The 144,179-nt window shown below is 41.7% G+C and overlaps 4 protein-coding genes across 5 annotated transcripts in view; 2 read left to right on the forward strand and 2 right to left on the reverse strand.

The window, feature by feature from the left end:
- The first annotated feature begins 6,684 nt into the window (after positions 1-6,684).
- DENR (density-regulated protein) lies at positions 6,685-27,642 on the forward strand. Of its 2 annotated transcripts, none has more exons than XM_076208615.1 (6): positions 6,685-6,841; positions 16,441-16,548; positions 20,477-20,564; positions 22,082-22,255; positions 26,524-26,663; positions 27,468-27,642. In XM_076208615.1, exons 2-6 carry the CDS (start codon positions 16,459-16,461, stop codon positions 27,510-27,512), a joined length of 537 nt encoding a protein of 178 aa, XP_076064730.1. In that variant the 5' UTR covers positions 6,685-6,841; positions 16,441-16,458; the 3' UTR covers positions 27,513-27,642. The 2 variants fall into 2 exon arrangements, with proteins under 2 accessions (XP_076064730.1, XP_076064731.1); XM_076208616.1 differs by lacking the exon at positions 6,685-6,841 and adding an exon at positions 6,913-6,933.
- Positions 27,643-33,135: 5,493 nt separating this feature from the next.
- Positions 33,136-82,657, reverse strand: Wbp2 (WW domain binding protein 2). Its single transcript, XM_076208611.1, has 7 exons — positions 82,486-82,657; positions 54,628-54,802; positions 54,040-54,199; positions 48,860-49,012; positions 41,928-42,023; positions 40,182-40,264; positions 33,136-34,303 (listed from the first exon to the last, which is right to left on the reverse strand). Exons 1-7 carry the CDS (start codon positions 82,539-82,541, stop codon positions 34,256-34,258), a joined length of 771 nt encoding a protein of 256 aa, XP_076064726.1. The 5' UTR covers positions 82,542-82,657; the 3' UTR covers positions 33,136-34,255.
- Positions 82,658-122,901: 40,244 nt separating this feature from the next.
- On the reverse strand, positions 122,902-134,436 carry LOC143038899 (NEDD4-binding protein 2). Its single transcript, XM_076208612.1, has one exon. It carries the CDS (start codon positions 134,223-134,225, stop codon positions 129,294-129,296), a length of 4,932 nt encoding a protein of 1,643 aa, XP_076064727.1. The 5' UTR covers positions 134,226-134,436; the 3' UTR covers positions 122,902-129,293.
- Positions 134,437-134,668: 232 nt separating this feature from the next.
- l(3)76BDm (trafficking protein particle complex subunit 8 homolog l(3)76BDm) overlaps positions 134,669-144,179 on the forward strand; it is a 71,895-nt gene continuing 62,384 nt past the window's right edge. Inside the window, exons 1-2 of the mRNA XM_076208614.1 lie at positions 134,669-134,962; positions 143,331-143,484. Of these exons, the coding sequence (XP_076064729.1) occupies positions 134,806-134,962; positions 143,331-143,484 (311 nt within the window). The 5' untranslated portion in view covers positions 134,669-134,805. The remainder of the gene's footprint in view (positions 134,963-143,330; positions 143,485-144,179) is intronic.

The following is a 144,179-nucleotide window of genomic DNA, read 5'->3' on the forward strand; positions in this document are numbered from 1 at the left end:
GACTCCCAGGTCCTTCTCATTTTCTACTTTTTTTATTCCTTCTTCTCCCAAATTATATGATCCTGTTATTCTGTTTTTGCTTTTTCCAAATTCCATTATACTACACTTTTTTGTATTGAATTCCATCTCCCACTTCCTACTCCATTCTTGTACTTTATTTAGATCTCTCTGTAGTGATTCACAATCTTCTTCAGTTTTCACTCTTTTCAGTAGTTTTGCATCATCTGCAAAGAAGCTCATATAGCTTTCAATTCCTTCATCCATATCATTAATATATATAGCAAACATTATTGGGGCCAGAACTGTTCCCTGCGGGACACCGCTTATTACTTCATTCCATTTTGAGTGCTGATCTCTTATCACTACTCTCATTTTTCTTTCTTGCAAAAAGTCTTCCATCCAATTTAGCAATTTACCTTGTATTCCTCCTTCATATTCTAATTTCTTAAGCAACTTCTTATGTGGTACTTTGTCAAAAGCTTTTTTTAGGTCTAGAAATGCACAATCAGCCCATCCATCTCTTTCTTGTATTATATCTATTAGCCTTGAATAGAAACATATTAAATTGGTGACGCATGATCGTCCTTGTCTGAATCCAAATTGCCTTGGATTTAGTACGTTGTTTTTTTCCAAGTATTTTACCCATCTACTTTTGATAATTCTTTCACAAATTTTTGCTATTGTACTTGTTAGAGAGACTGGTCTATAGTTGGTAGGTTCTTCTTTATTTCCTCCTTTATATATAGGTACTATATTTGCTTTTTTCCAATCTTCTGGAACTTTTCCTTCTTTTAAGGAACTGCTTATTATGCTATGTATTTTGTCTGCCAGTTCATTCCTGCATTCTTTCAGAATCCAGTTTGCTATTTCATCTGGTCCATGCGATTTTCTGACATCAAAATTACCCAAGTGTGTCAATATTTCATTCTTTGTTACTTCTATTTCTTCCATAGGGGGGACTTTCTCTTTCCACTCAATCTCTTCAGGTTGTATATTTTCCCTTGTAAACACTGATTTAAAATGTTTGTTCATAATTTCTGCCATTTCCATTTCCTCAGTGTATTCAACTCCTCCTTGTCTTAATTTCTCCAAGTCTTGTTTGTTTTTCAGTTTATTGTTTACAAATCTGTAGAATAGTTTTGGTTGATCTTTACACTTTTCTATAACATCTTTTTCATATTTTCTTTTTTCCTCTCTGCACGTTTGTACATATTCATTTCTATAACCAGTATATATTTTCCATTTTTCAGGTCTTCTGTCTTTTTTCCATCTGGTCCAGGCTTTGTCTCTTTTGTCCTTTAACTCCCTACAACTTTTGTTGTACCAGCATTTTACATATTCTTTTTCTTGTTTTTGTCTTGGGACATACTTTTCCACTCCTTTTTTGTAAATTTTTGTCAAAATATTCCATTTCTCTTCCACTGATGTTTCTTCTTTGTATATTTCTTCCCAGTTTTCTTGTTGGAAGAATTCTCTTATTTTATCAAAGTTTGTTTTTTCATACATCATTCTTCCTCTTCTATATTGTTCATTTCTGTTCATATATTTTTCTTCATTAAGTTCCAGTTCAATCAATATGTGGTCACTTTTACCTATTGGTGTTTTATATTCAATCTTGTCCACTATTCTAGGTTCAGATGTAATTATTAAGTCTAGCCTCGATGGTTCTTCTTCATTTCTATACCTAGTGTTCTCTTGTATCCATTGTGTCATTGAATGGTCAGTAATCATCTCAAGTAGAGCATTTCCCCATGAGTCATCACCACTCTTTACTGTCATTTCTTCCCAGCAGATTTCTTTGCAATTAAAGTCGCCCATCATAACTATTCTTCCTCCGTCTTCCATTATTTTAGTTAATGCTATCTTTGTGTCCTCTAACATACTTTTATATTCACTCTCCTCCCATGAGGCTGTTTTCGGAGGCACATAATTGATCACAAATTTTCTGCTCTTCTTATCTCTGTCTTCCACTTCTATCATAATCATCTCTACTGTATTCTTTCCATATATGACACCTTTCACGTTTATATCCTTCTTAGTCAGGAACATAACTCCACCCCCTTGCTTTTTCTCTCTGTTTTTAATCCAATAATTGTATGCATCATGTCCTACACTGTTGGGTGGTAGTGGGCCTTTTAATTTTGTTTCTACAATTCCCATTATGTCCGGTTCTTTTTCTTTCAAATAATCATTCAGCTCATTCAATCCTGTTATTAATCCATCTATATTTGTGTAAGACACTCTTAGTTTTCTGCCACTTCCATTGTGTTCTCTGTTTCCCTTATGTTTTTCTTTTGTATGTCGAACTTCCTTAGTTTCATGTTCACTACTCTCCAATAGAATCTCTCTTTCTCTGACTCCGTTCTGTTCTCGTTTTTTGTCTTAGCTTCCAGTCTTTTCTGCTTTTCTTCCTCTCTTTCCTCTTTATTCATTTCTCTTTTTATCCATATCTTTTTGTATTGTTCACTTGTTGCTAGTTTCCCTGTTTTGGATAAGATATTCTCTGCCGTTGTTTGTGACTTGAATTTAATCTTAATTGGTCTGGTCTTGTCTGTGCTATACTTTCCGAGTCTAAATTTCTCTTCGATTTGTTTCATAATTCCTGGTTCATCTTCCTGAACTGATTCTAGTAATTGGCTTACTTTTTCATTTTCCTCTTTGATTCTTGTGGTTCTATCTGTGTTGTGTTTCTCTTCCATTCCTAATATAATTATACATTTCTTCTTGTCTGCTAAATCCCTTACTATATTCTCCTTTTGTCTCATCACTTTAATAACTGAGTCTTCAGTATGTTCTTTCAATTGCTGTTTGACTATGTCAGTGAATGAAACCTTATTTCCTTCTTGGGTTTTCTTCCAATTTTTACTTTCTTTAGCTATCGTTTCTCTGTTTTCTTTACTATTCTTCTTCAATTCCTCATTCTCCACCTTTACCTCTCTTAACTGTCTTTTTAGGTCTTCTATTTCATCAGTTAAGTTTTTATTCGCCTTTTCCAGTTCTTCCAATCTTTCAACCCTTTGTAAAATGGTGTTCATATGACCTAACCTACTCTCCAAGTCCTCGATCACCTTATCGACCTTCTCTTCTAGTCTTGTCAGTCGGGGGGGGGGGGGGTTGTGTCCCCCCCACCCTCTTTAAATCCCTTGAAAATATTCTCATCACTTTCTGCTATATTGCTCCTATCTATACCTCTAATCTTCACATTCCTATTAGACATGTCATCATCCAACTCGTCTTGGGGTCGTTTGTCTACCTTTCGGCGGCCCGTCAGGGCCATTTCCTCCACCTCCTCATTACCTTCCATTTCCCCAGCAATCCCTCCCCCCCCTCCTCATTCCTTACTTTCCCACTACCCCACGAGCAATTTCCCCCCACCCTGCAAATACAAAAAGGCACTTCTCTTTGCGTTGGGATCCACAATCTTCACTTTTCTTCAGAACGTTCTTCAAGCCGTCCGTTCGTTGAAAGTGTGTGTGTGTGTGTGTTTATTTACCTAGTTGTATTATACGGGAAGGGGAGGTATGCTCGTAGTGACCCGTCTTTGTATCTCGTAGCATCTAGTTTGTTCTAAAATCATGTATGGTGTTTGCACACACTATTGTTTCGTTCAATCTGTTCCAGACATCCACCACTCTGCGTGGAGAGTTTTTTTTTCAGATCTCTTCTATTACTGTCCTTTTTGAGTTTCTTTGCATGCCCCCTTGGTTTTTTTTTTCCAACCCAATTTAATAAATCTTCTTTATCAAGGACTTCCATGCCTTTCATAATTCTGTAAATGGCCAACAGATCGCCTCTTTCTCTTCTTTGTTCTAGGGTTGGTAGTACCAGTTTAGACAATATTTGTTCATATGTCAGTTTTGAAAGTGTTGGGGCCATCTTTGTCGTTGCTCTTTGGATTCTTTCTATTTTCCTTATATTCTTTTTTGTACTGGGTGTCCATAGCGTCCATGCGTACCCCAGTCTTGGTCTTATCAGTATGACTACTATTTCCTTTGCCATTTCCTCATCTAAGTAATTAAAAGCCACCTGTATTGATCTTAACAAATTGTAGGTTTCTCCGACTATTTTGTTTATCTACTTGTCTGGCGACATGTCTTTGGTGATGAATACTCCTAGGTCCGTTTCGGAGCCAACTTTCTTTACTTCCTTTGCACCGATTTTATATTGTCCTGATATTCTTTTCTTACCTTTTCCAAATTCCACTATACTACATTTCTTAATGTTAAAGTCCACTTTCCACTTCTGACTCCATTCCCAGACCTTGTTCAGATCTCTCTGTAGCAATTCACAATCTTTTTCCGCACTTACTTTCTTTAGTAGTTTTGCATCATCTGCAAAGAAGTCCATGTAACATTCTACACCTACATTCATGACATTTACATATATAGCAAACATTATAGGAGCCAATACTGAACCCTATGGGGCTCCACTTATCATTTCTTCCCGAGTAGAATTTTTATTTCTGAACGCCACTCTCATTTTTCTTCCATACAAGAAATCTTCCATCCATTTCATTAGTTTTCCTTGTATACCTCCTGTTTTCTTAATATTTTCGTGTGGTACTTTATCAAACCCCTTTTGTAAATCCAGGAAAGCACAGTCTGCCCATCCGTCCCTTTCTTGCATTATATCTATTAACCTCGAATAGAAACAGATCAAATTTATGGCACATAACCTTTCCTGTCTAAATCCAAATTCTCTCGGATTTAGTATGTTCTCCTCCAGACGTTTAGTTTATCTACTGTTGATAACTTTCTTGCAAATTTTGGCTATAGTACTTGTAAGGGAGACCGGTTTATAGTTTGTTGGGTCTTCCTTGTTTCCCCCTTTGTATATTGGCGCGATATTGGCATTTCCCAGTCTTCCGGTACCTTTTCTTCTTTGAGTGAGCAACCTATTATTCTATATATTTTGTCCATTAGTTCATCTATACATTTTTTTAGTATCCAGTTTGCAATTCCGTCCGGGCCGGATCTTTCTCCCCTTCCTTCATCCCAATTGTGTGTGTTTTCTTTAGTGAACACACATTTGAAATGTTTGTTCATAATTTCATCCATTTCTATATCCTCTGTGTATCCCATATTCCCTTAACATAGTTTTACTATTTCCTTTTTATTTTTAGTCTACCATTCACATATCTATAGAATAATTTAAGTTGATCTTTACATTTGTCTGTTATGTCTTTTTCATAGTTTCTTTTTTCTTCCCTACGTATTTTTACATATCCATTTCTTAGTGTGATATATATTTGCCACTTTCCAGTTTGTTTTTCTTTCTTTTTTCCATCTTTTCCAAGCTTTGTCTCTTCCATCTTTTGCCTCACTACACTTTTTATTATACCAGCACTTAATGCACATCTTTTCCTGTTTTTGTTTTGGTACATATTTATCCACTCCTTCAAAACGGGTCTTACACGGGACAATTGATCGCCACCCGGGCACTGTAACCTGACCGAGTGCCCTATAGGAGTGATGTAAATTGTAACCCATGTAAAAACTCTCTGTACATCTCTCTAAAGAAGAACAAATAGTTCGAAACGTTAGAGTAAAAGTATTCCTAGATCGTCTTCGTTTTACTCCCACCACCCAATATACCAGGATAAACTGAATGACGTGTGTGATGTGGTGAGGTGATCAAGGGGAAACAAGAGTAGATGAATGAACATGCTTCAAGGAGGAAGTGATAGATTGCGCACAAAGATGATATGTGGGACGAGGAGGAACAGAAGAGATGAAGTCGGTTGGGAAGTGAGTTTAGGAGGATTGGCTGCAAGGTAGAGAAGGGGAAACACATGATACATGATACAAGAAGAAGAAATAAGCAAAACACAAGGTGAGGGAGGCAAAGGGGATGACCGATGTAAAATGGGGTAGGAGTTAGATAGATAAATTTGGAAAAATAAATGAATAGTTGCTTTGGATGGATGTGAATATAGGGGGTGAATCAGGCAGATAGGAAAAAGTAAAGGGTGCAGATGGACAAATGTTAATGGAAGTATAGGCGCAAGGAAAACATGGGTAGAACATTTCAGAGAATTGCTGAATGTGAAGGAGGTTAGGGAGTGGTCGATTGTAGCAATGAGAGATGAAAGGAAAATGACTATGACAGGGAAATAGCAGGGTTATAGAAATATATGGAATACAAAGAGCACCGAAAGTGCTGAAAGCTGGCAAAGCGCCTGGGTTGGATGGGTGTCATGTGGAGTGTCTGAAGAAGTTAATGAACTGCTATATTAAAGACAGGGCGGAAAGGGCTGCAAGATCTCACTACGGGATTCATAGATTGCAAAGAAAATCTAACCCCCTATGGGAGGTGTGGAAATATTGACAACTAAGGAGGAAAAATATCAAGGACATGAAGAAACTTCAGACGACGGGATATTTGAAGGACGTTAAGAAACAAATTTCTTCGAAAATCTATGAATTGGTGGGGGTAGAATAGAAGAAACAGCCCAACTTTACATTATAAATAATCTTAAAACTGAATTTGATAGTTGGGGATGGAAATGAAACCCCAGAAGTACAAATAGTTAAAATACAAAATAAATAAATCAACATATGCATTATCGTGCAAGGACAAATGTCATCCATACATATAATGCAGTTAAAAGGTTAACAAATTGTTGCTAAAAAAATAATATTGAGCGTCACACTTGCGCAATTGACAGGTCGGAGCTTAAAGCACGATTATTATTATACGACAATTTATTTCTACGACACTTGATCACTAGACGAATTCTCTGAATCGTGGAAACCTTGCCTTCAGTAAGGTTCATTTGATTAAAAAATCGTGGGAGTGAGAATTTAGTAAAATATTAAACTCTTATTACACGCAAGGAGAGGTAAGTGTGTGTGGTTGTGTTGTAAATTGGCTTGGATAAGGATTTTCGATTAATTTATGAGCAAAATAGAGAGGAACTGCGGGAATTCAGTAGTAAGTAATCAATAGTCACATTACTGTTATTAGTTTAATTCTGCATTTTTCAATTATCTTTATGCAATGATATGCTAGAAGAATGTGAAAGTATCGAGGAAAACAGTTTATAATTTTCCTGTGCTTCCTCATGTTTAGAGATATTTATAACTGATGGTGACATTTTCTTTTATGTCGTATTTGTCTCATTTAGTCATTATTTTGATATTTCAAGTAAGTCGTTTATTTATTATTACCCCTTCTACCTACAATCCGGTAAAATTCCAGGCACGCAAACACATATATTTAACATAAACTTATGTTGTCCAATAGCCCCTAACTTCTTAACTTAATCAAATGTAACCATTCCATAAAAAGAAAATAATAATAATAGATCCTAGAAATGCAAAAATTAAAGAAATGAAAAGTGCATTTGCATAATACTGGAATAAAACCTATGATCTTTGGGAATGTTTAAGATTGAGTTGGTTTTGGTGTGGGTCAGAATGAAAAACTTTATGAAATCTGTTACTGTTACAATAACTTGAGTTTCCCCTTTTCTGATTGTAAAAAAAAGAAAAGAAAAAATCAGTCAGATCCAGAAATCAGGTTAAAGCAGGCTTAACCTCTGTATATTAGGAAATTGACATACCTCATCTAACCTAACCTAATTCACCTTTATTTTTTTTTTTTCTATATGTGTTTGAGATGAAGTGTCTGAGAAGTATGACGGGGGTTACTAGGCTAGATAGAGTGAGAAATGAGGAAGTGAGGAAGAGAACAGGGGTGGAAAGGGAGCTGGGAGATAGGGTGGATGAAAGAGTATTAGGATGGTTTGGACACATGGAAAGAATGAGTGAAGAAAGACTAGTAAAGGAGGTATGGAAGGCAGATGTGGAGGGAGTGAACATGAGGGAACGTCCTAGGATGAGATGGATGGATGGGGTGAAGGGGGCTTTGGGGAAGAGGGGAATGTCTGTTGAGGAAGGACAGGAGAGGACAGAAGACAGGGGTGAATGGAGAATGGTTGTATATGGAAAATGTTGTGATGCATGAGGTGGATTGGACGGGGGAATGGGGGTGAGGTAGTGTGTGTGAGCAAAAATTTTTGACGCAGCCCAAAGGGATTTCTCCCCGTCCTCTCCTTTATATGGGGGGACGGAGAGGGGGGGGTCGCCGATTTAATGAAGCGGCCTTGCTGTGGATGTGTTGTGTCCTGCGACACTGCTTCTGACCCAGGGCAGTGGACAGGGTGCAGGGATGACCCGTCATCTAGGAGGTGTGTGGAGTGTTTTCGGGGATGAAATGGGTGGGAATGTTTTTGTGCCTTGTCCTTTTTGGCTACCCCCCTGGTAAGGGGGAAAAAGCCTTGGTATATGTATGTATGTATGTATTTGTTCTTGGCCTAAAATCACCATAAATGAATTATATTGGATACATTGTAAATGGCAAGATACAGATGATTTGGTAATTTTTTTAGAATTGCACACCTATTTGATACAGCATTAGGAAATTAAATTTTGTAAATTATAATACATCAACATAATATACATTCTTCTTGGCAGAAATCAGTAACAGAAAGAGTTGCTACATACATACATATACCAAGGCTTTTTTCCCCTTACAAGGGGGGTAGCCAAAAAGAAAAAGGCATAAAATCATTCCCACCCATTCCATCCCTGAATACACTCCACACCCCTCCACCCTCCCTCTTATCTTAGCACCTCCTGAATGACGGGTCATCCCTGCACCTTGTCCACTGCCCTGGGTCAGAAGCAGTGTCGCAAGACACAGCACATCCACAGCAAGGCCGCTTCATTAAATCGGCGACCCCCCCCTCTCCGTCCCCCCATTGCATAAAAGGAGAGGACGGGGAGAAATCTCTTCGGGCTGTGTCAAATTTTGCTCACACATACTACCTCACCCCCCATCCACCCGCCCATTCCACCTCATGCAATCACAACATCATCCATATACAACCATTCTCCATTCACCCCTGTCTTCTGTCCTCTCCCGTCCTTCCTCAACAGACATTCCCCTCTTCCCCAAAGCCCCCTTCACCCCATCCATCCACCTCATCCTAGGACGTCCCCTCATGTTCACTCCCTCCACATCTGCCTTCCACACCTCTTTTACTAGTCTTTCTTCACTCATTCTTTCCATGTGTCCAAACCATCCTAATATTCTTTCATCAACCCTATCTTCCAGCTCCTTTTCCACCCCTGTTCTCCTCCTCACCTCCTCATTTCTCACTCTATCTAGCCTAGTAACCCCCATCATACTTCTCAGATATATTAACGAACTGAGCCACGGCAGCTGCCTGAGATGCCATCTTTATTTTGATAGATGCAGAGGTTGATGAAATTAAAGTATGGTAAATTTGCTAACCTAACCTGCATTTAGTAATTCAGTACCTATAATTCTAGAGGTATTCAGGATTGTCATCATTTTCGACCTCCATTACATTACTGAGCATTACATTGCTCAGTGTGCCAGGTAAGGTGCTTGCCCACCTATTACTGATGAGTTCATTCAAACCTGCTAAAGTTTCAGAAGCATGAACAGTGGATTAATGCAAGGTAAGTTAACAACTGATAGGATTCTAGCACTTTGTATCCTTGTGGAGCACCGATGAGAGTTTCAGCAGGGGTGTTTTCAGCAGATGTTGATTTCAAGAAGGCATTTGACTTGGTGCATTGTGGAGTGCTCTGGGATCTTTTGTGGATGTGAAGAATTCCTGCAAGGATCATTGACTTGATATCTGGCTTATACTCTAGGACAGAGAGTGCTGTAATGTATGGAGGAGGCGTGTCTGGCTTCTTTCCTCTTAATTCAAGAGTGAGGCAAGGGTGTGTCCTCATCCCAGCACTTTTCAATGCATGCATAGACTGGGTATTGGACAGAGTTGTTGATCAGTGTCATTGCCAGGCATCTATTGGTAACACCAAGGTCATTGACCTTGTATTTGCTGATGATGTCCTTCTTGTGGAATTGTTAGAGGTAGCCCTAAAGTCCTTGCACAGACTGCTTGTACTTGAGGTCTACTGGACTTATTGGATGACACAGTTCAGTCTGCCCATGCATGTGATGAGGACATTGAAGTTTTAGAAAGCTTTACATACCTTGGTAATGTAGTGCATAACATTGGTGGGTCATGTCAGGAAATACTTCAAAGGATTGGTATTGCTCATGGTGTTATGGACTTTCTCAACCATAGTATATCATGTTATTTATGCAGGACTAAGATTTGAATCTTTGAGGCACTTGTACTCCCTGTCTTGCTGTATGGATTTGAGACATGGACATTGAATGCTGACTTGAAGAGGCATCTCATTGTCATTGGTACTAAGTGCTTTCAGAGAATCATGGGGTATTGCCAGAATGACTTTGTATCAAACCAGAGACTATACTGTGAGACTCGGTTTAGGCCAGTTACCAGCATAATTCATGAACATCAGCTCTGGCTATATGGTCATGGGGCACATTTCCCTGATCTTGATCCTATTCACAGGGTTGTATCTGCAAGAGACAACCCTCAATGGGGGAGATGAAGGGAGAGTCCACAGAATTCATGGCTGAGGAAAGTTGATTGAACCTGTCGAGAGTTGTTTGGAGTGGGAAGGGAGGGAGGGAGGGTGGCTGCATAGGGGTTTGTTCAGAGAGACTAAGGACTGGCTCCAGTGTGTGAGTGAAGGAATGCACTCCATGGCATATACCCCTAATTGATGATGACAAGATAATATATACCCTTTTCCTTTAGTTACTTTTCCATATTGAACTAATCACTCTTACTGAATTTGCTTCAACGGCATGTTTTGGTAACTTACTTTATTGATTCACAACTCTGACTTAAGTATTGCTGCTGCAACTACAGCTTTATTTCTTGTAAAGCTTGGCTGTAGTACTTTGCAAGCTCCCCTTCTTTAAGACATGAATAATCTTACTCTGTTAATGTTCTCTTTCCCAGTCACTATCTTGTGTATGATTCAATTAATCAGTTCTTGCTCCTTGCCTCTCCAAAGTCTGGATGTTCAATGCATCTGTCCTCATACAGCAAGTGTTGGATACCTCACACTAGCTTAATTTCCTTTCTTTGTAGTTTCTCAAAGTGCTGTAAAACAGCACACATTATTCAGTTTCCTGAGTGAATAGTGGGAAAATGAGGTGATTTCTTGTGTGGTTCCCACCTCCTCAGACTGTCATTCAATACAACCTAGCAGTTGACATATTTGTCATACCAAGACTTGAACATAGCTATTGATAAATATTAACTCTGTACTCTGGAAGCATGTTCTAGTTCTCTATTATTCAGATTTAGGGAATGGCCCTGGATATTGTTGATGTTGCATTGGAAGAATATGATGTAGGGGATATCCTCAAAGCTATGCAGCAGTTTATAGGTTTCATTCATATTGCCCCATGTCCATTGGTCACTGAAAGTCTACAGGTCAAGACACTTGCGCCTCTCCTCATAAAGCAACCCTTCCAAGGCAGGGAGCAACTTGATGGCTGTATGTTGAATTTTCTCCAGCGTCTTTGTCTCTAACTAGGCATGGCAACTATCGCTGCATTCTGAAGTTGAAGATTAGGTGCACCAATGCCAAGTAAATGGGCACGAGGCTTTCTTGCCTAAGTGTTGCACAATTCCTTTTGATTATTCCCAGTCTACTTTTGGCTCATGTGGCAACCATGGCAACATGTGCTGAGGACTTCAAATGCAGTGTCATAATCCCCAATATCTTTTCCATAGATGACTTTTGTAGAGGCCGGTAGTCCCTGTAGTAGCCTAGCCTACCTGTTGATTATGGTGCCCATTGTACATTGTCTTACATTTATTGACATTGAAAGCTAACAGCTATTTCTTACTGCAGTCAATCAGCCTTCATGTCTATTCTAAGCACTTCAATATCAGCCTCAGTTTCAATGGTCTTGTAAATTTTGACATCGTGTGCAGATAGGCTGGTTGATGACTCAGGGTTGTCCATAATAATATTAATGTAGACCAGGAAGAGGACCAATCCTAACAATGACTCTTGGGGGACTCCATTTAAAACTGGAAGCCAGTCTGAGGCCACACCCTTCACAATAACCCTGTGTGCCCTCTCAACAAGAAAGCTTACATACATACATATACCAAAGGCTTTTTCCTGCTTATAAGGGAGGTAGCCAAAATACAAAAGCATAAAAACCACTCCCACCCATTGCATCCCTAACATACTCCACTAGTGATGTGCCAGAACCAAAATTTTTACCGATACCGATATTTTTTTTAGCATTTTACCGATACCGATACAGGAATTTAATGGGTTACCGATACCGATACCGATATTTTGTGCATTGCTCACAATGCCTTGTACTTTATTGTGCACTTTTTCATAAAGCTCTGGGATAGTTGTGTTAGAGATGTATTTCCTGCTTGGGATCTTATAGTTTGGTTTTAAGTGATTAAGGAGCCTAGCAAATCCCAGATCTTCTACAATAGATATAGGTTGACAATCTATTGTGATCATTTCAGCAATATATTTGTGTACCTCTTTTGCTGGAGCACTGTTGATGTCCCAAATCTTTTTGTACTGGAGAGTAGCTTCAAGAGTTGGCTGTTGAGATACCTGTTTTGCACTTGAACAGCCTGTTTGACTTTGACTAGAAGTTGAAGTTGAAATTTTTAGCTTTTTGGTAGGTGGAACATTTAAGAATGAGGCAAGTGTTGGGTTTGATTCAGCTGCTTTTTTCTGCTCCAATTCGGCATTTCCAAACTCATCAGGATGTTTATGTTGAAGATGCTTTCTAATATTTGTTGTTGTTTGGGTTTGCCTGTTTATTCCTCCTCTGCTTAATATTGTATTACAGAAATTACAGGATACTTTTGAAGAATCATCTTTGCATACTGTCACTAGATTCCATATAACACTTTGCTTTGACTTAGGCATTATTGCTAATTCAGGCAATTCTAATTGTAATTTAATAAATTTATCACAATATTGACTATCTGAAAAATGCAAGTTCAAATATTAAATATAAATAAATAATTACAATAAATAAATATTAAGAATGAGATCGAAAAGGGTAATAGGATAATAGCCATCAGCTAGCTCTCTTCTCTTCTTACATAAGACGCAAATGATTCCACAACCACATGGCGTGAAAGACACCCTTTACTTTATATATTTATATAATTATTTATTTGTTTCATGAATGAAAGTAATTTAACTTAAATTTTCTCTCAAGGTATCGGTATCGGTATTTATTTTTCAATACCGATACCGATATACCGATACCTTCTATTTTACCGATACCGATAGCTTGAAAATAAACCGATATTTACCGATACCGATACCGAAGCTTCGGTACATCACTATACTCCACTCCCCTCCACCCTCTTCCCTTCCTCTTCTCTTGACACCTTCTGGATGACGATTCATCACTGCATCTCACCCACTTCCCTGGGTCAGAAGCAGTGTTGCAAGACAGAGCACATCCACAGCAAGGCCGCTTCATTAAATCAGTGACCCCCTGCTCTGTCCCCTCATGCAGAAAAGGAGAAGACTGGGAGAAATCCCTTTGGGCTGCATCAATTTATTTCTCACACATACTACCTGCATCATGGCAACACCCATACACAATCATTCTCCATTCATCCCTATCTTCTGTCCTCTCCCATCTTTCCTCAATAGACATTCCCCTCTTTCCTAATGCCCCTTTTACCCCATCCATCCATCCATCTCATCCCAGGTCAACCCCTCATGTTTGCTCCTTCCACCTTTGCCTTCCACACCTCTATTACTAGTCTTCAGTCATTCTTTTCATGTATCCAAACAATCCCAATACTCATTCATCAACCCTATTTCCCAACTCTTTCCACCCACATTTGGACAAAACAAAGAAACTAATATAACAATATACAAACAATGTATACGCTCAGTGATGAATTATGCGAGTCCTGCATGGGCTCCTAATCTCAGTGAGACACACCACAACACCCTTCAAATCATACAAAACAAAGCCCTAAAAACAATTACAGGCTGCACAAATACATCACCTACAGACCATTTACACCATGAAACAAAAGTCCTCAAAGTCAAGGAACACCTCGACATGAGAGGCACACAAACACTTGCTGCAGCCACCACAAACACATCACACCCGTTACACTACATAGCAGAACACCCACACACACCAAGAAACATTAAAACTACACCCAAAGACCTTTATTACACAAAGATACTCTCTTCTCTTCCTCCACAACCACCAAATACCAGCCTCCGGAAACATATTCATAATCATATCACTCACCGCTCCATTAACACACTGAAAGACAACACACTGCTGCATGCCAGACCCCCTGATATCCACCCTTCTGAATCCTCTCTCCCACGTAAGGACAGAGTCCACTTGGCCAGACTGCGATGCGGTCACCACCCAGCACTTCTAAGCTACCAGAGGAGGCTGGACGACCGTGTTGTGAACAGCTGCCCAGGATGTAACACTTCACCCCATACCATACAACACATAATGGAAGACTGCATTATACACAATCATGCACGCAAACAACACAACATACACTCTATAAAGGATTTGTGGGAAAACCCAGTCTCGGCTGTGGCCTTCCTTGGGGAGACGGGACTGCTCGGACAGACAGTCTAGGGAACGACAACAACAACAACAACAACAACTCTTTCCACCTCCGTTCTCCTCCTCACCTCCTCATTTCTCACTCTATCCAGCCAAGTAACCTCTCATACTTCTTAGGCACCTCATCTCAAAAACATTCAAACTTCTCCTCTCTTCCTCTCTTATGTTCCATGTTTCTGCCCTGTACAGTACTGTCGGCACAATCACTTCACAATCTCCTCTTAGTTTCCATTCCTAAATGTCTATTTCTCATTACATTTTTTAATCCCCCAATGCATTTACTTGCATTGTCAGTCTACATTCTACCTCCACTTCCTCCAGTCTCTCTCCCCTTAATACTCATTTCCAGTCTGCTGCCACTTTCTCCTCTTGTACATCTCATCACCTTACTTTTACCCACATTTATCTCCAACTTCCTTCTTTTGCACACCTTTCCAAACTCTGTCACTAACTTCCTTAATCCCTCCTCTGATCCTGCTACAAGTGCAGTGTTGTCTGCAAACAACAGCTGGCTTATCACCCAAAAATTCTTCCCTCTACTCCCAATGCCATTGACTAGCTCAGTTTTTCAAAAGCCTTTTCACTCTAAATAATTGATGTCAACACATCATTATTAACAGTATTAACAAGATTATCATCATAACGCAGCATATTTGTAAGGAAACTTCAGTTGCTTCTAAAACCATGCTGGGAGTCAGTGATAAGGCTGTGTTCAGTAAGGCAAATGACACCCTAGCACTTGGGATACTACACTTGTCAAGGACACTGGCCTGTAATTCAGGGAGTTGGTCTTGCTGCCCTTCTTTAAAATGGGCGAGATGTTCACCCTCCTCCAGTTGCTTGGAATGTTGGCTGCAGCAACAGAAGTACAAAAGATGACCTGAAGTGGATTACATAACACTTCTGAGCACTCCTTCAATACCACTGATGACACTTGATCTGGTTCTTGTGTCTTGTTAATGTTGAGGGATTCCAGGTGTCTTTATACTCCTCTTCTAGTTATCCAGATATCTAACAGCTTGGGTCCTTGGAACACCAATTCTGGAAGTGGGGATTTGTCCTCAGTGTCCTCTCTCACAAACATACCATCAAATGCTATGTTCATGATTTGGGCAATTTCATTGTTATTTTCTGGAAGGTAATCTTAATTCTTATTATTCTTTCCTTGGTAGCAGTTGTTATATGACATATGTTCAGAAATGTCTATTGCTGTTGTAATGTGGAATATACAGTTCATTTAATAGCTAAAACCTGCCCTTCTATGTGAAGTTCCTTTGTATGGTTCTTGTTACATTATTTGCCCTCTTTGCTGCATCAAGGCATTATTTTGTAAGTTTAGTGTCATTAGTCATCCATACTTCTAGAGCTTTCTCTTCATTAACTGCCAGAAGCATTTTCTTTTAGAACCATAACCCATAAAGTAATTGTACACCTAAGTTATCCCTCTCATATACATTGCCACAGTCATTCAATCACTGTCTATTGCCCAAGGTTTCTCTTGCATGAAACCCATGGCTCCCAGGTAACCAGCAGTGGCCACTGGGTAGGCCCATAGCACACTGAGGGAATAAATATGAATCACCACATGTTTATGTACATGAAATTGTATTAACCTTTTTTCAGACTGGTCACTCCAATGACTTATTCAAGTTCTTTTGTAAATCCTGACATTCTTGGTCATGTATGTCAGAATATTGATAATAAAAGGTTTAATATGTCTTGGTGTGGAAAGGTTAAGCATATCGTCATTATATAGTTATGAAACAGCTTTTATGAAAAAATTCTTCAGATCATATCCTCTTATTCGTGTTGCTATCTGGTAGGTTCTTGTATACCAAACTGAAAAAAAGTGTTTTACATAGTATTCATTACTTTATTTTTTTCAATATTTTCCAGGTTTTTGCTTGAAGCAGGATGACTAAGATTTTTGGAAATGTTCCTGTGCCTGGTATGGACTACCCTCAGAGTGTAGCGTATTGTGGAAATTGCTCAATGCCAATTGAAGTAAGTAGCATGTTTTTATGAAATGACATTTAAAACTGGCTACATACAACTGTCTAGGGTATTGGCTGCATGTTATTGTGAGGTTAAGATCTGCTCAGTAGCATGCAGCTGATACTTTAGGGTCTGTATGGAGAAATTTGTATTCATAGCGAAATGATGCTACTTTATTATACTGCGACTGTCCATTATGCTGTCCCCTCCATTCTTAATACTGTCCTGTACCGCTTCTCTGAATGTACATTTCCTTTTTTGCTGAACCCTGTGGTAGGGGAGAAAGAATACTGCCACCAAGTGTGCCCACATATGTCATAAACGGTGACCAAAATGGGATGGGGATAGGACTAGTCATCCTACTCTCTGCAGTACCAAAGGGGACATTCCTAAAAAAAAAAAGCAAAGGCATAAGAGGGTCTGGGAGTAGTTTTCCAACCAGAACCCTAAGATTTGGGTCTTTTAATGTGCATGGATGTGGTACAGATGAGAGTAAAAGGGTAGGCAGTATGGAGAAAGAGGAAAAGGACAAAAGGTAGGGAGGTGCTTAGAGTAAACTGCTTAAATGAGAAAAAAAAAGGAGTACAAAAAGCAGAGAGAAGAGAGAGGGAGTGAAGGATAGAGTAGAACTAGGAGTGGAGGAGGAATGGGGATGTTTCAATGAGGGAGTCACAAGGTGTGCAAAGATGGTGTGTGGAACAAGGAGGACACAAGGAAATAGAAGGAAGGGTAATGAGTGGTGAGATGATGAAGCAAAGAAGGTTGCAGAAGAGAAGAAATGAGCATTCATGGAGTGGTTACAAAATAGGATGAATCATATGAGAGGTACAAAGAAAAGAGAAGTAAAGCATAAGATAAAGGAGAGCAGATGTGAAATGGGGTAAAAGTATGATTTTTTCTTTTTAAGTAATGAAAAGATGCTTTGGAAGGAAATTAAAGAGAGGATGGGGAGGCAAATCAAGTAGAGAAGAAAAATAAAAGGTGCTGACAGAGTGATGATAATGAAAGAGAGCAGTAAGAGGAAGATGGGCAGATTATTTGTGGGAGTTGCTAAATGTGAAGGAGGATAGGGAGGGAAAGGTAGCTGCAGTGGAAAGTGCTAAGAAAATGACAGTGATGAATGAGGAAAATGGAGGAGAAGTAAAAGATGAGGCGAAAGCAGTTATTTAAATGATGAGAGCAGATAAGACACCTGGATTAGATGTGTGTCATACAGAATGTCTAAAAAAGGGAGGTACAGTGATGTCCAAAAGAGAGTAGAGTGCCAGAGGACTGGAGGAATGCTTGTATAGTTCCACTTTACAAGGGAAAAGGGGACAAGTGTGAGAGCAGTAGTTTCAGAGGGATCAGTTTGTTGAGTGTAGTTGGGACGATTTTGATTGAGAGGATTAGGAGAGGAACAGAGAAAGTAATAAGTGAGGAACAGTCAGGGTTTAGGACAGGTAGGGGATGTGTGGATTAGATTTTTGTGATAAGGTAGATGTGTGAGAAAGCCTTAGGAAAAGGTAAGGATTTTTTGGGGCCTTCATGGATTTGGAAAAGGGTTATGACAGGGTAAACAGGAAGGCACTGTAGGAGGTATTGCATGTATATGGGATAGAAGGAAAGCTGTTAAGAGCAGTCAGAAGTTTTTACGAGAGTAGTAGAGTCTGTTAGAATTAGAAATAGAGTGCATGGTTTGAGGTAAATGTGGGACTTCACCAGGGAGGTATTTTGTCATCATGGCTGTTCAATTTATACTTGCATGGGGTGGTGCAAGAAGTAAATGCAAGAGTAATGGGATTGGAGATGGTTAAAGAAAATGGATAAAAGTGGGAGATAAGCCAGTTATTGTTTGCTGACAACACTGCTTGTAACAGGATCAGATGAGGGATTAAGGAAGTTAGTGACTGAGTTTGGAAAGGTGCGAGAAAGAAGGAAGTTGAAGATAAATGTGGGTAAAAGTAAGGTGATGAGATGTACAATGGGAGAGGATGGCAGCAAATTGGGAGTGAGTATTAAGGGTGAGAGACTAGAGGAAGTGGATAGCTTTAGATACTTGGGTGCAAATGAAGTGGGGAAAAGGAGGAGTGGAGGTGAAGGTAGAATGTAGATTGAGAGAAGCAAGTAAATGCCTTGGTGTAATGAGAAATAGACATTTGGGAATGGATGCCAAGAGGAGATTGTATGAAGGGGTGATTGTACTGATAGCACTGTATGGGGCATAAACATGAGATAGGAAGAGTTTAAATGTGTTTGAGATGAAATACCTGAGAAGTATGGTTGGGGTTACTAGACTGGATAAAGTGAGAAATGAGAAGGTGAGGAGGAGAGCAGGGGGTGGAAAGGAAGTTGGGAGATACAGTTGATGAAAGAGTATTGGGATGGTTTGGACACATGGAAAGAATGAGTGTAGAAAGATTAGTAAAAGAGATGTGGAAGGCAGAGTTGGGAGTGAACATGAGGGTGTGACCAAGGATGAGATGGATGGATATGTTGGGGGGGCATTGGGAAAGAGGGGAATGTTTGTTGAGGAAGGAAGGGAGAAAACATATGATAGGGGTGAGTGGAGAATGGTTGTGTATGGATGAAGCTATGATGCATGGAAGGGAGTGGGTAGGGGATGGGGGGTGAGGGAGTACGTGTGAATGATATTTTGACACAACCTGAAGGAGTTTCTCTCTGTCTTCTCTTTTTCTGCATGAGGTTATGGAGAGGAGGGGTTTTCCAATTCAATGAGGCAGCCTTGCCATGGATGTGTTGTGTCTTGCTGCATTGCTTGTGACCCAGGGCAGTGGGTGAGATACAGGGATGACATATCATCCAGGAGGAGCCAAGAAAAGAGGGAAGGATGGAGAGGTGGTCAATGGGAGTGAGTATGTGGGGGTGAAATAGGTGGGAGTGGATTTATGTCTTTGACTTTGGCTACCTCCCTTTTAAGGCGGAGGAAAGCCCAACTGTCTTAAGGATGCTTTTGACTGTCCATTTTTAGTAGAGGAAGATGTAGTGAATGTTTATGTTTTTTATATAGAGTGCTTGAGAAATATGATTGATGATACAATAATGGATAAAGTAAGAAATGAGAAAAGACTAGCAAAGAGGGTGTGAAAAGTAGCAGATGGAGTGAGATTGAAAGGAAGACCAAGGATGATGTGGGTGGATTTGGTGAAGGGGGTTTGGCTGCATGTGGAATGCATAAAACAAGGAAGAGATGGTGAAAAAGATAGAAGTGAATGTAGGGAGATTGTGAATAAATGAAAGGATGATGTGGCCTGAAGGGATGTATGTACTAATTGATTCATGCTTTATTTTGAGTGGATGAGGACTTCTTTTTCTTCTCCTCCTCCCAGAAATAACAAACATTTTTATCCTTGCGGACAATATTGCACCAAAGAGGTGGTAAAGGAGAGATTTAGAAAGACTAGCTGGATGGAGGGATTCTATTTTGAGTCTAGATAAGTCTTCAGTACCAAAAGAATGCTGCACAAGACTGTAGTCTATACTCCATACAAGGCATGTTGTAAAAGAGCAGACTTGTTGTGTTGCCTATGGCCTAAGCAGTGTAATTGGGGACAGGGTGATCCTTTAACCCCTGGTACCGAGATGGGGTATTTGGTTGAACATGTTTTTGCAAGTGTGTGGATTACTCCGTTCCCCCATGCTAGGGAGAAAGGGCTTCAGAATGTATACATGTACCCTGTCATATGTATGGGTTTTGTTCTTGCTAATACTGGAGGTTATACTGGCAGAAGGTTGATTATATGAAAATTACTGGTATATTGAGAGTGACTCTATCCAAATGGCATTAGTAAGAGAATTTTTGTGCATAAGCAATGATTAACATAAGTAGATTGTGTGTAGTTGTGTATAATTGAGCATCAATTATGAAAATAAGAACTTTTAATATCAATTGTTTGTACTTTATTCACCTTTACTTGTATATTTTAATTTTTTCCAGTATTGTGAATATTATCCAGCATATGATAAGTGCAAGCAGTGGCTTGAAAAAAATCTGCCAGAAGAGTTTGAGAAATTATCAGCTGGAGGTATGAAGAAATTTGTTTCTAAAAAAGTGTGTTTACCCAATTCATATGTTCAAAAAAGTCTTTTTTCTCTTATAAAGGGGATGGTTGATTCAAACCATACAGCCCGCCCTACACTTCCACGTCAGTCTAAAACCAATGTGTTGCCCCTCCCATCGTAGCACCTACCCTGCCACACCGTTTAGGTTAACAATAATGCCGTGAGAAACTGCACTTCCACAGCAGAGCCTGATAGCTGGAACTGGTTTACCCCCAACTCCTTCATTGTGGGATGGCCCTTCCCCCCTTACCCATAAAAGAAAAATAATATGAAAATGGATGACAGGATTGTACCATTGGGCTGTGTCATTTCTTCATCATGATTGTAATAAATGGAAAAGGGGTTGTACACATGAGAGCCCATTTCTTTTTGTACAGGTATCCGTATCTAATTTTGGAATTGCAGGCGTTAGTGTTCATGTAAAGTTGAACAGTATTATAGAGTCCATTTTAACCTCTTGAATACGATGATGCCTATGTATGCATCATGAGCCGTGAGTGGATACGAGGATGCCGGTGTCGGCTTTCTGATTATATTTATTTTGTAGTTGTAGCTGAGTGACCACCATAGTCTGTGAACAGGCTTGATCACATTTTCTATAACATATTTATTCAGGGAGAAAGAGATTGAGTATAGCACTAGTAACTTTATATTTTGTAATCTGTATTGTGATGCATCATCATCAACCTGATGTGTGCACAATTATTTGGCTCGTATTGAAGAGGTTAAAAGGAGCAGAGTAAGTGATCAGTACTACTAGAAGGGGCAGAAAACCCGCTGGTATAATGAAGAATGTAAAGTGGCAGCAAGGGAGAGTGAATAAGTGAGGAAAAGGTGTGTATGAATAAATGTGATGATAGTTTATATCAAAGCCTAGAAAAAGAAAAGGTCATCAAAACACTTTCAGAAGGAAGAAATATGAAGCACTCAACACAGCTTGAAATAGAATGAAGTGTTCAGAAAGGAAACTTCAGAATACATCATATCAGAAAGTAAAATGTATGTATGTGTTTACCTAATTGTAGTGTATAGAAGAGTAGGAAATCTCGTAGGGTCCTGTCTCGTACTCTCCAGCTATCATAGCCTTATTTTCCAATTTTCCTACTTTTTGAATTCAGGCATTGCTTTTGACCTAAGCAGCATGGTGAGGGAGAGGCCAGCCCTTTATCCTTGAAGTGAGGTGGTGGGAAGGATTGTTGAGAGTTCTATTTGTTCATGATGTGGATTTGGGTTTTGGCTCAGCCACTGCACTGAAAGGGGAAAATGATCTTTGGTATCTACTAGTGTATATGTAATTGTTATGTACAGGATAAGAGCTAAGCATGTGAACTCCTATCTCTGCCACCATGAGATAAAATTGGCTTTAAACTTGTATATGTACAAATATAATTCTGTTCAATCATGTAAGTGATGGATTGGCTTCTGTAGTTGTTGTGACATAATTTTTTTTTTTTTTTTCTTTCTTTCCTTTTTTTTCCAGGAGCTGGAGGGGGTGGAGGAGAAGATGGTGAAGATGAGAAAAAGAGGCAGAAGCGAGGTGGCAAAGGAATGGTCAAGGCTAAGAGGAAAGAGGAAGGTCCACGTAAAGTTGTCGTATTTGTTGCACCAAGAGGCAAAAAAAGAAATACTGTTATTACTGGACTGAAGACCTTTGGTAAGTATTTGTGACCATAAATGTAGTGATCGAAAAAGATATTGAATAATGCAGTGGACAGGGAGAGGGCTCAAATGATTATCATTAAGAAAAGAGTAGGAAAGGAATTGCTCAGATAAGATCAGTCACTCACTCACTGTTGACTGGCTGTGAATTTATTCTCTCTCTCACATTGCTCAGGATAGGAAACAAAAATTAGAATTCATATAAGTTTGTTTACATGACAAAGTGTCTATTTTTGTATGACAAATGGCAAATTTCAAAGGTTTTCCACGAATCTTGAGTGAAGGCAGTGCTGAATCAATCCATCTGAAAATTAGAGCAAAAGAGCTGAACTGAAGCGACCTCCTGGTAGTATGTGTTCTCTGAGGACAAGAACTTGTAATGACACTGAATTTTTTTTTTTTTTTTTAAGATTTTGAAATGCAGTGAGGTTAAGTGGGAGGAGTGGGAAGCAAATGTCAAGGCAGATTCCTGGGGAAATACTCTGTTGAATATAACAGGATAAAGGAGATGAGTCTAGTTAGAGGAAATGACAAACCCATGAGGTTGGATCAGCTACTTACCAGAGTTAGACATCACTGACTCTTGAATTATCTTTGCCTCGGAGGATTAAATGACAATGTAACAAATGAATTTCAGCTGGTAGATGTGGAAATAGAGCCAAAGACTAAATCAGTTTTTGTTAGACAGACTTCTCAAACTTGAAGAAATTCCTTGAAGAAGCAGATTGGAAGGAATTCATGAATACAACTGAAACTACAAGGAAATGGGAAATCTTTCTTTTATGTTTGGATACTAGTCTCCACTTATAGAATGCAATAATATTTTGCTTTTACTGACCCTAAATTCTACTGCCTTCCTTTAATCTCTTGTTAATCATCTTTTTGACTATACCTCTTTAGCACAATATTGCCCCAAAGGATAGAAGCACTGGTTATTGTCAACACTGCTGATAACTACATGAGCCCTGGAAACCTCTCATTTCTCATATATCATACAAACACAGCCCACTGAGCATAACTTAAAAACATGTCCCCAGCACCCCACAGTACATCCATACAAAAAAATTTACTCAGATCACAAAACAGGCACTCCACAGTAGACTGCTAAATATTGTAATTTACCAAACTTCCTGGCAGTGAGAAGAGTGTAGAAGAAAGGGAGGCCTTTTGGATAGATTTAAATGAGTGCATAGAGGATTTGGGAAGAAATGTCAATGTGATAGTACTGGGAGACCTTAATGCTAGGGTGGGAAATGGTCCAATCAATGGAGTGGTTGGGAAGTGTGGAGTTCCAGGAAAGAATCGTAGTGGAGAGTTGATGGTGGAAATGTGTCTAGAAAGAGAGTTGATGATAGCAAATACAGTGTTTCGGAAGAAAGTCAAGCATAAGTACACATGGGAGAGGGTGGTGGAGGGAAGGGTGGTAAATAGAACGCTAATGGATTATGTAGTGGTAAATAGGATTATGATAGGAAGAGTTAAGGATGTACATGTGCTAAGGGGAGATGGTGGGGGAATATCAGATAATTTTTTGGTGGAAGGTAAGTTGAAAGTGGATGATAGATGGAGGAAGAGGAAAGGGACAAAAGGTAGGGAGGTTCTTAGAGTGAACTCTTTGAATGAGAAGGAAAAGGAGAAGGAGTACGGAAAGAAGCTGAAGGAGGAGTGGGAGGGAGTAAAGGGTAGAGTAGAGCTGGGTGTGGAGGAGGAATGGGGATGGTTCAAGGAGGGAGTCATAAAGTGTGCAAGGATGGTGTGTGGAACAAGAAGGACAGGGGGAAATAGAAGAAAGGGTAGTGAATGGTGGGATGAGGAAACAAAGAAGGTTGTAGAAGAGAAGAAGCGAGCTTTCTAAGATTGGTTACAAAATAGGACGAGGGAGTCATATGAGAGGTACAAAGAAAAGAAAAGAGAAGTAAAGCAAAAGGTAAAGGTTGCAAAGAGGAGAGCAGATATGAAATGGGGTAAGATTTTGACAGAAAATTTTGAAAGTAATAAAAGATGTTTTGGAAAGAAATTAAGAGAGGAAGAGGAGGCAAATCAAGTAGAGAAGAAAAGGTAAAAGGTGCAGATGGAGAGATGATAATGGAAGAGAAGGCAGTAAGGGGAAGATGGGCAGAATATTTTAGGGAGTTGCTAAATGTGAAGGAGGATAGGGAAGGAAAGATTGCTGCAGTGGGAAGTGCGAAGAAAATGAGTGATGAATGAGGAGAATGGAGGAGAAATAAGGAAGGATGAGGTGAAGGCAGTTGTTAAGATGATGAAAGCAGGTAAGGCACCTGGTCTGGATGGATGCCATGCAGAATGTCTGAAAAAGGGAGGTTCAGTGATGGTGGACTGGTTGGTGAGGTTATTTAATGTTTGTTGGAGAGAGGGTAGAGTGCCAGAGGACTTGAAGTGTGCCTGTATAGTTCCTCTTTACAAGGGAAAAGGGGACAAGTGTGAATGTAGTAGTTTCAGAGGGATTAGCTTGTTGAGTGTAGTTGGGAAGGCTTATGGGAGGATCTTGATAGAGAGGATTAGGAGAGGAACAGAAGGAGTAATTGGTGAGGAACAGTGTGGATTTAGGACAGGTAGAGGTTGTGTAGGTCAGATCTTTGTGGTAAGACAGATATGTGAGAAAGCTATAGGAAAGGGGAAGGATGTTTTTTGGGCTTTTATGGATCTGGAAAAGGCTTATGATAGGGTAGACAGGAAGGCACTGTGGGAGGTTATGCAGATATACGGGATAGGAGGAAAGCTTCTGGGAGCTGTCAAGAGTTTTTACGAGAGTAGTAGAGCTTGTGTCAGGATTGGAAATGGAGAATGAGTGGTTCGAGGTAAAGGTGGGACTTCGTCAAGGATGTGTTATGTCGCCCTGGCTGTTCAACTTATACATGGATGGGGTGGTGCGAGAGGTAAATGCAAGGGTAGTGGGCAAGGGATTGGAGATGGTTAAAGAAAATGGAGAAAAGTGGGAGGTGAGCCAGCTGTTGTTTGCGGATGACACTGCGCTTGTGGCAGAATCGGAGGAGGGATTGAGGAAGTTGGTGGCAGAGTTTGGGAGAGTATGTGATAGAAGAAAGCTAAAGATAAATGTGGGTAAAAGTAAGGGGGAAAAAGCCTTGGTATATGTATGTATGTATGTACCAAACTTCCTCAGAAATGTGGAGTGTATTCAGGGATGGAATGGGTGGGATTGATTTTATACCTTTTCCTTTTTGGCTACCTCCCTTGTAAGGGGGAAAAAGCCATGGTATATGTATGTATATGTCCTCAGAAATCAACCTGATTGAGAAATTACTCATTAGACAAGAAAGAATTGCACTAGTACAAGTGCATTCAGGTCACCATCCACATTAAAACAGTACCAGCACAGAGTTGATGTAACCACCACATAAAAGACAATGAGCACCTTATATTTTCTGACCTTCACTCAACCTACCCAAACATCTGCGTAGAGCTGATGGCCAGGGGTAGATGCTGCTGTTTGGCCCCCAACTCTTGGGGTTGGGGGGTGGTCCCACGACGTAGACGTTGCAGCTCCAGGACTCGTTGCAGCTCTCCCACGTAAGGACAGAGTCCACTTGGCCAGACTGCGATGCGGTCACCACCCAGCACTTCTAAGCTACCAGAAGAGGCTGGACGACCGTGTTGTGAACAGCTGCCCAGGATGTAACACTTCACCCCATACCATACAACACATAATGGAAGACTGCATTATACACAATCATGCACGCAAACAACACAACATACACTCTATAAAGGATTTGTGGGAAAACCCAGTTTCGGCTGTGGCCTTCCTTGGGGAGACGGGACTGCTCGGACAGACAGTCTAGGGAACGACAACAACAACAACAACCTACCCAAACAAGAATACAAAATAACTTCATTGAATGACAAAGGGTAAACTGGTGGCCATGGCTAGTTTCCTTTACAAATCATCACTATTCTTCTTTTCACGTACTTCCTTTGAATGTGTCCTTTACCATGCCACCTCGTCGTTCTCTTGTGTTCCACTGGTGGGAGATAGTGTTGCCACTACATCCCCATATATATCTATGTATATACCAAAGGCCTCTTATATGGGAGGTTGCCAACCAAGGCATGCACCCACTCCCACCCATACATACCATAGAAGGCAAACATGTAGGACAGGTTTAAGGGACTAGGATCCTCCCTAGTAAGGTTCATATTTTATTGATGAAATAATTATAGAATTGGGAGCCATTCAATTCTGATGGTAAATTTGTTTTCACTCGCATCCCTTTTCTTCTTTTTCAGAAATTGATCTGAAAGTGGCAGCCAAATTCTTCGGACAGAAGTTTGCTTGTGGCTCTTCTGTAACTGGAGAAGATGAAATTGTCATCCAGGGGGACATGAAGGATGACCTCATAGATCTTATTCCAGAGAAGTGGCCAGAGGTGAGGAGTATTAAATACATACACTGTCTTTTTTCATCCCTGCATCTCGCCCACTGCCCTGGGTCAGAAGCAGTGTACCAAGTCACAGCACATTCACAGCAAAGCTGCTTCATTTGATCAGTGACCCCCCCTCTGTCCTCTCATGCAGAAAAAGATAAGACGGAGAAATCCCTTCAGGCTGCATCAAAATGTCATTCACACATTCCCTCACCCCCATGTGTCACAGCATCATCTATACACAACTATTCTCCATTCACCCCTATCTTGTCTTCTCCCTCCCTTCCTCAACAGATCTTCCTCTCTTACCCAGTGCCCCTTTTACCCCATCCATCCATCTCATCCTTGGTCATCCCCTCATGTTCACTCCTTTCACACCTCTTTTAATCTTTCTTCACTCATTCTTTCCATGTGTCCAAACCATTCCAATATTCTTTCATCAACCCTATCTCCCAACTCCCTTTCCACCCCCCATTCTCCTCTTCATTCCTCACTCTATCCAGCCTAGTAACCCTTACCATACTTCTTATGCATTTCATCTCAAATACATTCACTCCTCTTAGCATCCCCCAAGGCATTTACTTGCTTCTCTCAAGCTACATTCTACCTCCACCTACACATTTGCACCCAAGTATTTAAAGCTATTCATTTCCAAGTCTCTCTCCCATAATACTTGCTTCCAGTTTGCTGCCACATTCTCTCCTTGTACAAACCTTATTTTTACCCATATTAAATAAATTATTAAAAAAAGCTATATATGTAAATTGTGTATGTATAACATATATAATGACTATTTATGTATTCCAGATATCAGATGACTTAATTGAAGATGGAGGGGAACACAAACGTTGATACTATCTTCAATACCTATAATGCCTTGAAGGACAGGGGACAGGTTGAAATGTGATATGTTTTTGTTCAACCATGTCTGTTTGCCCAGTTGGTTTATAAATGCTTTTATTTCAATAAAGTCTAAATTGAATATATTTTTTTGTCACACCCCCCAATCATTGAAATGGGTGATTGTGCCTACAACACTGTATGGGGCAAAAATTTGGAATGACAAATCATCCCTGTATCCTGCCCACTGCCCTGGGTCAGAAGATATGCAGCAAGACACTACATCCACAGCAAGGCCACTTCATTTAATCTGTGACCCCTCATGCGAAAAGAACAGGAGACAGGGAGAAATCCCTTCGGGCTGTGTGAAATTATCATTTCTCCATAACCAGAGCGAGACAGGAAGGAGTAATAAATCTGGGAAGAGGTGTTTGAGAAGTCAGGTGGGGGTTACAAAGATACATACATATACCAAGGCTTTTTCCCCCTTACAAGGGAGGTAGCCAAAAAGGAAAAGGCATAAAATCGTACCCACCCATTCCATCCCTGAATACACTCCACACCCCTCCACCCTCCCTCTCATCTTAGCACCTCCTGGATGAAGGTTACAAAGATGGATAGTGAAAAACAAGGAAGTGAGGAGGAGAGCAGTGGTGGGAAGTGAGCTGGCAGGTAAGGTTGATGAAAGAATACTTAGATTGTTTGAGCATGTGGAAAGAACACTTAAGGAAAGTGTGTGGAAGGCTGAGGTGGACAAGATGAACTTGAGGGGTAAGACCAAGAATGAAATGGATGGGGTGAAGGGGCTTTGGGTAAGAGGGAATATCTGTAGGGCAGTGAAGGGAGAAGGCAAGAGATATAGGTGTGCGTAGAGAATGGTTGTGAATAAACAATAAATTGATGTAGCCCAAAGGTATTTCATGTCTTCTATTAACACAAGAGGAGACATGGAGAGAGGGTTGCCATGTGAATGAAATAGGGTAAACAAGCTTTGGCTGTTGATATGCCCAGTCTTGCTGCATTGTTTGACCTGGAAAGTGAGGGGGGGGAGGCTCAGGGATGGCCCTTCATCCACAAGGAACTAAGATAAAAGCAAAACAAATTTATGTTGGTTATAAACCATATTATTGCTTTTGACTTTTTACCAACGCTTCTCTACTCTTTAAATATCCTTATCCTCTTCAAGGCTTTTTTTTTTTTCTTTGTTGGATTTGCCCTTGTAATTTCAACCACCTTTCCAACTTTGTTTTCCCTCAACTTGGGTGTGTGAAATTCACCAATTTGTTCATGTGTTGGATTCTGGATTGACAGCTTTACCATTCTGGATGAGAGCACAGCTCATATATGCCTGATTTATGAGTAATGCTATGGCCTTGCACACACACACACACACACACACTAACGTCGGACGGACGGCGACGATTGACGTCCAGAAGAAAAAGTGAAATATTCGTGGATCTCGACGCAAAGGAAGTACCTATTGTATTTACAGGGGGAGGGGATTGCTCATGGTGTAGTGGGAAAGTGAGGAAAAAGGAGAAGGGGAGGGAAATGGAAGGAAATGAGGAAGGGGAGGACTTGGTCCAAGAGGCCAGGCGGCTTGTAAACAAACGACGAACCGATGATTTTGATTTTGATGATGGGACTAACAAAAATGTAAAGATTAGAAACATAGATAAGAGCAGTTCAATGGAAGGTGAGGATAATAATTTCCAAGGATTTAATGAGGGGGCGGAGGATACCAACCTCCCCCGACTGGAAAAATTGGAGGAAAAACTTGAACAAATGACCGAACATTGGGAGATTAGGTTCGGTAAAATGTCAAAAATTGCAGAAAGGGTTGAAACATTGGAAGAACTAGAGAAGGCGAACAAAAATTTAACTGATGAAATAGAAGAACTAAAAAGACAGTTAAGAGAAGTAAAAGAGGAGAATGAAGAATTAAAAAGGAACAATAAAGACAATAAAGAAGCAATAGCAAAAGAGGCACAGGGGTGGAAGATACAGGAAAATTGTAAAGTTGCATTTACTGATATAATTAAACAGCAAATGAAAGAACAAACTGAAGACTCAGTTATCAAAGTGATGAGACAGAAGGAGAATATTGCAAGAGACTTAGCAGATAAAAAGAAATGTATAATTATATTAGGAATGGAAGAGAAACATAACCCAGATAGAACCACAAGAATCAAGGAGGAAAATTAAAAAGTAAGCAGTTTACTAGAATTAGTTCAGTAAGATGAACCCGAAATAATGAAACAAATTGAAGAGAAGTTTAGGCTCGAAAAGTATAGTACAGATAAGACCAGACCAATTAAGATTAAATTCAGGTCACAAACGACAGCAGAGAATATCTTATAAAAAACAGGGAAACTAGCAGCAAGTGGACAATATAAAAAGGTATGGATAAAAAGGGAAATGAATAAAGAGGAAAGAGAGGAGGAAAAAATGAAAAGACAACAAGCTAAGGAAAAAAAAAAACGAGAACAGAAGAGAGTCAGAAAAAGAGAAATTCTATTGGAGAGTAAATATGAAAGTAAGGAAATTCGACATACTAGAGAAAAACAAAAGGGAAACAGAGAACACAATGGAAGTGGCAGAAAACTAAGAGTGTCTTACACAAATATAGATGGATAACAGGATTGAATGAGCCGAATGATTATCTGAAGGAAAAAGAACCGGACATAATGGGAATTGTAGAAACAAAATTAAAAGGTCCACTACCACCCAACAGTGTAGGACATGATGCATATAATTATTGGATTAGAAACAGAGACAAAAAAAGGGGGTGGAGTTATGTTCCTGACTAAGAAGGATATAAATGTGAGGTGTGTCACATATGGAAAGAATACAGTCGAGATGATCATGATCGAAGTGGAAGACAGATAAGAAGAGCAGAAAGTTTGTGATAAATTATGTGCCTCCAAAAACAGCCTCGTGGGAAGAGAGTGAACATAAAAGTATGTTAGAGGACACAAAGATAACATTAAATAAGATAATGGAAGATGGAGGAAGAATAGTTATGATGGGCGACTTTAATTGCAAAGAAGTCTGCTGGGAAGAGATGAGAGTAAAGGGTGGAGACGGCTCATGGGGAAACGTTCTACTCGAGATGATTACTGACCATACAATGACAGTGGATACAGGAGAACACTAGGTATAGAAATGAAGAACCATCAAGACTAGACCTAATAATTACATCTGAACCTAGAATAGTGGAAAAGATTGAATACAAAACACCAATAAGTAAAAGTGACCACATATTGATTGAACTGGAACTAAGTGAGGAAAAATACATGAAAAGAAATGAACAATATAGAAAAGGAAGAATGATGTATGAAAAAACAAACTTTGATAAAATAAGAGAATTCTTTCAAAAAGAAAACTGGGAAGGAATATACAAAGAAGAAACAAAAGTGGAAGAGAAATGGAATATTTTAACAAAAATTTATAAAAAAGGAGTGGAAAAGTATGTCCCAAGACAAAAACAAGAAAAGGAATATGTAAAGTGCTGGTACAACAAAAGTTGTAGGGAGTTAAAAGACAAAAGAGACAAAGCTTGGACCAGATGGAAAAAAGACAAAAGGTCTGAAAAATGGAAAATATATACTTGTTATAGAAATGAATATGTACAAACGTGCAGAGAGGAAAAGAGAAAATATGAAAAAGATGTTATCGAAAAATGTAAAGATTAACCAAAACTATTTTACAGATTTGTAAACAACAAACTGAAAAACAAACAAGATTTGGAGAAATTAAGACAAGGAGGAGTTGAATACAGAGAGGAAATTGAAATGGCGGAAATTATGAACATTTTAAATCAGTGTTTACAAGGGAGAACATACAACCTGAAGAGATCGAATGGAAAGAGAAAGTCCCCCCTATGAAAGAAATAGAAGTAACAAAGAATGAAATATTGAAATACTTGAGTAATCTTGATGTCAGAAAATCGCATGGACCAGATGAAATAGCAAACTGGATTTTGAAAGAATGCAGGAATGAACTGGCAGACAAAATACATAGCATAATAAACAGTTCCTTGAAAGAAGGAAAAGTTCCAGAAGATTGGAAAAAAAGCAAATATAGTACCTATATATAAAGGGGGAAATAAAGAAGACCCTACCAACTATAGACCAGTCTCTCTAACAAGTACAATAGCAAAAATTTGTGAAAGAATTGTCAAAAGTAGATGGGTAAAATATTTAGAAGAAAAAAAAAATGTGCTAAATCCAAGACAATTTGGATTCAGACAAGGACGATCATGCGTCACCAATTTAATATGTTTCTATTCAAGGCTAATAGATATAATACAAGAAAGAGATGGATGGGCTGATTGTGCATTTCTAGACCTAAAAAAAGCTTTTGACAAAGTACCACATAAGAAGTTGCTTAAGAAATTAGAAACTGAAGGAGGAATACAGGGCAAACTGCTAAATTGGATGGAAGACTTTTTGCAAGAAAGAAAAATGAGAGTAGTGATAAGAGACAAACACTCAAAATGGGATGAAGTAATAAGCGGTGTTCCACAAGGAACAGTTCTGGCCCCAATAATGTTTGCTATATATATTAATGATATGGATGAAGGAATTGAAAGCTATATGAGCTTCTTTGCAGATGATGCAAAACTATTGAAAAAAGTGAACACGGAAGAAGATTGTGAGTCACTACAGAGTGATCTAAATAAAGTACAGGAATGGAGTAGGAAGTGGGAGATGGAGTTCAATACAAAAAAGTGTAGTATAATGGAATTTGGAAAAAGCAAAAACAGAATAACAAGATCATATAAATTGGGAGAAGAAGGAATAAAAAAGGTAGAAAATGAGAAGGACCTGGGAGTCATTGTTATGAATAATATGTCACCTGAGAAACATATAAATAATTTTTTTGGAGAAACTTATAATTTAATAAGAACAATCAAAGTTGCATTTACATACCTGGATGAAGAAATGAAGAAAATTCTAACCACTGATAAGACCAAGATTGGAATATGCAGCAACGATATGGTCACCAAGTACAAAAAAATGTATAAAAAAACTTGAAAGAATACAAAGAGCAATTACAAAATTGGCACCAACACTCTCAAAACTATCATATGAAGAGAGACTAGCAAAACTTGAACTACAGACACTAGAGCAAAGAAGAGAGGAGATTTGATAGCTATTTACAGAATCATGAAAGGCATAGAAATTACTGATAGAGAGAATCTGATAAAATGGGATGATAGAAATACAAGAGGACACGGAAAGAAAATCAAGACAGCTATAGAAGAGATCTGAAAAAGAACAGCTTTCCTCACAGAGTAATAGACAGTTGGAACAAGTTAGATGAGAAAGTAGTGTGTGCAAAAACAATACATGAATTTAAAAATAGTTTAGATAAAATGAGATATGAAGACGGGACACCACGAGCATAGCTCCCCTTCCCATAAAATACAATTAGGTAAATACACCTAACTACTTGCCTACTTGAACCAAAATGCTGATATGCTGAGTGGTGATATTTTTCAGTCCTGGGGACAGACTAACTAGAGCAACTGAGTTAAGACGATCACTCACTACTCCAGCAAGCTGGATGCCACATGCATGTGTGTATATACACAAACAACCATATCAAAAGGTTATAAAATACTATAATATACATCAATAAAATTTATTTATGGTATAATGACTACTCCTTTGTATCACATAATTTCAACATACCTAATCAAGTAAAATACAGAAATGGTTCATATATCATTCCTTGGGTAATAATCATATATGCAAACAATAATAATTCACCTATACATAGAACAACTATATTATCATTGGGTGTATAACAGGCATCTTATGCCCATCTAGCCTGACTACCCATAGGGAAACAAACCTTTATAATCCTTGTTTATAAATAATTAGCCAATACAATAAAACCTCTTTAAGTCCATATGAAGCTCAAGTCAGTCCAATTTAACAAATATTACAACTTTATGTTAGGCCCAATTAATGACCAGAAGCACTGCAGATGTATAGTACATCATGTAATGAGAAAGCAATGCTAATAACTAAATTGTAAAGATTAAATCATTTTGCGTATGTACACATTTCGGTTATGTATTAGCTGCAAGAAATTATACAACAAAACCCCAAGGCACAGAGGTATTTAGCAATAAGGACCAACTCTTTTACTGTGCTGATTCCATCACAAACTTAGGATTGTCCTTCATTAATAGCAATCTCATTCTATCGTACAAATTTAACCAAAGTGATCCAAACCTGACTTGCCTGCAATTCTGACTTAAGGAAGTTTTAATGCACAAATATGACATAAACGGAATGATTATAATCTAGCACAGCAACAATATACATTGGATATATACTTGTGTGGGAGTGTGTGATTTACAGATTTTATTTTTACCAACTACTGTGGCTGTCTTCATTATATGATTGCCCATCTTGCTGTAGAACAGGTTTCACAACCGTAACCCTTACATAATGTGTGAGGAAGAGGAAACTTCTTGCCACTTTGCAGAGAAATCCCCCAATTCACTATTAGTACTTTTACATTTTTTTTCCATTGCAGGTTTGGTACTTTTCCAATTTTTTTTTTGACAACTCAAAATTTCCTACCTTTCTCCCAATGTATTCAAATGAACAACTTTGGTAACTCCAATTCTTTGCACTTTAATGCAAGCATTATAGACAACCCCTCCCATAACCAAAAAAGTACATCACCATCAAAAAGGATGCCCTGTTGATGTTTTATACACATCCTGCTGATGCTTACTGAGACTTCTTCGTTGCTTCACTGTAGGTAGGAGGTGACTCTGACTGCAGATGAGAAATGAATCATGGTTTTAATGTATGAAAATAAAAGTGAGCATATCTGTAATTTCTTAAAATCCTTAAGAATGACTACCTACCTAAGAACCTTCACATAGGAATTCTAGCCAAGATGAGACTGGGTGTCCAACTAATGAGAACCTAATCCCATAGTAGCCTATACAAATGAATGAATCCTCCCATATTATGCAAGGACCATGTTAAAATAAAATTCAATCTATCTATATACCAAGGACCTCTTCTCTTACAAGGGAGGTACCCAGCCAAGGCATGCACCCATCCACAACCCCACCACAAAAATAAAAGTTACAGCAACATAATACATACATACATACATATACCAAGGCTTTTTCCCCCTTACAAGGGAGGTAGCCAAAAAGAAAAAGGCACAAAATCAATTCCACCCATTCCACCCCTGAATACACTCCACACCCCTCCACCCTCCCTCTTATCTTAGCACCTCCTGAATGACGGGTCATCCCTGCACCTTGTCCACTGCCCTGGGTCAGAAGCAGTGTCGCAAGACACAGCACATCCACAGCAAGGCCGCTTCATTAAATCGGCGACCCCCCCTCTCCGTCCCCCCATTGCATAAAATGAGAGGACGGGGAGAAATCCCTTCAGGCTGCGTCAAATTTTGCTCACACATACTACCTCACCCCCCATCCACCCGCCAATTCCACGTCATGCTATCATAACATCATCCATATACAACCATTCTCCATATTCAGCAACATAATACAATTTCAAATAAGCAACCATTTTTTTTCTTTTGTTTTGACATGCCTAATAATTTGTACTGGAGTAACAACCACATATTTATTTGCATTCAATACTTACATATACCAAGGGCTTTTTTCCCCTTATAAGGGAGGTAGCCAAAAAACAAACACACAAAAACCATTCCCACCCATTCCATCCTCAATACAATCCACTCCCCTCCACCCTCTACCCTCCCCCATATCTTGGCACTTCCTAGATGACAGGTCATCCCTGTATCTTGTCCACTGCCCTGGGTTAGAAGCAGTGTCACAAGACACAGCACATCCACAGCAAGGCTGCTTCATTAAATCGGCAACCCCCCTCTCCATCCTCTCATGCATAAAAGAAGACGGGGAGAAATCCCTTTGGGCTGCATCAAATTTTTCTCACACACACTACCTCACCCCCATCCCCCCACCCATTCCACCTCATCCATATACAACCATTCTCCATTCACCCCCATCTTCTGTCCTCTCCTGTCCTTCCTCAACAGACATTCCCCTTTTCCCCAAAGCCCCTTTCACCCCATCCATCCATCTCATCCTAGGTTGCCCCCTCATGTTCACTCCCTCTACATCTGCCTTCCATACCCCCTTTACTAGTCTTCACTCATTCTTTCCATGTGCCCAAACAATCACAATATTCTTTCATCCACCCTATCTAACTCCCTTACCACCCCCATTCTCCTCCTCATTTCTCACTCTATCCTGCCTAGTAACCCCTATCATATTTCTCAGACACCTCATCTCAAACACATTCAAACTCCTTCTCTCTTCCTCTCTTATGTTCCATGTTTCTGCCCCATACAGTACTGTTGGCACAATCACTCCTTCATACAATCTCCTCTTAGCATCCATTCCCAAATGTCTATTCCTCATTACACTTTTTAATCCACCAAGGCATTTACTCGCTTCTCTCAATTTACATTCTACCTCTAACTCCACTCCTCCCTTTCCTGCCACATTTGCACCCAAGTATCTAAAACTATCCACTTCCTCCAGTTGCTCTCCCTTAATGCTCACTTCCAGTCTACTGCCACTTTCACTCCTTGTACATGTCATCATCTTTTACCCATATTTACCTTCGATTTCTTCTTTCACACACTCCCAAACTCTGTCACCAACTTCCTCAATCCCTCCTCTGATCCTGCTACAAGCGCAGTGTTGTCCGCAAACAACAGTTGGTTCACCTTCCACTTTTCTCCATTTTCTTTAACCATCTCCAATCCCTGACCCACCACCCTTGCATTTACCTCTCACACCACCCCATCCATGTATAAGTTGAACAGCCAGGGTGACATAACACATCCCTAACGAAGTCCCACCTTTACCTCGAACCACTCACTCTCTCCATTTCTAATCCTGACACATGCTCTATTACTCTCATAAAAACTCTTGACAGCTCCTAAAAGCTTTCCTATCCCATATATCTGCAAAACTTGCCAGTGCCTTCCTGTCTACCCTGTCATAAGCATTTTCCAAATCCAAAATGCCCAAAAAACATCCTTACCCTTTCCTATAGCTTTCTCACATATCTGTCTTACCACAAAAATCTGATATACGCAACCTCTACCTGTCCTAAATCCACACTGTTCCTCACCAATTACTTCCTCTGTTCCTCTCCTAATTCTCTCAATCAAGATCCTCCCATAAGCTTTCCCAACTACACTCAACAAGCTAATCCCTCTGAAACTACTACACTCGCACTTGTCCCCTTTTCCCTTGTAGAGTGGAACTATACAGGCACTCCTCCAGCCCTCCGGCACTCTACCCTCTCTCCAACAAACATTAAATAACCTCACCAACCAGTCCAACATGACTGTACCTCCTTTTTTTAGACATTCTGCATGGCATCCATCCAGACCAGATGCCTTACCTGCTCTCATCATCTTATCAACTGCCTTCACTTCATCCTTCCTTACTTCTCCTCCATTTTCCTCACTCATCAGTCATTTTCTTAGCACTTCCCACTGCAACTATCTTTCCCTCCCTATCCCTCTTCAATACATACTTAAAGAAACTTGAATGGCACCTGTGCAGATCAGAGTTGCATAGTATTCATTTAATCTTTGGAGATGAATCTTTATTTAGGGGAATGCTGAGCCACTCTTGTTTCTGCTCTCAAATCTCCTTTACCAATCAAAGACTGTCACCTCTTTTCTCATCATCCTAAGGTGGGAGATATGAATGCAGCCAGTTTTCATGAGAGGAAAACTAGATGAAATTTAAGATCACTGTATTTTTCTTCTTCACTTTTGTCTTTAGGATGTGTGCCCCGTGGGGCTACAGGGAGAAGGATGCCTAGTCCCTCTCCCCGTCCCTTTCTTCTCGCCTCTTACGATCCAAGTGGGAAAACTTGGTGGCAGTATTCTTTTCCCCCACCACAGGGAATTCCCCCAATCAGAAAGAGAATACTCAGAGAAATGGTACAGGACAGCAACAAGGGGTTGGGGGACAGCATAACGGAGGGACAGTCGTAATATAAAAGTGTCATCATTTCTCTATGAACAGAATTTCTTCTATCATAGACAAAATGATGTGTGGCTCTGGTCCGTAGGGGCGCCCCATATAGACCCTAAAGTATCGACTGCATGCTACTTTGCCACAATAACAAGCAGCCAATACCCCAGACGGTAGATAGAGTGAGAAATGAGGAGGTGAGGAGGAGAACAGGGGTGAAAAAGGATTTGGGAGAGAGGGTTGATGAAAGAATATTAGGATGGTTTGGACACATGGAAAGAATGAGTGAAGAAAGACTAGTAAAAGAGGTATGGAAGGCAGATGTGGAGGGAGTGAACATGAGGGGACGTCCTAGGATGAGGTGGATGGATGGGGTGAAGGGGGCTTTGGGGAAGAGGGGAATGTCTGTTGAGGAAGGAAGGGAGAGGACGGAAGACAGAGGTGAGTGGAGAATGGTTGTATATGGATGATGTTGTGACTGCATGAGGAGGAATTGGCGGGGGGGTGGGGGGTGGGGTAGTATGTTTGAGTAAATTTTGACGCAGCCCGAAGGGATTTCTCCCCGTCCTCTCCTTATATGCAAAGGGGGACGGAGAGGGGGGGTCGCCGATTAAATGAAGCGGCCTTGCTGTGGATGTACTGTGTCTTGCGACACTGCTTCTGACCCAGGGCGGTGGGCAGGGTTCAGGGATGACCCGTCATCCAGGAGGTGCTCAGATGAGAGGAAGGGTGGGAGGGGTGTGGAGTGTGTTTAGGGATGAAATGGGTGGGAGTGTTTTTATGCCTTTCCTTTTGTGGCTACCTCCCTTGGAAGGGGGAAAAAGCCTTGGTATATGTATGTATGTATGTATGTATTTTTCTTCTGTGGTAAGGTGCCACAAATTTAAGTCAAGAGTCAATATAGAGACAATTGAAGGAGAATGGAATCCCAACAACTCAATGCCCCGAGTGAAACTAAGCACCCAACCAGCACCCAGAGTGGATTACAATCCCCAACCTCCACTCTGAGGGGCCAATATCTAGTCTCCAGAACAGGCCCAATGATTGTTCACTCTTCCTAAATTTTTACTCTTCTATCAAACACTTGTATTCTAAATACAACTAGGTATGCAGCGACATTGTGGTCCCCCAGTACCAAAAAGAATATAGAAAGAATCCAAAGAGCAGCTACAAAAATGGCACCTGCACTTGCAAACCTATCATACGAAGAGAGATTGGCTAAACTGGAGTTACCGACACTGGAGCAAAGAAGAGAGAGAGGTGACCTATTGACCATCTACAGAATCATGAAAGGCACAGAGGTACTCGATAGTGAGAACTTACTTAACTGGGACAAAAGAAACACAAGAGGACATGGAAAGAAAATAAAAAAACATAGCTATAGAAGAGAACTGAAAAAAACAGTTTTCCTCATAGAGTTTTGGACACTTGGAACAAACTGGACAATGAAATAGTATGCGCAAAAACCATTCATGAGTTTAAAAACAAACTAGACACTGCAAGATACAAAGGCGGGACAACACGAGCATAGCTCCCCTTCCCGCAAAATACAACTAGGTAAATACAACTAGGTAAAATACATATATAACTAGGTAAATACACTGATATAGAGATTAAGGACAAGAAATGCAAGAGGACACAAGAAGAAACTTAAGAAAGACAAGAAAGACAACTACAGAAGAGATCTTAAAAAAAGAGAGAGAGAGAACTTTCCTCACATAGTAATAGATATATGGAACAAAATGAAAGAGTAAACAGCGAGTGCTAAAACTACACATGATTTTAAGAAAAAACTGGATGAAGAAAGATACAACTGCAGGTCACTATGAGCATAGCTCTCCTGCAAAATACAACTAGGTAAATACAAGCCAGTGACACCGAAACAAACCCAGGACAATATACATGCCCTAAATGCACAAGATTCAACATGTATGCATACACCTCTCCAGGACAACAGCTACCACTCACGAGTCCACTTTGAATGTAAAGAGAAACCACTAAACTACAGACCTGTGTCACTGATCAGCATGACACCACTTGGCAATCTCACCACTTACTAACAATGCCATTCCTTTCTTCCATCACTCTCTTAACATCCTACCTACCAAACTCCAACATTCCTTTCCCTTTCAGTTTTACTTCTCACAAATGTACTACTAATCTCTTCCCTTTTCTCATCCATACCACATCTACACACATTCAATGACCTAATATGTGTTAGGAGTCCTAGATCCTCTTTACCTCAACCCCCCCCCCCCCTAAAAAAAAGAAAAAAGAAAAAAGAAAAAAAAAAATCCAGTCCCCACACTGCTACAATAACACTGGCATCACTCTCTCCCCCTCTAGTGGAGAATCAGAAACATGACTGAGTTTTACACATGGTAGAGAATGGGTTCAAGAAGGCAGTAGAATGGAGTTACAGCAATAATAAATAAACAAGGGTTCCATTATTCCTTTATGAATAGATTAACACAGATGAATGACATAAAGCTCTGGTCAATAGTGGTGCCACCAAAACTGTCCCTAAAGTACTGACTGCATGTAACCATGCATTCTATATCCTCAGTACATGGTATTGCTTCAATGTCAACAGTTTTGCATTTGCACGTTGGAGTGGGCAATGAACAATTACAATTTATACTTACATATGCAGGTGGAGGCACAAATGCATACTGTGGCTTGCTGGGGTCATAATAGGCACTCTGTGCAGCTTCATAGGCTTTTGCCTCTGAAAAATAAAATACCAATCATATTTGAATCTGTTACAAGTCCTAGCCTCCTAATTGAGGGGAGTTCACAATGTTAAATTGAATCAATTGTCAATCACAAGACAAATGTTTACATTAAACCAGAAAATATTTTCAAATACCGACATCTAATTCTTACCATAAAGGTTAGCATAACCCTTTTACATAATACTCTCCTGATAGATCATTACTATCATTATCATTAATATTATCATTATTATTAACATTATCAATATTAAAGAAGTTGAAGATAAATGTGGGCAAAAGTAAGGTGACGAGATGTACAAGGGGGGAGTATGGCAGCAAATTGAAAGTATTATGGGTGAGAGACTGGAGAAAGTGGGTAGCTTTAGATACTGAGGGCAAATGTGGCAGGAAAGAGTGGAGGTGGAGGTAGAATGTAGATTGAGAGAAACAAGTAAATGCCTCCACTCTCAACTTATCTTCCACCAAAAAAATGATTTGATATTCCACCACTCTCCCCCTTAGAACATCTACATCCTTAACTCTTCCTATTATACTCCTGGTTACCACTATATAGTCCATTAATGCTCTGTCTACAACCCTTCCATCCACCACCCTCTCCCATGTGTATTTATGCTTGACTTTCTTCCTAAATACTGTATTTGCTATCATCAACTCTCTAGACACATCTCCACCATCAACTCTGCACTATGATTTTTTCCTGGAACTCCACACTTCCCAACTACTCCATCAATTGGTTCATTTCCTATTCTAGCATTTAAGTCTCCCAATACCACTACATTGACATTTCCCCCTAATCCCTCTATGCACTCATTTAAATCCATCCAAAAAGTCTCCCTTTCCTCTACACTCTTCTCACTACCAGGCCCATATGCACTTACAAAACCCCACACCTCCCTTCCCAGTTTTACCTTTATCCACATTAACTTTGAAGAAACCTCCTTCCTCTCCACTACACACTTACCTATCTCTTCACTTACAAGTATAGCCACCCCTTCTCTCCCTTATCCTCTCTTCACTCCTGAGAACCTCCCAACTATACTCCCAAACTCACACTCGCCACTCCCTCTCAACTAGTTTCACTCAATGCCAACACATCCATCTTTCTTCTCACAAACATATTGCCTATCTCTTCCCTTTTATTCTCATCTGTACCATATCCACACACATTAAGAGACCCAAACCTTTGGGGACTGGTTGGAAATTACTAGACCCTCTTATGCCTTCACTTTTTTTTAGTAATGTCCCCTTTGGGGCTACAGGAAAAACGATGTCTATTCCTAATACCCATCCCACTTTTGTCGCCTCTTACAACTTAAGTGGGAAGACTTGGTGGCAGTATTCTTTCCCACCACCACAGGGGATTATAAGGAAATTATAAGTAGAAGAAAAAGAAAGAAAGAAAAATCCCCAACATAATATATCAAGGTTAAAAAACAGTAAAATGAGCTTTGAATTGTATTTCTTATTAGCATGCTGTTCACTGGATGAAAATAACCCCCTGAAGATTGTACGAATGCAGAATAGGCCTCGCTACAGATTCAAACTGCCTCAGATGCAACCACCACACATAGAACACATCATCAGGTGATACAAAATCTCCAAATAAGTGTTATAATGAGGTCAAGATTTAATCTTAAGTCAATAATATCCACAAACCTGCAGGTGTTGCAAATGTGCCTGCTGCAGCATATCCACTTTGACCCATTATGCCTGGATAAGGTGGTGGGGCTTCATACATATACACAGCATTACCTGGAAGTGGGCAGTACAAATAAATATACAATGCATTATCAATTAGTAAATGCACACAAACACAGAGCCTGAAAATGAGAATAAAATTGAATACAAGACACCAACTGAGAAAAGTGACCATACCCTACTTGAGTTTGAAATAAAGAGGATATACAGTGGCCGCGAAAAGTTTGGGCGCAAAATTATAGGCGCCCCAACTTTCCCCTAAACTCAAAACATGCGAAAAAATACAACTTTCCACCCAAACTTTTCGCTATTTTTCAATGCTAGCGTTTGTACCCGTATTTAGCCGAGACAATACACACTATTTGGCAACTCTGTTTAGGCGCACTCGATGTCACATGGAGTCAGTTTCTAAACATCTCTCACGGAGAGTAGTCTTTTTTTTGCGGTGGTCTCTGTTTTTGTGCCTTGATATCTCCGTAATGGGAAGTGGTAAAGAGCTGGAAAGAGACACAGTTGTTACAATTATAACCCTCTATAAGGAGGGTTATAAGTGTAAAGATATTGCTACTCGTGTGGGAATTGGAGTGCGTCAAGTGCAAAAGTGGACCAAGAAATTTCGAGACGAAGGAAGTGATATCATTCCTACTCCAAAGCATCGCTCTGGTCGGCCAAGGAAGATATCAAATCGTACTTCTATGGTTCTAACTTCCTCCTATGGTTATTAGGAGGCAGTTAGAACCGTAGAAGTATGATTTGATATCTTCCTTGGTCGACCAGAGCGATGCTTTGGAGTAGGAATGATGTCACTTCCTTTGTCTCGAAATTTCTTGGTCCACTTTTGCACTTGACGCACTCCAATTCCCACACGAGTAGCAATATCTTTACACTTATAACCCTCCTTATAGAGGGTTATAATTGTAACAACTGTGTCTCTTTCCAGCTCTTTACCACTTCCCATTACGGAGATATCAAGGCACAAAAACAGAGACCACCGCAAAAAAAAAGACTACTCTCCGTGAGAGATGTTTAGAAACTGACACCATGTGACATCGAGTGCGCCTAAACAGAGTTGCCAAATAGTGTGTATTGTCTCGGCTAAATACGGGTACAAACGCTAGCATTGAAAAATAGCGAAAAGTTTGGGTGGAAAGTTGTATTTTTCGCAAGTTTTGAGTTTAGAGGAAAGTTGGGGCGCCTATAATTTTGCGCCCAAACTTTTCGCGGCCACTGTATATATGGAAAGAAATGAGAAGTACAGAAAAGGAAGACTGATGTATAATAAAATGGACTATGGAAAACTTAGAAACTTCTTTTAAAAAACAAACATATACCAAAAAGGTTTTTTCCCCCCTTACAAGGGAGGTAACCAAAAAAACAAAGGCATAAAGACCATTCCCGCCCATTCCATCCCTAATACACTCCACTTCCCTCCACCCTCTACCCTCCCTCTTATCTTGGCACCTCCTGGATGATGGGTCATCCCTGCATCCCGTCCACTGCCCTGGGTCAGGAGCAGTGTCGCAAGACACAGCACATCCACTGCCCTGGGTCAGGAGCAGTGTCGCAAGACACAGCACATCCACAGCAAGGCCGCTTTATATCATCAGCGACCCCCTCTCTCCGTCCCCCCATGCAGAAAGGGAGAAGACAGGGAGAAATCCCTTCGGGCTGCATAAAAATGTTCTCACACATACTCCCTCACCCCCCATCCCCCCTTCTCCATTCACCCCTCTTCTTTCCTCTCCCGTCCTTCCTCCACAGACATTTCCCTCTTCACTAAAGCCCCTTTTACCCCATCCATCCATCTCATCCTAGGTCACCCCCTCATGTTCACTCCCTCCACATCTGCCTTCCATACCTCTTTTACTGTCTTTCTTCACTCATTCTTTCCATGTGTCCAAACCATCCTAATATTCTTTCATCAACCCTATCTCCCAACCCCCTTTCCACCCCTGTTCTCCTCCTCACCTCCTCATTTCTCACTCTATCTAGCCCAGTAACCCCCATCATACTTCTCAGACACCTCATCTCAAACACATTCAAACTCTTTCTCTCTTCCTTTCTTATGTTCCATGTTTCTGCCCCATACAGTGCTGTTGGCACAATCACTCCTTCATATAGTCTCCTCTTAGCATCCATTCCCAAATGTCTATTCCTCATTACACTTTTTAATCCACCAAGGCATTTACTCGCTTCTCTCAATCTACATTCTACCTCCACCTTCACTCCGCCCTTTCCTGCCACATTTGCACCCAAGTATCTAAAACTATCCATTTCCTCCAGTCACTCTCCCTTAATGCTCACTTCCAGATTACTGCCACTTTCACCCCTTGTACATATCATCACCTTACTTTTACCCACATTTATCTTCAGCTTTCTTCTATTACACACTCTCCCAAACTCTGTCACCAATTTCCTCAATCCCTCCTCCGATCCTGCCACAAGCAGTGTCGTCCGCAAACAACAGCTGGCTCACCTCCCACTTTTCTCCATTTTCTTTAACCATCTCCAACCCCTGACCCACTACCCTTGCATTTACCTCTCGCACCACCCCATCCATGTATAAGTTGAACAGCCAGGACAACATAACGCATAATTGACAAAGTCCCACCTTTACCTCGAACCACTCACTCTCTCCATTTCTAATCCTGACACAAGCTCTGCTACTCTCATAAAAAATCTTGACTGCTCCTAGAAGCTTTCTTCCTATCCTGTATATCCGCAAAGCCTCCAACAGTGCCTTTCTGTCTACCCTGTTTTAAGGGACTGTGGGAAGTGCTTATAGGTGAACGTGTCATAAAAGTTGTTCAATTTCTTTGGTGAACTTATGTATACTTACTCTATCGGAAAGAGTATTATTGCATACTAAATTGTTTTAGTAACATGTATATATTACGTGTAGTTAATTTTTTTCTTTCTTTTTTTTATGATAGTATCTGTAATCATTGAAGTATCCACAGGCATAGGTAATCAGCCTACTATGTAGGAAATGAAAGATTAGAGTCTTGGAAACAACTTCATTGAGTTAGATTTTTTCCTACTCTCTTTTATTCTTTTTTATGATTTTTTTATTTTGAATAGTAGAAACTTCAGTGAAAATCTGCTATGATAAATTAAACAAAAAAATTAAGTTACAGTTTCCTTTGTTTTTTCCTGATCAAATTAAAGAATTACTCTTTCTCTTTACAAATTCGAAAGAATGAATGAAATCGGACAAAAAGAAACTGAGATATGGCTATTTAAATATAAAAAACATAAACTTTTCAGGAGAGGCATTTAAAGTTTAAAGGAGCGCACCGGCATTTAAAATCCTCCGGCCGCGTACTCACTCGTGACATTGTCTATTTTTTTACGTTTCCGTTTAAAACTTTAAACAAAACTGAACTGGCTATCGAAAATTTGACTTAATTTCAATATACAGAATGTTTTTTCATGCAATGGGGTTGCCAGATGTCGCCAATAATTTATCTATTTCATTTTATATATAAGAACAGAAACGGAATTGAGCTGTAATATTTGGTCGAAGTGTTACAGCCATCATAGAGAATCTTTTGAATACCTGTTGGTAGAATAAAAGATAATACGATCGCATGCATGACTGGTAGGCTAACAGATACGCGACAGGGCGACATCCTTTCTCCTTTAGCTTTGAAGAGATACTGAGATCCTTGTGGTGATTGACGATTAGTGTTGGGCAAGTTGCCAGATATCTCCATATATATTAATTATAGTAAACAAAACAGAACTGGGTATCAAAATTTTGACTTTATTTCAATATACAGAATGTTTTTTCATGCAATGGGGTTGCCAGAGGTTGCCAAAAATTTATCTATTTTATTTTATATATAAGAAAAGAAACGGAATTGAGCTGTAATATTTGGCTAAAGTGTTACCACCATCATAGAGAATCTTTTGAAATGTTTACCTAAAATTCGTTGATTTTCCAGAATTTTTCGTGTTTTCGCGCCCTACAGTCCCTTAAGCCTTTTCCAGGTCCATAAAGGCCCAAAAAACATCCTTCCCCTTTCCTATAGCTTCCTCACATATCTGTCTTACCACAAAAATCTGATCTACACAACCTCTACCTGTCCTAAATCCACACTGTTCCTCACCAATTACTCCCTCTGTTCCTCTCCTAATTCTCTCAATCAAGATCCTCTCATAAGCCTTCCCAACTACACTTAATAAGCTAATCCCTCTGAAACTACCACATTCACACTTGTCCCCTTTTCCCTTGTAAAGTGGAACTATACAGGCACTCCTCCAGTCCTCTGGCACTCTACCCTCTCTCCAGCAAACATTAAATAACCTCACCAGCCAGTCCACCATCACTGTACCTCCTTTTTTTTAGACATTCTGCATGGCATCCATCCAGACCAGGTGCCTTACCTGCTTTCATCATATTAACAACTGCCTTCACTTCATCCTTCCTTATTTCTCCTCCAATTCCTCACTCATCACTCTCATTTTCTTAGCATTACCCACTACAGCTATCTTTCCCTCCCTATCCTCCTTCACATTTAGCAACTCCCTAAAATATTCTGCCCATCTTCCCTTTACTGCCTTCTCTTCCATTATCATCTCTCCATCTGCACCTTTTACCTTTTCTTCTCTACTTGATTCACCTCCTCTTCCTCTCTTAATTTCTTTCCAAAACATCTTTTTATTACTTTCAAAATTTTCTGTCATACTCTTACCCCATTTCACATCTGCTCTTCTCTTTGCCTCCTTTATCTTTTGCTTTACTTCTCTTTTCTTTTCTTTGTACCTCTCATATGACTCCCTCGTCCTATTTTGTAACCAATCTGTGAAAGCTTGCTTCTTCTCTTCTACAACCTTCTTTGTTTCCTCATCCCACCATTCACTACCCTTCCTTCTATTTCCTCCTGTCCTTCTTGTTCCACACACCATCTTTGCACACTTTGTTACTCCCTCCTTGAACCATCCCCATTCCTCCTCAACCAATATATAAAGGAGAAACAAGACCCAACCAATTACAGACCAGTCTCCCTTACAAGTACAGTAGCAAAAATTTGTGAAAAAATAATTAAAAATAGATGGACAAAACATTTGGAGGAAAACAATACACTAAATCAGAGACAATTCAGATTTAGACAGGGAAGGTCATGTGTCAAATTTGATCTGTTTCTATTCAAGACTAATAGATATAATACAAGAATGGGATGAATGGGCTGATTGTTTTCCTACATTTACAAAAAGCTTTTGATAAAGTACCACACAAAAATTTATTAAGAAAACTGGAAACCATAGGAGGGATACAAGGAAAACTATTGAAATTGATGGAGGATTTCTTGCATGAAAGAAAAATGAGAGTACTGCTGAAAGAAGAAGTGATTAGTGGTGTCCCACAGGGATCAGTATTGGCTCCAATAATGTTTGCTATTTATTTAAATAACATGGATGAGGGTGTAGAATGTTTCATGAACTTTTTTGCAGATGACACAAAACTGATGAGGAAAGAACAGAAATGGACTGTGAGTCACTATGGAGAGACCTAAACAGGATTTGGGAATGGAGTCAGAAGTGGGAAGTGGTCTTCAACATAAAGAAATGTAACATAATGGAATTTGAAAAAAAGTAAAAAAAAATATATATATCAGGACAATATAAAATTGGTACAAAGGAAGTAAAGAAAGCGAGTTCGGAAAAAGACCTGGGAATAATTATAACAAATGACATGACTCCTGATAAAAAGATAAATAAAATTGTTGGAGAAACCTACAATTTGCTAAGATCAATAAAGGTGGCCTTTACCTACTTGGACGAAGAAATGGTGAAAAAACTAATCACACTGATAAGGCCAAGACTTCAGCAACACTATGGACACCCAGTACTAAAAAGAATATAATGAAAATTGAAAGAATCTAAAGAGCAATTACAAAGATGGTCCCAACACTTTCAAAACTGTCATATGAGGAAAGAATGTCAAAGTTGGAATGACTTTAGAACAAAGAAGAGAAAGAGGTGACCTATTGACAATTTTAAAAACCATGAAAGGTATGGAAGACCTTGATAGAGAAGACTTACTAAATTGGGACAAGAGGACATGAAAGGAAACTCAAAAAGGACAGTTATTGAAGAGACATGAAAAAGAACAGCTTTCCCCAGTGGTGGATGTATGGAACAAACTGGATGAAATGATAGTTTGTGCAAAAACCATACACGAATTTAGGAAAATTTTAGATATTACAAGATACATAGACAGGACACCACAAGCAAAGCTTCCCCTCCTGTAGGATACAATTAGGTACATACATCCCAACATGTTTGCAGATAATATAAAAATCACAAGAAGAGTGAAAACAAAGGACTGTAAACTATTACAAAAAGATCTAGACAATATTTTTGGATGGAGCCAAGAATGGGTAATGAAGTTCAATGCCAAAAAAAGGAATGTACTGGAAATGGGCAATAGTGGCAAAAGACCATCCTTAAACCATTCCTTGGGAAGTGAACACATTACAAAAGCAAAAAAGGAGAATGACTTGGGAGTGTTAATAAAAGACAACCTATCACCTGACATAGCAGGATTGTGGGAGCATATGGGCTACAGCAGAAGACCAAAGTGGCATTTCACTTGGTGGATGAAGAGATGGTGATTAAAAAAAATAAATAAATAAAATAAATAAATATATAATTAATCCACTCCCACCCGTTTCATCCCCACATCCTCCACTACCACTCACCCCCTCCCTCCCTCTTATCTTGGCTCCTCCTGGATGACAGGTTATACCTTCATCTTGCCCACTGCCCTGGGTCAGAAGCAGTGTAGCAAGACACAGCACATCCATGGAATAAAATATTCCTAACTGTATCCATCATATTTTTTGTCTCCATAACTTATGTATTACCAAAAAGTTATCACTTACTGTCTGGCCTATCAGGGAAGGCACCTGTTGGGGGCACCCAACCATAATAGCCCCCAGCAGGTGGAGCATATGCTGGTGGAGGCGCAGGTCCCATAGGCGCTGAGGGGGCTGTATATGGTGGTGGGGCATCAGCGAAGTTATAGTTACGGCTTGCTGCAACAAGTAAACAAACAAGCAAGATAAAATAGTTATTATTATAAATCATATCTTGTCTCTTTTAACCAGTTCTTTTATTCTTTGGGACAAAATTGTGATGAAAAGATGAGTTTCATATATGGTAAAGGTGAGATTTAATGGCAGCAGAAGTTAAAAATTATCAACATTTTTGAGTGTAGATTTAATAGATCAATGTGTTTGGCTCATATCTCTCGTTAAGGAGACTTGATGCTCCCAGGTAGCTGGGAACAGCTACTGGATTGGCCTTAGACTCACTAAAGAAATATTTTCCTGTCTGGCTTTGGCTAAGGTAGGACTGTGGGGTTCTAGGTTTTCAGTCTCTTGAAACTCAAGCCATGCATTTGCATATGATGAGTGCACTTTCCTTGGTAGTCTCCACTGATTCTTACTTTCTTCCCCTTTAACTTCACCATTTCCTCTCCCTCATTTAAGGTGGCATATACAGAACATTTAAGATAAATAAGGCAGAAGGAAAGTGTACAAAATAAGCTCATGATCTGTTCCACTAGTGGGGTGCACTAAGGAATTGGCCATATTGCTAGGGAAGGGTTAGATGGGTATCATGTAGAATGTATAAAAAAAAAAAGGGAGGTACAGTGATGTGGACTAGTTGGTGAGGTTATTTAATGTTTAAGAAAGGGTAGAGTGCCAAAGGACTGAAGGAGTGCCTGTATAGTTCCACTTTACATGGGAAAAGGGGATAAGTGTGAGTGTAGTAGTTTCAGAGGAATCAGCTTGTTAACCCCTTCCATACGGTGCCGCATACGTAGGCATCATGAGGAGCAAGTGGATACGCGAGGCTGCCATATCGGCGTCTTGATTATATTTATTGTAGTTGCCCCTCCGTAATGACATACAGGTAAACGTCGACTTACGATGGCATTAGGTTTCGATAGAGCCATCGTAAGACGATCTCATCGTAAGTCGATCCCCACTCTGTTCCGTGGTCACTGTACTTAGCCTACCTGTATATTAACCACCAGAGATACTGAATATAGCCTATTAAACATGTACAGTAGTTTATTTAATTATTTTTATCCTTTTTACCATATTCAAACACTATAATATGTATTTTCAGTACGGAACTTAAATCTCGCGGGCAGCAGCCAATGCCAGCCGTACGACGTGACGTAATAATACTCGCATCATAAAATATAGTCACCACTTATATCGATCGTTCTCTCTTTCACCCGCGAATTTTGAAAACCACAGAGAATGAATCATTTGAGAGAATGTAAAAACACAGGGGCGACTACAATAAATATAATCAAGACGCCGATATGGCAGCGTCGCGAATCCACTTGCTCCTCATGACGCCTACGTGTGCGGCACCGTATGGAAGGGGTTAAATTATCATATCGTCGTCGTCGTCATCGTAAAGTCGAACAATCGTAAGTCGCGGCCATCGTAAGTCGACGTTTACCTGTACTCTCTAAACTGAATGAGGAACAGTGTGGGTTTAGGGCAGGTAGGGGTTGCGTGGATCTGATTTTTGTGGCAAGAAATATGTGAGAAAGCTTTAAAAAAAAGTATGGATGTTTTTTGTGCCTTTATGTGTGGATTTAGATCGGGTAGAGGTTGTGTAGATCAGATTTTTGTGGTAATACAGATATGTGAGAAAGCTATAGGAAAGGGGAAGGATGTTTTTTGGGCCATTATGGACCTGGAAAAGGCTTAAGACAGGGTAGACAGGAAGGCACTGTGGGAGGCTTTGCGGATATACGGGATACGAGGAAAGCTTCTAGGAGCTGTCAAGAGTTTTTATGAGAGTAGTAGAGCTTGTGTCAGGATTAGAAATGGAGAGAGTGAGTGGTTCGAGGTAAAGGTGGGACTTCGTCAATTATGTGTTATGTTGTCCTGGCTGTTCAACTTATACACGGATGGGGTAGTGCGAGAGGTAAATGCAAGGGTAGTGGGTCAGGGATTGGAGATGGTTAAAGAAAATGGAGAAAAGTGGGAGGTGAGCCAGCTGTTGTTTGCTGATGACACTGCGCTTGTGGCAGGATTGGAGGAGGGATTGGGGAAGTTGGTGGCAGAGTTTGGGAGTGTGTGATAGAAGAAAGCTAAAGATAAATGTGGGTAAAAGTAAGGTGATGATATGTACAAGGGGTGAAAGTGATAGTAATCTAGAAGTGAGCATTAAGGGAGAGTGACTGGAGGAAGTGGATAGTTTTAGATACTTGGGTGCAAATGTGGCAGGAAAAGGTGGAGGTAGAATGTAGATTGAGAGAAGCAAGTAAATGCCTTGGTGGATTAAAAAGTGTAATGAGGAATAGACATTTGGGAATGGATGCTAAGAGGAGACTGCATGAAGGAGTGATTGTGCCAACAGCACTGTATGGGGCAGAAACATGGAACATAAGAGAGGAAGAGAGAAGGAGGTTGAATGTGTTTGAGATGAGGTGTCTGAGAAGTATGATGGGGGTTACTAGGCTGGATAAAGTGAGAAATGAGGAGGTGAGGAGGAGAACAGGGGTGGAAAGGGGGTTGGGAGATAGGGTTGATGAAAGAGTATTAGGATGGTTTGGACACATGGAAAGAATGAGTGAAGAAAGACTAGTAAAAGAGGTATGGAAGGCAGATGTGGAGGGAGTGAACGTGAAGGGACGTCCTTGGATGAGGTGGATGGATGGGGTGAAGGGGGCTTTGGGGAAGAGGGGAATGTCTGTTGAGGAAGGACAGGAGAGGACAGAAGACATGTGAATGGAGAATGGTTGTATATGAATGATGTTGTGATGCATGGGGTGGAATGGGCGGGTAGATGGGGGGTGAGGTAGTATGTGTGAGCAAATTTTGACGCAGCCTGAAGGGATTTCTCCCTGTCTTCTCCTTTATGCAATGGGGGGACGGAGAGGGGGGGGGTCGAAGATTTAATGAAGCGGCCTTGCTGTGGATGTGCTGTGTCTTGCGACACTGCTTCTGACCCAGGGCAGTGGACAAGGTGCAGGGATGACCCGTCAACCAGGAGGTGCTAAGATGAGAGGGAGGGTGGAGGGGTGTGGAGTGTATTCAGGGATGGAATGGGTGGGAATGATTTTATGCCTTTTTCCTTTTTGGCTACCTCCCTTGTAAGGGGGAAAAAGCCTTGGTATATGTATGTATGGATTTGGAAAAGGCTTATGACAGGGTAGACAGGAAGGCACTGTGGGAGGTATTGTAGATATATGGGATAGGAGGAAAGCTTTTATGAGCATTAAAGAGTTTTTACAAGAGTAGTAGAGCTTATGTTAGAATACGATATGGAGAGAGTGAATGGTTTGAGGTAAAGGTTGGACTTCGTCAAGGATGTGTTATGTTGCTTTGGCTGTTCAATTAATACATGGATGGGGTGATGCAAGAGTTACATGCAAGGGTGGGTTAGGGATTGGAGATGGTTTAAGAAAATCAAGAAAAGTGGGAGATAAGCCAGTGGTTGTTTGCTGACAACACTGTGCTTATGATAGGATCAGAGGAGGGATTGAGGAAGTTAGTGACAGTTTGGGAAGGTGTGTGAAAGAAGGAAGTTGAAGATAAATGTGAGTCAAAGTAAAGTGATGAGATGTACAAGGGGAGAAAGTGGCAGCAGACTGGAAACGTGTATTAAGGGAGAGAGACTGGAGAAAATAGATAGTTTTAGATACTTGGGTGCAAATGTGGCAGGAAAGAGAGGAGTGGAGACGGAGGCAGAATGTAGATTGAGAGAAGCAAGTAAATGCCTTGGGGGATTAAAAAGTGTAATAAGAAACAGACATTTGGGAATGGATGCTAAGAGGAGATTGTATGAAGGAGTGATTGTGCCGACAGCACTGTATGGGGCAGAAACATGGTACATAGGAGAGAAATTTGAATATGTTTGAGATGAGGTCCCTGAGAAGTACGATTGGGGTTACTTCAAGAAACAAGGAGGTGAGGAGGAAAATGGGGATGGAAAAGGAGTTGGAAGATGTAGTTGATGAAGGAGTATTGGGATGGTTTGGACACATGGAAAGAATGAGTGAAGAAAGATTAGCAAAAGAGGTGTGGAAGGCAGAGGTGGAAGGAGTGAACATGAGGAGGTGACCAAGGATAAGATGGATGGATGGGGTAAAAGGGGCATTGGGAATGAGGGGAATGTCTGTTAAGGAAGGATGGGAAAAGACAGAAGATAGGGGTGAGTGGAGAATGGTTGTGTATGGATGATGCTGTGATGTACGAATGGGAGTGGGTGGGAGATGGGGGCGTGAGGGAGTATGTGTGAAAAATAAATTGACAGCCTGAAAGCATTTCTCCCCATCTCCATTTTTGCATGAGGGGACAGAGAGGGTAGGATTGCAGATTTAATGAAACGGCCTTGCTGTAGATGTGCTGTGTCTTGCGACAATGCTAATGACCCAGGGCAGTGGGCGAGATGCAGGGCAGGATGACCCGTCATCCAGGAGGAACCAAGATTAGAGGGAGGGAGGGAGGAGGGTGGATGGAAGTGGAGTATTTGGGGATGGAAAGGGTGAGAGTGAATTTTATGCATTTGTTGTTTTTGGCTACCTCTTTTGTAAGGGGGGAAAATCCTTTGGTATATGTATGTATGCTAGGGAGGAATATGGTGCAAGTTTTAAGTCTAAAGCAGGATAACATGAAAGGGAAAAGAGTGACAGAAATAACAGGGTGTAGGTTATGGGAAGGGACTTGAAATAAATTCCAATTGTTTGAACTTTACAGATAGCTGGACATTAACCCCTTCACTCCAGGCCAAAATCTTGCGGGCAGCATTAGCTGCCAGACGTACGATGTAGCGTCATAATACTCGCATTATAAAAAATAAAGTTACCGCTGTATTGCTCATTCTCTTTCACCCATGAATTTTGATAACCATAGAAAATATCATGAAGCCAGTTAACAGAGTATAGGGGTCACGCAGGTACAACTACAATATATATAATCAAGACGCCGACAACGGCATCCTCGCATACCCACTTGCTCCTCATACCTATGTAGGCGTCATCGTATCGAAGGGGTTAAATAGCTGGAGTTATACTGTATTAACTTACCCATAGAAGCAGTTTTTAGCATTGCTTGCCCAAACTCAATGGCTCCACCATGTTTGAAGGTCAACTTGAATCTGGCTTCTCCAGTCCATCCACCACCTACTTGCGCTCGTACATTACCTTTGATGTAATTTGCACCAAAAACTGGTTGCTCCAGCTCAACCTGTAAAGAGTTAATATATTTTCCTCACAATATACAATGTAGTTCATAAGAAAAAAAATATATATATTATATATATATATATTTATATACACACACACACAAGTAAGTCCCTACAATGAATCAATCCATTGCCCTGGTTCTCTTTTGCAGAGCACCTGTGGGTCCCATGTAACTGGCAAACTGTGATTAGTTTCCTTCTGTTGTCCATCACCTATGCTTTAAAATTATTATAATACATTTATTTTCTAAGCGAGGCCTAGTATTATTTCAATCTTAGAGAGAATGAGAGTGATGTAGATTTTCCCAGTTTACTTTTTAAGTACATGGTTATAAATTTCTTTCATTTAATTACTTTAAATTTTTAGTAATTTAATATAAAAACAAGAAAATTGTGCTACAATTCCTTAGAGAAAATGTTTCTTACTTACATCTTTCAAGGAGAAGAAGGGTGCTGCAAAAGACTGAAGAGAATCCTTGGAGTCCTTATTATTGAATATAAAGCGATGAGTTGTCAAATATAGGCGTCCAGTTTTGCTGCCCTTCATTTCTGAGGACAATGAACCACCAAACTCCATTGTCACATTGTTGCAGTAGAGGATGATACTGTGGAATGAAGACATATCACCATATAGTTACCCTCCTAGAGAAGAAGTCACAAGCCATAATGTCCAATCTGCAGGCAATGTTACCTTAAGGCCTTAAGCACACTGGCGACTTTTGTAGAGCCACAAGTGGCTGCGTTTTGTGGCGGGGATATTTTCTCCCATAGGTTCCCATTGTTTTCAAGCTTTGCCGACCACACCCACCAAGTGTGATCGGCAAAGCTTGAAAACAATGGGAGCCTATGGGAGAAAATATCCCCGCCACAAAACGCAGCCACTTGTGGCTCTACAAAGTCGCCAGTGTGCTTAAGGCCTAAATCACACACACACACACACGTCGGTCAAAGTGACAACAAAGTTTGGAACTCCAAGAAAACTTTAAGTTTCATTGATCTCAATGAGGGAATACCTTTGTTGTATTAATAGGGGAGGGGAAAGTTTGTGGTGTAATGAGAAAAAGGAGAAAGGGAGGGATTACTGAGGGCAATGGAAGGAAATGAGGAAGGTGATGAATGGGTTCCCCCAGACATCAGGAGAAATGTAAACAAGAGGGTTGCAGACGATGCAGACGAAGTAAAAAATATCAGTAAAAGCATTAAGTTTAGAAATATAGATAAGAACAGCACAATAGAAAGTGGAGATAATAATTTCCATGGATTTAATGAGGGGGGGATGCCAACCTCCCCCAATTACCAAGTCTAGGGGAAAAACTAGAGAAAATGACCAAACATTGGGAGGCTAGGTTCAGCCAACTTACATGGATTACAGAAAGAGTTGATAAATTGGAAGAACTACTGAGAACCAAAACCTAACTAAAGAAATAGAAGAATTAAAAAGACAATTAAAAGAAGTAAAAGATGAGAATGAGGAATTAAAGAAGAAGAATAAAGTGAATAAAGAGTCCATAGCAAACGAAGCACAGGCTTGGAGAATCATCCATCACAAACTTAATGTGTTTCTATTCAAGGCTAATAGATGTAATACAAGAAAGAGATGGATGGGCTGATTGTGCATTTCTAGACCTGAAAAAAGCTTTTGATAGGGTGCCACATAGGAAGTTGCTTAAGAAATTAGAAACTGAAGGAGGAATACAGGACAAACTGCTTAAGTGGATGGAAGACTTCTTGCATGAAAGAAAAATGAGAGTAGTGATAAGAGCCAAACACTCTAATTGGGATGAAGTGATAAGTGGTGTTCCCCAAGGAACAGTTCTGGCCCCAATAATGTTTGCTATATATATCAATGATATGGATAAAGGAATTGAAAGTTATAGGAGTTTCTTTGCGGATGATGCAAAATTGTTAAAAAAAGTGAACACTGAAGAAGATTGTGAGTCGCTACAGAGTGATCTCAATGAAGTATGGGAATTGAGTAGGAAGTGGGAGATGGAATTTAATATTAAGAAGTGTAGTATAATGGAATTTGGAAGAAGCAAAAAAAGAATAGTGGGATCATATAAATTGGGAGAAGAAATAAAAAAAAGTAGAAAATGAGAAGGACCTGGGAGTCATTATTATGAATAATATGTCCCCTGAGAAACATATAAACAAAATTTTTGGAGAAACTTATAATTCAATAAGAACAATCAAAGTGGCATTTACATAACTGGATGAAGAAATGGTGAAAAAAATACTAGTCACTTTGATAAGACCAAGATTGGAATATGCAGTGACAACGTGGTCACAAAGTACAAAAAAATGTACAGTATAACAAAACTTGAAAGAATACATAGAGCAAGTACAAAATTGGCACCAACAGAGGAGACTTGATAACTATTTATAGATTCATGAAAGGCATAGAAACTATTGATAGAGAGGATCTAATAAAATGGGATAGTGGAAATACCAGAGGACAGGGAAAGAGAAACAAGACAGTTATAGAAGAGATCTGAAAAAGAACAGCTTTCCCAATAGAGTAATAGACATTAGGAACAAGTTAGATGAGAAAGGGGTGTGTGCAAAAACAATACATGATTTTAAAAACAGTCTAGATAAAACGAGATATGAAGACGGGACATCATGAGCATAGCTCCCCTTCCTGTAAAATACAATTAGGTAACTACATATATAGATATAAATTGACCATGCAACAACTGGAAAAAAAAAGAAAAAAAGTCCTGCAGGTTTTTCTCAGTGAAAAGCATATTTCCACAATGATATTCTTCCTGATTCCAATGAAGCTAATATTCTTTTCTTTTAAGAAGAAAAAAAGAAGAATTAATGAAAAATAAACAAATATATATATCACTCGTTTCATTTGTTTTTCCCCACTCCATTTGCCCAATTTCTTGTGGTCCCTAAATTAGTAGGGTATGGGGAGGGGCAAAATATAAACTGTGATAGAGGAGGACTCTGTTCACAGAGAAATGATGACACTTATTATACTGCAACTGTCCCTCCGTTATGCTGTCCCCCAACTCCTTGCTACTGTCCTGTACCATAAGGAAGGATGAAGTGAAGGCAGTTGTTAAGATGATGAAAGCAGGTAAGGCACCTGGTCTGGATGGATGCCATGCAGAATGTCTAAAAAGAGGAGGTACAGTGATGGTGGAATGGCAGGTGAGGTTATTTAATGTTTGTTGGAGAGGGTAGAGTGCCGGAGGACTGGAGGAGTGTCTGTATACTTCCACTCTACAAGGGAAAAGGGGATAAGTATGAGTGTAGTAGTTTCAGAGGGATTAGCTTGTTAAGTGTAGTTGGGAAGGCTTATGGGAGGATCATGATTGAGAGAATTAGGAGAGGAACAGAGGGAGTAATTGGTGAGGAACAGAGGATTTAAGACAGGTAGAGGTTGTGTAGATCAGATTTTTGTGGTAAGACATATGTGAGGAAGCTATAGGAAAAGTTAAGGATGTTTTTTGGGCTTTTATGGATCTGGAAAAGGCTTATGACAGGGTAGACAGGAAGGCACTGTGGGAGGTTTTCCAGATATACAGGATAGGAGGAAAGCTTTTAGGAGCTATCAGGAGTTTTTATGAGAGTAGTAGAACATGTGTCAGGATTAGAAATGGAGAGTGAGTGGTTCGAGGTAAAGGTGGGACTTGGTCAGGGATGCGTTATGTCGCCCTAACTGTTCAACTTATATATGGATGGGGTGGTGCGAGAGGTAAATGCAAGGGTGGTGGGTCAGGGATTGGAGATGGTTAAAGAAAATGGAGAAAAGTGGGAGGTGAGCCAGCTGTTGTTTGTGGACAACACTGCACTTGTAGCAGGATCAGAGGAGGGATTGAGGAAGTTAGTGACAGAGTTTGGAAAGGCGTGTGAAAAAAAGAAAATTGAAGATAAATGTGGGTAAAAGTAAGGTCATGCGATGTACAAGGGGTGAAAGTGGCAGCAGACTGGAAGTAAGCATTAAGGGTGAGTGACTGGAGGAAGTGGATAGTTTTAGATACTTGGGTGCAAATGTGGCAGGAAAGGGAGGAGTGGAGGTGGAGGTAGAATGTAGATTGAGAGAACGAGGAAATGCCTTGGTGGATTACAAAGTGTACATACATATATATATACCAAGGCTTTTTTCCCCTTACAAGGAGCTGGGAGATAGGGTTGATGAAAGAATATTAGGATGGTTTGGACACATGGAAAGAATGAGTGAAGAAAGACTAGTAAAAGAGGTATGGAAGGCAGATGTGGAGGGAGTGAACATGAGGGGACGTCCTAGGATGAGGTGGATGGATGGGGTGAAGGGGGCTTTGGGGAAGAGGGGAATGTCTGTTGAGGAAGGAAGGGAGAGGACGGAAGACAGAGGTGAGTGGAGAATGGTTGTATATGGATGATGTTGTGATTGCATGAGGAGGAATGGGCGGGGGGGGGGGGTAGTATGTGTGAGTAAATTTTGACGCAGCCCGAAGGGATTTCTCCCCGTCCTCTCCTTATATGCAAGGGGGGACGGAGAGGGGGGGTCGCCGATTAAATGAAGCGGCCTTGCTGTGGATGTGCTGTGTCTTGCGACACTGCTTCTGACCCAGGGCGGTGGGCAAGGTGCAGGGATGACCCGTCATCCAGGAGGTGCTCAGATGAGAGGGAGGGTGGGAGGGGTGTGGAGTGTATTTAGGGATGAAATGGGTGGGAGTGTTTTTATGCCTTTCCCTTTTTGGCTACCTCCCTTGACAGGGGGAAAAAGCCTTGGTATATGTATGTATGTACAAGGGAGAAAGCCTTGTAATGAGAAATACACATTTGGGAATGGATGCTAAGAGGAGATTGTATGAAGGAGTAATTGTGCCAACAGCACTGTATGGGGCAGAAACATGGAACATAAGAGAGGAAGAGAGAAGAAGTTTGTGTTTGAGATGAGGTGTCTGAGAAGTATGATGGGGGTTACTAGGCTGGATAGAGTGAGAAATGAGGTGAGGAGGAGAACTGGGGTGATAAGGGAGTTGGGAGATAGAGTGGATGAAAGAGTATTGGGATGGTTTGGACACATGGAAAGAATGAGTGAAGAAAGACTAGTAAAAGAGGTATGGAAGGCAGATGTAGAGGGAGTGAACATGAGGGGGCGACCTAGGATGAGATGGATAGATGGGGTGAAAGGGGCTTTGAGGAAGTGGGGAATGTCTGTTGAGGAAGGACGGGAGAGGACAGAAGACGGGTGAATGGAAAATGGTTGTACATGGATGATGATGTGATGCATGAGGTGGTTGATTGATTTATGGAGTTTTTGGCTCGAAGGCCAAGCGCCGGAGCCGGGAGGCCATTCAGCGCAATGCATGAGGTGGAATGGATGGGGGGAAGGTAGTATGTATGAGAAAAATTTGACAACCCGAAGGGATTTCTCCCCATCTTCTCCTTTTCTGCATCAGGGGATGGTTGATTGATTGATTAATTAGAGTGGGCAAAAGCCCGGCACAGGGTCGTTAGACCATTCGTGCCATAGGATAAAATAGATAACGAGGTTAAAATATTAGATTCTAAAAATTAAAACAACTACAACGTTATTGTCTGACTAATTATTAAAATAATTACGAAATATATACGAAGCCTAGACATTAAGTAGCGAACTACAATAGAAGTAAGATTACCAATACATAGGTACGACACAGTTAAGATTAAATATAATAGAATAAATTAACGTCTTTTAAAAATCCTACAAGGGGTTGTATCATGGGTGTAGCACCAAGCATCTTACGGAGGTCAGGAGGGAGGCCCCACTTCCGCCGCCAAAGCTCGTAGTATCTGCACTCGAGCAGGAAATGACGAACGGAAAAGGGAGAGCCACACCTCTCGCAAGAAGGGGGAATCCGGGGAAGAGAGAATAAAAATTCGTGGGTTATCTTTGTATGTCCAATACGTAAACGGTTTAAAAGTTTCGGATAGAAACGGTTGTGGTGGGAAAGAAGTGGCCAGCGATCTGCAGAACATTTTATGCTCCGTAGCTTTTGGTTCGTTCTAATATTGTCCCAGGTGGTGTCAAACTTTCTACGCACGCGGGAGGAGATGGTAGTGCGGATGTCGGAAAAGGGAGAGTCCCCGCGCGATGGTAAGGGACGGGCCACCGCAGATTTGGCCGCTCTGTCCGCCTTCTCATTGCCAATGATACCAACGTGTCCAGGGGACCAGCAGAATCGGACAGTTTTTTCCCTGGCTGCTGTTCTCGTTAGCCACTCTTGGATCTCAGATATCACGGGGTGGGACGGAATAAAATTAGTAAGTGCTAAAATTGATGATTGAGAGTCGCTATAAATGGTAAAATCTGAATTAAGAATAAAGTGCTTCAAAGCGAGTAAAATTGCGTAAAGTTCAGCCGTAAAGACAGATGAGGTGAAGGGTAATTTTGCCGTGAAAGTTTGAGACGATGTTACGGCTGCGCAGCCCACACCAGCGGGAGATTTTGATCCGTCAGTATAGACCGCGATGGAGTCGGCATGTGATTCTTTATGCTCCTCAAACGAGGCAGCAACGATGTAGGGCAGGTGTCCACTTTTTGATTGTTCCATGGGGCAGAACTCGGGAATGGGCTTGCACCAAGGTGGGGTATCAAAGTTTCTGGATTCGGACACCTTAAGGGGGCAGTCGCTTCCCTCCTCAAGTAGACGGAGCGCGCATATGTGTGCTGGGACTGAAGCCGATCTTTTGGTGTTGTATGTATCCCTGAGTCTCACGTTATTAACCACGTCAAAAGATGGTATCTTTCTGAACGATTTGCACTTGAAGTAAAAGGAGAGTAAAAGTTGCTCCCTTCGGTTAGAGAGCGGCAAATCGCCAGAGAGGACGTAGAGGGATTCGACAGGAGAGGTACGGTAGGCACCAGTACACAGTCGCAAAGCCTGGTGGTGTACTGTATCGAGGGAGCGGAGGGACGTCGCACTTGCCGAGGAATAGATCTGGCACGCGTAATCCAGCCGTGATCTTATGAGGGCGTGGTATAATCTGAGGAGCGAAGGCTGGTCCGCTCCCCAGTCGCGTCCAGAAACCGTCTTTAAGATGTTGAGGGCGGAGAGGGAAGATTGTCTAAGATTGAGTATGTGGTTGTTCCACGTAAGGTTTTGGTCAAAAATGACCCCAAGAAACTTAGTCGACTGCTCATAGGGTATTGGAATGCCTCCCAGAATAATATGTGGAGGAACTTTCTGGCGCGGTCGTTGTTGAGACTTGCAAAAGTGCATCGCCACCGTCTTCGATGAGGAGAATCGGCAGCCTCTGCGAGAGGCCCAGGAAGCAGCAGCATTTACACCACTCTGAGTGCGTGTGATTGCTGTGGAAAGGTTTATGGAGGAGAAGTACAAAAGGAAGTCATCAGCGAAGAGTGAGCATTGGAGTGAAGTGTCTGCCTCAGCAACCGCCTGGACTATTCCATTGATGCTGACCAAGAACAAGGTGGGGCTGATGACGCTGCCTTGGGGGACACCTTGCTCCTGGGGTTTGGGCGACGAATATGCTCCACCGATCTTCACTCTCAGAGTCCTATCTGATATGAAAGCTCGAAGGAAGGAAAACATCCTACCCCTTACTCCCATCTCGAGGAGGTTCATCAAGATACCCTCTCTCCAAGTCGTGTCGTACGCCTTCTCCAGGTCGAAGAAGACGGCGATGGTATTCATGTTGCGCACTAGGGCGTCCTGCACGTGTGTCGAAAAACGGAGTAGAGGATCTAAGGTGGAGCGGTGTCGACGAAAGCCGAATTGGTAAGGGGTGAGGTGGTCTCTACTCTCCAGGTAGTGGGTAAGTCGAAGGTTGACCATCCTCTCAAATATCTTGCATAATACACTCGTCAGGGCGATCGGCCGGTAACTAGAAGGGATCTGGTGATCCTTGCCTGGCTTGGCTATGGGGATGATCGTAGACAATCGCCAAGATAATGGTAAGAGACCAGAGTACCAAATCCTGTTATATATCGCTAGGAGGGTTATGAGAGTCTCCGAAGGAAGGTGTTTAATCATGTCCACACTAATCGTGTCGTCGCCTGGGCTAGTATTCGGCGTCTGGTCGATAGCATGCTTGAGTTCGCGGAGGGAGAAGGGCAGATTGTAAGTTTCAGTGTTGGTAGGAGCGTGGTCATCAGAATTCGTCACGTGATCCGATAGCTGGAGTTCTCGATGTAGGGCAGTAGAGCTGGAAATACGGGAGAAGTGTGTGGCGAGTTCCTCGGCCACCTCGCACGGGTCTGAGATAACGGTGTTATTTATAAGGAGGGACGGTTGAGGAGATGGTATGTACCTGCCGGAAAGCTTCTTCACTCAGTTCGAAACTGACGCCGAAGGCGTCGACATTTTAATGGTCGATACGTAGTTCTGCCATGACATGCACTTCGCCTCCTCCATATACTTTCGTTTGTTCACAACCGCTCTCTGGTACACCATCTTATTGGCTTCTGTCAAAAGGCGACGGAAACGCTGGTAGCAGGAACGAGCGGTGTCACGAAGCTTCCTGCAGGTGGTGTCCCACCAAGGAACAGGCGGCCTGCCAATCGGTGGGCGGCTAACCGGTATAGAACCGCCGGCGGCGTTAAGAATAATTGAGACGAATTGATTATAAGCTTGAATCGGGTCATCCACTCGCAAGTCACTTAGTTCGGAGCACAGCTCCCCAAAGAGTGGCCAATTTGCCGCTTTCAACTTCCACCTTTGGGGCTGGGAGATGGGGGGAGGAGAAACACAAGAGACTACTATCGGGTAGTGGTCGCTGCCATATAAATCCGCACACACCCTCCAGGAAAAGTCCACGAGGACCGCTGAAGTGCAGATTCCGAGGTCCAGGACAGAAGTAGTGTTGAGGAAGATGTTATGATAAGTCGGGTTTTCATCGTTAATGAGGGAGACCTCGTTCTCCTCTAAAAGTTTTTCAATGACGCGGCCCTTCTCGTTACGGGAAGAGCTATGCCACAAAGGACTGTGTGCGTTCAGATCACCAAGAATGATAAATGGGGGTGGGAGTGCATCGACAAGTTCTTGGATGTCGGAAGCATTAACGCTAGAGCTTGGTGGCAGGTATAGGGAGCAGATTGTGTAGCTCTTGCTAAGGATGGCCCGTACAGCGGTCGCCTGGAGAGTTGTGCGCAAAGGGATGGTTGAATGTTGAACGCTTGCGTGGACGACTATTGCAGCACCGCCCCTGCTTGGAGAACCGGCTGCAGGAACGGTACCATAGAACCTGTAGTTTATACCTAGATTATAGTGACTGGAGGGAAGCATAGTTTCTTGAAGACAGACAACTCCGGGGTTGTGTTCACGGAGGAGGTACTTCAATTCCTCCCCGTTCGCACGAAGACCTCGGATGTTCCATTGAAGGAGTGTCGTGGGTGGTGAGAATTTGAAGAATTAATTAGAGTGCCGCCCCCCGATGGGGGACGGCTTAAGTTGGCCATCATGGGGTTTACGAGATTCGCGTCCCATAGGAGTTTTTTGAGGTAAGGTCTTGGCTCTCTGGTCTCTTTCTTTCGGTCTTTGTTCTGGTGATTTAGAAGATGGATCGGGATTAGGTGGCGGTTGTTTCCTCGACGGATCTGGCGTGGTTTTGATAGGGTGAGGTTGTGTAAGCTTTTTATTGGATTTGGGGGACACTGAGGGAGGAGGCTGAAGGGAGGTGTTGGAGGGCGCGGTCTTGGATGGGCGGTCGTTCGAGTCGCCGTCGGGCAGGGGTCGTTTCTGGGGAAGCTTCTTGCCGGAAAGGGCAGGGTGATGTTTAGGTAACTGCGGAAATGATGGAAGGTCCAAGAGCGAAGTTGTGGAGTTGCTTGGGCTCTTCATCATAACGTCTTCGGTGTCAGGAATCTCCCCATCCTGCACAGACGACGGGGTGGAAATGGATGTCATCTGGGGGAAGTCACTCATTGATGAAGAGTTTGCGCTAGATTGCGCCAATGGGGGCTGAGAGCACGATTGTCCCGAAGTGGGGGGCTTTTTTTCAAAGGATGGTGTGGGCGATCTATAGACCTTAGTTGAAGATTTTGATGACTTGCTAGGCTTAGAGTTGTTCTGGGGCAATTGTGACTTACTGGCTTCAGGGCGCTTCTTCGGTGATCTATCAGAAGACATTACGGGTCGAGAAGAAGGATTAACTGGATCCAGAGTGCCAAGATTGGGTGTATTTGTCAGATGTGGAGGGGGAGAATCAAGTATGAGATTACTGTCGGTGACGCGAGATATGACACGTTGGGAGGTCGACTGGCGTGAAGATTGAGAGGATTGTGCGGGGACGGTCGCGGCGGATGATGTGGTATCCGGATGTGATGATGAGGGAAGGAGCGACGGGTTAGCCTTTACTGAAGCCTTCGTTGCCGATGCGTAAGACGTGGGGCGCTGACCCCCCCGTAGGATGGCTGCCACACCGCGAAAGCTGGTTCGGTTATTGTACGCAGTTTCCGAGACCATTCTTTGCCAGGAGTGTTCCTCACACTCCCTCGAGAATGTGCGGTGAGTGCCATTACAAGCAGCGCAGTTTGGCGCAAGATCGCAGCATTCACCCTCAGTGACGTGGGATGGTTTGGCGCAGTTGCGGCAGAGGGCAGGAGAACTACAGATCTTGGAGGAGTGACCGTACCGCAGGCAGCGGGTGCATGTCCTTGGCAATTGAACGTAGGACCTAACCGTACAGCGGTGGGGCCCAATCACGATCACGTCTGGGGGATTTGAGTCGGAGAACTTTAATATTATCAGCGGTGTTGGGACAAACTTTTGTTCTTCTGGGCTATACTTGGATACTACGTGGGCATCCAAGACGTTCTGGGGGCACATGTTAAGAAGGGTAGTGGTTGGAAGGCTACTAAGGGAAGAGTTAAAAATCTTACTCTTTGAGCCATTATAGTCATCATATGGAGAAATCTTGATGATTCCGCTGCCATAAAAATCTCCGGACGTACCCTGAAGCATAAATCCCTGGTGGGGTTTTACCTTCACTAGGTAGGTGTTGCGACCAAAGCGCGTGAAGGTTTCTGGAGTGAATGGAGGGTTGGCGATCATTTTGTTGATCATATTAAATACTAGGACATCGTTACTACCCTCCTCAACAGTCACTAGGTTATACACGGGGGCTAAAGCATAGGGATGGGGACGTTCAGGGAGCTCGGGAGTAAGGTATGTATCATTAGGGACGAAGTCATCGTCTTGTTCTTCAATATTTGATATTTTTAGGATGGAACATTTCAAGGTCGAATCCGCGATTTTATTACCATTGAGGGCAACGCTGGCTGCAATGCATTCTGATGGCGCTAAGAAACGCACATAAAAGTTGTTATAATTTGACTTAACACGAAGAGAAATACGTTCGATAGTACCAAAAGGGGTAACTAGCTTCATGAGCTCGAAAAAGTTTAGGCGCCTTGGGGCATGTTCGATGCCAAGGAGTCTTTTATTCGGGGTAGACGACGCTGTCTTACCAGCTGCGTCAGCTGGAGCCGGATTTGGGGGGCCGGCCACCCCACTACAAGATTTTTTCATGATTGGCTGCCAGGGCCAGGTTGTAGTGAGGATAGGGAGGACGGCACCAGGCGGAGCCTCACGCCTGGGCTAGGACTTGGATCGTAATCCTACTGCACTGGCTTACCGTGCTGCAATGCAGGCGCCCTTCGAGGTGGCATGATACCCTGCCACCAACAAACCTATTGGCAGGGACACATTACCGTAGGATGGGTGTAGCGCCGCTACTGAGAGGGGCGGTTGAAAGTTAGGTCGGAGGGAGGGGACAGCAAGCGGAAGAGAAGGGAAGAGTGGAAAAGGAAGTCTAAGAGGAAGCCCTGTGCGGGGAAACAAGAGTCCCGCCCAGGGATCGGCATTAGTCGCCTCTTACGACACGCAGCCGGCGTGGCGGGGGCTATATTCTATACTACACCCCCTAGCCCCAGGGGGTGCATCAGGGGATGGAGAGGGGGTCCCCAATTTAATGAAGCAGCTTTGCTGAGGATGTGCTGTGTCACTGATTCTGACCCAGGGCAGTGGACAAGATGTAGGGATGACCCATCATCCAGGAGGTGCCAAGATAAGAGGGAGGGTAGAGGGTGGAGGGGAGCAGAATATATTAGGGATGGTATGGGTTTTTATGCCTTTGTTTTTTGGCTACCTCCCTTGTAAGGGGGAAAAAGCCTTTGGTATCTGTATGTATTGTTAAAAATATAAATTAAAGCATTAAGAACTGCCAGCAGTTCTGCAGTAAAAATAGAAATGTTAAAATGAGCTCTCTTTTTTATAAAAGATTGAGGGGTAATCACTGAGAAACCCACTCTGTCTGCAGTTTTTGATCCATCAGTGTATAAACTAGTAGCATCTGTGTGGGTGCTGCTGTGTTCAAGGAATTTACTTCTTAGTTCGGACTCTGGGCAGCTATTTTTCTTACACCAGAAAGTGCAAATGATCATTTCGGGTCTACACCAGGGAGGGTATTTAGCTGGTAAACTTTCTTCGATGTATAGAGGGGTCAGGTCTATGTTCTTAGCACTATTTTCCAGTCTAACTTCCAGCAGCTTGTAGAGCTTAGGTCAAGTTGGTGATCTGTCTTTGGGTGTTCTAACAAACTTATAGTTGGGGTTGTTTTTGGATGACAGTACTCTTGTTAGGTATCTCGATCCTAGTTCCTGCCTTTTAATTGGAAGAGGAGGGATGCCAGCTTCAACATGGGTGACTTTTACACACACCAGTGCAGATGTGTATAGCCATGTTTTGGATGATATCTAGTTTTTCTAAGGTGGTTTTACAGGCGGCCCCATAGATTTGGCTTCCATAATCTATTTTGCTTAGGCACAAAGCCTGGTATATTTGTAACAGAGTTGTTCTGTCAGCTCCCCAGTTGAAATGTGAAACAACTTTTAAAATGTTGAAGCATTGTTTCACGTTATATATCATTTCATTAATATGTGTATTAAAAGTTAGTTTTTTGTCAAGGATTAGTCCCAAGTACTTGACCTGATTCTCATATGGGAGAATTGAGTCTTCCAGGGTGGGTTGGGATTTCTTCTCTCATCTTTCTTCGGCAGAGACAGACTGCTTTAGTTTTCTCCGGGGAGAATCTAAAGCCTCTTTTTTCCACCCATGCAGTGGTAGAGTTAATGGCAGTCTGTATCTTCTGGCCTGCCTCCAAGGCTGACAGTCTGCTACAGATTAGAACAATGTTGTCTGCATATGCCAAGCCATGCATCTTGACCGGTACTTATTCTAGTAGTCCATTGATGGCTATGTTTAACAGTGTTGGGCTGAGGACACTTCCTTGGGGTATGCCTTCCTCCTGGGTATAAGGCAAAGAGAGAGATGAACCTACTCTTACTCTCAGGATACGATCAGTAAGAAAATCTTTAAATAATAAAAAAAATTCTTTATTGGTAACGTAAATTACATGAAATTTGTCTTTAATCGCGAAGAACATAGAAGACTCCTATGGTTTGGCTCTGTGTGGCAAAAGCATTCTGAATTTCTCAGGTAAGAAATATCAGAGGGTCCATGGTGCTTCTGTTCTTTCTGAAGTTAAATTGTCTGTTTGAGAGGAGATTTTTCAACTCTAAAAACCAGACAAGATGTGTGTTGATCATCCGTTTGTATATTTTGCATACACAACTGGTTAGAGCAATGGGTCTATACCCTTGAGGAAGACTGGTTTTTTTTTCCTGGTTTTGGTATGGTTATAATGATCGAAGTCTTCCACGACTTTGGTGAAGATCCTGTAGTCCAAAATTTGTTCAGTGTATTTAGGAAAAATTCTTTGGTGCATGTAGGAAGATGTGAAATCATTGAGTTATATTATCTTCACCAGGCAAAGTTGGAGATGATAGAGGTATTGCATATTCCAGTTTCGTAAGTGTAAAGGGGAGATTATATGCCTCTTTGTTCTCACTATTTGGAGGAACAACTATTGTACTTTCTCAAATATTTCTGAAGAAGGGAGTGTAGTGGAGAGCACTTGAAATGTTTGTGAAGTATTGTCTGTTACCATAGTCACCCCCTGGTGCTAATTACATTCTCTATTTTTCTATATGATGGAGCAGGCCTGTTAATGTTTACATACAGATGCGAATTCACGGTCTGATATTAAAGTGTTTAGATAAAATGTATCTAGAGATACGTTTATTCTTGTGAGATTTACGGTGCTCTAGTTATGTAAGAATTTATAGAAATACGTATTGTAATTGCTTTTGGTGTATGACCCATGTACGGTGTGTATTTGACGATATTAAATGTACCGTTAAGATGATGCCAAGATTGTTGGAACCGTGGTGCCAACTAGAACGCGTAGAACAATGAAAGAGGTGTTCTTTCTGCCTCTTTCTCTGCTGCGTGAAATTCAAAATGGACGCTTAGTCCTTTGCTTGGGGAAGTAATAGTTGGGAAAAGAATAAATGGGAGGAATAACGGGAATATATAATAGTGAAAACACGCAGGAGGGAAAGAGCAATGGTCACTGGTAAGTTATGACTGCATATCTGGTAAGGATGTATGTAAATTGAAGTGATTAGCAAGGATCCAATTTTCATGCGTTTATAGGAGCAGAACTTGTTTAAGATGGTTAGATGAAAATTATATAATTTGAGCATGTTGTGAAACCCATGATGATAATAGGAATTGGTGCTTTTAATTACATGGAATGTAATACAATGATTATGTTGATGTGGAGGCAGTAGCTCAACTGAGTAGCAGTGGAGACATTGAATATTTACCTCATATGATAAGAATGTGCTTGATTTTGAAATGCAAAGATAAATGCATTCATTTAGTTCTGTACTGTTAGGCTTATTCAATATAGGTATAGATATAATTACCTACTATCTTTTTGTATCCTCCATTTATGATGATAATTAATGTGGGATGATGATTTTTCCTAACTGAAAGGGGATAAGATACATTTGATACAGATGGAGGTTTGCTGGAGGAAGTGAAATAGATATCCGTTATTGTCACTCCACCTTTAAGGGATGAGGCAAGATCTGTTGTTGTCCTCCTAGATCCTTTATTTACTAACTAATTGCTTTAAGGTTAGAGGTGGTAGCCGTGACATGTCCAAACACTTCTGGTACCTCAAGGGGATCAGAAACTATTCTACTGTTAATCTTAAGGATGGGTAATGGAGATGGTACAAATTTTCCCATCAGTTTTCGGATTCTATTCCATACTAAGCTTAAGGGAGAGTTTTGTTTCAATTTACTTATGTATCTGATAAATGATTCTCTCCTTGCTTTTTTGAATGTTTTCTTTTGTTTGGCCAGTGCTCTTTTATAAATTATTAGGTTAACTACTATAGGTTGTCTGTTGTACTTTTTGTAGAAAATTATAGTGATTTTTCTGCTTAAGGCACAGGCATCTGTCCACCATGGAACTAGAGCACGTCTAGGATTTCCTCGAGTTTTTGGTATAGACTTCATGGCCCCATTTATCATAATTCTCTTAAGATGTTCGTAGGTAACATAGACATTTGGAAAATCTTAATCATTTTGGTCAATTTTTGTGTAGTCTTGGTATAATTTCCAATCTCCCCCTTCAACTTTCCATTTTGGTAAACATGGGGATGGAATATTTCTATTTAATTTCATATGGATAGGGAAGTGATCACTTCCGTATAAATTTTTGTCCACAGAACATTGGTATTCTGGTCTCAACGAAGAGGAGCAGATCGTGAGGTCAATGGCAGATTTAGGATTGTGGGTGAGATTGTATCTGGTTGGGGAACCTTCGTTTAGTAGTACGATGTCGTTATTGTCTAGTATGTCTTCTACTATATTGCCCCAACAATTACATGTTCTTTCTCCCCACAGCCTGTGTCTGGCATTAAAATGAATGGTTGGCATAGCTGGTCTATCAGGTTCTGTAGGTCTTCCAGTATTAGTTGTTGGGGATTGCCTGAATCATCTTGCAATCTGTTTTCTAGTGCAGGCTCTAGATATAATGAGCATAGAGCAATCCATTTAGTGGTAAAAATCTGGATTGCGCATGCTTGTAAAGCTGAATTTGGTATCTGTATGTATTGTTAAAAATATAATGAGGATTGAGCAATCCATTTAGTGGTAAAAATCTGGATTGCGCATGCTTGTAAAGCTGAATTTAGGTGAAGGCTTCGATGATTCATTGACTTATAAACAATTATGCCTGTACCTATGCCTGGTCCTCCCTGTATAGGTATACCTGGAGGAGGTGGGGATCTGTAGATAGCATATTCATGTCCTAAATTTGGGGAAGTGTTTCCTAACATCGTCTCTTGGAAACAAATGGCAGAGACTTTATGTTCTTTAAAAAGAATCCGAAGTTGTTCTAGGTTAGGTTGCTTCTTTACTGGATCTCTAGTGGGGCTTGTTTTTGGTGTCTCTTTTTTGGGTTTCCAGGTTTTTTTTCCTGAGTGGGATGGTCCCGAGGTGGAGTGATTGAATCCTTTTTGGCAAGCACCTTGTGGCAACACGCCGCCACTGCTGTAGTGTCCCCATATTGCAGATAGCTTAATTGTAAATCAAATTTGTAATCTTGGTAAAATCATTATTGTACATCTATAATCAAATCATATATTGTAAATATTGTACCACATTCAAGGATGGCCATCATATTGTGGAATCTATTTGTACATAACATTATTTGCATACTTTGTACAGAACATTAATGTATTCATCGTGTATTATGTATGTCATGGCGGACGGACAAATCAAATACAAGTCTAAAGAGAATCTGATTTTCTCTGATCCAATTCTCATGGATGACTTCTCACATCATGTAGTAGGAACACCTACTACAACCTTCAGGTGTTACTTGGCTCAGGGAGAGAGTTTGAGGTCTTTTCTTATAGGAGTTTTGCATCTCCTTGGACTTTGAGTTTTGTACTTTTGGTTGTACAAGGTTGTGACTTTTCTTGGTTAAGGTCGCATAGTCTGGGGAAGAGTCTGTTTTGTGGTTCTCAGAGGCAGATAGAATCTGGTGGGTGCTCGAGGAAGCCTGGGGTGTCCCTGGCGAAGTTTGGAGTGTCACTGTCGATGTCTGTGAGGCTTCTGTAGGAGTCTTGGTGGTCTTGGAAGGAGTCTGGTGTGTCCCCACGGGGGTCCTAGGGGGCTCTGAGGAAGTTTCGTGTGCCATCACAGAAGCCAGAGGGGCCTTCAAGGGAGCCCGGGGGGGCCTCCACAGGAGTTCGGAGGGTCTCTGAGGAAGCCTGGTGGGTCCTCGAGGAAGTTTGGTGACCCCTTAAAGAGGAAGGGTTAGAGGTTTCATCTGAAGGTCTGTAGTTTTTATCCTTGTTTGTCGAGGATGTTACAATGGTGTTGTGTTTGTTTGTTTGAAGAACTTCACTGTAGGTTGTTTTTGGTAACAGCCCCTTTGCATGTCCTATGCTTGTTTTTTCTATGGAAGCTTTCAGGACAGCTTCCTGCTCTTTTTTATATGTAGAGCAATTTCTGTTTTTGGCGTTGTGGTTTTCTTTACAATCTATACATAGTCCTCATTGGTCGCAGTCACCGTGTTCATTTTGAGAGCAATTACCACAGACTTTGTTCCTTGTGCATTTCCTTGAGGGATGACTATAGCCATAACAATTGTAACACTGTAACAGTCTTTGCTTATAAGGGCGAATATTCATTTTTTCTTTATCGATTATAATATCATATGAGAGGTCTTCATTGTTAAATGTGACAACAATCATGTGAGATCTTGGAATTTTATAAACTTTCCATATTGTTTCGGGGCACACCTCAAGAATATCTTCTTCCGACAATTCATGTAGGTCTTGGTTGAAAATAACCCTCTTGGCATAGCTAAATTTGTAATGGGGTTTTATTTCTTTGATGACTCCATCAGGTTCGATTTTTAAGTTGGATGTCATTGCTGCTTGAGTGGGAGACTTGGCATGTATTAAGAAACTTGTTCGTCCAAATCTTGTAATTCTGGAATTTTCCATATCTCCAGCTTTAACCTTTAATTGTTTCCTAAAAGTATACAAATTTGCTCGTTCACCCTTGGTTGTTGCAATGAGCCAAGTAGCTGGCTTAGGTATTCTTGAGATGTTTGCATGTTGTGAGCTTTTATTATGCTCTGTAGGGTAATATACATCGAAATTAGGTGGTACCTTATCGACCAAGGAGCATTTGATATCTTTTGAAATATTTTCTGAATAGGCCTTCTTTGCCTCAGTGGGAAGAATATACTATCCACACTTGCCAATAGTTGAAAGTGTCTGACAGCTGTAGCCTAATTTCTTTTATACATCGAAATTCACTGAATTTTTGTGAAATGTTTTCATAATTCATGTTTAAAGCTAGACTCTCAATTTGTAAAGTCTTTTTATTGCCTTTAAAGGCTGGCATTTCAAATGGTTCTAGTGTGACCATTGTTGGTTTGGCAGTAATAGTGGAAACTGCCTTTTCATTTGAATCTTTATCCATATTCGGTCCAGGGTCTTTGTTATCAAGATTTTCCTTTGCCTTGCATGGGTCGTCAACTGGGTCAAATTTGCGGAAGTGTTCGTTAATACTTTGGAAGGGTGATTAGGGGGAGGATCAGGAGGATCGGGAGGTTCGGGAGGAGGTAAGAGTTTAGGGTCTGCTGTAATTGTAGGTAGTGGAGTTGCCATTGTAAAGTTTATATCTCTTGGGTGTCACCATATATTAGAAATTTTTTGAGTTAATGTACATAGAAAAAGATACTGCAGTTGCTTGATGCCTCAAGCAATGAAAGTAGTAGTCTCTGCAGAGTCAGAAGGATCCAGAATACAACTATTTACAAACAGGGGGTCTCGGTCATAAGTATAAGCTTTCACAACCCATTATGTCCTTTAGTTTTGTTCCATAGAGTATGGAGCCAGCGGTGCTACTCCCTGTGTGCACTGGAACATGGATAGAGAGTCGGCAGTCAAAGGTAGCCCCTCTGCCCTTCCTCCACCAGTATACGGGGTTTTACCCCTAGCAATGAGTAGGGACCTCGCAGTATATCCCATCACCCAGCTGGTTTCTGGTAGGGTTTCAGGGAAACTTTTAACTGTCAGAACCTCTATAGTAAAAGAAAATGTTGAGAAAAGGAGAGTAGGGTAGCAAATAAGAAGGAAAGGGATAGGGGAGTTCACTGGGTAACGAGAGTGGGGGTCCCCTATTTATTAGTTACCCCTGATATCTCACTCTCTGACAACTGTCATGGGGTGATGGCATCGAATCCAGAGAATAGTCCAGTTCATAATCAAGATCAGGCAGGGGTCGTCAATTCATATGTCTGTTTGGCACAGTTTCGGTCTGGAAGCTCAGGATTGACCTCTCCAGCATGGTTGGACCTGGCTGGCACAGCTCAGTCCTTCCTCACAACACGCAAGCCCCCCCCACCCCCACTACATCAAAGTACTGGGCCCCCCCAGGGGGGGGATCATTCTTTGAGTGAGCAACTTACTATGTTGTATATTTTGTCCATTAGTTCTTCTTTGCATTCTTTTAGTATCCAATTTGCAGTTCCGTCTGGTCTATGCAATTACCTAACTTCAAGGTTCGTTAAATGATCCTTTCTTTTTGTGTTATTGTTATTTCCCTCATGGGGGGGACCTCACAGTTCACTTCCTTCATCCCAATGCTGTACTTTTTCTGTAGTGAAAACTGACTTGACGTGATTGTTTATGACTTTGGCCATTTCTAGATCTTCTATGTATTCTGTATTTCTGTGGTGTAGTTTCACCATTTCCTGTTCATTTTTAAGTTTACCATTCACATATTGATAGAATACCTTGGGTTGATCTTTACATTTTCCTATGTCTTTTTCATAGTTTCTTTTTTCCTCTCTGCACACTTTTACATATCAATTTCTATGGTTGATATATATTTGCCATTTTACATTTTTTTTTTTTTTAATCTTTTCTCCATCTTTTCCAAGCTTTATCTCTTCTATCTTTCACCTCACTGCATCTTCTGTTGAACCAGCATTTAATGTACTTTTGTTTTTGTCTTGGTGCATATTTGTTCACTCCTTCATTATAGATTTCCATCAAGATCATCCATTTCTCTTCCACTTTTGTCTCTTCAATGTAGAATTCTTCCCAATTTGTATTTTGAGAGAATCTCTCAAGTTTCCCAAAGTCAGTTTTCTTGTACATCAATCTTTCTTTTCTGTACTTTTCATTTCTTTTCCATATTTCTTCCTTTAGTTCAGCCTCTATTAGTATGAGGTCACTCTTTCCAAATGGCGTCTTGTATTCAATTTTATTCACAATTTCAGTTTCTGCTGTAAATATTAAATCTAGTCTCAACAGTTTGTCATTACTTCTGTATCTGGTATTTTCATTTACCCATTGTGTCAAGTAATACATTTCCCAATAGATCCTCCCCACCTTTCACTGTCATCTCTTCTCAATATATTTCTTTGCAATTAAAATCTCCCATAAGTACCAGGTTACTCCACCCTTCAGTATCTCATTTAATAAATGCCTTGTACCATCTAACATTTTTGAATGCTTCCCCTCTTTCCTAGAGCCCATTTTGGGGGCATATAGATCACCACAAACTTTCACTTTTCATGTTGCTGTCTTCAACTTTTATCATGATCATTTCCACACTGTTTTTACCCTCAGCAACCTTCGTCACATTTAGGTTTTTCTTGGCCATAAACATAATTCCTCCATGGATCCTGTTTCTTGTTTCTGTTTCAATCCAGTAATTGTATAACCCATGTCCAACACTATTAGATGGTCATGGACCCTTTAAATTGTCTCCACAATTCCCATTGTGTCTGGCTTTTCATCTGACAGGTAATCATTTAGACCATTCAATCTGAGATTAATCAGCTTATGTTAGTATAGGCCACTTTTAATTTTTTCTTTCTCCATCCTGTTTTCAGTTTCTTTTGCTTTGCTTACCTTGATGTACCATTTTCTCAGCCTCATGTCTATGACCCTTCAACAGAACTCCTTGCTTGCAGTCTCCGTTCTCTTCACATTTCCCCCCCTTAGTTTCACCCCTTAATATCTTCTATTTCCTCAACATTCATTCCTCTTTTCATCCATATATTGTTGTAATGTTCAATCTTTCCTAACTTGCCTATTTTTGCTAATATGTCTTCTACTACCATTTGTGATCTTAGTTTTATCCTGAGGTCGATTTCTTTAAAATAATGTCCCACTCTATACTTCTATACCTTTCTCTACTTCCTGGTCACCATTTTGTATTTCTTTTAGAACTGTTATTTCTTTTTCTGTTTTTTTTCTAATGTACCTCACCAGACCATATTTTCCCTTTAATCCATATACTACAACACTTTTTCCTATCCACTGTGTCTCTGACCAAATTTGCTTTTTCTTTCATTACTTGAATAATTGCATCCTTTGCATTTTCCATTTCTTAATTTTTAATTCTGCAAATTTTACTAACCAAAGTTTTCTTCAATTCTTTCAGACAATGCCTGTATTTTGTTATTTACCTCTTCTTTTAAGTTCTCACTATTGGTAGTATCATCAATTTTTATCTTTTCATTTACACATTTAACCTTTAGCTAAATATTTAGTTTGGAATTTATTTTCTCAAGTTCACATCTTATTGTTAGCTTCAAAAATCCCTTTTGTCAGATTTACAATATCTTTCCTTAGTTCTATGAATTCTTTCTCCCACAATTTACTATTAATATTCATCTCCCTTTTCATGTCTAAGATTCAACTCAAATTTCTTCTTTCATACTCACCAAAACCGGAAAAAGTGTCTTCGTTATACAGTTGAAACATCCTAGGCATTTCAAGGCCTCTGTTTACATCTAATTTCAGCATAGCGCCTCCAGAGGGCTCTGTGTGTTTGACTAAACATCCGGCTTATAATTATTGTTTAATTTTCTTGCATTTTCACTCATTAGATTGTTTTAACACTGTAGATCAATTATTTAGGGTAACCACAAGTGCTCTCCCTCCCATTCAATACAAACCAGGCCTCTTGTTTTCTTTGCACTATTGAGAATTTTTGTCTTATTCAGCAGCCTTCAGAACTCCAGTCTTGAGGTGTTGACAGCTTGGAAGCTCAGAAGTGTGTGTGTGTATTTACCTACCTTGTATCTTATGGGAACGGGAGCTACGGTCGTGGTGTCCAACCTTTGTATCTCAGTATCTAGTTTACTCTTTAAATTCATGTATGGTTTTTGCATGCACTATTGTTTCATCCAATTTGTTTTAGACATCCACGACTCTGTGGAAAGCTGTTCTTTTTCAGGTTTGATTGATTTATGAGTTTTTGGCCGACGGCCAGGCACTGGGACCAAAATGATCATTCAGCGCCACAATGAATTTATGAAAATTGAAATTAATGAGATGTTAATGGAATGAATTTAAAATAAAGATAAGTTGCATAGTAAGACTATGCATATGAATAAAAATCAAAATGAATTTAAAAATTTGAATGAATAAAATCAAAATGAATTTAGAAAATTTGAATGAAAAAAAAAACAAAATGAATTTAAATATTTGAATGGATAAAAACCAAAATGAATTTACAAATTTGAAAAAAATGTTCTTTTTCAGGTCTCTCCTACAACCATCCTTTTCAAGTTTCTTTTCACATCCTCTTGTATTTCTCTCATCTCAATTTAGTAAGTCTTCTCTATCATTCCTCTCATGATTCTATAGATGGTCAATAGGTCACCTCTTTCTCTTCTTTGTTCCAGACTTTATAATTCCAGCTTTGACAATCTCTCCTCATATGACAGTTTTGAAAATGTTGGGGCCACCTTCATAATTGCTCTTTGGATTCCTTCAATTTTCTTTCTATTCTTTTTAGTACCGAGTGTCCCTAATGTCACTGCATACTCCAGTCATGGCCTTATCAGTGTGACTAGTATTTTCTTCACCATTTCCTCATCCAAGTAGGTAAAGGACACCTTTATTGATCTTAGCAAGCTGTAGGTTTCTCCAGCAATTTTATCTGTTTATCAGGAGTCATGTCCTTTGTGATAATCACTCCCAGGTCTTTTTCAGAACTCACTTTCTTTACTTTGTACCGATTTTATGTTGTCCTGATATTCTTTTTTTACTTTTTCCAAATTCCATTATGCTACATTTCTTTAAGTTGAGGCCCACTTCCAACTCCATTCCCAAACCCTGTTTAGGTCTCTCTGTAGCAACTCACAGTCCATCAGTTTTGAGTCATCTGCAAAAAATTCATGTAACATTTTACACCCTTCTACTTGTATCTATTGTAGGATTTTTCACAATTCGTTTTTTGAAAGAAGTTAAGTTTTCCAAAGTCTGTTCTGTTATAAATCAGTCTTCCTTTCCTGTATTTCTCATTTCTTCCCATATATATTTCCTCTTTAGTTTAAACTCAAGTAGTATGTGGTCACTTTCCCTGATGTAAATATTAGATATGGTCTCAATGGTTCATTATTTTTATATCTGGTATTATCTTTTACCCATTGTGTCACAGTATATTCTATAGTCAAGTAATATATTTCCCCCAAAGGTCCTCTCCACTTTTCACTATCATCTCTTCCCAACATATTTCCTTTGTGTATATATGCACACATATGTATGCGTATGTGTGTGTGAATGTATTTATCCAACTGTAGTATACAGGAAAGGAGCAAGGCTCATTGGGTCCTGTCTCCTATTCTCTAATTTTCTAATATACCTAGACTCAAATTCATGTACAGTTCCAACTTAATCTATACATTTGATTTCCAATGATCATATTTAGATTTGCACTCGTGTATTGTTCGAGCTTGGGCTATATCACCCAAGCTGTTCCACATATTTATATATCTATATGGAAAACTGTATAAAAGAAAAAAAAAGAAAAAAAAAATCTGGCTATAAGGGTTGCCGACAATTGGCCTACACTTGAATCTTAACTGGAGAATGAGATTTAAAAACACAAACTAACTGCCCATTGTATGAAGAACAAGAGAAAACCCTGAAACATTTCTTAATACTATGTAACAGGTATGCAGAAGAGAGAGCAAGACACTACTTCATGCAACAGCCATACCCTAAAATTATGAGCTATAGCCACAGTTCAACTGTTAAAACAATGATGACATCAAAGAAAAGAAGTACTTGAGGCAGATTTGGGAAAGAAGAAAAAAAATATAGTCAAACAATACTGGACAAGCATAAGAAAACCATATAGCGACCCCACAATATTTAACGTCATCATAATATCATTCAGTCTCTTCTAGATTGTTTAACTTTGGTAAGTAGATCACAATATATTCTAATAAAAAAAAAAATTGCTTTAGACAGCCTTCTTGGTCAAGTGCATCACCTTTAAAATTGTCAGAGATTTTGAGGATGTTGACTGCACTAGATTTTTCAAGTTTAGTAAGAAAAATAAAAGGGGTCATTGTCTCAAGTTGGAATGGCCAGCACATTGGAGGATAAACCCAAGGGCAAACAGTTTTTCAACAAGTGTTATCAAACACTGGAATTCTCTGCCAGAATGGGTTGTCATGTCTAGGAATATTTCAAATTTAAAGAAATTATGATAAGCATGTTGGATTACCTTGGGCTTTTTGAAGACATACCACTAAGAGGTATGGGTCCTATAAGAAGAAACTTACTCTCCCACATGTATGACTAGAGATGAGCACATATCAGGTAGGGTAAATTTTTAGAAGTGCACACTTACACGATATAGCATTTGAGATGTCATCTTTGTTTTGGCAAATGCAGAGGTTGAAGAAATTGAAGTATGATAAATCAATTTATTTCAACCTAACCTAACCTGCATTTAGTAATGCAGTACCTGTAATTCTAGAGGTCATCAGGGTCATCGTCATCTTCGACCTCCAAATCTATCAAAACAAAGATGTCATCTAAAGTTGTCAATGTGACTTTGTTCGTTTGTGCATAGCTTTTAGCAATGTTTTATATTATTGATTTCTGCCATAGAAGAATTGTACTACATTGATGTATTATAATTTACAAAATTAATATTTAATTTTGTAATGCTATATCACGTAGGTGTGCACTTTTAAAAAAAATAACCCAGGTAGGGCTTCCTTTACCACTTTAATTAGACTTTGACTTGTGTTTTAGATATATATATATTTAGTATAGAATAATTGGTATTATCTTAATTGTGCACATCTACATGATATAGCATTAAAAATTAAATATTAATTGTGTAAAATATAATACATGAACGTAATATGCAATTTTCTTGGTGGAAATAAAAAACAAAAAACCTTGCTACAAGCAAATTTACTAACGAACGAAGCCGCTAGGATACGGTACAGACGCCATGCCAGTCCAGTCACTATCAGACGACAGCTTTCACGTTGTGGACCGGGTGTTCTCCAACTCCAGGTGATGTTAATAACTGCTGTTGCAAAGACAATTGGCTTCCTTGGACTTTATGAGAGAATACGGGGTTCTGCCGTCATCTGTTCATTGCCCAAGGTTCAATAATAATCAGGCCGTCTGCACCCATGACTACAACAACCCAGATGATCTTTAGAATTTGGGGTACCGAATTACTAAACATTGGTTAGGTTATGTATGTTAATTAAGTTAGGTTAGATTAGGTTAAGTTAGGTTATGTAGGTTAGGTTAGAATTGACTAATTTATCATTCTTCCTTTTCTTCGACCTCGACACCTATCAAAACTAACATGGCATATCATACTCACAGATGATCCCCTGGATGAGGCTTATGCCTGTGACTCCAGATCTACATAAATACTATCATTTCGTGGTGGTGTGTATTGGACTATTGGAGCTCTATAGTTAAATACCAGCTCCAGATTCAACCACTGCAACTTCGTTTTTTTGAAAATAGGTTTTAGCAACTTTTTTTTTATTGATTTCCACCAAGAAAATCAAATATTACATTGATCTACTATAATTTTCAAAATTAATAATTATTTTTCTATTGTTATATCGCATAGGTGTGCACAACTAAAATTTTACAGGCAATTCAAGCCAATCACTGTTGACAAATGTAATGAACATAAAGTCACTGGTAATATAACACACCAAGAACTACTCAAATAAGCCCAATAATGGGCTTATTTCCATTGAGGTCCTCTTAAAACTGACAAAGATTAGAGAGATGCTGCATGACATTCCTTTTAATAAAAAAAATTAATTTATGAACATTAGGTACCAATCAGGAAGCTCGCTGGCTGAGCGGAATAGGGTGTCATTATTTGTGGCGAAGGTCGAGGGGATGGCAGTTCAAATCCTGCCATGGCAAAATTGAACCAAGGGCACAGTTCATTAAATTCTATGCTACAAAGTACTCTGTGAGGGGTACTGTCCTAGCCTTCCAATAGGGGGGAGTTTGTGATGTTAAACCATATCATATCAGGTACCAAACTACTTGGTGTTATACGAGTCAAAAGAAATTCTAGACAATGTGATATATATATATATATATATATATATATATATATATATATATATATATATATATATATATATATATATATATATATATATATATATATACATTTTTTTTTTATTGGATTGTGGGTGACCCAAAACAAACATCAGCCCACACCCCCACATTATTGGAAGGCCCAATTGCCCTTTTGTATGTTACTATTACTATTACATATACAACTATCTTCGAATAATTAGTCATGTGCAAATTATCCATAGAACTGCAGCCCTGAATGGGTTTCATCAAAATAAAATAATCAGTATAATTATGAACGACTCTCCCTCCTCTTTTGACTAACCCCATTGGTAATGCACGCCAGTCAGAACGTCCCACTTGGCCTTTAGTCAAAACGTCCCACTTGGGTATACCAAAACGCCCCACTACCACTGGATCAAACTAACGAATAACGTCCCACATAAAAACGTATTATTAGTGTAATAGATTCCATATAGTTGAATTGCTTCAACTATTTTCTTTAAAATGTGTGATTCTCATGTAATTTGCGGTCACACTACTTAGCGACAACTAGCAAGAACCAGCGACAACTAACAGGAACTAGCATCAACTGCATTAATTAAACCGACAACTAATATTTTTGGTATACCCACTTGGGTATACCAAAACGCCCCACTACCACTGGATCAAACTATGAATAACGTCCCACATAAAAACGTGATATTAGTGTACTAGATTCCATATAGTTGAATTGCTTCAACTATTTTCTTTAAAATGTGTGATTTTCATGTAACTTGCGGTCACACTACTTAGCGACAACTAGCAAGAACCAGCGACAACTAACAGGAACTACCGTCAACTGCATTAATTAAACCGACAACTAATATTTTTAGTATACCCACTTGGGTATACCAAAACGCCCCACTACCACTGGATCAAACTACGAATAACGTCCCACATAAAAACGTGTTATTAGTGTAATAGATTCCATATAGTTGAATTGCTTCAACTATTTTCTTTAAAATGTGTGATTTTCATGTAATTTGCAGTCACACAACTTAGCGACAACTAGCAAGAACCAGCGACAACTAACAGGAACTAGCGTCAACTGCATTAATTAAACCGACAACTAATATTTTTGGGCATAAAATGTATCTTGCAATGACTTATAATAATCTATTCAAACCTAATTTGATGAGATATACAGGACCTAAATTTAATTATTGGTAGCGTCAACTGCATTAATTAAACCGGCAACTAATATTTTTGGGCATAAAATGTATCTTGCAATGATTTATAATGTATTCAAACCTAATTTGATGCGATATACAGGACTTAAATTTAATTTATTTACTAATCGCCGACCAAACCAACCAAAGCCGACCAAACCAAAACAATGACGGATTTTGCTCAAATGCACAATTTTATATAAAAATTAGCAATGGTTTGGTTGCATTGCATTATTTGACCTATTTCCTTTGGAAGTGGGACGTTTTGACATTGTGACACTGGGACGTTATGACGGTGGGACGTCATGACTTGTAAGCTTGGTAATTGCATCACGTGACTACTTTGGTGCAAACAATTTATCGATATCTATGAACACAAAATGGAACTTGATATCATTAACATGGGTCTACTTTAACATGTAATACATTATTTTGATGAGATTCTTGAGGAAGATCAATGGAATCAATTTTGTATATGCATTCAGCGGATGAATCATGGTCACATTCTTATCATGCAATTTGAATCACCTCCTCCTCTTCCCGTTGTAAGTTTAATAAAACACATTTTATTTTAAATCAGACACCCCCCTTTCAATAATTTGTCATTTTTGTCATAGAATTTACCAGAATCTATGACATGACAATAAACAAAACGTCATTACATACTAACAGGTTTCTAGTTAATCTAAACACCAGTGTGTCTTCTTGACATTCGATCATTTACAATTCTTATTTTCACTTATTTCCCCCACGAAGGCCTCAATTAAGTGCCCAAAAGAAATAAATTAAACCCTTACATTTCTCCTTGAAAAATCAGGACGCCTCCCCCTTGGTGAGCTCCGTTTAACGCCATGTTCTTCTGTTAACAACACACAATGTCAGAACTTCTGGAATTATCGCTGGGAAAAGATATGCTCTCTACGACTCCGTGATACTGGGGGAGAGTTGCCAGGTCGATGATTACACACCAAAACATACAAACTGTCGTAAATGCCGTCTAGAAAAACCGCCAAATTCGCCAGTCATCGAACCCACCCAAACCCGCCAAAAAGTAAAATGTGTGTATATGTGAACTATAATACTATTGTGTACGTGCAGTGCATATGTCATATAATAGCTATGTGACAAAAATACGTAAATATGTAAAGATAAGCGAACACATGTGGTTAGAGTATCTGTAGCTTGGTCATGGATTAATACTAAATGACCCATGACAGCATCTCTACAAACTGACGTCATTTAGTTGTAATTTGATATCTAGATGATTCTGGATCCAGTAGCTATTTTCGATGCAACTTTGACACCATAAGGTCAGTATTCATAAACGAAGAAGTTACAAGAAATTGGTTAATAAAAATGATAATGTAGCCGTCATTTGATAACTAAATTGACATCTAATCGATAAAATGTGACTGTTCATTACCGTATCATAATACAATATTGTTTTCTTTCAAACCAAGTGCAATTATAATTGACCGAAAAATGCGCCACAAGACAAGGGTTGGCAGTTTCTGGACCATCTCAGCCTGTGTTTGGCAGTAAATAGCCCAACCGTTCCCCATTTCATGACTCGTCAAACATAAAAATTTGGCATTGCTGAAGTGTTGTGGTCATGTCCCAAAACATTATTTGCTCCAACTTGTGTGGTAAATTAGGTAAATTACCATTCCAATGCATGTAAAAACTGAAGTCATTTATTAAACATTAGATAATAAAATATGTTGATAATACATTTTGTCATGTATTGCACAGGGAGAGTGGCGAGGTTTGCGTTGCTTATTTATTTAAGCGCTACGTGTAAGCAAAAAAAAATAAAAAACACTCGCAAATGACGTAATGTTGCAACGTCATAACTCGCCAAATCGGCGTCTTGTTTACAATGTGATGGCGATACTTTGTCTTGATAACAAAAAATAATGCCAGTAATAAAAGTATACGGACTATCTTAAAAATACATTGCTGAACAGGTGATGTATTTGCCTAATTGTATTTACACAATTGTAGTATACAGGAACTCGGAAAGCTGCCCGAGTTCCCTGCCCATTTCTCCTGAGCCACGACCACCAACCGCCCCTATTCGCTCGCTCAATCGCCCGGTGGGAAAACCCTCTTTTATACACTACTATCTTTTCATTTTCTTACAGACATTCTTCCCTTCCCACAAAAACCGATCTCGCGCGAGTGGGTGGTCTTACCTGGCAAGTCGACAAGTTGATAACCAACAGCGCTCGTAGAGGTCAGACGTCTGTCTCCACTCCAGCTCAGTACCAATCGTCCCTAGCATCGCTCCATACTTACTCGCATCGCTTGAACACAACAGAACTAATAACTTCAACGATAGCAACGCCTCTTCAGTCTCCATAAGTAGACAAACTCTCAGGGTAAACAAAGACATAAAAGTGCTTAATATCCATTGTTATTCAGTGGATATCTCACACATGACGACACAATACAATAGCTCACTAGCCTCTGGGTACTTACCACAACTTTTCAAGGCCTCCCACACCATTTTCATTCCCAAACCCCAGAAACCCGCCTCCGCCCCCCTTTCATACCGGCCGATCTCCCTTCTGGAGTACTTTGGTAAGGTGTTTGAGCACATCCTCTGCCGCCGCCTGACCGTGTACCTGGAGACGGAGAATGTGCTGAGGAATTGCCAGTTTGGTTTTCGGCCGGGGCGCGGTGCAGACGACGTCATTTCCATAATCACTCAATGGGTTCAAAGACCGCCAGACGGTCGCCCTGGTAAGGCCATTTTGGTTTGTAGGGATGTGGAGAAGGCATTCGATACTGCCGTTCACAAGGTTGCTCTGCAACTACCTGGACGACAGGACAATAAGAATAAAGTGGCGGGGCTGTCTGTCCCAACCTTTTGTGCCGAAGGCTGGAGTACCGCAAGGGTCAGTCCTTGCCCCCCACTCTGTACAATCTATATACGAATGACCTGCCAGAGCCAGCTTATCCACGCAACCGAGCTCTAACTCTTTCGTATGCGGACGACACTAATCACAATAACAGACACAAAACGCTGCAGGGAGCGTTACTCGTAATGCAAAATATCCTAGACGATGCCAACCAATTAAAGCAGTGTGATAGGCAGTGCTCCTGTGCGCTTCGCCCAGACGGAAGGGACTAATATCCTTTTCCATCTAATGGATCAGGAAAGTCTCGACGCCTGTTTCGAGAAAAAGACTGTTGGAAGACTGGAGAAGCTGGGATTCTCTCCCCGAAGGATCAATCCCACTCATGCTCATGGTAGAGCGTCCATATACGTGGGCAGGATTGTCCTAGACTCGCTTGGAGACAAGGACGCCATCCTGCGTGACTTAAAGGAGAAGAATACGGATGTTGACTTTGTCGACGCCTTCCGGCCTCTGGCATCGTCAAGATTTCTTTAAAGTCTAAGTCAGATCTGGAGAAAGTTCTTCAGGTAGGACTTAAAATAAGAGAAGTAAAGGAGCTCAAGGTCAGGCAATGCTTGATCTGCTACTCCTTAAAGCAAATATCCCGTTCTTGTCCTCAACCCAAGCTCACAAGGTGTTCCAAGTGTGCTTCCTATGGACATCGCTGTAGGGAATGCGCAGCCGCGAGACTCAAGTGTCTTCTGCGTGGAGGAACCCACAGTGCCATCTCCGATTCTTGTCCTGAAATGAGAAAGGCAGCGGACATTACGCAACCCGCACCACCGGTGGCGAGGTCAACTCCCATCACCCGCTCCCTGTTTGCGCAACCCTCTAATCCTCTGCCTCAAGCCAAGACCTCCTCCACCCCCTCCCCAAGTGAGGACAGCCAGGAAGATGGCAGGCTCACAGGTTAAACTTCCAAGTTTCTCCCATGACTTGGAGAGCTGGCTAGTTCACGCCGAGGCGTACTTAGCCACCCAGAACGACGTGCCGGACCAGCAAGCCTTCGGAGCATACATCGCCGCACTACCGACGGACGTCATTGCTCTCGTACGTGACGTCGTCATTTCACCCCCGGAGGAAAACAAATGTGCAACCCTCAAGACTTCCTTGAGGAAACACTCCGCCAGGCCCGATAACGAGCTGTATAAGGAAATCCAGCAAAGTGAACTCGGAGACGACCGACCATCACAACTCTTCAGGACAATTACCACCCTTACCGCACGGGCAAGGGTGCAGTTGCCCAAGGAACTCCTCCAGTCATTACACCTCGCCAAGATGCCGGAGGCCTACCAGTTAAATCTGGAAGCCCTAGCTGCCGACAAAGACGACGACGCCTACTGCTCCATCGCCGACAGGATGTACCAGCGCCATAGGTCCTTACAAGCTACGACACACGCCACGCTCTCTGCGAGGAGCATCGTTTACCCCATTCAACTCATTCATGCCAGCCGCTTGTTGTGTAGATACGAAAAACCGGATATGGTAATGTACTTTATAAAACACCTATACATACTGTATGCATAGTTTTTTCCTCTGTAGTCATGAGAGACACTGAAATGCTTTCATATTCTCCATGCTAGCCCTTGCTATAAACAATTAGATACTAGATTTTTAGATTTCAAAGTATGTCCTTTTTTCATCATGTCATCTGAGGTTAAAGGGTTACAGTGATGATGCGATAAATAACATAAGTGAAGTGTCCAGTGAGAAACCAGATGCTAATGATCGCGGGATTCATGGTTATAACCCCCCAACCAGCCGTCACCCTAGACATTAGTGCAGTGAGCAAAACCACTCTTCCATCGTACAATGCCAAAGACCAAAGTGTGCAGCAGCTACGACAGGAAATCACCGACATGAAGAAATTGCTGAGTCGGTTTTTGGACGAAAAGGAACACCATCAAACACCACGAAGCACTGTCCCGGAACAGGATAGTGGCCCCTGCTGGTACCATACCCGCTTCGGCAACAAGGCGCTCAAGTGTGCACAACCTTGTAGCTGGTTGGGAAACTCCAGACGTGGGGGTCAGTAAGCACTCCCACCCCCGCTAACCATGCCCACACCCTCCTCTCAGTGCGTGATAGCCATACTGGCCTATCCTTCCTGGTGGACACGGGCTCAGCCGTCAGCATCATACCTCCGACGGAAGACCCGAGCCAAGGTACAAGCCTTCCGTCGTACGACCTGCTTGCAGCCAACGGTGAACCCATCGCCACGTACACCATTATCACCGACAGGGGCTCCCAGTTCGAATCTGATCTCTGGTCCAGAATGCTCAAGTTCCTTGGCACCAACCGCAACCGGACTACCGCCTACCACCCTCAAACCAATGGACTAGTAGAAAGATTCCACCGCCAGCTGAAGGAGTCACTCAAGGCACAGCAACCCTCTAGCAACTGGACTGATGCCCTCCCCCTGGTGCTCCTCTCCATTCGCAACACTCCCAAGGTCGACAGTGACGTGTCCCTATCTCAGCTAGTTTACGCTGAAAGACTTCGCCTTCCTGTGGAGATTGCCACCCTCACCTCCCCGTTGGCGATCCTGACCGTTATGCCCTCCTTCAGCTCATCAAGGAAACCTTCGCCAACATCCGCCCCCCTCCACCTCAGACGCCACAATCAAAGCCAGTGCATGTTCCACCGGCACTCGCTGCTAGTGACTACGTTTTCGTCAGGCGGGACTCCAGACGAACCCCTCTCCAACGACCGTACGATGGACCCTTCAAAGTCATCAGCAGATCGGCGAAACACTTCCTCATCGACCGAGATGCCAAACCAGATCGCATCTCCATCGACAGGCTCAAACCAGCTTACCTTCCCCTACCAAACCTTCCCACCCCCTCCAATTTCTCTTCCCCACCACTGAGCAACGGCAATCTATGCAACCTCTGGGCCCCATATCGAGTGTTCCCCCCGAATCTCAAGACCCCACCTCTCCCCCCGGGACCACTCGTCTCTCCAGGCCACCCATTTCCACCTAATTCCCCAAACCCACACCGCCAGACTCAGTCAGGATCCTCGCCGCACCCGTCCCCTCCATCACCCAGGCCAACCCTGCATCCCACCACCAGTGTTCCTGCCAGCCCCCAAGACACTAATTTCCATCCGAACTCGCTCTCCCCTTCACTGCAACCATTCTCACCTAACCGTATATCTCCACAGCTCCATGCCCAGCCAGACCCCCCTCGCCAACACAGCGACCACGCCTCCAGCACGCTGCCGCCGCCTTCTCCATCATCCAGGCCGTCCTCTCCAGAGATGCCATCTGATGGCACAATCACCCGTTCCGGTCGGGTGGTAAAAAGGCCGGCCCGATTCTGCCACATCACTCGCGTCTCGCCTTACCCTCCGCGGCGCTCGCTCCCAAAGAAGGGGGGAGTATTGTAGTGACGCGTCGCTGGTCAAAACCAGACTGGCCGTCACACACACACACACATGTGTGTGTGTGTGTGTGTGTGTGTGTGTGTGTGTGTGTGTGTGTGTGTGTGTGTGTGTGTGTGTGTGTGTGTGTGTGTGTGTGTGTGTGTGTGTGTGTGTGTGGGAAATTGGGAATTGAATTCCCACGGGCTTTTAGGGTGAGCCCGTTTGGAGGGTGATTTTTAAATTATGAGTGTGTGTGGGTTTAACCACACACACTCATACACTCACAAGATGTGCATACGTATGTGATGTACGCATGCACATCTCGGTGAATGCACCCTTTCTAATATGGTCGATGTATGCAGTGGATATGTGTGTATAGCTAATAGTGTAATAATTTTAAGAGGGGAGGGTGATTCAATGTATGCGTGTGTGTGGCTTTGGCCGCGCCCACTCATACATTTATTGGATGTGCATACCTATGTGAAATACGTATGCACATCCCGGTGAATTCACCCTTCCTGACATGAACGGAGTATACAAACAAAAGTACAATATAAGAAATTTAAAGGGGGGGGGCTGACACTCCACCAGCCGACGCAGTTCGTATGGACTTAAGTGGCTGCATAGGCGGCGCACAAGACCCTCAGATGTTGTCGGAGGCCCTCTCCTCAGAAAAGCAGTTGCGGGGCAATGCTTGAGGTAGTGGTCAAGGGTGGCGGCAATGTTGACGTCTTCTTTCTTCGGTCGTGGGGTTGTTCTTGATTTGCCAGAAACAACGGTCCTCCAGCCGCAGACGGAAGAGCAGAGTTTCCACTTTTCTTGGTGTGGAGCGAGGAAGTACAAGGGGCTCGTAGTCTGTGACTGCCCTGTACCACCTCGCCCTTTCTGACACCTCTGCCTCCAGTCTGTGCTGAAGGAACCGTTGTACCTGGTTAAGAGCCCTGGTGCGTATGCACAACTGATTTCTGCTAAGAGGGACGACAACATCGACTTCGGGTCTTTGGCGCGCCGCTTCTGCTGCGGCATCGGCTAGCTCATTTCCTGGGACGCCCATATGGCTCGGCACCCAGTTGAGAGTAACACTCCTGCCTTGCTGGTGTAGCTTCAGCAGGAGTGCTAGGATGGAGGTCAGTAGGCGTACATTGTCGCTGGGCTGTGTTGTATCTAAGCTGCCTATCAGAAACTGTGAATCCGTGTGGATCACCACAGGACCAGTTCGTGATATTAGAGCATGCTCTAACGCTCTTTGAACTGCTATGGCCTCAGCTTGGAGAGTGGACGCATGATCAGATACTCTCCTACCGAAGGTCAAACCATCCGTCTCGAAAGCAGCCCCCGCACTACGGGGCCTGTTGGGGTCTACGGAGCCATCCGTGTAATAGACCGCCATTCCAGGTTCCGATAGTGCTCGAATGCCTTGTAGGGCCTGCGCTAGTACTCTTTCCTGATCACATAACTTCTTCTTACTGGGAAGCTTTGTGACAACGAAGGTTGCAGGTATCGACAGCCATGGTGGTGGGGGCTTCAACTCTGGGTGTGGAGAGTCCCTACCCTTCTCAAGGAGAGTGCTGGTGAGCCTGAAGGAGTCCAGGATCCCAGCCGCATGTGATAACCAGGTATCGGAGTGGATAAGAGTATCCACCCGTCCCAGAGCTGTCACAAGGCTCTGACTCAGCTCAGTTATCCTGGGGCTCTGGACTATCTTGGCAAGAAAGTCGACCTCCAGCCTTCTGACCCGTGATGTTAATAAGGCAATGAAGCCTCCATTTGGAGGTTAACGATCTTAGTCCAAGGTTGAGCTCCTAGGATAATCCTTGCTGCGGCATTTTGGCAAGGCTCCAGGTCTTCAAGCTTGGCAGTCGCCACATTTATGAGAGCTGGGGCGGCGTAGTCCACCAAACTGCGGACTGCGTGCACATAGAATGTGCGAAGGACCCGATGCAGATGATCTTGCAGCAGATGATCTTGCACCCATGTGGTAGAGGTAGTTCCAGAATGTTGGAGAGAAGCACATTGAACAGAGTGGGGCTGAGGACCCCCCCCCCCCTGTGGAGTGCCATTCTCCAGCATTCTGGCCTCTGATATATGACCTTGAAAGCGTACTTTCGCAGACCGGTGACTGAGATAGTCAGCAATCCAAGAATGCAGCTTGCCTTTTACGCCCTTGCGAGCAAGGGTGTCTAATATCACAAGTGGACTGGCCAGCCCAAACGCCTTTTCCAAACCCAAAAAGACCACGATGGACGGTGTGCCACTGACGGCATTGAGGAGTATTGCTATACTGTTTGCTGTGCCAGTGTCCTTGCAGTAAGCATAGATATGCTCATGCATTGGGCCCAGTTTCCACAGCAGCCTGTTTAGCACCATCCTCTCCGCTGTCTTCCCCATGCAGCTTGTCAGGCTGATGGGGCGGTAAGCACTAGGTTCCTTTGGCTTTGGAATTGGCGTTATGATTGCCGTCTTCAAGGCTGTTGGTAGCTTGCTAGTCCTCCAAGACGCGTTTACCACCCTTAGAAGTGTCTCGTCACCCGCTGGCCCAAGGTGGGTCAGCATGGAATAGGTGATGAGGTCCTCTGCAGGTGCCGTGTCTGAGCTGGTCCTGTGCGTGACCCGTAGCTCCTGAAGCGTAAAGCTAGCGTCAGTATCATCCGATCGACTTACCATGTCCTCAACACTATGACGCCTCACTCCTTGGAGGTCCTTCAGTGTGTCTTGAACACACTGCGGGAGTGAGGTGCTGCTGGAGCGAGAGACAAACTCCTGCACCAGCCGCTTCGCCTCAGCATCAGGGGCATGATGAGTGCGTCGTGATTGAGTCCTGCCAGTAGCCTTACGGAGCCTAGACCACAGCTCTGCTAGGGAGGTGTGAGCGTTAATGCCCTCACACCATTCAAGAAATTTAGCTCTTCTGGCATCTGCAGCTATGATGTGAGCGTCATGAACTGCAGCGCGCAAATTGGTCTGAGTTCGGCGCCGTCGGAAAACACGCCTAAGCATGTTCACCCGATGGTTGGCCTCTCTCACCTCGGGGGTATAGTACCAGCTGTTCTTATGTTCTCTGGGGGACTGGCGAGTCTTTGGAATGACTCTGTTGGCAGCCACCTGAATGGCTGCAGAAAAGTCAGCTTCTAACGTTTCCACGTCCTGTGGTGGAACGTAGGATGCTGCCCATTCTTCAACAGACCTCTCAAACACTGGCCAGTTTGCCAAAGCTGTCTTCCACCTGGGAACAGGTAATACAGCTGGTATGGGTGGTGCATCCCGTATGTGCACAGAGACACCGAAGTGATCGCTAGTGACAATAGGATGCACCTCCCAGGTTACCCAAGGGAGGAGAGTGGCCGTCGCCAAGGTCAGATCAAGTCGTCCACCTTGCACGTGCGTCGGATTTCCATCATTCAACAACGCAATGTCAGGGCATTCATCTAGTACGTAACTTAAGTGGCGCCCAGCGACATTGGGCCCATGGGGCGACATCAAAATATCATGGTGGGCGTTGAAGTCCCCTCCTATGATGAGGAGCCTGTCCGCAGCAAGAGCACACACTTCTCCAAGGTCCAGTTACGCTCTCTGGCCCCTGTATATGTTGTAGATGGTGTACATTTCGTGGGACCGATGAAGTCGAGCCGCAAGAACTTCTACACCATCCCCACATGATACAGGGTCCCTGATCTCACTACAGGGGATGGATGATTTGACTAAGATCATGCACCCCCTAGTAGTGGGTAAGCGAGGGAGGGAGAAGATGCGATATCTCGGAAATCGCACCTCATCGCTCACCAATGTCTCCTGGGGAAATATGGTATCGTAATCATGCTCTTGCGCAAGCGCAAGGAGATACGCGCTTTTGCTGCGGAATCCGTTTACGTTCCACTATAGCAACCTTAAGTGATTATTGAACTTGGCGATGTTCTTCCCTGTCGGTTTCCATTACAGTCTCATCTTGTCCTCCCCGGTCAGACGACAAGATGGGTTGCGACTTTGTAACAGTGGGAGCGTTTCCCTCCTCATCAGAAGAGGAGTCTTCAAGCCTCAATGCAAAATGACGTTGGGGCTTAGCAGAAGACACTCTCTTAGTCTTTGAAGATGTGGGTGTAGCTTTCCCAATGGTAAAAGTTGGTATGGCAGGCTTGGGGGAAGTGGAAGGGGAGGAGGAGGAGGTTGAGGAAGAAGAAGAGGTAGTGGAAGAGGCGGGAGAGGAGGCAGGAGAGGAGGAGGTAGAGGGGGAGGGAGTCCTCTCCTTTCGCCTAGGGTTCCTCTTCTCTTTTAGGAGTTTGAACACGTTCTTGACGGCCCTGTCCACCATCACTAGCATCTTGTCTGGGTCGCTCTCCCCGAGGGTCGTAGCGACTGCAGAGACGACACCAGTCACAATCAGGTCGATGTCATCCTCCCTAAGGATATTGCGGTGGAGGGGACCGTCGGTCCTGTGCTCGTGGGGTTGGTACTGGGGGCGTGGGTTTGGCTTTAGGTTTGGGGGTGGGATTGGAGGCAGGCGTGGATTTGGAGGTGGGCGCAGGTTTAGAGGCGGGCACGGGTTTAGAGGTGGGCGTGGCTTTTTTGGGAGCTGGTTGTGTCTTTGTGTTAGTCTGTGTAGGAGCTGGGCTCAGTGATGGAAAGTGCTCCTGATTGTTCAGATCAGGAGCACTGTGTGTAGGTGGCGGTGGTGCTGTGGTAGGAGAGTGTTTCCTGCTGCCCCATACAAATGTTCCTGGGGGGGGGGGCAGGTATGAAGTCCTGTCGCTTCTCTGTCCTCTCCTTACAGGCAATGGCCTGAACTTTACGCACTGCGCACGAGGTATTCCAGGCGTGGTGCTTCTTACTACAGTTGGGGCATTTAGCAACAGTCTCAGTGCCAGCCTTGAACTTGTTAAGACAAGTCTCAGTGGCATGAGACATGCTGCAAATACTGCACTTGGGCTGCTTCGCAGAGCACCTCGCCTGGTGATGACCATAGCGCTGACACCTGAAGCAACGGAGAGGATCAGGGATGTACGTTCGTACATCATACCTGCCATACATCCCCAGGTCAATCTTGTTGAACGGCTCGCCTTTAATCGTTATGAGGACCTGGCGCGTAGGCGTCTTATCCCAGCGGCGCATTCTCGTGGCACCGATTACCTGAGGATGGTCCTCAATGGCCTCAGTCATGTACGAGGTCGGGTAATCATGTACCACTAGTCGATGCTTCTTGTCTTTTGGGTTAAGCCGCTCCAGCTTCAGAGGCTTACCATCCAACAATGTTACCGCCTCCAGCTCCTCTACGAGTTGGTAACTGCTAGGTAGCAGCAGCAAGTTACCATCGCCGAGGGGACGGAGGGATACCAGCTTTCCATGGAGGGGGCCTTTTTCCAAAGCTCTCACCACCTCAAATGCATTGTCGTATCCAGCCGAGGGTACGACTTTGAAGGTGGGGAGCTTGCCACCCTGGTTACGAGGAGGGCAGCGGCGGCGCCAGGAATTTTTAGTTGGGGAGGCTAAGGGGGGGCTGAGCAAATTTTTTGGGGGGCTAATAGTAATATGATAATACACATATATTATCCTCATTTCAGAAGGGGAGGGGGTTAATGGTAGGGCTAGCACTGATGGCTGACAAATCTTTAGCCCTGGCAATTAAAAATTCCACTTAATAACATTATTTCAATGAGTGTTTTAAATTTTAAATTTGCTCATTTCAGTTGGGGGGCTAATGGGGGGGCTGGCCACTTTTTTTTAGGGGGGGGGGGCTAAAGCCCCACCAAGCCCCCCCTGGCGCCGCCACTGGAGGAGGGGCCATCACTATTGCAGCTTCATCACCGGATGAAGGCTCAGAAGCTGGAGCGCAACGCCTACGTTTGGTCACGCCTGCCGTGTTATCAGTACCCGCCATGGCGGCACTGATAACGCTAAGTCAAGTAATCGCAATAGAAACTCGTGAAAAAAAACTCGGAAATCTAAGGGGGCGGGGGAGCGCGGGCGTTAACTAATGCGTTGGTGCTAATTCGAAACCTGTCTACCTCGCAAGCAGTCAAACAATACGTGGCCCGAGTGCACTAGAGCGTGCGAGACCGGGCATTGCGTTTCGGACGGGGTTCCCCCCTCTCCCGCCGTAAAGACAAATTTAACAAACCACACGGGCTATGTCAATCGTGCAGGGAGAGTTATGCAGGGGCATAATCCTGCCAGAGCGAGATTCCTCTTAGAAGGGGGAATTAACTCGGGTAGCAGTACTTTCGTTGAATAGTTCGGTAGCACGACAAACAGAGCTAGTGTCTAGGGTATTTGCGGCTGAAATCGACGAGATCGACGTGATGAGACAACCCAACGGGGGTGTCCTCTTCATCTAGAATCTATCTTATCTCTGCGGGCCAGCGCGCGCGCGGCCGTCACACAACTCGAGCTAGGCTCTTTTACTCGCTGTAGTTGGCAAGTATAGTTCGCAAAGACGTCTCAGCCAGTCAACCGGGAGCCAATCAGGATCTCGGAAAGCTGCCCGAGTTCCCACCAGCGCCTAGCCGAGACGAGCAGTTCACTCTAGAGCACTCCTCTCCAAGCAGCAGTCCTCTCCAAGCTTCAAGTTCCCCTTCGCTCTCAGACTACGACCTTCCCTCTCGAGCTTAGTGTCCATTAAAAACCCGAGTTTCTTAGTGTTATTGTGAGTTTCATTTCCCTGGCTTGTCCGAACCATATCACGACACTTAATCAAAATTCTTTATTTACAGTTATATGTAGATCTGAATTATGTATTGCAAGCTTGGGCTATATCACCTTCTAAGGTATTCCAAGTATTTAGCATCTCTACGGAAAACTATTTTTTCACATCCTTTAGACATGCGGACTAGGTAGGTAAGACCAGCCGCTCGCGCGGGATCGGTTTTTGTGGGAAGGGAAGAATGTTTGTAAGAAAATGAAAAGATAGCAGTGTATAAAAGAGGGCTTCTGCCACCGGGCGGTTAGGGATATTCATTTCGTGGTGTCGTGGCTTTGAAGGTATGGGTAGGAGACTGGGATTACTATGTGTAACCGTTAGGTTCTTTAATCCATCTCATCCATAATCAAGAAATCTATTCAGTCAATGCAATGGTGAGAGAAATACTGGGTTTATACAAAACACGACTTATGTTGATATGGCGTCATATCCCTCTATGATACCACAAGGGTTATTTCCAATTGCACACATGTAATCTATACATGTGAATGTGAGTCAAAGAGAAAAAGACCTGGGAAAGGCTCAGAAGCCGGTGGCAATGTTAACTGCCGAGATGAAGGCCATCCAATTTTTAGTTGGATTTTAAGAACTAGTCAACTCTAGAGAGAAGCCCTAGCAAGTATGACTATCCTTGTGCAAATGCTGACTGACAGTTTTTTTTTTTTTTATCTTTAAGGCTATCGACCCATAATGGGGTAATTAAGCCTGATGTATACCGAGTTATTTTTCTATATATAAGGCTATCGACCCATAATGGGGTCATTAAGCCTGGTGTGAACCTGTGATCCTGTTTAATTTACCATTATAATTTCTACAATAGTCCTGTTGTGCGCAAAAATACTACTTTGTCAATAAGTGAACGGTCATTGGTCAAGAGATTTGTAATGTTTAACTGAATTTTGCAAGGTGACCATATTTAAAACATTTGTTATAGCGCAAAGAGTTGGGGACATATGGTCGTACTGGGATACGAATGTATCCAATTTTGACATGGTCAGGGAGGGTTGTTGAAATTGAGGATGATGAGGGGCGTGTTCACTCGTATGTTCTTTTCCCGGTCCAGTCGCGTTATGAATTTAATATCTAGAATACCTTCGGCTTTCATCTCTTCGAGGATGTCACACTCATCCATGGTCATCAAATCTCTGCAGTGGATTACTCCTCTGCAGGAGTTGAGTGACCTAGGGAGGGAGGAAACAATATTGAAGGTATGAAACTTACTGGCCTTGAGCAAGTCGCGTGTAGCTTTACCAGAGTTGGTGGTAACTTGGAGGTCTCTGCTTCTAAGTTTTCTAACTTGATTTATATCATCAGTATAATAAGATAGACATTTCTTTAGAATAAAGGGATTGAGGTCAGCTAAACGGGTTTGGTCGGAGTGGAGAAAAACGTGCCTAGCCTTGTCCGGGTCGATATTAGGGTCGTCAGGGGAGGTGTTTCTAGTTTGCAGAGGTGGAGTTGAAGACTCCTTCCAGAACAGGGGGGGGGGGACAAGCCCCCTGGTACACAAGAAATGTGCTCGGCGGCAGAGCCAAAGGATAAAATATTATGGGGGTCACACAGTTCCTTGGCGACTGGCGACAGCCGCGTGGAAGGACACACTGTGTGCCCAGTGGGTACGGGGTCTACACTACTCTAAACTACGATAGATTTTTACTAGATTTCGCCGAGCCGGACGACAGAGGAGTCTCACGAGCCAACAAGGACTCGTGCGAATCCCGGAGAGCTACGAAGAGACGAAAATGTCAATGAGAGAAAGCTGGGAAATGCCCAGAAGCGGGTGGCAATGTTAACCGCCAAAATGAAAGCTATCCAACGTAACGTTGGATTATGAGAACTAGTCAACTCTAGAGAGTAGCCCTAGCAAGTATGACTATCCTCGTGCAAGCACCGACTTTCTGCTGCCAGTTGTTGCTGACGCCTGTCTGTGTGTTGTCTGATTTTTTTTAGGCTATCAACCCTAAGGGGGTCATTAAGCCTGGTGTGAAATTGTTTAGTTTGTACGTTTTTTTTTCTCTCTCTCTCATCTTGTGGGTCGGAGTTTTGGGAATGCCTGGCTTATATAGTCAGTTTAGGCTGACGTCTTGTCCAGTGATTGGCTGGGGACGGGTTGCTTAGGCCAAACTGCCAAACTATCGCTTTGCTGAAGAACGACCCAAGTGGGGGGAGGGGGAGAAGGCTGACTGCTTGTTCCTTCGAATAAATAGCGAAGTAGAAGGATAAGGGTAGTTGGAGGGTTGTCATTTAGGTGAATGGGTCTTGACACCTGGATTTCGGGCAACACAACATCTCACGAATCACGTCGTCTAGTCTGGCATAAAACAAGACGCCAGGAAATGGACCCATACCTGTCTTACCTCCCAGTCATCAAAGGTGATGCGCCATGTACATGCTCCACTACATCGCTTCCCCGCACCCACAAAACGTTTCTAGTCGGTCCACGTGGACATTGTGGGCTCTCTACCTCCCTCGCGTGACATGCGTTACCTACTCACTTGCATCGACAAGTACACCAGGTGGCCGGAAGCGATTCCTCTCCCTGACATATCTACTAAGACGACCACCCGTGCCTTCTTCTCAGATTGGATATCCAGATTCGGCGCCCCTCACACCATCATCACCTAGTTTGAATCTAATTTCTGATCCAGACTCCTCCAGTTCCTTGGCACTCACCGCAACCGGACCACGGTGTACCATCCACAGGCCAACGGACTCGTGGAAAGGTTCCTCCGCTAGCTGAAAGACTCACCCAAAGTCTTATGACCCATCATCCACAAGGAGCTAAGATCAGAGGGAGGAAAGGGTGGTGGATGGGAGTGGAATGGGTGGGAGTAGGTATGTGCCTTTTGACTTGGCTACTCCTTTACAAGAGAGAAAAAATATTGATGCATAGATATATTTTGCTTTCTCCTTCCTCAATTAAGTCCCTCATTAACCAAATATTCTTGAATTTATCTATACATGCTAGTTTCTATGTCTTATTAGTTAATTGACAATGTTTTGTTATTTGAATTTTGTTGCCCTTGCACCTTATTGAGATGTCCTCACCCCATCTCACGATCCCTCGACCCACGATGTCCCAAGGGTATCACTCGCACCACCCGGCCACGTGAGTCGCACAAGCTGTTCTTTGAGTGAACGCACGCGCAGTACCAGCTCCATATATTTCATCCTGGTAAGATCAACGGGATAAGAACGGACCCTGTCGGCTCCCACGATGTCCCAAGAACACCTGCACCTCGGTCAGCTGCGACGGGACGGACATCGGTTCTTTCTGGTTAGATCAGTGGCCTAAGAACGAATCCTGTCGACTCCCACAATGTCCCAAGAACATCTGCACATCGGTTGGCTGCGCCGGATCGGACAACGGAGAATGCACGTGCAGTACCAGCTCCATACATTCCATCCTGGTTAGATCAGCGGCCTGAGAACGTATTGCGTCTGGCATCCCAGGCATCGACACTTTGCTCTCGCGACAATCAAGAGCACGGGTATATAAGCTGGACGGAATCGACGATGAGGCAGACTGCCTTGGGACATGACTTAAAACGCATAGTCGTCACCTCCCTCGCCATCTCCCCTCCCCATTTATTCGCAAAGAGAGAGTGCTATATTACTCTTGGTGCCCACGCATCGTTTACATTGCAGCTAGGCTATCCCCTAAAAAAACTGGCATTTAGCTGCCCAAGGTTTGGAACCCAGATCTCCAGCTCTGCTGACTGCCGCCGCTCGACTGCTGCCAGCTCGATTGCAGCCACTTGACCTATCAGATCTACTGCCGCCCATTGCCGTCACTTGTCTGCCAGCTCGACTGCCGCTACTCGCCTGCCAGATCGACTGTCGCCGACTACTGCCTCCACTCTCACCTACCACAAGTGATTATTTCGTGGTCTACCGTCACCACCACTAGATCATTTAGCAAACTAGAGTTGTGAGCGTCCCCACCTTGACCCACTCACACGTCCAATAGAGATCACAAGGTTCCGTACCTCGACTCCGGTAAAGCTAAACGACTAGCAACCTCGACGCCGACCATGGCCCACGTGGGAGACATTATTTCTAACAGAGACGAAGACCTCGTGACAATCTGAATTATTCATATGTAAGCCCAGCTCCTGGGATTCGTGGAAGACAGTGAAGCCTACCATTACTACGTACGAAAAGAACTTCAGCGCCGTCGAGACCCCGAGTCGAGGCAACACACCCCTGTTTTCGTTTCAGCACCCAGGCTCCTACCTCCTCTAACACGCGCCTTCACCCCAGAAAACGAGCAGCTAGCCAGTTTCTTGGAAAGGTTCGATCCGTACGTTCAAAACGCGGGCTACAGCCCAACGGACACACTAACTTGCCTTCTCTCTCTTATCCCAACAGAGGCCAGGGACTTGGTTCAATCCCTGCCCTCTGAACTCTAACAGTATTACTACGAGGTCCAGAAGTTGCTGAAGGACGTACATGTACCAGCTGACGCCAGAGATAATCCGCAGCAGTTTCTTCAACGCCGCACCAGAAACCCGATGATATGAGACGGCCCACGTTCAGGGTCTTTCAGTACCTGAACATGTGGATCGAAGACTGCCATGTGCCAGAGGCCTTCGGCGCCCTCTGTGATTTCTTCGTCGCAGATCTCGTCCACAGCCGGTTACTCTCTGCCATAGTAGCTCACTTCAGAGACGGAGACTGCACGTCACTCGAGGAAATTATAAGGGTTGGGAACCAATACCTGACAGCACGCCCGCACACTACCTTACAACAGCTGTGCCGAAACCGGGTATCTCACAAACCTCCTATGCCATCCTCTAACCCTCTCCCACAGGTCACTAGACTCCCAGTACCCCATACAGAATCGTCAGCCACATCCCCGGTCCATGCTGCTCCAAGTCGACCAGCGAATGTCAGCCGAAATCAGCAAGGCTGTGATTTCCACGAGCCAAACAGCCACCATACGATCCAAAAATGCCGAGCCTTGCAGTAGAGTCCATGGCCAAAAACGTCTTCAACTCCCCTTGCAGCTCACGTCATCGCGGTAGATGAGACGGCTACGATCGTCAACCTCCTCACCACCATCCCACCAGTGAAATCTTCTACGCTGAGAACCGAGGAAGGACCAATAAAATCTACTTTGAAGCCATGCACTGGAACCCTCTGAGGACCGTTTTACTGGACACAGGAGCCGACTGTAACAGAGGCCCTCGTCGACCCTGGCCAAATGAATGGTCACAACGTCAGAGTCCACGACGCACTTTGGGGCCTGACGACCCACTCGCTAGCTAGAATAACTTTAAAGCGTCCTTCTTTTCAAGAATACATATTTGCCATTACGATACCGCAGCCACCGTACGACGTGACCCAAGAACGTGTCTTAGGTACGAAGTCCTTCGAACGGGTCTTCCGAGATGGACAACATCCTCGACGTCAGTCAAGACAGACAGGACGACACCAGAGGGCCACGACATCGACGCTACCGTTTCTACATCGGACCCTGTCGACAGTCCTCGCTACCGTCGCCCTGACATGGAAAGCCCCAGGAGACGCGCGAGACCCGGACATCCCTTCCCATCAAACCCAGACCTGGGTAGATTGCCACATCTCCCCGGAACTCTATGCACGTCAACAGTCTGACCTTCGGGAGCTTCTGCAGTAGAATGCCAGCGTGTTATTTGACTTGCCTGGACGCACGCCCAACACCGAACATCGCGTGAAACTACACAACCCAGAAGAGTTCAAACTCCACCACACTTGCCCCTTTCCTTTAGACATCAAGTTACAGCTCCGTAAAGACTTTCAACAATGGATCGAGATGAGAATTGTTGAACCATCTTCCTCCCTCTACTGGCCGTGAGAAAGAAGGACAGCACACACCACTTCTGCCTACATTGCCGCCAGCTCAACGACCAGACTAAGTTTGACGCCGAACCGGTAGGTAATGTATTAGCTATATTTTCTGAGCTTTCGCGAGCCCGTTACATTTCCAAGATAGGTCTAACCACGGGTTATTGGCGGATACCTCTTGCCCCGGACACTAAGACTACAACAGCCTTCAAGACTCGCAGCGGCTTGTTCCATTTCGCGGTCATGCCTTTCGACATGGTTAACGCCGCGGGATGCTTCTCTCGTCTGATGAGGGTCGTTCTTCGAGATATACCGCACGCCTATGTCTACCTCTACGACTTGCTTGTGGCCACCCCGACGTGGGGAGAACATCTGCAGTCTCTAAGGGCCCTGCTAGCTTCCTTACAACACCACGGACTACACGCCAATCTTTCGAAGTGTGAGTCTGGCTGCTCAGAACTCCAGTGCCTAGGCCATGTGTTAGGTGAAAGGAAGGTTCCGCGACCGGGTCGACTCCCTTACAAGTACTGATTTGCCCAAGGAACGCAACTCCGCTCTTTCATGGGCTTGATAAACTATCATTCCCAGTCCATTCCTGCTTTTTCACACCAGGCCTGTAGTCTCCATGGCCTCCTGAAAAAGAAACCCCCAGATATCATCCCTTGGATAGACTATACCTGCGTTCCACCAACAACAGAATTCTTCGCAGTCCGCCCCTGTTCTCCAACTCCTTGACTCATCCATGCCTTTTGTTCTTAGGACTGATGCGAGCGGCACCGGACTAGGAGCGGTTCCAATGCAGCCTAATACCCTGGACCCCAGATGTCTGATCCCAGTCGCCCATGCCTCCTGGGGCCTGCGAGGAGCAGAGAGTGACTACTCTACGGTAGAACAAAAAGGTCTGGCCAACTGCTGGGCCCTTCAGAAGTTCGAGCTCTACCTGTACGACCGAGATTACGATCTACAGATAGACCACTGCCTCCTCCTATACCTGCAGTATGCTGATCCAACCCCCGCCTTAAAAGGTGGGCCCTCTACATTGGCCTCCTCAGGTTCCGGACCCGTCACATCCAGGGCCAGGTCAAGGTCAACTACCATGCCGATTTCTAGTCGAGGCTTCACACGATTTCAACTCCAGCCTTGATTTCTGTGGGCCATGTTGAGTTGTTCTCACCCCATCTCATGACCCCTCGACCCACGATGTCCCAAGGGAGTCACTTGCACCACCTGGCCATGTGAGTCACACAAGTGGTTCTTTGAGGGAACACACTTGCAGTACCAGATCCATAATTCCATCCTGGTTAGATCAGCGGCCTAAGAACGGACCCTGTCAGCTCCTACGATATCCTAAGAACACCTGCATCTCGGCCAGCTGCGTTGGGATGGACAACTGTTCTTTGAAGAATACACATGCAGTACCAGCTCCATATATTCCATCCTGGTTAGATCAGTGGGCTAAGAACTGACCCTGTCAGCTCCTACGATGTTTCAAGGACACTTGCACCTCGGCTGGCTGTATCGGGACGAACAGTGGTTCTTTGAGGAACACATGTGCAATACCAGCTCTATAAATTCCATCCCGGTTAGATCAGCGGCCCTCATGACAATCAAGATGTCTAAGAGGCAGACTGCCTTGGGACATGACTAGAAATGTATAATCATCACCTCCCTTGCTGTCTCTCAAACCCCCCCCCTTCTTGCAACTAGAGTGAGCCATATTATTCTTGGTGCTAAACTTCAGCTCTTGAATAAAAACCTGTTCACCTCTGCAATGTTTGTCTTCCAGCCAGGCTACCCCTCAAAAATTCTGAGACACCTCCTTGTACACATCTTTCTTACCTGAATACTTCTTCTATTTCTTTATATATAACTTTCTCATTGCCCATTATTGCTGTCAATTTGCTTTTGTCTTCTTTTCTTACTGGTAAATGTTTCTTCTTCCATCCTACCACTATATATGGTTTCCACTTGGATTATATCACCTTATTCTCCAATTATCCTACATGTATATACCAAGAGACTTTTTCCTCTATATAAGGGGAGGGGGAGACAGCTGAGACCAAGTATTCACCCATCCAAAAAACCCAATCTAAGCTCCATATGAATGAAGGGTAATACCTTTCTCTGCCACTGCTTCAGTCTATTCTCTGACACAAGTGTGGTTTCATCTACATGAACTGTGTACCAATCATTTCCATATGATATTCTGTGGGAAAGATTTTAGTTTCTGTGTCCAGGTATTCTATTTGGGTGGTTTTGGTGCATCCTATTATTTTCAATGCACCACTTTCTATTGTTTGTAAAGTTTCTATGTTTTGCTGATTACCGAGAACCATGCTGTGGAAGCAATTATAGGTGTTTCTTATGAATCGTTTAAGTTTCTTTCTGTTGCCTGATTCCTGTGCCTGCAATTAATTATTTTATTAAGTTCATTTTCATATTGATTTTCACTGTCAGATCTTTGATATGTGGGCTGAAGGTAATATGAGTCTCATATATGAGGCATAGAATTTTAGGGTTCTTTTCTAATGGAAGGGTTTGGGCATTTGATTTCACTATTGCTTTTTATCATGGTTGTCTGGGGTGAGTAGTATTACTGATGATTTCTGGTTTAAGGTTTTTATTTTTCTGTACCATTGCTCAAGTTTGCCAAAGTCAGTTTGGGCACTTTCACTTGCCATTTTGTAGTTTCTATGTTGGATAATTATTGTCAGGTTGTCTGATTGATTGAGTAAAGTCATCCCTTAACATTTGTAAGAGTTAGGGAACAGAGAACCTGATGAATATTAAAGGTTCACAAATAATTGGTGCTCTCTCTCCCTGAAGGCTCCTGGTCCCCACATTTCCTTGATGATTTAAAGAAAAAGTCCATGTACTCATGAAGAAATACTTTATCATAAAAGTATGAAAATAGGTGTACATATGTATCTATATAATTGTAGTATACAGTTAAGGAGCAATGTTCATGGGTCCTGTCACATAAATATGTGTATGTATGTAATGTACATATACATATACCAAAGGCTTTTTCCCCCTCACAAGGGAGGTAGCCAAAAAACAAAAGCATAAATAAAATCCACTCCCACCCATTCCATCCCCACATACTCTACTCTCATTCAACCCCCTCCCTCCCTCTTATCTTGGCTCTTCTTCGATGACAAGTCATCCCTGCATCTTGCCCACTGCCTTGGGTCAGAAGCAGTGTCACAAAACACAGCACATCCACAGCAAGGCCGCTTCACTAAATTGGTGATTCTCCATTCACCCCTGTCTTCTGTCTTCTCTTGTCTTTCCTCAATAGACATTCCCCTCTTTCCCATTGCCCCTTTACCCCATCCATCCATATCATCCTTGGTCGCCCCCTCATGTTCACTCCTTCTAATTCTGCCTTCCACTCCTCTTTTACTAATCTTTCTTCACTCATTCTTTCCATGTGTCCAAACCATCCCAATAATCTTTCATCAGCCTTATCTCCCAACTCCCTATCCACCCTCGTTCTCCTCACCTCCTCATTTCTCACTCTATCCAGCCTTGTAACCCCTATCATAATTCTCAGGCACCTCATCTCAAACACATTCAAATTCCTCCTCTCTTATGTTCCATGTTTCTGCCCCATACAGTGCTGTCAACACAATCATTCCTTTATACAATTTCCTCTAAGCATCCATTCCCAAATATCTATTTCTCATTACACTTTTTAATCCCCCAAGGCATTAACTTCCTTCTCTCAATCTACATTCTACCTCCACCTCCACTCCTTCTTTTCCCGCCACATTCGTACACAAGTATCTAAAACTATCCACTTCCTTCAGTCTCTCTCCCTTAATACTCACTTCCAGCCTGCTGCCACTTTCTTCCCTTGTACATCTCATCACCTTATTTTTACCCACATTTATCTTCAACTTCTTGCTTTTGCACACCTTCCCAAACTCTGTCACTAACTTCCTCAATCCCTCCTCTGATCCTGTTACAAGCACAGTGTCATCAGCAAACAACAACTGGCTTATCTCCATTTCCTTTAACCATCTCCAATGCCTGACCCATTATCCTTGTATTTACCTCTTGCACCACCCCACCCATGTAATAATTGAACAGTCAAGGTGACATAACATATCCCTGGCAAAGTCCCACCTTTCCCTCAAACCACTCATTCTCCATTTCTCTAACACAAGCTCTACCACTCTCGTAAAAACTCTTGACTGCTCTTAACAGCTTTCCTATCCCATATATCTGCAATACCTCCCATAGTGCCTTCCTGTCTACCCTGTCATAAGCCTTTTCTAAATCCATAAAGGCCCAAAAAAAAATCATTTACTTTAACTGGATAGCATCTGAACTCTTGCCTGTAGCTGCACCCTCACATCACTCTGCTCCATTCCCATGGAAACACCTGTCACACCATTCTTACTCATCCCTACTCACCTCTGCTTCCATATAGTTGCCAGTTTGGAGTTTGGAAAAAGCAAAAACAGAATTTCAGGAAAATAAACAATTGGAACCAAGGAAGTAAAGAAAGTAGGATCCGAAAAAGATTTGGGAGTAATCATCACGATCGACTTGTCCTATGATAAACAGATTAACAAAATTGTTGGGGAGACTTACAACTTGCTAAGATCAATAAAAGTGGCATTTGCATACTTGGACGAAGACATGATAAAAAAAAATATTGGTTACATTGATAAGGCCTAGACTAGAGTATGCAGCAACATTGTGGTCCCCCAGTACCAAAAAGAATATAAAGAAAATAGAAAGAATCCAAAGAGCAGCTACAAAAATGGCACCTGTGTAAGGACAGGAATTTTGAAGGGATATTATTTTTGGAATTTCGTTTTATTTATTTATTTATTTATTTGAGTGTTGATTTGAGAGACTGGGTATTATGGACGTCGTGACGGTTTTACTCAACCAAGAAGCAAAGTAGAAAATAGAGCCTTAATAGACCATGAATTTATTCTATTCTATGTCTGCCTATCAAGATGTGTTGGCAAAGAGCCTTACTATAATCATTGAAGAAGAACATACAATAGGAGATAGCTACAAATATATTTCAGCTGATTTTGGTTAAACTGAGTTTCGACGCGACATTAGAATGTTCTCGAACATAGCGGGGGCACCGTAGCTCCGCCCACCCGTGACGTCACTAAACGTTCGGACAGAGGCGTAAGCTAAGGCCATTAATTTTAAGAGTAATAGGAAAAATTCCCAACTTTCAGTTCAGGATTCCACTAGAGAAATAGTTTAGGGAGAGATTGTAGCAGCTAGGGGCTCTGTTGAGAAGCGAAATGAAGTTTTACGAAATAATACAACAGGGAGGTTAGTAGTTTACCCATAGATACGAACACATAGCCGTCTCGTTCTTTTTGTGCGCAGCTAAAATTTTAATCTGATGCCAAAAATGATTCCGATAACAGGTATGAACACGTTCTGTAAGATTAATGAAAACAAATGTCAATATGTGAGTTAAATGATATAGTGCAGATATAGTAGGTAGATAGTTATCATTATTATTAAGTTTTGAATCTGATGCCAAAAATGATTCCGATAACAGATATGGAAAAAGGGGTTTAAGGGAGTGTACTTCACAAACACTTTGCGTATATACATTAGCTATGAGAGTGTAATACTTAGAGTACAATTCTGTCTGTGATCGTTCTCTAATAAGAATACGGGGTTGAAGGTAGACACAGTGCTTGAAGGTAGACACAATATTGTAAGTAGACTTATACAGTGACCGGAAGGTTGGAGCGTAAATAACTACGTTTTTCCACGTGCCTGTGACCTTACTTATGATGCCCATAAGAAAGAAAAAACTGTGTTATTAAATGTCTCGCATACCCATATATTTTTCATATTGTAAGGATCAATAGATTAGTTGGAGAAAACCACAATATACTTTTGTATTTCCTTACTATATTTTTGCTTCAGTGTAATAATTAACACATAGCAGACCTTCGCTTATTTTCTTTTACTACCCCCACTTGGGCATAGGCCTTTTCGCTACCCAGAACCAACCCCGAACGACCTGAGGAAAGGGGACGGAGTCAGACGTGAATAACAAGGAGCAGTTTCCATTTATGGTCAGATATATCCATATAGACGATTGGGTGGTGGCAGCGTAAACCTTGATTTTTTTTATTTCCCAAATCGTTCTTATGTGGGTATCTCTGATCACTCCCATTGGAGGTGCTCTTGGTTAAACACTAAATCAATCGACGGCACCACATTATTGGTGGCAGCGGTGGGATTTACGCTATTAACCAACCTGAAGCTCACTTATCGGTGTGTCGACTTCGACAAAGCTTGTGTACCCTGTGGATTGGCAGTACAGTAATCAGAGACAGAATAGATCCTCGGCAGTCACTAAGAGTATAGAAATAGCGGATGAGATTGTGTGGGGAAGTGACGTGTTAAGGTGTATAGCTTTGATGGAACTACACATAATTAAAGGCAGTCAGGTAAAAATGAAGAAGAAAACGGAATGGGAATCCAATTCGGGAGAGGAAGAAGAGACGAGAACGAGGATGGAAGATAGACCTGAATGGGAATCTAACCCAGGAGGAGGCAAAGAAACAGGTGCTACAAATGAACAGAGAGTCAGTGGAGAGCTATTAGAGATAATAGGTACGTTGAGGAACGTAATAGACATACAGGCACAGAATGCCCAATGCACACCCAAAACCCCAATAAAGGAGGAAAAACCAAGGATACTCGCAGACCCAAACGGCATTCCCATACTAAAGTTGGAAGAGTTACGGGGACTTGATGCCATAGCCAAGTTCCAATTGTTCATTGAGTTGGTGGAGCGATGTAGCGACGATGACCAGGAAAGAATCCTGATTGCAAAGAGTAGGGCCAGCCCGGAATTAGCCGTTGTCATATACAACAATCAAAAGAGGGGAACCATCCACTCATGGGAGTCTTTTAAGACGGGGCTACAGAAGGAATTCGGCATCGAAGTTAACCTAGATCGAGCATGGCAGGACTTAGAGAACATGAGATATGACTGGATAGAGTCACCAGAAACATTCATACATAAGTTTAAATACCATCATGCAGTACTCGAGACGAGAATCCCAAGTGAAAGCTTACCAAACCGGGACCAGACCATCAAAAGGAAGCTGTGGAATGGGTTACCCACAGGATCAAAGGAAAGGATTGAGGGATTCTTAAATGATGGGTACCCACTTAATCACTTCCTAAATAGATTAGAGAACGAGAGGCAGTTCTTGATGATTCAAAGGGACTCGCCGGTGAACGTGTTACATGCCAAGGAGAGGAAAAACAGCTGTACCCGAGGTGATGTCGATGTCGATGAACTCATGTATAGGATCCGCAAACTAGAGGTTCAGTTAGAGCAGGAGAAGGGGAGGAATGCACAAGAAGGTAGCGACCGTCTCAGATACTGTCAGTACTGTCAAACAGCCTCCCATTGGTTAAAAGACTGTTGGAGGAAACCACCCCCTGGCCATTGTTTTGATTGTGGAAAGCTAAGTTGCAGGAGGGGAGACCCGAATTGCCCAGCCTCGATGAAGAGCCAATACCGCTCAAACTCCAAAGGTTCAAAATGACTGGATAACAGAAAATCAACCCCGGTGATCACTACAGAAGTAGGGGGCCAGCAACTAAGGGCATTAGTAGACACAGGGAGTGATCACACATTGGTGTCGGAGAAAGCATCTAAGATGATTGAAGGAGAACTCAACTTGCGGAGGAATCCTCCAAGATTACAAGGGGTCACAGGGAACCCGCTTAGGATAATTGGAATGATAAAAACAAAGGTTAATGTGGGTAATGCAAAGGTAGTTACACAATGGATTCCTATAGTACCAGACTCATACCTAGCTACTGACATACTATTGGGATGTGACATCTTGAATCAAGCAGATTATCATTGGAACGCCAGGAAGAGAACTCTATGCTGGGGTAGGGTATCGTACCCATTTAACACCGTCAAGAGTCAACGGGGGGAGGTCCGACAGGTACGAGAGAGCCCCATTACGCTAAATGGAAATCCGAAACATCACTTACAAGTAGGTTTGGAGGCTCCAGTATTCTTAGAGCCATATCAGACTAGATTTATAACAGTCCCAGTGAGAGAAAAACCGGGCACATGTCTTATAGTGTATCCCCAAGCAAGTTACAGCCATAACGGTCACCCATATTTAGTAGATGTTAGCGAAGGGAGTTCAATATACGTACCACTGGTTAACAATTCTAAGAAAAGGCTGAAGTACCAGAAAGGGACTATAATAGGTTCATATGAGCTGACTAGGAACATACCCCCTCTTAGAATTAATGTGACCAGGGAAATACACAATGATCTACTACCTAATTATGAGTCAGCAAAGTTAGAAGGTACTAGGGTAGAGAAGTTGGAAGAGAAAATAAGGGAACAAAACTGGGACCATCTTACTAACAGGGAGCAGAGAGAGCTGAACGAACTGATCCTAGAGCACGAACGGCTATTTATACTGGGAAGCGATGATCTGGGGTTAATTGAAGGTCCACCCGCTCATATACAGGTAAATAACCCTCAGCCCAGTAGAGCTCCTATATACCGTTATCCTGAACAGGCAAAGACAATTATCTCAGATATGCTAACGGATATGGAGGAAAAGGGGATTATTGAGAAATCAACGGCAGCCTGGTTATCTCCAATAGTCCTGGTGAACAAACCCGATGGCAGCAAAAGGATGTGCCTGGACTATAGGCGTGTGAATGAAAAACTGACAGCAGATGTCTACCCTTTGCCAAGACTAGATGAATTAGTAGAACAAGCCAGTGGTCATGAATATTATGTAACATTAGATATGAAGGATGCGTACTTCCAAGTCATGTTAGACAAGGAAAGCAGAGACCTCACTACCTTCAGTGATGGTGTATCATTATATAGATTTAGAAGATTGCCTTTCGGACTGAATTGTGCTCCTGCTATATTTTCGAGGCGCATGACTGAGGTATTGAAGCCCCTGTTACGGAAAGGTTGGGTCAGGAATTATCTGGATGACCTTATTCTATGGGCACCCACCTTCACAGAACTAGTGAAACGACTAGGTGAATTATTCTCAGTACTGGAACAAAATGGAGTCAAATTAAATTTAAGCAAATGTCTCTTCGGATTAAAACAGGTTACATTTCTAGGACATGTAGTATCAGCAAAAGGTAGTAAGCCATTACCGAAAAACGTGGATGCCATACTAATGATGAAAGCACCAAAGAATGTAAAGGAAGTGAGGAGATTCCTAGGGATGTGTGGATTTTATAGGAAGTACATACCAGATTTCGCAAAAATCGCGGTACCACTCACTAATCTTACAAAGTCAGATTCTGAATATGTATGGAACAGCAATCGCCAGGAGGCATTTGAGCACCTGAAGGAGAAGCTAACCAGTGCACCCATACTAGCGAAAGTACGGAATGACCAATCATTCCTACTAACTACTGATGCCAGCAACACACACGTGGGGGCAGTACTGAGCCAAGTGCAGCCAGGAGGCATTAAACCCATAGGATATTTCTCAAAGAAGTTAAACCCATGCGAAACGCGGTACGCAATTACAGATAAGGAGGCACTTGCAATAGTGCTAGCTTGCAGAAACTTTCACCATCACTTATGGGGGACGAAGTTCACCATTATAACAGATCACCAGCCCCTAACCAGTGTATTCAAAAGAAAGACCAAGTCTCCACGCATGAATAGGTGGATCCTAGAGATGAGAGAATACCAGTATGAGATCCAGTATGTAAAAGGGAAAGAAAACGTTGTAGCCGACCAACTGTCAAGGCCAGTTAGAATGATCACGAGAGTACCAGAAGCCACTTGGCTGGGATACGATAGACTCACTTTCAAGGATAAACAGAGAGAGAGTTCCACATGGTTAGAGTTAGCCAACTACTTAGAAGGAGGCACATTACCAAGTAGACGCTTAAGGAAGACGACCCTAGATCAGTTTGCATTGATAGACGACATCTTATATTATGCTAGAGAGAAATCAGATGGAAGCGTTCACTACGCACTCATAATCCCTCACAATTTGATTCAGGAAGCAATAAAACATGCACATGAGTTGACAGGTCATTTAGGGCAAAAGAAAACAATTAAACAAGCCGAGGAGCTGTTCTATTGGCCAAATTTAAAGGTAGATGTATGTAATTTTGTAAAGAAATGCATTACTTGTCAGAGGTTCAAGGGTACACAAGGGTTGTCACAGCAATACAAAGAGGTTCCCCCTGCTACAAAGGCAATTGAGAGAATAGGCATAGACCTAACGGATATGGTATCCGGGTCGCAGGGATATAGGTATATTTTGACCATAATCGATCACTACAGTAGGTTCGTTAGGTTTTTCCCATTGAGAACAAAACACCACCAACACATACTACACTCCCTAACCCAGTTCTTCGCAGATTACGGCACCCCAGAGAGCATCATAACAGATAATGGAGCAGAATTCACCAACACGGCTTACAAGAAGTTGTGTGGAGAACAGCAAATCACCCTGCTCTACACTACCCCATACCATCCCCAAGCGAATGGAATGGTGGAGCGGATGCATCGAACATTGAAGAGCATCCTGGCAACGCTCTGCCAGGGCCACCCGAACCAATGGCCGGGTCTACTGCAGGCCTGTCAGAGGAAGATGAATGGAGCCACACACACCTCCACTGGACATACTCCCTACTTCGCCTTCTTCGGAAGACATCCACCCAGATTAGCCGGACACAGACTCCCCGGTGTGGATGGAACGGAAGATGAAGCAGAGATCGCTCATCGAATCATCCGAGAGACCCACCACAAGATGACAACGGAGCACCAGAATGTGGCTAACCGCAGGAGAGGCGAGCAAAAAGTGGAAGTGGGAGCTTTAGTATGGATCCGGAAAGAAACTACGATGCCGGGTACCTGCCGCAAGCTGAATCCCAAGTGGGAAGGACCCTATACAGTGGTAGAGGTGGTAGCAGGACATAGTGTATATGGACTAAGAAATCCCTTCACAGGAAAGGAGACAAGGAGAGCTGCTGCTCAAGTGAAACCTTACTTTGGTTCCGAAGAGTGGTTGGTGGAGCCTGTTGCAAAAGAGTTCCACCCAGACCCGGAAGTGGAAATACTACCACCAAGGATGCGTCGTGCACCAAGACGGCTCATCGAGGAATGCTGAAGAAATCAACTGGAGCAACCCGACCAGTTGGTCCCATATCCAGTGATTTAAGGTGCTAAGATGACAGTAGTTAACTGCAATAGGAAATGTAGGGATCATATCGTGCCAGTATATGTCCAAAGAAAAACGAATGCTCGTGCAAATTAATGCAAAGATGCCCTCAATGTTCCTATATATTGGACCATAAAGCTTAAATGTAACCCACCTATACTTTTATACATGTGTAAGGTTGAGATGTCCTAGGATTAAGGATGCATATATTTCATATGTTGTAAAAGGAAATTTCAGCAACAGCCAGGTGAAGGAACTAAATGTCAACTTAGGGGGGGGGGATAAAGAAGTCAATATTAGCCTAGGAGAGGGACTACAAACGATGGTTAGCGAGCACTTTCATTCGGAGTAGTATTGGAAAATGGGGAAATTCTTTAGCTCGAGTTGGGATCATGAACCCAACTCAATTCACAATTGCCCGCTTGACAGGGGTGTAGGACTTCAGGACCTGGTGGACAATCGCCGATTGCCCAGAGGTGAGCCCACAGAAGGGGAAGTAGTGTGCCACCCATGGGGCGAATCCACAAGAGAGAGTCGTGGCTTAGCTCGGTCGTAGCGGCTATGCATGTCCAGTCAAGTAGTATGTAAGAGGTCAATTGGGGAATCCAGCCAATACGAAGACTGATGGAAAAGTCCACGGAGACATCCACAGTAAATTGGTGTACCCCCGGGTCACCTGAGATTCGTACACCTACGAGTGTGCTGAGGAGAGAGTGCCTCGTCAAGCTATCAAAAGGATAATCGCTCTCTGATGCAGGATGGATTTTTTTTTCTTTTGCAGAGGGATTTGGACCACACCAAATAGAATCCTTCACGTGATGTTGCGGAATTTTTCTTACGGGGGGGCGTAGAGCCATGTAAGGACAGGAATTTTGAAGGGATATTATTTTTGGAATTTCGTTTTATTTATTTATTTATTTATTTGAGTGTTGATTTGAGAGACTGGGTATTATGGACGTCGTGACGGTTTTACTCAACCAAGAAGCAAAGTAGAAAATAGAGCCTTAATAGACCATGAATTTATTCTATTCTATGTCTGCCTATCAAGATGTGTTGGCAAAGAGCCTTACTATAATCATTGAAGAAGAACATACAATAGGAGATAGCTACAAATATATTTCAGCTGATTTTGGTTAAACTGAGTTTCGACGCGACATTAGAATGTTCTCGAACATAGCGGGGGCACCGTAGCTCCGCCCACCCGTGACGTCACTAAACGTTCGGACAGAGGCGTAAGCTAAGGCCATTAATTTTAAGAGTAATAGGAAAAATTCCCAACTTTCAGTTCAGGATTCCACTAGAGAAATAGTTTAGGGAGAGATTGTAGCAGCTAGGGGCTCTGTTGAGAAGCGAAATGAAGTTTTACGAAATAATACAACAGGGAGGTTAGTAGTTTACCCATAGATACGAACACATAGCCGTCTCGTTCTTTTTGTGCGCAGCTAAAATTTTAATCTGATGCCAAAAATGATTCCGATAACAGGTATGAACACGTTCTGTAAGATTAATGAAAACAAATGTCAATATGTGAGTTAAATGATATAGTGAAGATATAGTAGGTAGATAGTTATTATTATTATTAAGTTTTTTATCTGATGCCAAAAATGTTTCCGATATCTTATTTGGAAAAAGGGGTTTAAGGGAGTGTACTTCACAAACACTTTGCGTATATACATTAGCTATGAGAGTGTAATACTTAGAGTACAATTCTGTCTGTGATCGTTCTCTAATAAGAATACGGGGTTGAAGGTAGACACAGTGCTTGAAGGTAGACACAATATTGTAAGTAGACTTATACAGTGACCGGAAGGTTGGAGCGTAAATAACTACGTTTTTCCACGTGCCTGTGACCTTACTTATGATGCCCATAAGAAAGAAAAAACTGTGTTATTAAATGTCTCGCATACCCATATATTTTTCATATTGTAAGGATCAATAGATTAGTTGGAGAAAACCACAATATACTTTTGTATTTCCTTACTATATTTTTGCTTCAGTGTAATAATTAACACATAGCAGACCTTCGCTTATTTTCTTTTACTACCCCCACTTGGGCATAGGCCTTTTCGCTACCCAGAACCAACCCCGAACGACCTGAGGAAAGGGGACGGAGTCAGACGTGAATAACAAGGAGCAGTTTCCATTTATGGTCAGATATATCCATATAGACGATTGGGTGGTGGCAGCGTATACCTTGATTTTTTTTATTTCCCAAATCGTTCTTATGTGGGTATCTCTGATCACTCCCATTGGAGGTGCTCTTGGTTAAACACTAAATCAATCGACGGCACCACACCTGCACTTGCAAACCTATCATGCGAGGAGAGATTGGCTAAAATGGAGTTACCGACACTGGAGCAAAGAAGAGAGAGAGGTGACTTACTGACCATCTACAGAATCATGAAAGGCACAGAGATACTTGATAGAGAGGACTTACTTAACTGGGACAAGAGAAACACAAGAGGACATGGAAAGAAAATAAAAAAACATAGCTATAGAAGAGAACTGAAGAAAAATAGTTTTCCACATAGAGTTTTGGACACTTGGAACAAACTGGATAATGAAATAGTATGCGCAAAAACCATTCATGAGTTTAAAAGCAAACTAGACACTGCGAGATACAATGGCGGGACACCACAAGCATAGCTCCCCTTCCCGCAAAATACGACTAGGTAAATACAAAGCTTTCATCTATAAATGCACTCCTTCTTTTTCTTAACAGTACAGTCAGCAGTATACACTTATTGAGTATTGGTCCTTTCCTGTGTACTACAATTAGGTGAATACTTCCATCCCCATGTACACTGACTGGACAGTGTTGTCTATATACTTTAATAAACACAGCAAGAAATGTTATAAAAGAAGACAGAAACTATTTCACCTATAGGTTTTTCTTGTTCAAACTTTCATTCCAAATCATGAAACCTATATTCATGGAAGGAGAGCTTTCTCAAACTTCAGTTATGCTGCAAAATCACTTACCTCCACTGTAAGTTCTTGTATCCTGAGAGGCTGTCCTATCTTTTTATTTCCATTTCAGTTTCTTATAAAAATTCTATGAATAGAAGGAAAAATCCTTGAAATCAGTTATTACATAAACAAATTCAATGGTAATTTAAAACTAATTTTGAAGTGTCACTCCCCGTCTGGGGTATTGGCTGCTTGTTATTGTGGCAAAGTAGCATGCAGTCGATACTTTAGGGTCTATATGGGGTGCCCCTACGGACCAGAGCCACACATCATTTTGTCTATGATAGAGGAAAACTCTGTTCATAGAGAAATGATGACACTTTTATACTACGACTGTCCCTCCGTTATGCTGTCCCCCAACCCCTTGTTGCTATACTGTACCATTTCTCTGAGTATTTCTTTTTCTGTGGTGGGGGAATTCCCTGTAGTGGGGGAAAAGAATATTGGATCCACTTGGATCGTAAGAGGCGAGAAGAAAGGGACGGGGATTGGGACTAGGCATCCTTCTCCTTGTAGCCCCACAGGGCACATTCCTAAAATTAAAGGCAAAGGCATAAGAGGGGCTGGAAGTTCTCGGACCAGCACCCTAAGGTTTGGGTCTTTTAATGTGCGTGGATGTGGTACAGGTGAGAGTAAAAGGGAAGAGATAGGTAGTATGTTTGTGAGAAGAAAGATGGATGTGTTGGCTTTGAGTGAAACTAAGCTGAAAGGGAAGGGCAATTGTAAGTTTGGGAGTGTAAGTGGGAGATTATCAGGAGTGAAGAGAGGGCGAGGGAGGGAAGGGGTGGCTACACTAGTAAGTGAAGAGATAGGTAAATGTGTGGAGTGGAAGGAGGTTTCCTCAAGGATAATGTGGATGAAGATGAAACTGGGAAAGGAGATGTGGGTTTTTGTAAGTGCATATGGGCCTGGTAGTGAGAAGAGTGTAGAAGAAAGGGAGGCCTTTTGGATAGATTTAAATGAGTACATAGAGGGTTTAGGGAGAAGTGTAAATGTAATAGTACTGGGAGACCTTAATGCTAGGGTAGGAAAGGAGCCAATTGATGGAGTGGTTGGGAAATGTGGAGTTCCAGGAAAAAATCGTAGTGGAGAGTTGATGATGGAAATGTGTCTAGAAAGAGAGTTGATGATAGCAAATACTTTCGGAAGAAAGTCAAGCGTAAGTACATATGGGAGAGGGTGGTGGAGGGAAGGGTGGTAGATGGAGCTTTAATGGACTATGTAGTGGTAAATAGGATTATGATAGGAAGAGTTAAGGATGTACATGTGCTAAGGGGAGAGGGTGGGGGAATATCAGATCATTTTCTGGTGGAAGGTAAGTTGAGAGTGGAGGACAGATGGAGAAAGAGGAAAGGGACAAAAGGTAGGGAGGTGCTTAGAGTGAACTCTTTAAACGAAGAGGAAAAGGAGAAGGAGTACAAGAAGAAGCTGAAGGAGGAGTGGGAGGGAGTGAAGGATAGAGTAGAGGTAGGTGTGGAGGAGGAATGGGGATGGTTCAAGGAGGGAGTCACAAAGTGTGCAAAGATGGTGTGTGGAACAAGAAGGACAGGAGGAAATAGAAGGAAGGGTAGTGAATGGTGGGATGAGGAAATGAAGAAGGTTGTAGAAGAGAAGCGAGCTTACACAGATTGGTTACAAAATAGGACGAGGGAGTCATATGAGACGTACAAAGAAAAGAAAAGAGAAGTAAAGAAAAAGGTAAAGGAGGCAAAGAGAAGAGCAGATGTAAAATGAGGTAAGAGTATGACAGAAAATTTTGAAAGTAATAAAAAGATGTTTTGGAAAGAAATTAAGAGAGGAAGAGGAGGCGAATCAAGTAGAGAAGAAAAGGTAAAAGGTGCAGATGGAGAGATGATAATGGAGGAGATGGCAGTAAGGGGAAGATGGGCAGAATATTTTAGGGAGTTGCTTAATGTGAAGGAGGATAGGGAGGGAAAGATAGCTGCAGTGGGAAATGCTAAGAAAATGAGAGTGATGAGTGAGGAAAATGGAGAAATAAGGAAGGATGAAGTGAAGGCAGCAGTTAAGATGATGAAAGCAGGTAAGGCACCTGGTCTGGATGGATGCCATGCAGAATGTCTTAAAAAAGGAGGTATAGTGATGGTGGACTGGTTGGTGAGGTTATTTAATGTTTGCTGGAGAAAAGGTAGAGTGCTGGGGGACTGGAGGAGTGCTTGTATAGTTCCACTTTACAAGGGAAAGGGGGACAAGTGTGAATGTAGTAGTTTCAGAGGGATTAGCTTGTTAAGTGTAGTTGGGAAGGCTTATGGGAGGATCTTGAGTGAGAGGATTAGGAGAGGAACAGAGGGAGTAATTGGTGAGGAACAGTGTGGGTTTAGGACAGGTAGAGGTTGTGTAGATCAGATTTTTGTGGTAAGACAGATATGTGAGAAAGCTATAGGAAAGGGGAAGGATGTTTTTTGGGCCTTTATGGATCTGGAAAAGGCTTACGACAGGGTAGACAGAAAGGCACTGTGGGAGGTTATGCAGATATACGGGATAGGAGGAAAGCTTCTGGGAGCTGTCAAGAGTTTTTATGAGAGTAGTAGAGCTTGTGTCAGGATTAGAAATGGAGAGTGAGTGGTTTGAGGTAAAGGTGGGACTTCGTCAAGGATGCGTTATGTCACCCTGGCTGTTCAACTTATACATGGATGGGGTAGTGCGAGAGGTAAATGCAAGGGTAGTGGGTCAGGGATTGGAGATGGTTAAAGAAAATGGAGAAAAGTGGGAGGTGAGCCAGCTGTTGTTTGCTGACGACACTGCGCTTGTGGCAGGATCGGAGGAGGGATTGAGGAAGCTGGTGACAGAGTTTGGGAGAGTGTGTGATAGAAGAAAGCTGAAGATAAATGTGGGTAAAAGTAAGGTGATGAGATGTACAAGGGGTGAAAGTGGCAGAAATCTGGAAGTGAGCATTAAGGGAGAGCAACTGGAGGAAGTGGATAGTTTTAGATATTTGGGTGCAAATGTGGCAGGAAAAGGTGGAGTGAAGGTGGAGGTAGAATGTAGATTGAGAGAAGCGAGTAAATGCCTTGGTGGATTAAAAAGTGTAATGAGGAATAGAAATTTGGGAATGGATGCTAAGAGGAGACTGTATGAAGGAGTGATTGTGCCAACAGCACTGTATGGAGCAGAAACATGGAACATAAGAGAGGAAGAGAGAAGGAGCTTGAATATGTTTGAGATGAAGTGTCTGAGAAGTATGATGGGGGTTACTAGGCTAGATAGAGTGAGAAATGAGGAGGTGAAGAGGAGAAGAGGGGTGGAAAGGGAGCTGGGAGATAGGGTTGATGAAAGAGTATTAGGATGGTTTGGACACATGGAAAGAATGAGTGAAGAAAGACTAGTAAAGGAGGTATGGAAGGCAGATGTGGAGGGAGTGAACATGAGGGGACGTCCTAGGATGAGATGGATGGATGGGGTGAAGGGGGCTTTGGGGAAGAGGGGAATGTCTGTTGAGGAAGGACGGGAGAGGACAGAAGACAGGGGTGAATGGAGAATGGTTGTATATGGAAAATGTTGTGATGCATGAGGTGGAATGGACGGGGGAATGGGGGGTGAGGTAGTGTGTGTGAGCAAAATTTTGACGCAGCCCGAAGGGATTTCTCCCCGTCCTCTCCTTTATATGGGGGGATGGAGAGGGGGGTCGCCGATTTAATGAAGCGGCCTTGCTGTGGATGTGCTGTGTCTTGCGACACTGCTTCTGACCCAGGGCAGTGGACAGGGTGCAGGGATGACCCGTCATCTAGGGGGTGCTAAGATGGGAGGGAGGGTGGAGGGGTGTGGAGTGTTTTCGGGGATGGAATGGGAGTGATTTTGTGCCTTTTCCTTTTTGGCTACCTCCCTTGTAAGGGGGAAAAAGCCTTGGTATATGTATGTATGAAGTGTCACTGCATTACTGGCTATATGTGATGAACAGCCTTTTTGTGTATTTACCTACTGTAAGGGAGCTATGCTCGTAGTGACCTGTGTATCTTTCAGCATCAATTTTAAATTCTTGTATAGTATTTGCACACACTGTTGCCTCATCTGATTTATTCCAGATATCCACCACTGTGTGGAAAGCTATTCTTTTTCAGATCTCTTCTATAACTATCCTTTTTGAGTTTCTTTTCGTGTCCTCTTGTTTTTCTCTTATCCCACTTTAATAAATCATCTCTATCTAGGACTTCCATCCCCTTCATAATTCTGTAAATAGTCAGTAGATCTCCTCTTTCTCTTCTTTGTACCTGGGTTGGTAGTTTCAATTTGGATGATCTTCATTTGTATGTCAATGTGGGTGTTTAGTTGTGTAGATCAATGTTTTGGAAGTGACATTTCTGATAAAGGCAAACAGAAAGCAAATGGTTGGTGGGTGATGTAGGAAGAGTTTGGCTGCAAGAATCTTGAGAAATCAAAATCTGGATCCACTTCATCTTGGTATGAATCAATTTGGTTAGCAGATCTGTGTAAGCTTGAGAATGCAGTATCTCTTAGTGATCAGAGCCAAGATGAGAGGGTAACAAAGGTGGTGGATGGTGAATGGAATGGCTAGGGGTGGGTGCATGCCTAGACTGGCTACCTCCTTATAAGGGGGAAGAAGCCTTGTTATATAGACAGGGATTAGGGTTGTAGTTACTGCTTGTGGTATTTGGGTCTGTTGATAAGTAGGTATCACCCTCTGTGGATAGAGTAGGTAGTTGCTCTAGTGTTATGATTATGGATTGTCCTCGAGTTTGGAGGTGATCCTCTTTGCTTTGCTCCCTGAGAGGTGTTGTGGATCAAGGTGGGAATACAACAGAGGAAATTTGGTTTTAGGAGGGCTGATGTTCCCTCATTGTTGTTTTGTTATATTCTCAGTATTCTTACTGCATTATGGGTGACTATGCACAGAACAGCTCCCCAGGCTGGTTAGGTGTGGGGAGGCCATGTTTAGGATAACTTTTCTAGCCCCTTCCTCATGTGAGCTGAGCAGGATATTCCTAAATAGGGATGCTCATTTGTGTAGTTGATTACCGAGTAGAGTGGCCATTTCCAAATTTCCAAAATGGAGGACACTGCATATCGATGATTATATTATACAGTGACATATACAGACGCTCCTCTACTTACGTTCATTCGTTTTACGTTTTTTCGATTTTACGTTTGAACTGTAAAAAAAAAATTGGAAAAAAAAAAATTTAGTGAATTTTTTAGTTTAGCGCGCTCTCCGTAGTTCAAACGATACTTGCGCATGACGCTGCGTCCATTGTTTACATTTCAGAAACGATAAACTGATAAGGCCTAGCCTCCTCCTCCTCCTTCACCATCTCAATTTATGTTGCTTGAATTTAATTTAATTGAAATTAATGTTATTATTTTACAATGTTATGTGTATAATTAATGATTTAGGGGTGTTTTATAAGATACGGTAATAGAATTTACGGATATATAGTACAGTAACAACTTACGTTCATTTTCAACTTAAGTTCGGCCTTTCGGTACGTAACTAAAACGTAAGTTGAGGAGCGTCTGTATATATATAAAATAAGAAACTGAAAGTGAATAACATTTTTCACATCTAATGAAACCGACAAAAAACAAATACCTGTACAGTAGAACCTCTACTTACGATTGCCTAAACATATGAATTTTCCATCATACGATGTGAAATTCGATCTAATATTTGACTCTACACCCGAAGTAATTTCCAACATACGAAGTTGTCGAAGTTTTGCATATATAAGCTAAGTTAGTTTAAAGTTCCTAGCGTAAGTTAGAGTAGCCTAAGTTACGATACGTATCTCTGTCACCACCTCTCTACCCACACCTACTGTCTCCTGCATTGCCAAGCCTACACTTCTGTTCGCCTGTCTCTAGGGTAAAGTGACAATAAAAAAACCCTATTTATTGATTATTTCCTTATAAAAAAAAAAATTTTTACATCTCTCTTATATACAGTAATGCATTTGTTTTATTGCTATGTGTAATTATCTGCAGTACAGTATTTATTAAGGAGTTATCATAGGTTTTTGGGCTGTGGGACAAATTAAACGAATTAGTGTATTCTTATGGGAGTATTTAACATACGACCATTTCAACATACGAAGTAGGTCCTGGAATGAATTAAATTCGTATGTAGAGGTTCTACTGTATTTCTTACTAAGTTACAACACAAACAAAACCTAGTTGTATCCTCACCTTAATTGCCAAACTCTTTGGCCCAGTTAGAGTTAAACTCTTTCTTTTTGGCATTTTCAGACTCCTTAATCTCATAAGTTAATTCCCAAACCACACTGCACTGTGGCCATCTCAGGACTGCAGCCTGAGGCGAGATGTATCATGTAATCACACGTTCACAACATTGGTCCTATGCAGTTCCTGTCTACTTCGGCTGCTGAGTTCCGACGTTGACCTTGGCCTGGGTACTCCCACATAATTTAATTGTACAGCATTATTGTATACCTAGGGTTGTTTATTTACTTAATATTCTTTATTCATTTTCTAATTGATTTGTTTATTCATTTATTTTTGTCACACCCCAAGAAAGGACAAATGCACGTTAGGCGTGAGGTTGTGCCAGATGGAGGACAAAGTGCTCAGGATGAGGACTGTCCGGCCTAAAGGAGGATGTCTGGCCACCCTACTACTGAGCTCTGCTACTCCTCACTTTACACAGGGTGACCACTGGGCCTACACTAACTACTGCGTGGCTTATGACTAAGGGGTTCCGGAGATCACCATTTCCTGTCCCCACTGTCTCACATTATCACTGGAGGACTGATGGTTGTTAGTTGGAAGGAAAGAGAAGTTATTGTTAGTGGGAGAGAAAGTGCCTGAACATACGGTCAGCAAATCACAAGCCTTCACTCTAGGAAACTCCCCAATGGAAGCAGGTCCTAAGGAGCAACATTTGGAGGTGGTGGGGTAGTAGATGATCTTCCTTATCCAGATCTTTGCTCTTCATAATTGACTGTTAAGACTTTATTCTGGTTAACACCATACAAATTTATTCAACTCCCAAGAGTTTTCAAGACTACCTCAACCCGCTTTGCCATCTTATATTCTGTTCTATATACCAAGAGCTTCCTTATAAGGTTGGTAGCCAAGTCAAAGGCACATACCTACTACCGACAACCACCCTTTCCTCCCTCTCATCTTTGCTCCTTATGAATGACTGGTCATCCCTGTATCTCACCCACTTCCCTGGATCAGAAGCAATGTAGCAAACCTACATCTACGGCAAGGCCGCTTCACTTAATCAGCGACCCCCCCAAGAGCCCTTACATGCCTAAGTGCCGCCCCAGGGTATATGCCCACCCCCGGCAGTGATGAGTAAAGGTTCTGTGACAGATGGCGTGAATCTGTCTGTAAAGATGACATCTGGGGATTTTCATGTTTTTTTTGTTTTTGTTTTTTGTTTTTTGTGTGTGTGGGGGGGGAGGGAAGTGGGTTGTTTATTATTCTTCATAATTATTATTTGGCATCATTTTGTGAGAAGAAAACAGGGGTGAAGGGGACCTGCTCAAGGTTGTCCGTGACCTCAGGAACGGAAAGCCCAGCTATGGGGAGTTTTGCCATTGTGTGCTGTAGTCCATAGAGGGTGCCAGTGATTTGGCACAATAGATTATGTGCTGCCCCAGGGCATATGCCCCCCCCTCATGCAGAAGAGAAGAGGGAGAAATTCTTTTGGGCTGCATTAAAATATCATTCACACATAAGCACCCTCTACCATGCCATCCCTTCCTTGTCTAACAATATCATCTATAGAGAGTCACTCTTCACCATATTATACCTCTCAGCCATGTTATTACCATGATATATTCATGTTAGGGAGCGTTTGTATTACACATCAATCTGCAGCTCTGCCGACCTGTGATACCAAGGTACCAATCAATCACTAGGTGGTCTAATGATTCTTGTATCTGGGAGCATTAACTTCCCTGTATATCTTAAGGGCTATTTCATAACCATGGTGGCATTTTACCTTTACCCTACACTTGCTCAGTAATTCCTTAAAAATATCTTCAACAAGTAGTCTGTGGGATTTAGGGACTTGGTGGATTCCTTGGGTCTATGTCTCCAGCAAGAAATATTTGGGGAAACAGATTGGTTGCCTGAATATCCCAATTGGAATGTTTATAACTTTTTGTTTTGGCTAAACTTTTGTAACGACTAATGCTGTTTTTTTTCTTTCTTTTTTTTAATCTTTGCCAAGTATAGATTTCATGAATTTCTTGGGAAACCATCTACACTTTTGAAGTCAAATATATCAGTAAGGATACTTAAAGATTTTCTTCAGGGTATGTCAGACAATTTTATTCAGCTTAGAGGAAACTGCCTAGTAATGGATTGAAAGTAATCTTTGTTTAGTCTGTTATTACTGTACTAGGTATTTATGTTTTTGTAAATGTTGTAGTACTGGATTAGGAACAGTTTTAAGTACTGTAGTTCATTGCAAGTACTTCTTATCCTGGTAGTTATAAGCCTGAAGAACATAGTAAAATATTATTTACCAATAGTTACCTCTAATCTAGTTTTAATCATACCACAGCAATACAGGACACTCAAATGGGATAACTGAATTGAATGATTAAATTCTTGCAATGATTATCACACGGCAATAAAATACAGGATGGGGACCAATGTATATGATGGATGTCAGATAAAATAATACCTCTGCCACCTGCCAACCAAACCCACCAATATCCTCACTTTTATTTGGAAGTGCAACCCTAATGGGTTGACTATGTACCAGGTCCAAGATCTCTATCATATAGGACTGAATTTCCTTCACCCTTTCATATAAAAAGTATCACTGATGTAGAAATGTAACATACCAATACAATGCAAACAGCAGTCCAATTTCTTCACAACTATAAGATCTAGAACTGCTGCCAGCCACTGTGGAGCTGTGTGTTTTCAACCAACACCAGAGGTAATTATCATAAAATTAACCCAATAAGTAGTGTTGTCACATGTAAAATTTTTATTCAAGCTGATGCCAGACAATCCTATTCAAATGTGAGAAATGTTCACTTCTCGAAGTATTAAAGGTTATGACTAACCCATTGAGAGATGCTGTTACCAGAAACTTTTAAGCTGCAACAACCTGATTTTTTAATGTAATGGCCCATCACAAGATCATGGTGTCTACAAGTCAAATAACTTTACATAACTTATTCTTTTATGAATTTTATTTTGCCTCTGACTTTTATGTTTTAATCTTTTGGGTGAGGGGATTAATTGACCAATCTGTTGTCCCTGGTTTGTCTTGCAGAGGACCTACAGCCTTCAGGTAACCAGCAAAAGCCTCTGGATGGGACCATAAGTCACCCAGGGAAGATATATTGTTTTGTCTGAGGACTGTTAGTGTGGGTCATTGTAGTATGAGGTATTCTGTGTGGTGGTTGCATCTGGGTCAGTTTGAATCTGTGGCCAGGGCTATTTTGTGTTAGTACAGTTTTAATGTTGGGTGGTGTCCTGTGTGCAGGCATACCAATGTGGTTCTAATTTTTTTTCTTTCTTTTTCTGTGGGACCTGTGGTTGTTGTTGGAGTACTAAATCTGGTGATTTGTCTTGAAGGGCTTGTTTAGTGATCTGAGTGTGTACATCTTTTTTGTGTGGTTTAGGTGGTAGATTGTTATATATGTTTGAGTAATATGTTCCTGGTGTAGTTTGTCTGGGGGTTGTATTGAGTTTGGCAGTCTTTTTTGAAGGGCTTGATTATCTAATTGTGCATTTTTGTAAGGATATGTTTGTGATATAGGAAGTAGGTTGTTATAAATGTTGGAATAGTATGCTGCTGGTGTAGGTTTTTGTTGCATTCTGTTGGTAGTGCTTGTGAAATGTGAATGTATGGTTTAGGGTTCTAGGATAGAATTGTGTTCCTGTCATTTTCATGCAGTATTCTATAGTGAGGATTTTGGTTTCTTTATGTAGGTGTCCAATTGGGGTGGTTTTGGTGCATCCTATTTTTACTCTCAGTACTTCATTCTGTAAAGTTTGTAAACTGTGTTTATCTTGCCAATTGTTAGGAGCTATTCTGTGGAGGCATAGTCCTTTACTACACTGCTTGGGATAGAGGATATACAACTAGACACAGCACTTCCACAGTAGGGCCTGACAATGACCAGAGCTGGTTTACCCTCCCCCTATTCATTCAGAAAATTTATAGGGCAGACAAGAATATCCCTTCAAGCCATGTCACTACCTAATGAATTTACAACCACTCTCCATTTATTCTTATCTTTTGTAGTCTCTTCCCTGTTCAAGACATTCCTCTTGGATCCAATGCTCCCTTCACCCTGTCCATTCACTTCATTCTTGGTCTGCCTACTGACTGTTTACTTCATTCACTTTCGCTTTCCACACTCTTTTTGTTAGACTTTCCTCAATCATTCTTATCATACGCCAAAACCATCTCAGCACTCTTTGAACTACCCTAACTGCCAGCTCCTTTTCCACCTCATCTCCACATTTCTCACTTAATCCATCATTATATCTATCATACTCCTTAAACACTTCATTTCAAACATGTTTAGTCTCTTCTTGTCTGCCTCTTTTAAAATTCAAGTGCTCCATACATTTATTTGGCATAATAACTTCTTGCAACCTTCCATTTGTATTCACATACATAAATCTATTCACATAACACATTATTCCCTTTTATTTTATGATTCACCACTTCCATTCCTTGCCACATGTGACCACAATACTCAAAACTTTCCATTTCCCTCACCCTCTCACCCTTTAAACTAAACCCCAACCCACAATTATCATCACTCTTTGTACACCTCATCACCTTATTTTTATCCACATTCACTTTCAGGTTTCTCCTCTCACACTTTCTCAAACTCTACCACCAAATGCTTCAGTCTACCCTCCAACTCAATATTGCAGCATTATCTACATACACCTGGCTCACTTCCTTCCAATCCTTTGCCCATCACCTTTGCATTTACCTCCCTTACCATCCCATTCATGAACATATTGAACAGCCAAGACAGACCACCAAACTAAATACTCCAGTAGCATTCCCAGACATTAGCTCCACAGAAAAACCTCTTTAAGAAGGAAAAACCACACTGGCATGCTTGCATTTAAGTGTCCTTGATGCGATCACCAGTGAAAACACAGAGCACCTTATTCTATAATGCCCCACACTAACAAGCTGTAGACAACCTATATTTTTCCCCCGCTTGACTTACGAGTTTGCCTGTTGACTATTGAACAACAATGGTGACATTACCCAACCTTGGAGCAGTCCTGCCCTCACCTAACAGCATTCACCCTCTCCATTCCCAACCTTCATAACTAGCTCCATTGTGTAAAACTCCCCAAAATATTTGGTTTAGTTTAATATCACAATCTTCCCCTATTAGATAAGGCAAGGATAGTGCCTCTTTATGTTTTTTTCTATTATATACTTATTTTAAACCAGGGAATTTAATATAGTATGTCCTTACTATAGTCACTTGCTATCAGGACTTGAACTGACTTCACTTTGACCTCCATGACAAATGAAATACTCTAGCCCACTCACAGTGGCTGGAAACAATCCTTGCCAACACTCCATAGAAATTGTTGGGGAGCAGTTGCCAGCTCTCTTTTAGTGAATAAATGGAGGAAATACAGTTGAAGTTGCTAAAGACAAATCTAGAGACAATAGTATCAGTCTGCGCCTCCAGACAAGGGCATTGACGCATTCTGAGGATGGATGGCAGGAAGATTACTTTGACATTCATTTTGCAAAACCAGTGCAGGTATGCAAACAAGCTTTTATGGTCTAGTTATGAATATTATGACTTCATATAATGTAATATTCTTTTATTCCACGACCTTGTAGACACCATTACCCCTTACTATTGTTGTGCTTCCTGGGCTAAATAAAATTGTCTCGACATTGGCCAAAATAAAACCTATAGAATACATCACATTGTAATGTTCCCTATGCTGAATACAAATGTTCAGTAAGAGCTATAACATATATTCAGTTGAATATGTCGCTGTATCAAAGGAGTTAACAATTATGAAAAAATAATAATAATAAAATAAAATAATAGTTAATCATGGGATGCCATGACCACATTAAATAAAAAGGACAGAGTTCAGTTACCAGTGCACATGATAAAGGGTCATGAATAAAAATTGCAAAAGGAATGGGTAAGTTCAGCTTTCCAAACATTGACAAAACATGCAAATTATTATAGATAATAGGAATAAACTGAAATACACAAATGGTATAAATTGCTAATTTGACATATACTAAAAAAATATACAGTATATCACTGGTACTTAAAGGCATCTTGTAACAAGTGTCCTGAGACTGAGCACAAGAATAAAGTCTCAGCCTGTAAAGCACAAATTTATACCTAAGCATCAGCATGTACACTGTCGTTTTATCACTTGATGAATTCCATTCACCATGCTGTGAATCATTTCAACACACAATGGCTGAAGAATATTTTTTTTTTTTTTTTTTTTTTGACAATCACCATTTAAACATGATAATTAAGATTGAATTCCATAATACAAAGGACGGCTAAAACTTCATTCACACATGTAGGCCTCTATTGGCTTAACCTCCATACAATATTCACATTGGGTTTTGTATATACAGTCTCCCACCTTTACACATTCATTTGCAGACCCATACAACTTGATATTTTAAGGAACCATTTGCACTTACAACTGAGAATATAAACTTATTAAAACTACTGAGCAGCAGGAAGTTAGTATTACTAATACAAAAGTATAAAAATAAAGTCATATTTTTTTTAATTATAATGACTGTCTTTATATATGCTTTCATGAATTGCCAATACTGTGACTGACCTCTTTATAATAGTAACTCTCCTGCCTGCCTCTCAGTGGACATATAATCAATCCTTTTCACACATTTTTTCAATATAGTATGTAATGATCTTCACACAAGCCCAACTCTTCGTATTCATACACATTTTAATGTAAGTAGTAATTTTAACACTTCTGCCTAAATCTTGACCAGAACAATAATTTTCATATTCCTGTCCAACTCTAAACATTTACAATAATCTTTATTTGCACACCCATATTACTCTCATGCACTTTATATAACATCTATCACACTTTACATGAGGTATGGTAGCAAACATGTCGCACTCATTTTTCAATCACATACAAAAATGGCTCTATTACTGAAAGGTAAAACAAATATAAAATCATGAATCATTAAAACAGTACATACTCACACACACATACTGTATATATGCTCAAATGTGTGTATGTATATATGTATGAATACAGTAAATGTGTTTGAAATTAAATGTCTGAGAAGTATGGTAGGGAATTACTAGGGTGGACAATGTGAGAAATGAGGAGGTGAGGAGGAGAATGGGGGTAGAAAGGGAGTTGGAAAATAGGGTTGGTGGAAAGAGTATTGGGATGATTTGGACACATGGAAAGAATGAGTGGAGAAAGATTAGTAAAAGAGATGTGGAAGGCAGAGGTGGAAGGAGTGAACATGAGGGGACGACAAAGGATGAGATGGATGGGGTAAAAGGGGCATTGGGAAAGAGGGGAATGTCTATTGAGGAAGGAAGACAGTAGGGGTGAGTGGTGAATGGTGCATAGATGATGCTATGATGCATGGATGGTACTGGGTGGGGGATGGGGGGTGAGGGAGCATGTGTCAATGATATTTTGATGCAGCCTTAAGGTCCTTTTCTGCATTAGCAGATGGAGTGGGGGCTTGCTGATTAAATGAAGCAGCCTTGGTGTGTCTTGGTACATTGCTTCTGACACAGGACTGAGTCCAGGAGAAGCAAAGATAAAAAGGAGGGAGGGGAGTAAATAGGAGTGGAGTATGTGGGGATGGAATGGGTGAGAGTGGATTTTATGCTTTTGTTGTTGGCTACCTCCCTTGTAAGGGGGAAAAAGCCACTGGTATATGTATACAGTAAATAGGAACTGCTCGCTTGATTGGAAAATATACTTCTTCAATTTCTGCAGTCACAGTGTGGTGTTTCTACTAAAAGTATCTTGATACTGTAACCTACTAAATTGTACCATATGAAATAAGGTACTTCATTACAATTAAACAAAGGGTAAATCAGGTCTTATTTTGAGCATAATTCCTCAAGAAGTCTTGAGTAAAGCAGTTTTTCATGAATTCCATCAAGAATGTCTTGACACTAATAATCTCTTCATGACTTGTACTTCAAGATCTTGCACCCCTCCTCCTCGAAGAGTTACAAGATCTTGATGTGGGAATCAAGCAAAAAGAAATTTTACCTGGAAAATGTTGTAGATGTGAAGAAATTTACTAACTTTTTTCTGTAATGACATATGTGAACATGGGTCTATGATTATGCATTTCTCTTTTACACATATACACAGAGGGGCTTGCCTTTCACTTTAACAGACCATAAATTTAATTTTATATTATAGCTACAGAAAATCAACTACAGCACTGATTTAACCTATGTTTCCTCTTCAACAATGTCATGAGATTTATACAATTTTCTAAATTTCGGTATGCATAAAAATGATTGAAAATGGCAAATTCAACAGGTTTGTTATCAACTTGGTTTTTGATTCAAGAGCCAGTTCACAGCAGCAAACTTGATTAACTACCTTATCCAGTACTTATCTCAGACTTCAGTCACAGCCCTTAACTTCACTGTTGTATAAGTACCTGTTGTCTACTGCTTGAGAGTCACCACAACCATGCCACTGTTGCCATCTATATGGGAGTATCCATTCTTTTGCAAAAACTCTTTCACTGCTGGTTTAATTCTTGCTACACCCCCCTCACTGTTAGCACCACGGCCTGTGATCAAACTGACATGCATTATATTTAGATTTCTTGCTCTCAAAAGTCTCTGGCGTTCTGAAAGAAATGCTTGAGTTACACTGACAGCTTCAGTCACATGTAAATAATGTAGGTCAAGAGTGTTTCCATCTCTGGATGAATTAACAGCTTCCAAGATTTTTTCTGAAGCTCTTTTGTTGGCTTCTCGCAGTCTGGTGGCATGAAGGTTTCCAATTTGGGCATAGTATGCAGCTACAGCTTTCATTCCTTGTCGTGAAGCCTCCTGGGCTTTTCTAAAGGCATTTTGTCGTTGCTGATAATGTGCAATTGCTTCCTCACGATACACTTGAGGGTCATTTACTTCACAAGCAACTTCTTCCTCGACTTTTTGTTGCTCCTCTGCATCTCTCAGACTTAATGCCTTGGCTTTTTCTAGCATCACTTGCTCATAGTGATGCATAGCCTCTGGTGCTATCACAGTCTTAGGATAACCCTCAGATCCATATCTGTCCTGAATCAATGCCACTGTATCCTTATAGTTGTAATCACATCTCTTGAATTCTTCTTCAATGGCATTGGGATCAAGATGAGAATATTCCTCCTGGAGCCTTAGGATGTTTAGGCGATGTGAGAGGTTGCTGTCACTATTACTTCCCTTTCCATCTTTACGACTTTCTGCTAGAGCTTCTTCAAGTTCCATGATCTCCTTGAAGGAATTTGGCGGATCCATTTGAAAGGTAATGTCTCCTTCTTCTTGAGTCTTTCTTTTCCCTACTTTTGCATTCTCTTCTGCTTGCAGCTTCTCAGCAAGTTGTTGGTCATCCTTGATGTAACTGTCCATTACTTCAGACTCATGATGAAATTTACCTTCAAGTGTTTTACTCCACAACTGGTATACTTGCCGACACAAACTGACTGGTATTATAACATTATAATCATCTTCAGTCAGATCATCAATCTTGTATGGCCCAATAGGTCCAAACAGGTTCACCAACTGTGAAGCAAACAGGGGGTCCATAGTGAGAGAGATCAACCCTGACTCATCTTCACCATCAATGTTACCACTGTCTTGTAACTGCTCCACCTTCTCAGTTCCTACACTAATGGTCGCCTTCTCAATTCTTGAACCAACTGCCTTTTCAGTTCCTGAACCATTCTTCTCTGTTGTTTTTGTTTGTCGTTTTGATCTGATGCGTTTTTTCTTTATGCACTCTCCACCAGTCAACCTGTTTCCTCGTTCATCTAACTTGGCTGTAATAGTGACTGTCTCTTCTATGGCCTTTTTGGTGGCCAACAAATCTGGTCTTTGGCTTTGCCTCAACTTTTTCCCCTGATGGTCTGATAATTCATTTGATGAATCAATGCACTCTGCAGAATTTTTATCATCACCTGTGGACTCTGTTCCACATGACTCTGTTAGATCTGGGCTAGAATCCTTCCAGTCATCATCTTCCACAACTTCCTTTTCCAGGTCTGGGACAGAGTCAGCCATTTCATAACCCCCATCAAGAAGCAGATTCATTGCCCAGTCTAAATCATATCTACATTTCTCTAAAACATCCTTCAAATGATCTTCTGGAATACTTGGGAAGAATGCAGTCAAGTTTTGTAAGGATTTTGCTTCTACAACACTACAGCCAGCAACTGTCATTGTGCTTTTGTCTAATCTTAGTTTGTGCTTAGTAAGAGGGCCAACCTCAGTCAAAGTATCTGTCACATCATCCATTACCATACCACCAACATTTGCATATCTAATCATATTTCCGTGCACATTACTTTTCCCTTCAAGAACCTGGAAGTCCTGTGAAAGTGTCTGGGTACCTGTTTCACTCACATTCACATTTTCCTCTATCTCCTTTGGAATCTCTGGTAGATCAGACTGTGGGTACTGTGGCATATTCCATTCCTGATCAATTACTTCACTGGAAATTCCATCTTGTCTTAACTGAGCACTGCGGTTTGTATGTGACAACTCCTTTGTAGGTGAATATGACAAACATGGAGTACCTGTAGTTGCTTTTCTCTTTGGTACAGCACCTGACTGTGGAGGAGGTGTTACTAATTGTCCTTCTCTTTCCACTGGTGGCGAAGGTTTGGACCAAGTTTTAACATCCTCCACTTTTTCTGCTTCTAGGCCCCAAGTGGTCTCCGCATTTAGAACTGGTTTCCACTGAGAAACCTCATCATCAAAAACTTCTTTCTCTATGTTGCTTTCTTGCACCTTAAGCCACTGCCACTTATCTCCTTCCCTACGCCGGCTATTCCTACTTGGTTGTGGTTTTGTACTTAAATCTGATGAAACTTCTTTTTCTTCTTCCCAGGTAGCTGCAACAGTAGCTTGTGTGTCCAGACATCCCCAGGAACAAGACCCATCAATCCTTTCTTTCGCATTCCCATCTTCTTTCTTTTCAGAAGTTCCATCAACATTTGTACCAATACCTACACTATCATTACACAATTGACCTTCACTTGTATATTGCTCTACCACAGAAGGTTCATGGTCTTGCTGATGACTATTTTCATTTTCCCTGATCATATTTTGGCCAATCTCACTAATATTCAATAACTGGAGTTCTTCTCCTTTCCCACTAGGACGTGTGACCAATGAAGAAAGAGGTCTACCTAACTTATCTTCCATATCACTTATAAGGCTATACATTGCTACATCTCCCAAATCATCAGAAACATGATCATCTTTCTTTGGAACACTACTGGCTTCATCAATTTCAATATCAAGCTGGAATCTGAGGGCCTTATTGAATGTCTGCACAAGATCACTGAAATTTGCATCTTCTATGGTTTCCACTTGAGCTGATGGAGTTTCATCTGAAAGAACATCCTTCCATTCTTCACCATTATCCTCCTCTAGAGCATTTGTTGCTTTACTTATCAAGCTGCACAAATCATTATATACAAGAGCTGGGGACAAGGATATTTCTTCCTTGCAACTACTATTCAAATCAAGAGTTTGCTGATCTGTTTCCTTACCCAGGTCATCTCTTCTAGGCTGTTCCTCTATAGACTCAAATACACTCTCCTTGGGAATCTCCTTACAGTCACTTCCTTTTCCTTCTTTATCTTGTCCAACTGTTCCAAATGACATACTTTTCTGTTCTTCAATTGCACTTGGCCTATTGGTTTTTTCTTCAACATCAGCTTCTTCCTGGTCTCCATCATAATTATTAAGCATGCCACTACCATCAAAGTTCTCAACATGGGTATTTCTCATAACTGCATCATTTTGCAACACTTTATTACCTTCCTGCCCCTCAATCTTCTGATCACCCAACACATCTTTAATTTCTAAATGCTGATGCACATCTATTTCTTTACTAGTATCATGGCTCGATGCATTTCCTTCCTCTTCCTCCTCACTGCTCTCAATTACAACATCATCTTCATAATCATCTTCCTCCTTCTCAGTTTCATAAAAAGCACTATTAACTCTCATGTAGTGTTTAATTACTGAGAGTCCTGTGGTAGGTTTGTGTTTTGCAAGGCCTTCGTAGCTACTTTCTTTGGTCACAGATGACTTGGAGGACTCTGCATAATTTTCAGAGTAGCTGGACGAATCATTGGATTCCTCAGGAGTAGAAATTCGCAATTGGGAAATAAGATCTTCAATTTTCAAATCTTTCTGGTATCTCTCTTTCATCTCTTTAATTTTTGTTTTGGGAACATTGTGAACATTTCTTTTGGCCAATTCTGCAGAATTCAGTCTCCATGATGTGCTTGGTTCCAAAATGTCTACCTCATACCCATGTTCAATAGCCATTTGGATATAAGGAGTCATCTCCCATTTCTGAAGGTTAGTATTGTCAATTATGATAGGTGTCGTCCCTTCCCGTAGGTGTTTCAATGTCCTGTTCTTGTTCCAACCGTGTGCTTCACTTAATCTTGAAGGTTTATAGTTATAGCACCCATGTTTGTCATAGTGAAAGTCATCTGTGCTTAAAACTACTCCATTCCTCCCAGTTATCTCTTGTGCTAGAGTGGACTTCCCACTTCCAGGTAAACCTCTCATGAGCACAACAAGCTTGTCACCGAGAAGAATCTTGTTTTTTATTTCATCTTTCTTAGAAACACGTTCGTCTGACTTCTTCACAGTACTTGCATTGTTGGCTGAAGTGTAATGTAACGAGGATGATGGATACCATCCTTCAACTGCTCCCCCAGACAACTGCTGAACTGGCCAAGCTGTTTCCTGCCTCTCTTGACCCAAGACTGGAAATGTTTTACCAGATGATCCACGTCTATCAAACTGAGATTCACCCACACAATTTGATAAAGTGGATTTCTTATTATTACCTCCATCAGACCTTCCTGCATTAGTCAACTCCTTGGTGTCCTGTAGGTTCTGTCTACCATGGGGTTTTGTACTTGTTGGTGGTGGGACTTCATTGATCTCTGACCATTTAAACGTTGCAGCAGAAGCCTTTGTAGCTGGGATGCAACTGTGTGTCCTGATTAAAGATGAAGACAATCCTGGCCACACACTCCACCCAGGTGTAACCTCTTCCTGTGTATCATTGCTGGGACGTGATCCATTTGTACTTAGAACACTGTTTTGGATCTGTTGTTCTTCAGATTCCTTGCTTAAGCAAGAAGAATTAGCTGTTCCCTCAAATAAGGAAGTGGATATAGCCAAAGCTCTAACTAGTACACTTTCAGGTACCTCCACCATTCCTAACAAACTCTGCAATGCCTGCTCTGCATCCCACTGGCAATATTGTAAAACTGCCTTAATAACTTCATGATCAATATATCCATTGAAGACTTCATCAAATTTCGTGATAAGAGCACCGTTATCTTCACCCGCCATGCCGAGTATATTTAGCCACAAACATGGATTTACGAGATTCTCAGGCAATCATTAATTCTAAGGTTCACACCTACAGCTGACGGCAGCACAGATTTTCATCGAACAACAACAATAGTTCATGCTCTGTTTCAAGCGTTATCACTATCACATGACGAGTTGTACGTTTAGTACGTAGGCGAACTGTTATGAAAATATCACTTGTGGGACCTTTATTTGATCCTTGTAGTCAACAATACACTGTAGTAAATTAATTAAGAATTTGTTTAAAAACTATAACAATTTATTCAAAAGAACAATTAGAAATTATAACCAATACATATATGGAATAAATTGTTTATCAAATATATATATCATAAATAAGACGTAGAAATATATAAGCTATCTAGTACTATTAATACGATAACATTTTGTTTCCAAAATATATAGATGTTTTGAAGTGGGATTAGGGAGAATCATCTGTTTGTTATGGTGGTGACGTTCAGTAGTGTCATGAGAGCTTGAACACTGAGTAGGAGTGAGAGAAATGAAATGAGAATTTGCTGTAGCAGCTTAAGTATGACAGAAATCTTACTGAAGAAAAATGGCGCAATGTAAATTAACTCCTCATGAGTTTATTCAAAATGCATTTGCCCCACAAGTGGCAGTTCTTTGCAGTGAAGATGCGGACAACCTGTGTCTGAAAAATAACCTAAGATTTGTTGAATTAATCCAACCATTCTGTCGACTTAACAGTGAATGTAAGTGGAAACTTTTAAGTTCTTAGTTACACAAATTTGGACTATTTATTTTAATTGTTTTCCTCTACATCTTTGTTTACAAGAGGCATTTTATTTAATTTACCTACAAAATTTTCAGTCACAACATCAGAAACAAACAATTGTTATTGTAACATTATTTTATTAATTGATATGTCGTTTAATGGATCATGATCATCATCATTGAGTCCACCACCCACCTAATCTGATCCTGCATGGAGAGGGAGAGAGGGAGGAAGAGCTTATCTGTGACCTATCACTATAAACTTAACCCATTCAACTCCGATGACAAGATGTCTTGTCATTTGGTAAAATAAAACAAAAAATCATAAAACACCAAAATGTTTGATCAAACACCAGAAAAATATGACGTTTTATTTGACCAAATGACAAGACATCTTGTCATCGGAGTTGAATGGGTTAATAAAGTATAAGTCATGTCCTAGACTCTTAGACCTATGTTTGGACGATTATTATTTGTTTAGGATAATGGAAGTTGTGCAGTCTTTGGTGAATGACAAATAATATTCTTTTGACACTAATTAGATTTCCACTACTCTGTATGCAAGATAAACATTTACCATAGACCTATAATTAAGCCATGAATTAGTAGTTAAACTGCATATGTTAGGACATATATCCTGGGCAAGTTCAGACATTCAGTATTATTTCAGTTGTGCACACCCATGCAATATAGTGTTAGAAAATTAGATATTAACTTTGTGAATTATAGTACATGAATGTAAAAAATGAATGTAATATGTAATTTTCTTGGTGGAAAAAAAATTGCTACAAGCAAAATTACTAATGAATGAAGCTGCTGGGATACAGTCCAGACGCCATGCCAGTCCAATCACTATTAGACGATGACTTTCACGTTGTGGACTGGGTGTTCTCCAACTCTGGTGATGTTAATAAGCGCTGTTACAAAGATAATAGGGCTTTATTGGACTTAATGTGAGAGCATAGGGTTCTGGCATCATCTGTTAATTGCCCAAGGTATAATAATAATAAGGCTGTCAGCATCTGTGATGACCATGCTGACCCGGATGATCTTTAGAACTTAGGTACCAAATTACTAAATATAGGTTAGGTTAGAATAGACTAATTTATCATCCTTTCATTACTTCAATCTCGGCATGTGACAAAACAAACATGGCATATCATTCAACCATCGCGACTTCATTTGTCAGGAAATAGGTTTTTAGCAACTTTTTTGTTATTGATTTCCACCAAGAAAATTGCATATTATGTTGATTTATTATAATTTACAAAATTAATAACTAATTTTCTATTGCTATATCTTGTAGGTGTGTACGACTAAAAATTTACCAGACTTTTTACTATTTACCTAGTTGTATTATACGGGAAGGGAGCTATGCTTGTGGTGACCCGTCTTTGTATCTCTCGGTATCAAGTTTTTTCTTAAAATCTCGTATAGTGTTTGCACACACTGTTTCATTGTCTTATTTATTTCATGTATCTATCACTCTCTGTGGGAAGCTGTTCCTTTTTAAATTTCTTTTGTAACTATCTTTTTTTAGTTTCTTTTCGTGTCCTCTCGTTTTACCGTTGTCCCATATTAACAAGTCATCCCTATCTAAAACTTCCATTCCTCTCATTATTCTGTAGATAGTCAGCTGGTCACCTCTTTCTCTTCTCTGTTCTAAAGTTGGTAGTTCTAATTTGGACAGTCTTTGCTCATATGTTAGTTTGGAAAGAGTTGGTGCTACTGTTCAAGCATTTGTGACCTAGTTGCCACTGTGGCATTTGTATTGAATGCTTCGTATATTGTCATAAAGATTATGGCTATTATGTGTGTTTCCTCTAGAATATAATTTATTTACCAAAAATAGATCTCTTAAACAGCTATGAAAGTATCATATTAGTGTTGTTATTGATGCATGTTCCAAATAAGCATGCAGAGATGTTCATATTTTTTGTTTGTTTGATGAGAGGTACATTTTTTTTGGTGAAATAATTCTAAAAAAAAATGTCTATCTGTATGCCAAAGGCTTTATCCCCCCTTACCCATGGTTTCCATGGTACTCCAAAAATTGTAGCTGAATAATAATAGACCCATTGTTTATGATACATGAATGATTTTATATAAAGACTATTGTGGAGATAGGAATGAAAAATGAGTAGGTCACTATTGCCAGAATATCAAAAAATACTTGGTAGAGATATAATAGCTTTAGGGATGCATAGTGACTTCAAACACACAATTTCACTAATTTGTGGTTTTGTAGTAATGCGCAATAGTTATGTGCCATGCATGTATATACATACATATACCAAAGGCTTTTTTCACCCCTTATAAGGGAGGTAGCCATAAAACAAAGGCATAAGAACCACTTCCACCCATTCCATCCCCATAACACTCCACTCCCCTCCCCTCCACCATCTTCCCTCCCTCGTATCTTGACATCTCCTGGATGACGGGTTATCCCTGCATCTCGCCCACTGCCTTGGGTCAGAAGCAGTGTCACAAGACACAACAAGGCCACTTCATTAATTCGGCAACCCCCCCTCCTGTCCGTCCCCTCATGCAGAAAAGGAGAAGATGGGGAGAAATCCCTTCATGCTGTGTAAAAATTTTCCCACACATACTACCTCACCCCCCATCCCCCACCCATTCCATCTCCTGTATCACAACATCATCCATATACAACCATTCTCCTGATCGTGCTACAAGCACAGTGTCATCTGCAAACAACAGCTGGCTTATCTCCCACTTTCCTCCATTTTCTTTAACCATCTCCAATCCCTCACCCACTACCCTTGCATTTACCTCTTACACCACCCCATCCATGTATTAATTGAACAGCAAGGGTGACATAACACATCCCTGACGAAGTCCCACCTTTACCTCAAATCACTCACTCTCTCCATTTCTAATCTTGACACATGTTCTACTACTCTCATGAAAACTCTTGACAGCTCCTAAAAGCTTTCCTCCTATTTCATATATCTGCAGTACATCCCACAGTGCCTTCCTGTCTATCCTGTCATAAGCCTTTTCCAAATCCATAAAAGCCAAAAAAAACATCCTTACCTTTTCCTATAGCTTTCTCACATATCTATCTAACCACAAAAATCTGATCTACGCAACCACCACCTGTCCTAAACCTACACTGTTCCTCACCAATTACTCCCTCTGTTCCTCTCCTAATCTTCTCAATCATGATCCTCCCATAAGCCTTCCCAACTACACTTAACAAGCTAATCCATTTGAAACCACTACACTCACACTTGTCCCCTTTTCCCTTGTAGAGTGAAACTATACAGGCACTCCTCCAGTCCCCCGGCACTCTACCCTCTCTCCAGCAAACATTAAATAACCTCACCAGCCAGTCTACCATCACTGTACCTCCTTTTTTTCAGACATTCTGCATGGCATCCATCCAGACCAGGTGCCTTACATGCTCTCATCATCGTAACAACTGCCTTCACTTCATCTTTCCTTATCTCTCCTCCATTTTCCTCACTCATCACTCTCATTTTCTTAGCGTTTCCCACTGCAACTACCTTTCCCTCCCTATCCTCCTTCACATTTAGCAACTCCCTAAAATACTCTGCCCATCTTCCTCTTACTGCCTTCTCTTCCATTATCATCTCTCCATCTGCACCTTTTACCTTTTCTTCTCTACTTGATTCGCCTCCTCTTCCTATCTTAATTTCTTTCCAAAACATCTTTTTATTACTTTCAAAATTTTCTGTCATACTCTTACCTCATTTCACATCTGCTCTCCACTTTGCCTCATTTATCTTATGCTTTACTTCTCTTTTCTTCGTACCTCTCATATGATTCCCATGTCCTATTTTGTAACCAATCTGTGAAAGCTCTTCTTCTCTTCCTACAACCTTCTTTGTTTCCTCATCCCACCACTCACTACCCTTCCTTCTATTTCCTTCCGCCCTCCTTGTTCCACACACCATCTTTGCACACTCTGTGACTCCCTCCTTGAATCATCCCCATTCCTCCTCCACTCAGAGTTCTACTCTATCCTTTACTCTCTCCCACTCCTCTCTCAGCTTCTTCTTGTACTCCTTCTCCTTTTCTTTCTCATTTAAGCAGTTTACTCTAAGTACCTCCCTAACTTCTGCCCTTTTCCTCTTTCTCCATCTATCCTCCACTCTCAACTTGCCTTCCACCAAAAAAATGACATAATATCCCCCATTCTCTCCCCTTAGGACATGTACATCCTTAACTCTTCCTATCATAATCCTATTTACCACTACATAATCCATTAACCCCTTCCATACGGTGCCGCACACGTAGGCGTCATGGACTTAGATCTCGGTGGCAGCAGCCAATGCCAGCCGTACGACGTGTCGTAATAATACTCGCATCATAAAATATAGTCACCGCTTATATCGATCGTTCTCTCTTCACCCGTGAATTTTGATAACCATAGAAAATGCGACTACAAAAGAATTAGAAAGAATGTCATTATGGAGGGGCGACTACAATAAATATAATCAAGACGCCGATATGGCAGCCTCGCGAATACACTCGCTCCCCATGACGCCTACGTGTGCGGCACCGTATGGAAGGGGTTAATGCCTTATCAACCACCCTCTCCCATGTGTACTTATGCTTGACTTTCTTCCTAAACATTGTATTTGGTATCAACTCTCTAGACTCATCACCATCAACTTTCCACAGTGATTCTTTCCTGGAACTTCACACTTCCCAACCACTTCATCTATTGGTTCATTTCCTACCCTAGTATTAAGGTCACCCAATACTACTATATTGACGTTTCTCCCTAATCCCCCTATGCACTCATTTAAATCTATCCAAAAAGCCTCCCTTCTACACTCTTCTCACTACCAGGCTCATATGCACTTACAAAAACCCACATCTCCTTTCCCAGTTTCACCTTCATCCACATTAACCTTGAAGAAACCTCCTTCCACTCCACTACACATTTACCTATCTCTTCACTTACTACAGTCATATGAGAGGTACAAAGAAAAGAAAAGTAAAGCACAAGGTAAAGGAGGCAAAGAGGAGAGCAGATGTGAAATGGGGTAAGAGTATGACAGAAAATTTTGAAAGTGATAAAAAGATGTTTTGGAAAAAAATTAAGATAGGAAGAGGAAGCGAATCAAGTAGAGAAGAAAAGGTAAAAGGTGCAGATGGAGAGATGATAATGGAAGAGAAGGCAGTAAAGGGAAGATGGGCAGAGTATTTTAGGAAGTTGCTAAATGTGAAGGAGGATAGGGAGGGAAAGATAGTTGCAGTGGGAAGTGCTAAGAAAATTACTGTGATGAGTTAGGAAAATGGAGGAGAGATAAGGAAAGATGAAGTGAAGGCAGTTGTTAAGATGACGAGAACAGGTAAGGCACCTGGTCTGGATGGATGCCATGCAGAATGTCTGAAAAAAAAAAAAAAAAAATGGTACAGTGATGGTGGACTTGCAGGTGAGGTTATTTAATGTTTGCTGGAGAGAGGGTAGAGTGCCAGAGGACTGGAAGTGTGCCTGTATAGTTCCACTCTACAAGGGAAAAGGGGACAAGTGTGAGTGTAGTGGTTTCGAAGGGATTAGCTTGTTAAGTGTAGTTGGGAAGGCTTATGGGAGGATCTTGATTGAGAAGATCAGGAGAGGAACAGAGGGAGTAATTGGTGAGGAACAGTGTGGATTTAGGACAGGTAGAGGTTGTGTAGATCAGATTTTTGTGGTAAGACAGATATGTGAGAAAGCTGTAGGATAAGGTAACGATGTTTTTTTTGGCTTTTATGGATCTGGAAAAGGCTTATGATAGGGTAGACAGGAAGGCACTGTGGGAGGTTTTGCAGATACAGTATACAGGATAGGAGGAAAGCTGTTAAGAGCAGTCAAGCGTTTGTGTGAGAGTAGTAGAGCATGTGTCAGAATTAGAAATGGAGAGAGTGAGTGATTTGAGTTAAAGGTGGGACTTCGTCAGGGATGTGTTATGTCGCCCTGGCTGTTCAACTTATACATGGATGGGGTGGTACAAGAGGTAAATGCAAGGGTAATGAGCCAGCTGTTGTTTGCGGATGACACTGTGCTTGAAGCAGGATCAGAGGAGGGATTGAGGAAGTTAGTGACAGAGTTTGGGAGAGTGTGTGAAAGAAGAAAGTTGAAGATAAATGTAGGTAAAAGTAAGGTGATGAGATGTACAAGGGGTGAAAGTGGCAGCAGACTGGAAGTGAGCATTAAGGGAGAGCGACTGGAGGAAGTGGACAGTTTTAGATACTCAGGTGCGAATGTGGCAGGAAAGGGAGGAGTGGAGGTGGAGGTAGAATGTAGATTGAGAGAATGAGTAAATGCCTTGGTGGATTAAAAAGTGTAATGAGGAATAGACATTTGGGTATAGATGCTAAGAGGAGATTGTATGAAGGAATGATTGTGCCAACAGCACTGTATGGGGCAGAAACATGGAACATGAGAGAGGAAGAGAGAAGGAGTTTGAATGTGTTTGAGATGAGGTGTCTGAGAAGTATGATAGGGGTTACTAGGCTGGATGGAGTGAGAAATGAGGAGGAGAACAGGGGTGATAAGGGAGTAGGGAGATAGGGTTGATGAAAGAGTATTGGGATGGTTTGGACACATGGAAAGAATGAGTGAAGAAAGACTAGTAAAAGAGGTGTGGAAGGCAGATGTGGAGGGAGTGAACATGAGGGGGCAACCTAGGATGAGATGGATGGATGGGGTGAAAGGGGCTTTGGGGAAGAGGGGAATGTCTGTTGAGGAAGGACTGGAGAGGACAGAAGACGGGTGAATGGAGATGGTTGTATATGGATGATGTTGTGATGCATGAGGTGGAATGGGTGGGGGGATGGAGGCTGAGGTATTATGTGTGAGAAAAATTTGACGCAGTCCGAAGGGATTTCTCCCCTTCTTCTCCTTTTCTGCATGAGGGGACGGAGAGGGGGGGTCGCTGATTTAATGAGGCGGCCTTGCTGTAGATGTGCTGTGTCTTGCAACACTGCCTCTGACCCAAGGCAGTGGACAAGGTGCAGGGATGACCTGTCATCCAGGAGGTGCCAAGATAAGAGGGAGGGGAGTGGATATTCAAGAAGATTTAGATAAATTACAGCAATGGTCTGAAAAGTGGCTAATGAAATTTAACACAAGTAAATGCAAGGTAATGCACATAGGTAAAAATAACAGTAAGTACGATTACAAGTCATTTGGAAATTCGTTAACAAAAGTGAATAGTGAAAACGATCTCGGCGTAATCATCAATAATGATCTCAAATCATCCAAGCAGTGTGTTTCAGCCTCTGAGAAAGCAAATAAGATTCTAGGACTGATTGCGCGATCTTTTGACTTCAAAATTCCATCACTCATTAACAAGCTATATAAATCATTAGTTTGTCCACATTTGGAATATGCTGTTTCTGAATGGTCACCGAATCTCATTAAAGACATTGGCAGACTCGAAAAAGTACAATGGCGAGCCACAAAACTGATTCCAAATATAAAAAATAAATCATACGAAAATTGACTAAAACATATGAATCTGTTTTCCCTAAAAAAGCGTACACTCAGAGGTGACTTGATACAGTTCTTTAAAATTCTAAAGGGAATTTACATCAAAAGTGACAAAATTTTCACACTGAATGAGAATCCGACAAGAAACAATGGTTTCAAGCTGTCTGGAAATAGATTCAATTTGGAAGTGGGTTGAAACAACTTTGCCAACCATGTAGTTAATGAATGGAATATACTTCCTGCAGAGGCAGTGCAATGTAGTTCATTTTGAAGCTTTAAGAATCATTTAGATAAACACCTAAGCAAGATGCTGTAATGATTATAAGTTATTTTATATTATTTGTTTTTGTTTTGTTATCATTTGTCTGTTTGATTCTCATTAATTATTAGTTATATGTCAATATATTTTTATTTACTATTTATTTGTTTGTTTAATATTTAACTATACATATCCATTTATTTATGTATTTTATTTGTTATTTACATTATTATAGTTTTTATTTATTCATTTATTATTATTTTGATTTTTTTTTGCATCCGACCTAGATATAGACCAGAAGGTCTCCTGTCGGTATGCTCCGCCTTTGTAATCCTTTGTGTATTTAGGGATGGAATGGGTGGGAATGGTTTTTATGCCTTTTTCTTTCTGGCTACCTGCCTTGTAAGGGGGAAAAAGCCTTTGGTATATGTATGTATGTATTCTGTTTCTAGCAAATCTTTATTGAAAATAATTGGTATTGTTTCTATTTCACACAAGGATTGTTGCCAACCACCGCGAGGCTACAGATTTTACATTTTGTGAAACTTGAGGCAACAGTTATTTAATTAAATTGCTTATTGTTAACAAGGAGGATATACATTATTTTGAAATATTTCAGGTCGGATTAGTGACCACATGGGAAATTCCATTGTGGTGCGAAATCTTAAGGTAGAGTTTGAAGACATGAATAAACGACCCCCACAACCTACACTTGGTAAGAAGCTATTAAGTGAAGTTGTGAATAGTACGCCATGGGACCGACAAGCTTCAAAGTAAGTAGGTTTCTTGGGATATTCTCCATTTCATATTGTATGATTTACATTGTGTAGAGGGATATATTCCAGGACTCCCAGTAGATGCCTAAGACAAAGGTTTATTTTGAACTTTACATATATGTTTGTCCTGTACATGGATACCTATGATAAGAATTGAATTAATTAGACAGAGTAGGAGATAAGCAGCATTAATAGTAGAATGGAGTACTATAACAGTATATCTGCCTTTTGTTATATGTAAGTTTAGATTTTAGAGTGCACTTTTTTGAATAATGTGCCATAAATAATATAGGGGGAATTTTACACTGCACAGTTTTTATAATTACATGAATGATATCAAAACAACAATGCATCATCATTGAGAAACACATCTCCAAATTAGACTTAACTCATGATCCCAGAATATAGGAAAAATAAAGATGTGCAAGATTAAACTACACACAGAAACTGCCCTATCCTTTTCTAATAAAATAATAGAAAATCCTTAGAAAATGAAAAATATTCTCATAGAAGGTCCAGGCAAAATATGAAACAAGGATCTAAATGTCTAAGTCCTGTAACAATAAAAACCTTAACAGACATTTTTAACCATTCCTGGTTGCACAAGGGCATCTCAGTGAAATGGAAAAAGAGCACAGTCTGTATCCTGGAATAAAACAATCTGTTAGAAAATCCAGTATATTACAGACCTA

The sequence above is a fragment of the Oratosquilla oratoria genome, chromosome 25 (assembly GCF_046742065.1).
Source record: "Oratosquilla oratoria isolate Oo_2021 chromosome 25, ASM4674206v1, whole genome shotgun sequence".
Taxonomy (NCBI): Eukaryota; Metazoa; Arthropoda; class Malacostraca; order Stomatopoda; family Squillidae; genus Oratosquilla; species Oratosquilla oratoria.

What these genes read in the sequence shown, in the direction of transcription:
- DENR (XM_076208615.1), top strand. Translation starts at nt 16,459, where the DNA reads ATGACTAAGATTTTTGGAAATGTTCCTGTGCCTGGTATGGACTACCCT. An exon ending in TACTGGACTGAAGACCTTTG is followed by an intron (nt 22,256 to 26,523) that starts GTAAGTATTTGT and finishes CTTCTTTTTCAG; the next exon opens with AAATTGATCTGAAAGTGGCA. An exon ending in TTCCAGAGAAGTGGCCAGAG is followed by an intron (nt 26,664 to 27,467) that starts GTGAGGAGTATT and finishes TATGTATTCCAG; the next exon opens with ATATCAGATGACTTAATTGA.
- Wbp2 (XM_076208611.1), bottom strand. Translation starts at nt 82,541, where the DNA reads ATGGCGTTAAACGGAGCTCACCAAGGGGGAGGCGTCCTGATTTTTCAA. An exon ending in CCTTCTTCTCCTTGAAAGAT is followed by an intron (nt 54,200 to 54,627) that starts GTAAGTAAGAAA and finishes AACTCTTTACAG; the next exon opens with GTTGAGCTGGAGCAACCAGT. An exon ending in TTGTGCCTCCACCTGCATAT is followed by an intron (nt 34,304 to 40,181) that starts GTAAGTATAAAT and finishes TCTCATCTGCAG; the next exon opens with TCAGAGTCACCTCCTACCTA.
- LOC143038899 (XM_076208612.1), bottom strand. Translation starts at nt 134,225, where the DNA reads ATGGCGGGTGAAGATAACGGTGCTCTTATCACGAAATTTGATGAAGTC.